The following is a 144,179-nucleotide window of genomic DNA, read 5'->3' as shown; positions in this document are numbered from 1 at the left end:
ATCTGCAGCATTGCTATGAACAGTGGAAAATTCGTATGGAGCGGTGTAGAGACCGAGGAGGAGAGTACATTGAAGGAGATAACATGAAATTGTAAATAATTGTAAATAAATGTTTTTTTTTCCAGCATCAGTCCGGTTTTTTTCTAGCCGCACCTCGTATGTTCAATCTATACTTTATACGGCTCCCTTCAGATGTTTTTCTGACAGTTTGTCCTAACATATGTGACCCAGTGGTCTTTACTGGTCTTATGTAGTTCATCTTCGTCTCGTGTGTAAAACGGAAACAGAAACACTTCCACCGACTGACATGGTCTTTCGTGAGCAATAGTACATGCTTTAGCAGATGGAAATTTAGGATAAGTGGAATGAATCGTACCACTTAACAAGTGGCCAGTTTTTTGTTTACGGTGATACAGGTGCTAAAATATAACCCAAACAAACACTAACCGAAGGTGACAAGCAAATGGAAATGATTGAGCTCAAAATTAATTCTAATAAAGTTGACCTCTGATTTCAGAGCTCTCTCCACGCGGTGTAGCCGAATGGTCTAGGGCACCTGGTGACGCTTCACACGGCTCCCCCCGTTGGAGGTTCGATTTCTCCCACGGGCATGGATGTGTGAGTTGTCCATAGCGCAAGGTAGCTTAAGTTAAATTAAGTAGTATGTAAGCTTAGGGACCGACGACCTCAGCGGTTTGGCCCCATAAGAACTTACCACAAATTTCCAAATTTTCCTATTTCTGACCTCTTTTGAATTTTCTAGACGAGACCAAGTGTAGCTCTTCTGAGGCCTCTTGGTGTTCTTTTATGTGGACAGCGGTATGCATACAACGAATGAGGAATTCTAGAGAAGTGTGGCCCGGGGACTAGAGTGGTTAAGAAATGTGTTCATTTCTGCCGATACATATTACGGGCAGTGTTAGGTTTAGATAATGTGTCACCTAACGATAAGAATATGTAGGAGCCCTGTCATGTTGGAAGAACATATCCATTCCTGTAGCCAAATGCTGAGGTTGACTTTAGCATTTTATGTAAAACGAAGTTTAACTTTGCAGGACGTATTACAAACTGTCGATTTCCGTCACTTCGGGCTCACCAGGAATATCATTGCACTGCCACAAGTGAGAAAAGTGTCAGGGAAGTTAAACTCAGGACAGCACAGAATATTTTTTAAATGAATTTTTAGTACATAAATAATTATTATTCAATAATTTATTTCCACTTGTTCTTTTTGAAAGAATGTTTAACAATGGGGTTTGTAGAATCTTATAAGCAAAGGAAGAGATACCACTTTTAATTTTAATGTAAAAGAGTGATATACATTTCGGTAAATGTTCATTTCTAGCTTTGATATGTTCCATTTAATATCTCTTTGTGTACATATGTGTTAAAACCCAGTGGCAATAAAGAGTTGGAAGTACAGCATTTTCCATTAAACTTTCTGTGCTGAACACAATCGTTTTTGAAAATGCCCCCCCCTCTCCCTCCCCCTCCCCCTCCCCCTCCTTCCTCCCCTCACTTGTTCTGTGTGTGTGTATGTGTGGTTTGTGTTAGTGTGTGTGTTTTATGTGGTGAACTTTAGTGATGATAAAGTATAATAAGTTCAGTGTTTCCCTAAAACGTTTTTTGGTGAAGTATGAAACGTCCAGGAAAATGCCAACGCCTGTGTGTGACGAAATTTAGTGACAAGACAGAGCTTGAAGCACGATAATCGACATAAAATTTAATTTTTATGGAAATTGTGTCCTTTGCGTCAAGATGAAACATTAAGTCTCAAACAGCGAGTTCTATTATAATTTCGAACAACAGAAACGGTAAGTGCTTTGGAATATGCAATTCCCAGCCAACGGACCAAAGGACCACTAACGTCCGTCGCCCAGCTTAGGCGTTACACTGCTGACGTCACGGGATTTCACGCTGGCAAGCACGTTTAGTGAGACGAATGCACTGCTTTAATTTTCTCAGCCTGAATGCCGAAAGTGGACATTTCAGGAAGAGCAATGTGAAATGATGTACCGTATGGGAGAAAAGAGCACAAATAATATATATGGTTAGGTTACAGACGGCGTGCTGACAAGTAATGTCTCATAACTTTCTGTGTGAAACATCTTGAAGCATTGTAAATAAAACAAACGTTTTAAACATTCATTCTCAGTGCCTATATATTTGCAGACGTTGGCCGTTAGAGAGCTCGGAAGTGTATCGTGTAACATGCTGTATGTAGCGTAACTATGTCAGTGAATGAGCAATAATGTGCTGTAATAGAGCTTCGAATTCGAAAGGTTTGTGCACACATGAAGTGCCTTTTTCTTCAGCATAACAATGACAGACCACACACTAGCGCTGCGACATCCGCAATAGTCCTATTCTTTGGGTTCAAGTCACCGTTCATTATCCGTACAGTCCCCCCCTCCCCCCCTCCCCCCCTCCCCCCCCGATTTTCATCAGTTTCCAAAAGCGTCTTCGAGGACTTCGCTCTGATAGCGGTGTAGCTCCCTCAACAAAATCAAACTTCCTGCAATGGTGGTATCAACAAACTCGTCTCTCGTTGGGAAAAGTCTGTTGATTGCCGGGGAGACTATGTTCACCAATAAGTATGTACACATGAAGAATAATGATGTAGAGGGTCAAACCCTTAAGCCAAACAATCCTGTTGGCAGAACATCCGCAACTTAGCATTATACCACTGGTTGAAAGAACCGCTTCAGTTGAAAATTTCATTTATTATCCCACGACCGGTTTCGGGCTGTTATAAGCCCATCTTCAGGTGTCGTAGCTGTGCTGTGGACCTCGAGCGCCACGGTGGACGTGTACTAGGCGCGGTGTGTAATCTATGAGTGCAGGAGTGGGAGTACTGTTCTGCGCTCATAGCTAGTACACCACTCCTAGTACACGTCCACCGTGGCGCTCGTGGGCAACATCAGAGCCACGACACCTGAAGATGGGCATAAAGCAGCCCGAAACCGGTCGTGGGATTGTAATTGAAATTTTCAACAGAAGCGGTATTTTCAACCACTGGTAAACCTTTAAGGATTTTCACATAAAAAATTCGAAGGAATTACTTTTCAATTTTCCCTTGTAGAAATACATATTAATTGCCAAGTGCACCAACCCCAGTCGAAATACACGATAACGAAGGTCCCGTGATTTTGGTGAAAATTGAACCGTGTTTAAAATAATTCTGCAGTGCACTAACGTTAATCGCCGGTCAGCAAACCGTCATCAGCCAACCATGCATATGTAAGTTTGAGTTGAGATCTTATGGGACGAAACTGCTGAAGTCATCGGTCCCTAAGCTTACGAACTACTCAATGTAACTTAAACTAACTTACGCTGAGGAGACCACACACGCCCATGCACGAGGTAGGACTCGAACCTCCGACAGAGGCAGCCGCGCGGACCGTGACAAGGCGCCACAGACCTCGCAGTTACACAGCGCGGTGTGCATTTGACCGCGGTAAACTTTGTACATTGTAATGGAACGTGCTCTGGCGATACAAGGATGTTAGTAAACATGAAACTGCAAAGACAATCGCTGGTGAGTGACTTCAAATGCTCTCTCTGCCATTTTTTTCCATCGACGAGCAGAAGTGTTTATACGCATCTCGCAAATTGTTACTGATCTCTTCGTTTGTTTGGAGAATAATGGAGAATATAAAAAGAACGCCTAATTTCTCGAAGTATGAGATGGATGTACTTCTTGAACTGGTGGGATCAAACGCACTCGTTCTTGAAAATAAAAAAAAAAAGAACTGTCGACTGCAGTTTGAAAGGAAAACAGGTAATGTGGTCACATTTGGTGCCGCTATTTTATCCTACTCCCGGTAAGTTTACTCATAAATTAATAACCTTTCTGGGTTCATCGTAAGCATAGGATACGATATACTACGGCTTTTAGTTTTAAATTTGAAAGTGTTCTCGGTGTACCACTGAAATACGTGACATGGCTATGTACATTCACGGTTTTAGTTGTTTTGTTTGACTTAAATTTAAAATACTATGCTGTACAACTGGTAACTAAATATTATGTGACTAACGGAAGCTTTCTTGTTGAAAACTGTGAACAAGGTTTTTTAGTCAGCCCTGTGCCTATACCAATTTCTTTAATGAACTTAAATGTAAACAACAGCGGTATATAGATCTTAGATTCTATTACAGTTATAAGTTAACAGCTTCAGAATGCAAAATGAAATGATGAATGTAAATATTATAAGAATTAATTTACGGTACTGCAAACTACTACATTTATTTAATTTCAGGTTTGACGAAAAGATCCCGTGACAGGCTGAAAACCTGTTACGAAAATATGAAAAGAAAACTTCGAAATAAACCCGCAGAAGAAAATGTTGAAGTGTATAAAACAGGTGGGTGGAAGCCAACCCAAATAACGAAGATTCATGATCGGGCATAACGGCTTGAAATTTTTGGTTCCTCAGTGAAACCGTTAACGAAAACGTATGATTCCGATGCACATTTCATTAGGACTTTGGATGTGACGTTGTTAACACAGAGTGTAGTGCAGTGAGTACACTCCACAAGTTTCAGTTGTCTAATTAGCACACAACCTAGCACTTCCCACACACCCGACGTAATGCAGACTACAGAGACATCACAGAAGAATTACAGTTAAATTCAGACAATTAGCTGCTTACAGGAGTTGATAAATATCAACGAGGCAGTTGAAAATGTGTGCCCCGACCGGTACTCGAACTCGGGATTTTCTGCTTACATGGTCGATGCTCTATCCAACAGAGCCATTGAAGACACAAAAGACAGCGCAACTGCTTAGACTTATCTCTGACACGCTCCCAGTGGGCCCCTCACTTCCAACCTACAATCCACACACTACATTTGTAGTGCCCCTGCCCGCTATACTCGACTCATCATACAGATAAGGCTTACTAGCCAATGATCTTCTTCAGTGCAGATTCACTCACATTGCTCAAACTCTCACGGGAATCAGTAGACTGACCGCCCCGAGTTAGGAGTATATTGCGCAGGGCACTATCAATGTAGTGTGTGAACAGTAAGTTGGAAGTGTGGGTCCCACGGGAAGCGTGCAAGTGGTAAGTTCCTGCAGTCACACTATTCTCTGTGTCCTCCATGGCTCAGTCAGATAGTATGTCTGCCATGTAAGCTGGAGATCCCAGGTTCGAGTCCCAGTCCGTGCATTTGCAACCTAAAAATACATGGCATCGTCGCAGGATGCCTGCAAAACCAGGGCCATCAGGTTCTGGAACTGTAATTGAAAATTTGTGCAAGAAGAAAGTGGAATTATTGGAAGCCCAGTTACATATGATGAAGGCAAAACATAAGAAGGAGCTAAAAATTGAAAATTTAAAGGTTCTTGCCCTAAGACAAAAATTTAAATACTGAAAGAAGGAAAATGCCAATTACATGTGATTTTTTTTCTGTGACAGTGAATTTTTATAATTTTTTTCTGCTGTTTTGTAATGTAGTAAAGTTGTTTCACAAATCAAATTTTTTCTGTGTGTTTGTCGCATTAGTGATGACTGCTACTATTCTAGCCTTTGTCTGTCTAATATCTGCCTCCAGGCTATTTGACACTAAATTAAGTTTAATCCGACCTCTTAAAATTAGGATTACTTCATAAGAAAGGCACAGGTTATCAACACTGCTATTTGCATAAGTTAGCAACTGTAAGCTACACGTCAGTTGCAAGCTTGTGTCCATAACGTCAGATGCCCATTTCTACTTACATGACTTTGGAATGAGGTATACTGTTAATGGAACAGAATAATAGTAATAAGCCATCCTTGTTACCCTAAGTTTGAACTGGAACATATATGCTTTAACAGTCATCAACAAGAGGCACAATGTCATCACGTTGTGCATTACTTATACCAGAAATATCCTAACATATAATTTATGAGGGAAAATGCTGCAAACCATAACTTTGTGTATGCAATGTATTGCAGCTGGTACCGTTTATAATGGAAACGTGTAACGTTTATGACAATAGTATTTGTTGTGAGGCATTTTTACAAATACATTGTTACGATGGGGCACTCTTTCCTGCAGTAGTGAGAATAGCATTGTGTGGCTTTTATAGCAATACCCAGTACCTGCTTTTTTTTTATAGTGACAACCTACAACTTTCACCACAACAGAACTGTAGCAAGATGTTTTCAGTAATGCATTACTATGATAGGGCACTCTTTTCTGCAGTAGTCAGCATGATATTTGTGCCTTTTCTAGCAAAACTGTGCACATGTTAACGTTTGTAATGTGAGCTCATAACGTTTATCACTACAGAAATTGTAGTTGGGTATTTTTCAGTAACATCTCGCTATGATGAGGCAATGTTTTGTGCTTTATTAAGCATAGCTTGTGTGGCCTCTTAGCATTACTCTGCATCTTCTAGTGTTTATGATGGCAACCCAAAACTTCTATCACAACTGTATTTGTAGTCAGGCATTTTTCAGTGTCACTATACTATAATGGGAAATTTCCTTCTGCAAAGGTGAGCATTAAATATATGAAAAAAACTACATCAATATGAGAGACAGATTGAGGGAGGGATTTTTCCTCAGTAATAACTTAAAATATGACACTTCATAGAGACAAACCACAACGATACAGTTCCACTTTCGTATCTTCCCAAGTAGCACACTCCTAAACTAATCATAGCTCTTGCACTGATCCCCAAAATATTACACATTGCTCACAAAATTCCATTCCTTTTTGTACCAATGTGAACTTTTTTTGGTGGTAATTTGTAAATATCTTCAATTTCATCCATTTTTCTGATACCACACTGTTGTTCATAATATTTTTTAATTGGTGCTATAGTGATGACTGGTAACAATTAATATTGTAATTCAATTCTTTGCACAGTATGTTTGTCACTACATCAAAATTTTTCTATAAATCTACAGCTGTATAGCAGCACACACTCATGCTTGAAGTAAATCATATTGTAAAGAAATAATAGTGATTAATACATAAACAATTTAACAAAAAAAATCCCAAAGCGACATTTCACGTTATTACGTCATGATTATTTATTCTGTGCCTTTGTATTTAGTATATATTAACAAATTTATGCTAATCCAGGCAGTAAGACTGCATTAATTGTTAGTAGAAATGTGTTAAAATAATCTCAAATTTGAAATTTTATCCTAATAAACAATGTGCTCTTTTGATATTGTAAAACTGCCAGACAGTCACGTATTTGTTGTTACAGTAGAAAATTTGACATTTTGGATGTATGATGAACATTCTACAGAACTACCCCATTATATTTTATCCCTCCAGCTCTTGCTCACACTCTCTGTAAATGTAATCGTGTCATTTATTCCCAAATTTAAGTTCGTACACAGAAACTGAATATGTATATAAATAAGAGAATACTGGATTGCTTCCACAACCAATGTGATAGGAGAAATGAATTATCTACAGTATTACTCTAAAAAAAAAAAAGTCTCTCAGCAATGCAGCACATCATCTCCCTGTTACGTCACAACCTTAAATTTCTCATCATACACGCAGTTCAATGAGTAACTTTATGTTCCCTAGATACCATAAAAAACTGATTACATTCTGAAATAATCGGAAAAATTTTAAATACTGTGAAATCCGTAACTATAATCGTATTTTTTATTCTGAACAATTTCCTGAATTTATGTTACCTTATTGTAAATATTCATGAATAGTAGCCCGGCGAACTGCTCTTCCTAGTAATGTGTCATCGAGATAAGTTTGCTGTCCAGGGACCTCAGGTTAGTTACCTTCAATGTTGTGGCCGCTCTTATCAGATAACTGATACATAAGTCGAGCAATTTCTGGATCTTCTGGTGGTTATTCACTGCTCCTACTCCCGGCAATGTTATGCAAGACCTCCGTACTCACTATTATTGAAGTTGCTATCTGTGGATTACATCTTATTCCTACGGATAATATGGGAAATACTCTCTTCCACGAGCCATATTTTCTCTGAAAGGAGTTCCTGGTTTTAATATGAGACCTGTTATATCGATGTTCTGCTTCATTTTCCAGATTTAAAAGTGGAGTTAACAAGCACGATCTATATGTGTAACCACTATCTCCCAACAAGTGACCTTGTGGTACTTCTCCGTTTTCAGATTGAGATCTGCCAGCGTAGTTGAGAGTTCACAGAGCCCGCCCATCGAGCGTCAATATCTCTTATTAACAAATTGTGATTACTAATGATTTGACAGTTAAAGGAAAGGAATGATTTCCTGTAGCGGAAAAGTCCCACATTATGGCCTCCCTGAGACTGAATTCTTATAGGGTACAATCCAAGATACCAAGAACACCAGGAAATCGGTCCAGTTGACTAATGCCATATATCACAGAGAGCACTTCTTCTCTTGTACGAAATATTATAAAGCCAGGAGACATTGATGCTATGATGTCTGATACATTATTGATGATTCGATGTTCTGTTGTACGATGTATATTACTATTGTCCCAAATAACTAAATTGAATGCACCTGCTGCATATACCCTTAAAGAAATAAATAGTCTGTTCACTGGCGAAATATGGTTATTCCGATGAGTAGGGAATTCTATCTTTATTGGCTTTAATAACCATCACACTGTTTCTCTCGACAGACGAAATCTCTCTTCGAACTTCCTGTCAACATAATCTCCAAAAGGATTTCCCATTTCCACAATCACTCCAACACGGTTTCAGCCACGATTAAAATGGTCAAGGTATAACAAGTCTTCCTCAGTGCCATCTATAACATCAAAACGCGCCACCATCTTAATGGCGTGAGCATCTAAAACCGCGGTAACTTCGAGAAATCCGGGAAAGAGCCACGGTTAAATGTAAGCGCGGTCGATTCCCTCGTTTAACTTAAACCAATATTGATGCATAAGACTTTGGCACTGAACAGAATTGTATATCGACTTAACCGCGGTTAACTGTTAATCGAGATCGGTGCAGCGGCCTTATTCTGCGTCTACTGGTGGTCGAAAAGTTTGTTTTTCTCCAGCAGCAGTAGTTTTTTTTTTTACTTTATGACATGGTACCACACCCAGAAAACGTTTATGTAGACTGACTCTGGCCGCGGAAGCCTATGCAATTATATAAGATCTTTTTTTAATTTCCAGAAACGCCACTGAGTGACTTGGCGAAGTCTTTGAAGGATTAGACGTTCGGGAGGAGCAGGATTCAAATACCTGCCTGGTCTTACGACGTCAGGCTTTCCGTTCTATCACTAAATCGCCTTAGGTGAATTTCGGGATTGTACCTGCGAAATTATCACAACCGCTTGTCCCATCTCAGTTTGTTTACTACGTGTAATGACTTCGTTCTGAACAATGTGTTACAACTTAAACACATTTCCTTTTCTCCCACGGCACTGTCATACCACCACTGGTGCTGCAAAATGGGACACGAGTGCCGCGACAGGTAATCCATAACCCAATACCATTTCCGCGGAGGCGATGAGTTACTCCATAGGAGATTTGCTGAGGGCTTATGAACGTGGAGAATACTGCAGCTGCTCAGCCGACCAGCCTGCATGTGGATACTGTTCTTTCATTTCTACATGCGGAGAGACATAATCAGCAGACGTTCACCGTAGTACGAGTCCAACTAATAGTGACAGTGCAACGAGCGAAGGTGTGACGGATAGGTGTGGTAAATTTGCAGTAAACCTAACTGATGTGAATGCTGAAGGTGGCCACAGAAAATGAAGAATCTGAGAAGTTTGCGAATCTGATAGTTTGAAACAAGCACGAGTTTACGAATTTTGAACTCTAACTTAACATCAGTTTCCTGATGAGGATTCTACAGCAATTTAACAGTCATAGCAAACCTTGTGCACAGTGGTTACCCATCATATAGACAACCACAAGAGACGGCGAGTGCGCTTGTCGTTAGTATTGCTACTGTTTTATGTGGAAGAACTAAAGTGTTCTTGACTAAACTTGCGACACGCTTCAGAGATACAGCAAGAGTAACGGTAGTGTCTATGCATACACTTCTAAAATATACCTAAAATCTTCTAATATTCATTAGCAGGATACATGGAAGGGCCAAAATTTTCTTTTTTGTACCATAAACAGCTTTTTTATACTAAATTTTATATTTATAATAAATTTTTCCTTTTTTTGAGCGTACCGAAATTTGTGAAGTGTTACACCAGTAGCGTTTCATTCTCATTGGCAAGTGATGTTTCTTTAAATATTATTTACGTTATTTTAGAGTTTTTTTTACAGCATCTACAGGAAGAGAAAAATATCTGTATTAAACACGATTCGATCTCTAAGGCGTTTTAGTTGAAAATCGGTCAAAATATGGTACTTATGCTTTCTGGTATTCACTTTCATTTTCTTTCTCGCTCTGTTGAATGTTGATAGCTAGGGTATTTGTTCGTTATATTTTAACTGTCTTATATCCTGTACGGTATGAAAATAGTAAATGGTCTTTAGTTCAGACAGTGTTGACAGTGCATTAAAAGTCGCCATGCATAATAGCTGATCAGTGGGAGCGACTGTTTCCTAGCACAATTGAGCTTCCCACCACTCCGCTGCTTAAATATAGTGTAACCGTAACTCAGGTTCGGTGTCGACCCAAAATCCCCCATAAACAAAGCAGAAGAAATCGTTAAAACAAGTTGCAGACTTTTAGAGCTCGTTGAGAGTGTTGATTTCAGCCCGATGCAGCTCTCCATGCATCTTCTAACATTCTGCAAGCTACAGCCGCTTCAACCTGCTTACTGTAGTTACAAATTGTTATTCTTCTAAAAGTCTCACTCCTCACTCTTTTAATTATCAAACAGACAATTCCTTGATGCTTCAGGACATATTTTATCAACCGCATCCTACTTTTAATCTTCTCTTCACATTACAATACGGTATTTCTTTATTAGTTTTACGATATATGTATTTAGTCTTCAGTATTCTTCTATTGCCTTTTAGTATGAGTTACTTGTCGTCCACGTTTCAAACCTTAAGAAACAACACTCCTTACGCACATATCGTGAGAAATGATTCCTAACACTTATGTCTATGTTCGATGTCAACAAATCTCACTTTTTCAGGAACACATTTTGTCCTCTCTGCTTTGGCCACTGTCAGTTATTTTCTTCTCAAATAGCAGATCTCATCCACTACTTTTACTATCTCCTTTGCTAATATGATTTCTTTCCATTAATCTTGAATTCATTTTTCATATTGATCATTAGATTGCTTTATTGCTGGTTCTAGGTCTTTTTGCTTACTTATTAGTCCTCCGAATAATTTATTGTGGCGCACCATGGACTTTCCTCGCGTGCCAATCTCTTCATATCAAAGGAGAACTTGCTACCCACATCCCCAATTATTTGTTACTATTACTGTTCTCCAACAATCTCTACCATTTGTTGCAGTAGGGTGGGTATGGTCATTGTGTTCTCTGTACGCATAGAAAGGGGCTTACCTATAAATAGTTGCAACAGTGTCATCTAGCACGTCGGGAGATTCGAATAATAAATGACGCTGGCAGGAAATGCCAAAATCAAAGATGAAGGGAAATTGTAGGAAAATCCAAAGTAGTGGAGCTATCCATGATGTGCCTCGTATCAGTGACCCCTCCTCCACCCAGAATTGTAACATGGTATTTAGATGGTCTCTTATCATTAGTCAACAGAGATAATGATGTCCTCCTCGCCGTGTCCGGCGACAGCGACTCCGTCAGTCTTCTCTGTCCTTGTTGTGGTAGGCTCGGATGTGGCTCGCGAATCCGAATTTCGCTTTGAATATCCTGTTGCATGAAGCACAGTGAAGTTGACCAGCAGAGATGTAAGTATACGTGTAGACAGGCTTGAGCTGAGATTTTCGGAGCTCTCTTTTAGCATCCAGGTTCATTAGACGCTTTTGCTCGAATTGTTCGATGCTCTTATGTACAGTTGATCGCCACTCCGATCGGCGCAATGCTAGCTCCTCCCAACGGTTGTTTGGGATTCCACAGGCTGCAAGGTGGCGTTTAATGGTGTCTTTATATCGCAGGTGTTGACCACCTTTCCTCCTCTTCCCGCACGAGAGCTGCGAGTAGAACACCGCTTTAGGTAGCCTACTGTCATCCTTGCGTACTATATGACCACTCCATCTCAGTTGATGTTTCATTATTAAAGCTTCAATACCAGCCAGTTTCACGCGGCGCAAAATCTCCGTGTTTGGGACACGGTCTTCCCATTTGATGCGCAGAATTGATCTCAGACATCGAAGATGAAATTTATCTAGCTTCTTAATGTCAGCTTTGTAACAGCACCAGGTTTCCGAGGCATAGAGTAAGGTGGATAATACTACTGCTTTGTAGACTGCAATTTTTGTTTGTAGTTTGAGATCATGTGATTTCCATACTCGGTCATTAAGCTTACCGAAGGCTGAGGCTGCGCTGGCTATACGCGCTGCGATTTCCGTTGTCAGGCTGTTGTCACTTCTAATTTGGCTTCCCAGGTATTTGAAATTTGACACATTTTGCAAGGGTTTGTTATTTATCTCAATACTGGAGTCATCTGCATTAAGACCTCTAAGTGGCTGTTTGAGAACTTGCGTCTTAGTGATGCTAATGGCTAAGCCAAATCTTCTGCAGGAGGCATTTAGCAGATTTATGTAAGTCTGAAGAGTTTCGCAAGAATTAGCCATCATGCATACATCATCCGCGTAGAGAATCTCTAAGACGGATAGTTTGGTTACGCGACTTTTTGTTCTGAGGCGAGAGATGTTGAAGACAATTTTGTCTGTCCTTGTGTCGAGACTAATTTGATTACTACTGGCTTTGGTCGCGTCTCTCATAACAACTGCGAAGTAAAATGAGAAGAGTGAGGGAGCCAGAACACAGCCTTGTTTTACACCACATGTCACGGGAAACTGTTCTGAGAGCTTGCCCTCATGGCGGATTTTTGCCATCATGTTTTCATTAAACTGCCGAATCAAACTGACAATTTTGTCAGGGCACCCAGTTTTCTTTAGTATGATCCAGAGAGCTTCCCGTGGGACACGATCAAAAGCTTTTTCCAGGTCTACAAAGCACATGAACAAAGGCCGATGTTGCTCTAAGCTTTTCTCTTGCATTTGTTTGACAACAAATATGGCATCCACTGTGCCTCTGTTTGGGCGAAAGCCACACTGGGTCTCTGGTAGCAGTTTTTCTGCAAAGTGTGTTAACCGGGTGTTAATTATGTGGGCAAGGACTTTTCCCGCTGCTGAGAGAAGAGAAATGCCCCTGTGGGAGCTGCAGTCTGATATGTCACCCTTGCCTTTATAGATCTTAGAAATGCAAGCATCTTTCCAGTCTTGTGGAATCATTTCATACTCCCAAATCCTTAAGATCAGAGCAAACAATGGCTTCTTGATATTTGGCCCCCCATATTTATATAGCTCTGATGGCAAGTTATCTAATCCTGCTGTTTTGTCATTTTTCAGCTTAGCCAGTGCTGAAATGAATTCGTCGTAGGAAGGGGCATCCGCAAGTTGTTCCTCAACTGGGAGGTCTTCAAGTGCTTCTATGTATGGAATATCGGTTGTCTGATGGTCGGGATTAAGAACGTCATTAAAATGTTCCGCCCACCGAGACAGGATGTCACTCTGTTGCGTCAGACGACAACTTTTATCTTTGTTATAGACTGGTGCTATCTTCCCAACTCTTGGACCAAAAATAGTTTTCAGGGACTCAAAGAATCTGCCCGTTTGGTGTGAGTCGGCATATAACTGTATTTCATTTGCTTTATTTGCCCACCAACTGTCTTTGAGAGCACGTAGCTTCACTTTCAGATTGTAATGCGCTGCTCTACGCTTGTTATCATCAGGGGTGCAAAGAGAGGTTCTGAAATCATTAATTAGCTTTCTGATCTCTGGATCTGAGTCGTCAAACCAGTCCTGGTGCTTCTTCTGAGGCTTTCCCAAGACTTCTGAAGCACAGCCACGCAGTCTGCTAGCGTATGCACTCCACTGTTCATCTACAGGGGCAGATTCAGATATCAAAAGGCCATCGACACCAAATTTTTCATCCAGTTTTGCTCTCATAGTCTGATCATTGGCCAAGATTTTGCAGGACAATTTTGTTGGTATTTTGTGGGAAGCTCGGCGTGGTGCCTTCAAAGTTATCTTTAATTTGGACCTCACGAGTCGATGGTCTGTCCATCCCTGAGCGCCTCTCATTGCACGTGTGATCAGTACGTCACCAAGATCTTTTTTCCGTACTATCACATAATCCAGAAGGTGCTAGTGTTTAGATCGCGGATGCATCCATGTCGTTTTATATTTTTCAGGCAGACGAAAATATGTATTTGTCAGACAGAGTTCAAACTCGGCACATAGAGTTAGAAGATCCAAGCCATTCGAGTTGCATTTTCCAATCCCATGGCGACCGAGGACTCCATTCCAAGCACTGAAATCATTCCCAACACGAGCATTAAAATCACCAAGTAACAGAAGTTTATCTGCAGAAAGAATATTCCTAAGGGCATGTCGGAGGGCTTGGTAAAACTTGTTCTTCTCTTCATCCGGAGATGGCAATGTAGGTGCGTATACATTGATCAAGTGAAGATATTTCTTGGATGCCAGGTGAAGTCTGAGTGTTATTATTCTGTCACTGATACCTTTTGGGAGTTCTGTTAGTGAACATGCCAATTTATTGCGTATGGCAAAGCCTACCCCACTTTCCGCCCTTTCAGTGGATGATTTTCCACTCCAGTAGTAGGTATAACCTCCGAGCGGTTCACATAACTGTCCAGAGTCACTAAGATGGGTTTCACTTATGGCGGTAATGTCGATGTTATATCTAAGCAATTCCCTTGCGATAAGTCCTGTCTTTCTCTCTGGGCACTGATTATGGTCGTTATCCTGTAAAGTACGGACGTTCCAATCATTAAATATTTAAGGTAACTTTATTTTATTATTTTTTTGACCGCATATGTTAGTGAACAAGTGACCGCAGTTTGCCACTTGTGCTGGGTTGAGACGGGCTATGTTTAGGCCACCTTTTCTAGGCCCCTCCCTGGATTAGGGTAAGCAGAGCGATCCTAAATAGGGCTGCTTTGTCGTCTGACGAGCTGCCGAACCAGTCCTCCCGTCTCTCACGAGTACCAGAACGACCATCACCGTCTGACCGCCTAACGTGCAGAGCAACAACTAAGGTTCAGGTACACCAAACCCTTGCCTCACCATCAGTACTCCATCGCCGCAGGACTTTCAAAGCTCATAGTCCATTGAAACTTTGCCGGAGTCATCTGCGCGTGAAGGTATTTAAAGTGGACAAGCAGTTGCGCAGATGCAGATCCACTCTCTCATCCTCCGCCTCTGGTTGGCAGTGGATCGTAGGGCCGATACGACTGGCAAGAGGCAGGGGATGCAGTGAATGGCCATATGCCACTGGAAGTATCCTGACATACGCCCTTAAGGCACATCACCAGTGCCTTGCTTCGTCGGTACAGAAGCCGTGAGTGTTTACCTATCGATATTACCCGCCTCCTACACCGATGAAGAGACTGACAGAAGGGAAGAAGGAAAGGAAAGGGACTGGAAGGGAAAGGGAGGAAGGGACGGTAGGTCGTTGTGAGGCACACTTCGTCTGGCTCCTCTGCTGAGACCTGACCGGCTAGGTTGAACCTGCCAGTAGCTACGCTACCACCGGTATAGCTCTCAGCATCACAGGAACACGCAAACTCTCCCACCCGCACGGACAGTGCTACGATAAGGTGGTGCCTCCAGGGAGAGAGAACAGAGATAATAATGAGATACTATTCTCAGTATCAGACACAAATCTATCCGTCGAGTTCACCCGGATCTTACAAGAGAAGATGCAATTTAAGGTGCATGCACACATATTTACCACCGGGTTGGTTGGTGTGGGGAATGAAAGGGATCAGACTGCGACGGTCATCGGTCCCTTTACCACCAGATTTCTTTCTCATAAGTTGGCCCAGCTATATTAGAAGGTGAGAGATGAAGACGTCAAAAAGAATGTGTTTATGTAAGCAGAAGGTGGAGCAGAAGGAGAAGAAGAGATGAAGACTTCGAAAACAATGTATTTATAAAAGCAGAAGGTGTAGGGGTATGAGAAGAAAATGATTACGATAAGGGAGATGACGATGATGATTATATTGAGACAGAAGAACGAGATGACTGTGATGACATTCACGACTGGAAGAAAGTCTCCAGCAAATCGACAACGGATGTCTACCCAACAGTTGGGCAGAAAGGTCAGATTCTATTCTGGCTTAGAATGTGGTAGGTAATAATTCAAATAATATTGAAATAATATTGAAGGGATACTTCAGAAAGCATTGATTATTGCTTGAAGTGGTGGAATAACAAAGTGAAATAGTGAAAACTTACCTATGACATAATTAAATCTTGAGGGAGTCATGTAACTCCCACCATAAAATGTCGGTTTATTAACATACAGCTTGGCTGTCAGTTAAATCTGTAGTAGCACTATGGATGAATTTAATGTTCTGTGTATCGTAGTAAGTAATTCAGACAATTTAGATGCAGAAATATTTATTTTTGAAGGTAAATAATGCTGGATAAGGTGTGGTGGGATTATTAAATATTCGGCGATCTTCATTCAAGAGAAGAATAATGGTGCACTAGAAGCTATAAGTTAGATCTGCAGTAGTGCTTATTTGTACATTTTTGTAATCAATTATTTCATATTTAGAAAAATGTAATTCATGGTACTCAGATCATACTGCCGTAGTCTACAAACTGCAATTTAAATCAAGCTGCATATATTCTGATAAGTAGTACAGACAATTTCTATGCACAATATTTCAAGGTCTATAGAGATTGAAAAGTGTGTGAAGTCTCACATAGTGTGAGAAATAATACTGTTGAGTTTGCTCAAATTTCCATAGAGGTCCGTAATTATACTTGCTTTCGAGATCGACATTGTCTTGTTTCGCCATCTTCATTAGAGACATATCAATTCTGTCATCGTCTTGGTTGTAAACTGTGTCTAAAAATATGAGAAACTCTCGTAGTATATTGCGAAAAATGTGCACTATAAATATTGCACTCCAATGAAATCGCGAAAACGCAGCTCTGTTTTCCTAATACGAAGTTTTCTCGGTTTGTTTGTCTTTCTAAACTGAAGGAAACACTTCACAGAATTCGCTTCAGAACTGCTACAAATTCGTTTGGCAATAGACCGCGTCGCTCCAACTGTCAACAAAACTGGCACTGCTAAGAGTATCCTACGACTTCCACATCGCCGGTGATTACTTTGAAGGTTAGTAAAACTTTGAAAGACGTATCTATTAGCACGAGCTGTAAATAAATATTTACCACTATTAAAGTTCCAACCCTTGTATTTAGACGTGGAAATGGCATTGGCATACTTGGTAGTTGGCAATCATGCTTTAGGCAATAACTAGGGAAATATGAATGTACACCCCTGGAAATTGAAATAAGAACTCCGTGAATTCATTGTCCCAGGAAGGGGAAACTTTATTGACACATTCCTGGGGTCAGATACATCACATGATCACACTGACAGAACCACAGGCACATAGACACAGGCAACAGAGCATGCACAATGTCGGCACTAGTACAGTGTATATCCACCTTTCGCAGCAATGCAGGCTGCTATTCTCCCATGGAGACGATCGTAGAGATGCTGGGTGTAGTCCTGTGGAACGGCTTGCCATGCCATTTCCACCTGGCGCCTCAGTTGGACCAGCGTTCGTGCTGGACGTGCAGACCGCGTGAGACGACGCTTCATCCAGTCCCAAACATGCTCAATGGGGGACAGATCCGGAGATCTTGCTGGCCAGAGTAGTTGACTTACACCTTCTAGAGCACGTTGGGTGGCACGGGATACATGCGGACGTGCATTGTCCTGTTGGAACAGCAAGTTCCCTTGCCGGTCTAGGAATGGTAGAACGATGGGTTCGATGACGGTTTGGATGTACCGTGCACTATTCAGTGTCCCCTCGACGATCACCAGTGGTGTACGGGCAGTGTAGGAGATCGCTCCCCACACCATGATGCCGGGTGTTGGCCCTGTGTGCCTCGGTCGTATGCAGTCCTGATTGTGGCGCTCACCTGCACGGCGCCAAACACGCATACGACCATCATTGGCACCAAGGCAGAAGCGACTCTCATCGCTGAAGACGACACGTCTCCATTCGTCCCTCCATTCACGCCTGTCGCGACACCACTGGAGGCGGGCTGCACGATGTTGGGGCGTGAGCGGAAGACGGCCTAACGGTGTGCGGGACCGTAGCCCAGCTTCATGGAGACGGTTGCGAATGGTCCTCGCCGATACCCCAGGAGCAACAGTGTCCCTAATTTGCTGGGAAGTGGCGGTGCGGTCCCCTACGGCACTGCGTAGGATCCTACGGTCTTGGCGTGCATCCGTGCGTCGCTGCGGTCCGGTCCCAGGTCGACGGGCACGTGCACCTTCCGCCGACCACTGGCGACAACATCGATGTACTGTGGAGACCTCACGCCCCACGTGTTGAGCAATTCGGCGGTACGTCGACCCGGCCTCCCGCATGCCCACTATACGCCCTCGCTCAAAGTCCGTCAACTGCACATACGGTTCACGTCCACGCTGTCGCGGCATGCTACCAGTGTTAAAGACTGCGATGGAGCTCCGTATGCCACGGCAAACTGGCTGACACTGACGGCGGCGGTGCACAAATGCTGCGCAGCTAGCGCCATTCGACGGCCAACACCGCGGTTCCTGGTGTGTCCGCTGTGCCGTGCGTATGATCATTGCTTGTACAGCCCTCTCGCAGTGTCCGGAGCAAGTATGGTGGGTCTGACACACTGGTGTCAATGTGTTCTTTTTTCCATTTCCAGGAGTGTATGTCGGATATAACATTGTGCTACTTGGACAACATTGCACGTTTTAGCGTTACAGACGTATTTTTGACATTCTGCACTTGAAAACAATATTTTGACACTGGACAGGCGTCATAGATGTCGAAAACAATTAATTTGACGCTCTTTCCTATATTAAAGGAAGCCTGTTACTCAGATCGATACTGAGGGTTTTATCACTGCAGCTATCTGTTAACAAACATCAGCAACAAGCACGTAAACGAGCAGCTGATATTATTTCAGGTTTTTGACGTTTTTCCAAACTGCTTAAAGTAATTCCATATTCGTAACATCTCGGTAGGTAGCCCGCAAACAATTCTTTTAAGTCAGTAGTGAAAATTTTATGCAGTTTTAAATAATAAGTGTGTGATCAACTTTTTTTATCGATAACTCAGGTTGGTTGCATACTTTTGAGGAGATCCCACATGGTGCTACACTGTAATTGGTTTTTTTCATTTTAATGGTGGCGAAACTACTAGGCTGTGGAGATGGAGAGGGACATATTTTTATGTATCTTTCGATAAATAACGCAGTTTCTTTGGATACAATTGAACACAGCTGTGATGGAGATACATTGCAATAGTGTCTTTTATTTTAACGATGGTCAAAATATTAGGCACTGATTGGAGGGTAGGAGAGTTAGCTGAGTGACGTATTATTTGATAAATAATTCAGATTGTTTGGATAGTTTTGAGTATAGCCAAAATGTGTGTGTGTGTGTGTGTGTGTACATGCAATGTGATGGGCTGAAAAATTGTATGCAATATTTATGTAATTTCACTACTGGGTGGATGAGAGAAGGAGGGGGAAGAGGTATCAATAACACAACTGAACTAGTTCCACAATCTTGGAATTTTTAAAATCGCCCATCATCTTGCATTTTTTAATTGCCTACCAGCACCATTTTGCATATTTCTTTTAATTTTCTGCTATTTTGAGGCTGTCATTGACCCTGAAGAACCTGGGCCTGTTCTTAGGCAACCCATATGCAAATGTCAAGAGCACCAGAATGTCGACAGCCCATCTTCTTACAGCTCTCTCTATTCATATGGAATTTTATCCATTGTTTCTTAACACATGTCCTATCAACCCACCCATTGTTCTTATCAGTGTTTCCTATACGTTCCTTCCTTTGCTGATTCTTCAGAAAACTACCTCACTCTTTACACTTTCACACCATACAATTTTCAGCATACTTTTACAAAATTTCTTATCAGATGATCTGTACGTTGCTTTTCCAGTTTTTGCCCTCTGATCCAATATGAAACAGTTCTTTGTTCTAAACGGATATTATCAGAAATTTCTTCCTCGGATTACGGCCGATGTTTGATTTTAACAGGCTTATCATGATGATGAATGCCACATTTCCTTGTGATAATCTTCTTTTCATGTCCTCCAGTTCCTCATGTAGTTTGCGTCGGAACCAGCAGAATTCCTTAAATTCTTCTCCTTCACGGTTCCCATTTTTAACATTGAGTTAGCGTTGCTATCGTTTCTGTTACTCCTCACTACTTTCGTCTAACTACGGTACACTTTTATTTCGTATTCAGTACAGATTAAACTACTCATTCCATTCAAAACTTTCAGTTGTTCTACTTCACTGTCACTGAGTATAACAATGTCACCAGCGAAATTTATCATTAGTATCGATTCACCGTGAATTTTAACCCCATAAATGAGCTTTCTTTCGTTTCCATCGTAACTTTTTCGATGTACAGATTGGACAGTATGAGACGAAGACTGTAACTCTGTCTAAACTCTTTTTAATTATGTCGAGCACTATGTTCTTAGTCTTCCATTCTTATCTTTGCTTCTCGGTTCTTGTATATACTAGATGTTATCCGTCTTTCCCTATAGTTTTCTAGCGTTTTTCTGAGAATTTCAGATAATTTGTAACATTTTACGTTGTCGTATACTGTGAACGACTCTTGCTTCTATTCCCAAAACTACGTGAGAACTGCATGTCTGATGTCTTTCCGGCGCCCAATTCAGTGGCATCTAATGGATTACTACTCCTCCCATTCTCCTGTGTAATATTCTTTCTTGCTGTTTGGATGCATGACCATTTCAGCTGATTGTGAGGTAGTTGTCATAAGTATCTGCTTTTGATAATCTCAGTTTCCCAAAAGTGTTATGGTATATTGTAGTCTCACATATCCTACACATCAACTTGTGTAGCCATTTGGTTGCCAGGTCTCCCCCATGATTCCATAAATTCCGACGAAATGTTATTTATCCCTTCTGACTTACTTGTCCTCAAGTCTTCCAAAGTGCTATGTGACTCTAATAATGGATCCACTATGTCTTCCAGATTGAGTGACAATTCCTTTTCTGCCTCATAGAAGCCTTCAATGTACGCTTTCCATATATTTCTTCACTTTTATTCCTGCAATCATTTCGTCTAGGGTTTCATCAGATCGAGTTTGTTTCAATCCTGACCAACTTATGTTGTAGTAGTCTTCTCTTTCTCTGAATATTTCTGTATGTCAATCTCTCATCGGTCGAATGAAGTGTTTTTCTTTTACCCAAGAGTTTTTCGCAATTATTTTCTTAGGTCCTATGTTTGTATGCCTAATTTTGTAATTGCGCTTTATCGAGATGTGGTTCCTCTTCATATGAACAAAATACTGTGGTATTCATCATCGTAATATACACAAGGTGTTATAGCTTCAAACATATCTCGTTATTTTGCAGTACCTCTGTATCCCTCCTCTTTTCACATTGATTCCTCCAGAAGATTTTCAACATTCAATTCACCACTGACGACGCGTGATTCGAGTGTACATCGTCTCCTCAGTACGTATCACAGTGCAATATCTGGTTCCGGAATCTCTGACTCTCCATTATGTGAGCAAAATGGAACACTACTCAGTCTCTGGGCGTTTTCCTAGTATACCTTTTCCTCTTGTGATTTTTGGACAGTGTATTCGCTATTATCAGCTGAAATTTATTACATAACTCGGTTAGTCTTTCTTCTTTCTCATTCCTATCATCGAATCCATATTCTCCTGTAATTCATATTTCTTCTATTATTTTATGTACTACAGCGTTCATGCGTCCGATGATTATTAGATCATTATCTGACTTTATATGGTGTGTATACTATCTACAGATTCAATAACGGGATACTATATGGTGTCAGTCATTTCTCAGCTTCTGTCTCTGTTGATGTTGTCTGATTCTTAAAACTGCACCCTATTTTTGTATAATTTGTTGATTAGCTCCCTGTGCTCTGTTCCCGCTATCTCCGGAATTTCGAAGAATGTGTTCCATTAAAAACTGTAAATATATTTCTATAAATTTACCGGTAATATAAACTTAATTTTGCCTTTCTTCGGTCTGTCTGAGATAAGTTTTAGGGTAAGCGCCGGCCGAAGTGGCCGTGCGCTTAAAGGCGCTGCCGTCTGGAACCGCAAGACCGCTACGGTCGCAGGTTCGAATCCTGCCTCGGGCATGGATGTTTTTGATGTCCTTAGGTTAGTTAGGTTTAACTAGTTCTAAGTTCTATGGGACTAATGACCTCAGCAGTTGAGTCCCATAGTGCTCAGAGCCATTTGAACCATTTTAGGGTAAGCAGTGCGTCACGTGTTCCTACATGTTCCCGGAACCCATACTGACCTACTCTGAAGTTGGTTTTCACCAGTCTTTCTGTTTCTCTGAAAATGATTCTTTCAGTATATTGCGATCATGACTTATTAAATTGATGGTTCAGCAATATGCACCCCGATCAGCTCATGTGGTCTTTGGATTTTGCTTCATTATATTCTTCCTGAGACCGGATGTCCTATATACTGTTTTCATCTTTCAGCAGTTGTTTCTTTCCTTAGTACTGGCTTTTACGTGGTTCATATTATGCATTATGATTATTTTTCTTTCGTCGATTAAATTCAGTACTAGGTGCGACGCCCAATGATTTCTACTGGAGCATGTTTTTCCGCATATTTAATGCTCAGTTGTCTTCACTATTTCTTTTCTCAAAAATAGCCATTTCTCATCTACTGCATTCATTATGAACGTTTCAGTCAATAGTTACCTAATGCTAAATGTGAAATTTTCAACAACCTCTGGTTCCTTTAATTTATCTAGGGCCCATTACATTACATTCTCATATTTCTGCAATTTATTCACTTTCAGTCCGCAATCCATACCCAACAGATAATGGTCAAAGTGCACATCTGTTTCTGGAGAGATACTGGAGTTCAAAGTCTGGTATCTAAATCCCGTTATAGCTACTAAATAACTTATTTCAAACGTACGTTTGTCTACAGATCTTTTCCGCGTGCAGAAACTTAAATTAAGTGTTGCAGATCATTAAATTATTCTTTGTGCCAAATTCAATTAGGTAGCTTCGCTTTTACCCCTATCCCCCGTCCGTGTTTGTAATTTTCATTGTCTTGCTTATCCTACTGCCGAATACCAGTCCCACGTTACAATTAAAGGTTTCACCAGCAATGTATGTTTTACAATATGACGCGGTACTGTACCCAGAAAACTTCTCTGTCAATTAAATTTTTGTCTCATTAGATGGCTTGAATGATTTGTTTTACCTCTTAATACCTTCTTTCAGTCTCTTCACAATCTGAAGCGCCAGTAGACGCATCAAGGTGTACTACCATGATAGGCGTTGGTACTGAGTCTATCTGGACTACGACAAATAATACTTTCACTATGACATTACTAGCAGGTAATCAGTTCTCCTATTTTCTTATTCATTACTAGAATTACTTCCACATCACCCCTATTTCATTGTATAAAGCTGTAATTAGTTGATCATAAATCCTGTTCCTCTTGCCTCTGAATTTTCCACTAGAATTAACTTCCACACATTTTTTGATTTTTAAATGCTCGAATCTACCAACCAGAATCTAAGATCCTTAGAAAGGAACGTTAGCTTTTCGCCCCGTTAACACCCGCGTGGACAGTCTCCACCCGGAAATACGAATACGAGAATATTTTCTTTGATATATCTTACACCGGAATGTTCAGCGAACATTAAACCAAGCAGGAGAACTAAAGTGACTCGGGAAATATTGCTACTGCAGTAACTCCTTACTTCCAGCCGTTTCAGTTCCAACGCAGTAAGGCAACATTGCTTAACATTTGTAGGCGTGATATTTCAACAAAACTGTCCTTGCAACTACTGAAAAGGCTGCTACCTATACTGTGTATTTCTCCGTAAAGAGACTAATATGATGCATCTCCCATACTTATCCGTGTATCGTTGAGGTATTTACCACGGACAATTCAGTAATTAATGGCAGTCGGAGGGGGGGGGGGGGGGCGGAATCATTATGTATTCGTTTTAATAGCCTCTGTACTCGTTACGACAAATCAGACATATGCGATTGGAGAAAACCGGAACTTGGAAGCACTACAAGAACTGCCACAAATGCATGGTGATAAGGGCCATTTTATTCCCGGCGTAGCCATTCACCACAAAATAAATAGCTCCGGCTCGCAACGAACGGTTCGCACCATAAAAAGATCGAGGTGACCCTGGACGATTATTGGTACTTCTTTGCAAAGGAGTACCACAAATCATTACAAAACAGAAATTACGTTGAAAATTTCAGCAAATAATTACTTTACCTTTACCTTAGCTCAATAAGACGAAGGCAAAAGAAAAATTGCAGCTATTTTACTAGGATTAAATTATTTCAACGGTTTAGTGGAGACTGGGGGAAGTCAACGAGCGGGACAAGATGATTAATCATTAGAAGTGTTACATGCTGGCTCCTGGATATTCGTCCGTTTGTTTACATATTTTCCTGATGTTTCGTCTGCACGAGTACTGGCATTTTCGAAGTTTCACCGAACATTTCTGGTGGCGGACTGGATCCGAGCCCGTGGCCGGTGACTTACACTCACGGCAAAAAAAATCGTAATGCTAAAAAAATTAATGTAGAGTAATAAAAATGTAAGTGATTGTCATTGAAAGATCACATTTTAATGTTAGAGTGAGATAAACTACTGCAAATGTAAGAAAAATGGTTCAAATGGCTGTGAGCACTATGGGACTGAAGATCTGAGGTCATCAGTCCCCTAGTCTTAGAACTACTTAAACCTAACGAACCTAAGGACATCACACACATCCATGCCCGAGACAGGATTCGAACCTGCGGCCGCAGCAGCAGCGCGGTCCCGGACCGAAGCACCTAGAACCGCTCGGCCACCGCGGCTGATGCAAATGTAGAATTCTGGTAAATTAATAACCGGTGTAACCGCCGCATGTTGAACACAAGTAGGCAGACGTGCATGCGTTGCTTTGTACAGGTGCTTGATGTCAGTTTGTGGGATGAACTTCCAGGCCCGTTGTTGAAGTTCATCGGTCGATTTCAATGCTGTTTGTAGATGAAGCTAGAGTTATCGTCCGATGATGTCACATATGTGATCCGTTGGAGACAGATCTGCTAATTCAGCAGACCAAGGTAACATGTCGACACCGTGCAGACCATGTTCGGTTACAACAGTACAACAGTGGTATGTCAGCGAGAATTGTCCTGTTGGACTCCCCCCCTGGGAATGCTGTTCATGAATGGCAGCACAAGTCAAATCGCCGGACAGACAAAGAAGATTTGCAGACAGGGAGCGTAGGAAGGATAACCAGGAGAGTCCTCTTGTTGTCATACGAAATCGCACACCAGACTATCACTCCAGATATAGGGCCAGCGTGTCCAATACGCAGACAGGTAGGCTGCAGGACCTCTTACTGGCCTCCGTCTAACCAACACACGACCATCATTGGCACCAAGGAAGAACCAACGTTCACCAGAAATCTCAACAAATCTCCAAACTGCTCCTCTCTCTCTCTCTCTCTCTCTCTCTCTCTCTCTCTCTCTTGACACCTTTGTAGTCGCAAATGACGGTGGTGTGGAGTCAGTGCAATTGACGCTGCATGGCGTCTGGCTCGGAGCTATCCTTGAAGCAACCCATTTTTAACAGTTCGTCGTGTCACTGTGAAGCCAACTGCTCCTCCAGTTCCTGGGGTCATAACCGCCGTGGTCGCCCCTTGTTACCTTCTAGAGTTGTTAGCTGCATCATGGGAATCTAGAATCATTTCAGCTGGTGGTAATTTTTCTCTGTTGTTGAAATTATTTGACATATCTGTGAATTTCCATGCCTTCCCTTAAAAAGCGGGTTTGGTAGATCGTCGCACATAGTGAACTTCCGTGTCGGCGAATTTTATTGTATGGAAGGCCTCATATAGCACGTGCTCCGCCACGCCCAATATCTCCACATATCTGAATCTACAATACAGTTTATGTTCGGTGATCCAAGTATTAACGGATCGTCCTGTCATTCCAGCCTTGACGTTTCCACATGTACACAGTACACGGCAAATTCTCGACACTGCGATTGGGGCCCTTTTGTCCTTTCATGAACTAAGGCGTTCTTTGATTTTCTTTACGCCGTGTCTGCGCAGTATAAAGCCGACTCTATCTGCCACACTTGGAATGTATTTCTAAAAGGCCGTACCCACCATTTCTTCTTCCAGAGCGTTAACTTTCGTGAATCTTCTTGTCCAATTTTTGGAGTACGCATTGCTGCTCAGAACGCATTGTAGGTTTTGCGACTCTCGTATCATATATTCACATTGCGTGCTTGACGAGACAGACAAGCATTCCCGATTTCTTGCTCAGATGCTGATCTGACTGGTTTTTCAAGCATTGGTCCGAGTGTGTCTGCTTTCGATGTGGTCCAAGTTATCACCATTTCTCACAACCAACACTTCTAGACAGAGTAGCTGTCATACCTTTCGTATCCCCACAAGAAACCTTATGCTGGCAGGGAGGGTTTTCAGTGGTGTTAGAAAAACACCTAGCCATTCCACACCTTATTCAACCCCACTGTCTAAGGGTAGCGTCCTGGGTCGAGATTAGATAGTACCCAGTCCTGAAATTTTGAGTAAAAGTCACTAGCATTGTCTCCCGGAAACTTCTAGCATCAGACATCGCCCACGTCATGCCAACGGCCTTTCCAAAGAGGACCGGTAAACCAACAGAAGTACTGTCTCTAAAAAGGGTAAGAACCAGCAATGATCAACGGTACGAGGATGCAGGAGGCAATGGAAAGCAGTTCTTTGAAGACACATGAGATGTATCCACAGGATAAGTGGCCTGCAACTGAAAACTGTCATGATAATCTCCCATCAGCAGATTGTTGAGGATTAGTCTCCCATTCGGATCTCCGGGAGCGGACTGCCAAGGGGGAAGTAACATTAAGAAAAAGATGAAATACCCGACAAAAGACTAACATTTCACGAGCGTAGAATGTCAGGGATTTGAACACGGTAGGAAACTTATCCGAAAAGAGAAACAGTTAAATCTGAAGTACGTATAGTGTGGTTAGTGAAGTGAAGTGGGAAGAAGGTAAGGATATCCGATCAAAGGAATATAGGGTAGTTTCAAGTAGGATTTATTGTAACTAGGAAGGTCAGGCCGAGAATGAACTACTGCGCTCGGCTCAATGATAAGGTTGCTTTCATCGAATTTGACAATAACAATGTCACCAACAGTTAAGTTTAAATGCCGGGATTGCAAGCAGTCCGAAAGAACAGAACCCATTTTGACCCCGCAGCCAATATGGATTAGATCACGAAGGAGTTACAGGCATTGATATAAATCAATGGGAAACGTAAAAAAATTTTGCCGCTCCAAGATTTCATATCGGGTCTCCTGCTTACTAGGCAGATACCTTACCCGTTGGTTTTAATCAATGGCGAATCGTATCCAATGTTTGTAATTCCTTTGTGTCCTTAAAAAAAGTTACTATACAATATAGACTTGATAGTAGGAATGAGAGAGGAGAAAGATTAATTGAGGTCTGTAATAAATTTCAGGTGATATTAGCGAATACACTGTTCAAGGATTACAAATTGAAGAGGTGTACACAGAAAAGCCCGGTACAAACTGAAAGATTTCATCTGGATTATATCACAGTCAAGCATAGGTTCTGAAATCTTGAATCGGATTGCAAGGCGTACCAAAAATTATATAAAGACATATATCACCATTTGTATTTGAAGAGGAGTAAAGTGAGGTTTAAGAGAATCGTCCGGAAAAATCAGTTTGGAAGGGAGCCGTATAATGAAGAAATGATGAGGCAGGGTAGATGGTACTCAAGATGTGGATACTGCGATGAGGAATGCAACGGTAGGCAGTTCATGTTAAGAAGTGTGGGCACTTCTATAAAGAGGAATCACATGTATTCGGTTTACAAAACATAGCTACAAGGCAAGTAACTAAAAGTAACATTGGGTAGCAGGAGAAAGAATTCCGTCCTATCGACGAAAGAAGGAACTTCAGAAAATTTGAGGGAAATACAGAAATACACAAATATACATCAAGAAGGAATTAAAGAAATTGGAAGTCCAGGGACGCGAAGGCGAAATGACTCCAGGAAAACTAAAGGAATGGAAAAAGAAATGATCATTGGAAGGACTGATTCAGCGTACAGATAAGTCAAAACAGCCTCCTGTGAAATAACAAGCAAGTGTGCCAACATTAAGAGTGTTATGGTAACTCTACTGTTAAACGCAGAGGAGAGAGCGAATAAGTCGAAATAATACGTTGACGGTCAAAACGGTGGAGTTACGTGACGGAAGAGGAAATTGGACCTGATATAGAAAAGATGATGCATCCAGGGTTAGAGTCAGAAATTAAAAAAGCTATGGAAAAGTTGCTGTCATGTAAGGCAGAAGGGATAGATAACATTCCATATGAACTTATAAGTTATTCGGTTAAATTCAACCAAGAACTATTGAAGTTGGTGTATAAAATCTAAGAGACAGGTGACGTACTAACAGAATTTCGGAAAAATATCATCCACTCGATACCGAAGACAGCACGTACGTATGAGAACTATCCCACAATCAGCTTACACGCGCATCCAAATTGCTGAGAGCAGTAATACACAGAATAAAGGAAAGTAAAACTGAGGATTTGTTCGGTGACGATCAGTTCGAGTTTAGGAGATTTAAGGCACAATACAAGCCTGCCCGCGGTTGCGCCTAATTGTGGAAGCAAGAATAAAAACACACGTTCGTAAAATTTTTCGACCTGGAGAAAAGATCGAAGATTTAAAATTGTGCAAGATATTCGAAAACCTGAGAAAACCTTAGTAAGTTATAAGGAAAAGACGGTTAATATGTAAAATGCACGTGCAAGAACCAAGGGCAGACATTAAGAATGGAAGACCAAGAGTGATGTGCTCAGATTACGAAGAGTGGACGTCAGGGATTCAGTGTGTCCCCACAACTGTTTAATCCATACACAATGGAAATACGAGCGAAAAAGGAAGGTTCGGGAGATCGTTAAAATTCCAGGTGAAAGGATATCAATGATAAGTCTCGCTTATTAGATTTCTGTCCTCAGCGAAGGTGAAGAATAATACCAGAACGTAATGAAAGGAGAGAACAATCTGATGAGCACATAATACAAACTGAGACTACACCAACGAAAGAAGAAAGTAATGAGAAATAACAGAAACAAGAAAAGCGAGAACGTTAAGATCAAAACAATTGATGGCGAAGCAGACCAAGTTAAGAAATTGCTCCGTGGGAGCAAAATAACTTGTAACGGACGAAGCAAGAAGGACATAGAAAGCAGAAAGCAAAGAGGGCTCACATGGCTTAAAAACCTCTATTAATATGTTGTTATAGGCCTTAATTTCAAGAATAAATTTCTAAGATTGTTCGTTTGCAGCACAGCGTTGTATGGTAGGGAATAATGGAGCAGAGAAGCCTAGCGATTGACATATGGTGCTTCAGAAGAGTGTAGAAAATTATGTGGTCTGTTAATGTTAGGAATAAGGAAGTTCTCTGCAGAGCTCGTGAAGAAAGCAAGATACGGATAACACTGACAAGAAGGCACATAATGTAGGAAACCAAGGGATAACTTGCATGATATTAGAGGGGTCTATAGAGTGAAATAACTGTAACGGAAGTCAGAGAAGGGAATACGTGCAACAAATAACTGAGAAAGTTGGGTGCAAGTCATATGACTGTGGTGGGCCAAATCAAGCCAGTCAAAACACCTACACCACGCTGTGTGTTAACTGGGTGCCAAGTCGTGGACCTGTCTTTAGATACGCTCCACGAAGGAACTGGCACACCACTGGACTAAGTCGACATCTTCAAGCTCCTCATAGCAATCATCATTCCACTCAAAGTAGGTTGTGGTAAGATGTATATGAAAGAGCATGGTGATGTACTACGGGAAAATGAACAGACATATTTAGGTGAGACAAAGCACTTAAATTGGTCTTTATAGATTTTTCATTATTCGTACATCCGAGGTGATGCAACTTCTATGTTGCACAAGTTACTCTGTATTTCTGACCCAAGAGAAGACGCCTTAATTGACGATTTGTATTACGTAATCCTCTACGACCGACCTGCTCGTAACATTCACCACGTCGTCGGGTTTGGTAGGCCAAGTATCTTCTGCTAATTACAACTGTCGCATTTCCCTTGTCTGCATTCTGTACCTCTTTGCTCTGGTCGCATTTCAGCCCAGCAGTATCAGTAGAGACCTTTGACAATTCGAGCCACTCTTTCTGGTGGAACGTCAGGAAAATTTGCAAGATCTCACTGATCTTGCGGTTTTGATTTGAAAGACTGCAGGCGACTGCAAGTTTACACCCTGACTGCAGTCGCCATAGCTTGTAAGCCTTCCCCTTATCCACCAGGCCATGCGTCTGCTAAATGAAATCTGCCCTCTGTGAGTGGTCGCTATTGCTAGTCTGCATTGGATAATATTATTTTTGTCAGAATCTTAAATAAAATCTGTATACCAAGAAAAATTAATAAAAAGATGGCCTTGTCACTACCGTTTTCAATCAGTCATTTGAGACTAATGTTTACTTACGAACATGGGTTTAATCTTCTATAAAAATGGCAAGAGTTTACTATTCATAAAATAGGACAATCACAAAATAGGAGAAACAACACAAGCATAGCGAGAAGACAAATAAATCATCAACTGTTTGCAACACAAATAAAAACAACAAATAATGAGTACTCCACTGGGCGGTATTTCGCTGGTACAGACTAAGGTCTGTTTGTGTAATCTATATATCCTGGCTCAAAAGGCGACAGCGCAGTCTGAAATTATCCAATGATGAATAGACTTTGATGGGTTTGTTCTACGTAGAAAATACATTATGCTGGTGCACCAGAAAAAAAGTGGCGAGACTGTGATTTTGTTTGCCCTAACAAGCCGGACAAGCAATATACAGGGTGTTACAAAAAGGTACGGCCAAACTTTCAGGAAACATTCCTCACACACAAATAAAGAAAAGATGTTATGAGGACATGTGTCCGGAAACGCTTAATTTCCATGTTAGAGCTCATTTTAATTTCGTCAGTATGTACTGTACTTCCTCGATTCACCGCCAGTTGGCCCAATTGAAGGAAGGTAATGTTGACTTCGGTGTTTGTGTTGACATGCGACTCATTGCTCTACAGTACTAACATCAAGCAGGCATTGTTGGTGATGTCTTGATTGGGCCCCATGTTCTTCCACCTACGCTCAATGGAGTACGTTATCATGATTTCATACGGGATACTCTACCTGTGCTGCTAGAACATGAGCCTTTACAAGTACGACACAACATGTGGTTCATGCACGATGGAGCTCCTGCACATTTCAGTCGAAGTGTTCGTACGCTTCTCAACAACAGATTCGGTGACCGATGGAGTGGTAGAGGCGGACCAATTCCATGGCCTCCACGCTCTCCTGACCTCAACCCTCTTGACTTTCATTTATGGGGGCATTTGAAAGCTCTTGTCTACGCGACCCTGGTACCAAATGTAGAGGCTCTTAGTGCTCGTATTGTGGACGACTGTGATACAATACGCCTCCACGCTCCGACTCGTAGAAAATTATGATTTAATTGGTTATTCAATGTAGGTCTCATGATCATCTCCCCTTTGGCAGTCCCTCCTGGAGTTCTAAATGGGAAAGTATTCCGTAATCTTTTCTCAATGATTATTACACATTTTCATTAAGGACCACATTTTCTGTGGATACACAGTACGTGTCTTTTATGCAGTGGTTTCCTTTGCCTTCTGCATCCTCATGTCACTAATCATTGCTGATTCTGTCCGCTCCTCCGCCGTCTTTGACAAGGCCGTTGGCAGAATGAGGGTGTCTTATTGAACCGGAAGTCCTCTCCCACTATTGCTGATGATTTTTATTAAAAATTTAAGTGGTGGCGGGGCAAGAACACGGGAACGAGGATGTTTTGATTAGTAATGAAAGACGCTACCCTTCGACTACAGGTGGAACCCTTCTAATGAAAACCAATCAAATAAATAAAAATCTGTAAAATATTACCGGAAATGTTTAGCTTCAGAGTCAACTCCCTGCATAAAGTCGTCGCATCTACATTTACATCATCTTTGCCAAGCTACCAAGTGGTGTGTTGTGATGCATACTTCTCGAACCAAAATGGTTCAAACGGCTCTGAGCACTATGGGACTTAACTTCTGAGGTCATCAGTCCCCTAGAACTTAGAACTACTTAAACCTAACTAACCTAAGGACATCACACACACCCATGCCCGAGGCAGGATTCGAACCTGCGACCGTAACGGTCGTGCTGTTCCAGACTGTAGCGCCTAGAATCGCTCGGCCACTCCGGCCGGCTTCTGGTACCACTAGCTGATTTCCTCATCTTTGTTCCATTCATAACCGGTGCGTGAGAAGAATGATTATCGGCAACCCTATGTATTAGTTCTCATTACCCATGCAGTTTCATAACAATAGAGGTTTAAAAACTACTTTGAGTTAAATTAAAATGGTAAAGTAAAAGCTTGAAAAAAATACGTGCTTAGTTTACAAATATGCTTGTAGAATGTGCATGGTTCACCCTAGGACGAGTTATCCTTCGAGAGATTTTCCTCGTACTAAGACGAGGTGTACGTAGTCCCTTCTGTTTTGTTGGTGTTTCTTGTCATTGCTCTGCTTAAGGTACTGAATGGCACTGAGTAACTGTAAGCCACAGTTTCGGAGCTTTTGGGAACCTGGAGACGGGTAATCCTGATTTCAGAGGTGAGCACAGCGCTCCAGCAGAGAGAAACGTGGACGGCGCCGGTGGACGGCCGCAGTTTTAATTAAGCGGTAGCGGCGGCGGCACAATGGGGCGCGGAGCAGCGCCAGCAAGTGGCTGCGCTTTGAACCGCCGCTACGCGGAGCGCAAAAAGGCTACCACACCAGGTGGCCGCTCTGATCCCTCGCTGGGCGGCAAAAAGCCCGCCAAATCTCCGGCCCTCGAGCCGCCCACAGATGTAGCGAGAATTCACGCCGAGTCGCACAAGATTCGCAATATGCTCGACTCTGCTGGCTTTCCAAACTCTCGTTTCGTTTCACGTAAAAATATTGCAGCAAATTCCGAATGTTATGCTTTGGTGGATCGTAATGAAGTGGGAATACTCTAGTTTCCTTCTCGATCTGTACCCACTATAAAATCCACTGTAACACTGTATGCATTGACTTCACTAAATTTAGACCATGTTTCCAAAATGGAGTCGAAATATTCTTGACAAATTCGTAATAGTCTCGTAAATCATTGGTGCCGAGGAAAAACTTTGTCACAGTCAATGTAGAGAGTCACATACACTCCTAGGAATAGAAAAAAATCCAAATCAATATAAATTACGTAAACAGTTAAAACTCTTTAATGACACGAGCCTACATGAATCATAATAACAACTGGAAATAACTAAAAGAGCAAGTAAATTCATGCACGACCTTAGGAAGCTGCAAAATGACGTTTCATAAGGTAAACCCAATTCTTCCTCACCATCTAGCTGTCACATACAAAAACCAGCAAGGTCCGAATCTTCCACGAATTAGTAACATCCTTCTCATCGGCCAGAGTATAGAACTCTAATGATTTCTCATAAAGAGCGACACAAAGATACGAAAACAAAGTTACTAAAACGCACGGGTATAAGAATATGTCCTCTGAAGGATGAAAGAAAACCCATATAAAGACTACAGCCCGACTTTTTATGTAATAACAACACACTAAATATTTACACACCCATTTAATGAAAATGGGTAACATACGGTGGTGAGTAAGTAGCTTTGCCACGCTGTGCCACTGTCAAGTAACATAGTTCGATGATACCTGGACCATACACAGAAACGCCTGCTACCAGAAAGTAACTGAAAGAAATACGCTATGAGATGTACATAAGTCTCTTTCAGACAAAGACAATGAAGACGCTGAGTCACCGCGATTTATGATGGACTCTTGGACGAGATTCCAAGGGTGTGTAATCAACACACAGGGCAACAGATGATCTACTCCGTACTTCCATGCTAGCCACTAGGTTGGAAAGGAATTATTATGGTAGTGTGTCCCTTCCTCCACCATCGCTGGATGATCGTTAGTGCACGTGCACGTGCTGCAATATGTCTGCCTCTTCCATCTCACAAGTGCTCGATGGAATTTAAGGCGGGAAACGGGCAGGCCACTCCATTCACCAAATATGTTCTAGTCCTAAAAGCTCCACCATCTGCACTGAGATCTTGCACGGTCAGGGCCGAATTAAAACCCAAGAAGAGGCACATATGTCACTGTTTAGTGTACTGTATTCAAAGTTTTTGAGGAGAGAAAGTTCATGCTACACTTAGCTTCCTCACACCTCAATTCCAGCACCACCAACACATTTGAGGCTTATTTCAACACTGTCGAAGATGTTCGTTTTGGTGGTCCAGGTTAAAGTATTACGTAGTTGGTGATGCATGTACAAGAAGAGAAACGTGCCCAGGTTGGCTAAAACTGGACTTCGTTACCTCAGAGAAATACACAGTAACATGAGCAACATAAACAGCTTTCTTGTGAAACCAATGGAAGAAAGACTTCTCAAGTGGAAGGAAATTCATCAACTTGCAGGCACCTGACAGGATGGCAAACAACAACAGTGTGTTGAATGACACATGGCAGGATCATGAGACACCAGCATATAGCCACATTCCTCTTCCCTTCAGAGACCACAAAGACATCTCACTGTGTGGATGGTAGCTGCAGTGAAGACGACAGCCAAAGATATGGCATGGAGGAAACAGTGGATCCATCTCAAAGAAGAAGCCGAGAGAACAGGAGCACCAGTGAAGTCCAACCAAAAGCCCAGGGTATGAGCCCTGGAGAGAAGAGAGTTATTTGGTCAAGAGGAGAAGAACATTCAGTACATAAGAGATCACCATGTTCAGAGGTATCCAGGGACCCATGATCTAGGTGGGACAGTACAGATCAGGGTCAAAATGAAAGGTTGTGGTACACTGCAAAAGTGGCTGTCAGGAAAAGAAAATCCTGTCACATGTGGGGGTCATCCTCAGAGAGGAAGATATATGAGGAAGCTAGGAAGGCCTGGAGGTGACTGGACCAGAGACTCGAATAGTGTTGGAACCTGAGGAGGCGCTGGATCCGGTGTGGAGACAGACAGTGGTGCTAGAACAAGTCACGACATGCACCCAGTTCAAGGGGTGCCATGTTCTGCCGAAGTAGCCTGGCTAGAAGAATTGCAGCAGGGCACAGATAGCTGATGGAAGACAGCTTCTCACACCAACACAAGTACTTGACATGGTCAGTGAAGAGAAGATGCAGGATGAGGTGAAAAGAAGACACAGAAGAATGAGAGACATGCAGAGCCATCACAAAAGGAGGAGATCCTAGCCACCAAAGGCTGTGGGAATAGGTGTGGGCAGCAACTCTTCAGTTATGATTCTGAGGAAAGACATTAATTGGGCTGACTAGGTCGGGGAAGCACTAGGCAGGGCCCTAAAGAAGGTGGAAAGTTCGCCATGGAAATGAGGACAGGAAATGAGAACATTCATATTGACACTGAAGAAGACCCAGGAGCAGGAGCTGTGCAGCAGGAGGAGCTGAACCAAGAGGCAATGGATAAGATTTGACAGAGCTGCAGGCACCAGAGCTGGAGGAGGCATATAGGACGTACCTGAGCAGAAGGCACTGGATCAGAAGCACCAGAGCAGGAGATGCAGGAGTAAGAGATTACAGAGCAGGACACAGTGGATCAGAAGGCACTGTCACAGGCGATAACGTAGTAGGAGGCTCTAGAGTGAGAGGTATTGGAGCTAGACATGCTGGAGCTGGAGGTACCAGAGTGAGAGACACTGTATGGGGAGATGCCTGAGCTGAAAGAACCAGAACATGAGCTGTTGGAGCAGGAGGTGCCTGAGAAGGAGGTGCCTGAGTAGGAGGTACTGTAACAGTAGGTGCCAGAGCTGAAGGGCCAGAGCAACAGGTATAGGAGTAAGAGATGTCAAAGGAGGATGTGCCACAGCAGGAAACAACAGCAGAGGTATTGGATCAGGAGATGCCAGAACAGCAGGTGCCAGAGCAGCAGGCACCGGAGCAGGAGGAAGTGGAGCAGAAACACAGGAGCAGGAAGTACCTGAGCAGAAGGCGCCAGAGTGGGAGGTTCTGGAGCTGTATACACAAAGCTGGAGGTGTTGGAGCAAGAGGCACTGGATCAGAAAATGCCAAAGCAGGATGCACTGTAGGGGGAGGCGCCAGATGAGGAGACACTAGAGCAGAAGGTACTGGGCCAAGATGTGCTGGAACCCAAAGTGTCTGAGCAGAGACACTGGAGCTCAGACCGCTGGTATTGGCAGCACTCGAGCAAATGCACCCTAGCTGGTGGTGCTGTAACTGATGGTGCTTTCGGCAATGCGGTCAGATCATGTGGTGCCAGACTGGAGGCAGAAGAGGCATCAGCCACATGACACATGATCCCCTCCTCATCATCCCCAGCTGAGTTATCTCACTATAGGTGATGCCTTCACAAGGAAAGGAAGGTGCCCACATAGGCAAGAGTAGTAGAGGTACAGAGAAATACACAGTTACATGTGCAACAGAAACGGAACCCTAGTGAAGATAAAAATTAATCCTCCTGATATACTGAAAGAATGTCACTTACAATACAGTGCTTGAAGGTGCAAACTCAGCACTCTGCCTGTCACGATCAAGAAAAACTGCTGTAAGCACTGTCGGTGTAGGGTGCAGTGATGACGTCCATGGTTAGGAATATGTATACTGCAGTCAGAGAAATATATGCGTGATACTTCCGAAATGGAATGTCGATGCTCAGACTAGGACACACACTGGCTGTCGAAATGCTGGGTGATTTCCTATAAAGGCTTTCCCATGGAGGAATACATGGAAGGTATCTGACTTGGCCTACGGACGCAAGTTACTACCAGCGGTATCTGCAGAATATGACGCCCTCAGTACTGAAGCTGCTGCTGCTGTCGTAGGCAGTGAGAAGCTGCGCACCCTGCTGGCGTCTGACAATGCGCCAACCAACACTACTCTTTTCTTTTGCGTGTGGATGGGTCCTGAGATCCGCTGTATGCCCCACAGGTGCTATAGTGTGAAGTGGCTTAATTTTATGTCGGAGTAGCGACCTCAATTGTATCAGATTAAAATCATTGGGGGAAGGGGCAACAGAACGATTATTCAGCCGGCCGGTGTGGCCGAGCGGTTCTAGGTGCTTCAGTCTGGAACCGCGCGACTGCTACGATCGCAGGTTCGAATCCTGCCTCGGGCATGGATGTGTGTGATGTCCTTAGGTTAGTTAGGTTTAAGTAGTTCTAAGTTCTAGGGGACTGATGACCTCAGATGTTAAGTCCCATAGTCCTCAGAGCCATTTTGAATAACTATTCACATTGGCATGTACAATGCCTGAGTCAGACGACATACCATCGGAATTTCTCAATAACATCGTCCAGAGAGTTCAAAAGATAGCAAGAGCCAACAAGTGCATGGAAATACCGGACAATCAACTTAACAGCTCATGCATCAAAATTGCTAGCACGAATAACATACAGAACAATGGAAAAGAAACTTGTGGACGTGTTAGATGACGATCAGTTAGGCTTTAGGAAAGAAAAATGTACCAGAGAGGCAGCTTTGAGCAAATAAAAGTAGAGGGACGTTTATAGGATTTGTCGACCTGAAAAGAGGTGTTCGACAGTGTCAAATGGTACAAGATGTTCGAAGTTTCGAGGAAAACAGGGATAACCTATAAGGAAATGCGAGTAATGTACGCTTGTGCAAGAGCCAAGAGGCAATAATAGAAGTGGGAGGCAGGACCGAAGTTCATGGTTGAAAAAGAATGTAAGATAAGGATGCAGCCTCTCTGTCCTATTATTCAAACTACACATCGAAGAAGCAATGACGGAAGTAAACGAAAAGTTCAAAGTCGTACTGAAATTCAAGATGAAATGATATCAATAATTAGATTCGCTGATGACGTTGCTATCATCAGTGTTTGAGGTAACGGGCGAATTGTGGAGCCCTGTAAATATTCTATGTTCGGAGGAAGCAGTGGCCGCACGGGACGGTCGGCCAGCCGGGGCCCGGCAGGGCGAATACATGGTGCCGGACGTTGGTCGAAGCAAGAGGCGTCCAGCGGCCGCGTGGCTGGGAATTCCATGTTGACACTGAGACGAGAGGGTCATTTGTGTCGATGAAGGAGATTTCTATGCCGGGAGTGCCAAAGATGGCGGACTTTGTGAAAGCTTAATTGAACACATTTCACAGTTCTTAAGGAAATTAATGGTACGACCCGTGGTCTAGGGGTAGCGTCTTTGATTCACAAACAAAAACGTCTTCGGTCCCGATTTCGATCCCCGCCACTGCCTAAATTTTGATAAATAATCAGCATTGGCGGCCGAAGACTTCCGGCATAAGAAGTCAGCCTCATTCTGCCAACGGCCTTGTCAAAGAGGGCGGAGGAGCGGATAGAGGTTCAGGGCACTCTCTTGTCCTAGGGGTGGGAAATTGCCCCTAAAGGCGGAAGAATCAGCAATGATCAACGACATGAGGATGCAGAAGGCAATGGAAACCACTGCATTAAACACACGTAACGTGTATCCACAGGACATGTGGCTTGTAAATGAAGAAGTATCATGATGATCTCTCCATTGGCAAAAGATTTCGGAATAGTCCTCCATTCGGATCTCTGGAAGGCGACTGCCAAGGGGGAGGTTACCATGAGAAAAAGACTGAATAATCAACGAAAGGATAACGTTCTACGAGTCGGGGCGTGGATGTCAGAAACTTGAACGTGGTAGGGAAACTAGAAAATCTGAAAAGGGAAATGCAAAGGCTCATTCTAGGTATAGTAGGGGTCAGTGAAGTGAAGTGGAAGGAAGACAAGGATTTCTGGTCAGATGAGTGTCGGGTAATATCAACAGTAGCAGAAAATGGTATAACAGGTGTAGGACTCGTTATGAATAGGAAGGTAGGGCAGAGGGTGTGTTACTGTGAACAGTTCAGTGACCTGGTTGTTCTAATCAGAATCGACAGCAGACCAACACCGACAACGATAGTTCAGGTATACATGCCGACGTCGCAAGCTGAATATGAACAGATAGAGAAAGTGTATGAGGATATTGAAAGGGTAATGCTGTATGTAAAGGGGGACGAAAATCTAATAGTCATGGGCGACTGGAATGCAGTTGTAGGGGAAGGAGTAGAAGAAAAGGTTACAGGAGAATATGGGCTTGGGACAAGGAATGAAAGAGGAGAAAGCCTAATTGAGTTCTGTAACAAGTTTCAGCTAGTAATAGCGAATACCCTGTTCAAGAATCTCAAGAGGAGGAGGTATACTTGGAAAAGGTCGGGAGATACGGGAAGATTTCAATTAGATTAAATCATGGTCAGACAGAGATTCCGAAATCAGATACTGGATTGTAAGGCTTACCCAGGAGCAGATATAGACTCAGATCACAATATAAAAGTGAGGAAGAGTAGGCTGAAGTTCAAGACATTAGTCAGGATACGGAAGTAAGTGGGATACGGAAGTACTAAGGAATGACGAGATACGTTTGAAGTTCTCTAACGCTGTAGATACAGCAATAAGGAATAGCGCAGTAGGCAGTACAGTTGAAGAGGAATGGACGTCTATAAAAAGGGCCATCACAGAAGTTGGGAAGGAACACATAGGTACAAAGAAGGTAGCTGCGAAGAAACCATGGGTAACAGAAAAAATACTTCAGTTGACTGATGAAAGGAGGAAGTACAAACATGTTCCGGGAAAATCAGGAACACAGAAATACAAGTCGCTGAGGAATGAAATAAATAGGAAGTGCAGAGAAGCTAAGACGAAATGGCTGCAGGAGAAATTTGAAGACATCGAAAAAGATATGATTGTCGGAAGGACAGACTCAGCATACAGGAAAGTCAAAACAACCTTTGCCGGCCGAAGTGGCCGTGCGGTTAAAGGCGCTGCAGTCTGGAACCGCAAGACCGCTACGGTCGCAGGTTCGAATCCTGCCTCGGGCATGGATGTTTGTGATGTCCTTAGGTTAGTTAGGTTTAACTAGTTCTAAGTTCTAGGGGACTAATAACCTCAGCAGTTGAGTCCCATAGTGCTCAGAGCCATTTGAACCAAAACAACCTTTGGTGACATTAAAAGCAACGGTGGTAACATTAAGAGTGCAACGGGAATTCCACTGTTAAATGCAGAGGAGAGAGCAGATAGGTGGAAAGAATACATTGAAACCCTCTAGGAGGGTGAAGATTTGTCTGATGTGATAGAAGAAGAAACAGGAGTCGATTTAGAAGAGATAGGGGATCCAGTATTACAATCGGAATTTAAAAGAGCTTTGGAGGACTTACGGTCAAATAAGGCAGAAGGGATAGATACCATTCCATCAGAATTTCTAAAATCATTGGGGGAAGTGGCAGCAAACCGACTATTCACGTTGGTGTGTAGAATATATGAGTCTGGCGACATACCATCTGGCTTTCGGAAAAACACCATCCACACAATTCCGTATACGGCAAGAGCTCACAAGTGCGAGAATTATCGCACAATCAGCTTAACAGCTCATGCATCGAAGCTGCTTACAAGAATAATATACAGAAGAATGGAAAAGAAAATTGTGAATGAGCTAGGTGACGATCAGTTTGGCTTTAGGAAAACTAAAGCAACGAGAGAGGTAATTCTGACGTTACGGCTAATAATGGAAGCAAGGCTAAAGAAAAATCAAGACATTTTCATAGGATTTGTCGACCTGGAAAAAGCGTTCGACAATATAAAATGGTGCAAGCTGTTCGAGATTCTGAAAAAAGTAGGGGTAAGCTATAGGGAGAGATGGGTCATATACAATATGTACAACAACCGAGAGGGAATAATAAGAGTGGACGATCAAGAACGAAGTGCTCGTATTAAGAAGGGTGTAAGACAAGGCTGTAGCCTTTCGCCCCTACTCTTCAATCTGTACATCGAGGAAGCAATGATGGAAATAAAAGAAAGGTTCATGAGTGGAATTAAAATACAAGGTGAAAGGATATCAATGATACTATTCGCTGATGACATTGCTATCCTGAGTGAAAGTGAAGAAGAATTAAATGATCTGCTGAACGGAATGAACAGTCTAATGAGTACACACTATCTTTTGAGAGTAAATCGGAGAAAGACGAAGGTAATGAGAAGTAGTAGAAATGAGAACAGCGAGAAACTTAACATCAGGATTGATGGGCACGAAGTCAATGAAGTTAAGGAATTCTGCTACCTAGGCAGTAAAATAACCAATGACGGACGGAGCAAGGAGCACATCAAAAGCAGACTCGCTATGGCAAAAAAGGCATTTCTGGCCAAGAGAAGTCTAGTAATATCAAATACCGGCCTTAATTTGAGGAAGAAATTTCTGAGGATGTACGTCTGGAGTACAGCATTGTATGGTAGTGAAACATGGACTGTGGAAAACCGGAACAGAAGAGAATCGAAGCATTTGAGATGTGGTGCTATAGACGAATGTTGAAAATTAGGTGGACTGATAAGGTAAGGAATGAGGAGGTTCTACGCAAAATCGGAGAGGAGAGGAATATGTGGAAAACACAGATAAGGAGAAGGGACAGGATGATAGGACTTCCATGGTACTAGAGGGAGCCGTAGAGGGCAAAAACTGTAGAGGAAGACAGAGATTGGAATACGTGAAGAAACATGTACATTTTCATTATTTTGCACGACGATTCTGATGGTTTAACCAGATTTTCAATATATTTCTTAGTTTAAAGTTTAGTATCTGATGGTAAATTATACAAGTAACACCCAGGAACGAATTTCCAAAATCTAAACGGTTCACCCGATTTCGTCGATCTACGTGTCTACATAAATATATTAGTGTAAACCAAAATTGGTATAAATTACAGGCATGTAACTTGAATAGTACATGACTTATTGGAGGTCAAAGTGGTCGATTACTATCGATGCCGTCATGTCTTAAGTACTCCACAGTTACACGACAAAACGGTAGCAGCATGCTTATAAATATATTTATTCATCTATGTCTTTGTTTTTATCTGGTATATAGTACTCATGAAGAAATTGGTTAAGTATATACTGTGTTATAGAAAACACAGAGACATTAGGCTACTGCCCTACCTTTTGTTCTATTCCTACGAAATATGTTTATTTGATTTGTTTATCCATCTAATAATGTGTGTTAGAGCATGTTTATGATCCAGCCATAGGAATATTAATATAATTTAAAGTAATTTAAATGTACATCCAAGATATCACGCGCTATTGAAGCGCCAAAGTTAGAAGAATACTAGCCATGGATAATTTTCCAGCAAGATGGAGCACGCCCCCCCCCCCCCAAACTGGGCTTTAATAGTGCGTGATTTCCTGGATGAAACATTTCCGGACCGGTGGATTGGAGCCGGCCTAAGTGGCCGAGCGGTTCTAGGCGCTACAGCCTGGAACCGCGCGACTGCTACGGTCGCAGGTTCGAATCCTGCCTCGGGCATAGATGTGTGTGATGTCCTTAGGTTAGTTAGGTTTAAGTAGTACTAAGTTCTAGGGGACTGATGACCTCAGATGTTAAGTCCCATAGTGCTCAGAGCCATTTGAACCACTTTTTTGGTGGATTGGAAGGAACGGTCCAACACCCTGCCCACCTCGCTCTCCAGACATAACGCTCCTTAACTTTTTTTTCTGGGGCTATGTCAAGGACAGAGTCTTCGTCACACCAGTTGCTGACGTCGACGAACTGAAGGCTAGGATACAAGCTGCTGTGGGTACTGTGTCAGAGCACATGTTACGGAACACCTGGCGGGAATGTGAATACCGCCTTGACATTCTCCGAGCTACCAAGGAGCACATGTTGAGTTTTAGTAACATAAGTGGTCTTAAAGAAAAACTAGTAACACTATCCTATGTAGCGGCATCAAATGTTAATTATTATGTCAAACGGTTATTCTGTAATAAATGGTTACAATTAGGCAAGACTCTGTGCTCACCCTATATTTCATTAATGCCACTAGCAGAGAATTTGAAGTTGTCACGGATGTGCGAAATAGAATTTAGGATTTTAGGTTCAGTGGAAGAATTTCGCGTCTCTCGTACTAATACCGATGATTCACTCGAAGATGAATCAGTCATAGATCTCACGACTTAAAAACATTTGTCATAAAATCTGACAGATTTAATCAATATACTCCATATTGTTAGAAGAGGCTCAGGTGCCTACGATAGGTCGGTGGTACCTATCTCTCTATAGTAGTTTTCCGCATCCTTTCATTAATCGCGATGCATTTGGGCCTCGACTCATCATGGCACACCAAAATATTTGTCCTCTCAAAATGGTGTGAATCTTAAAGTAATTAAGAATTATTACGTCATTACTTAATCAGTTTTTATTATTACCATTATTAATATTATCATCATAAAGAGCTTCTCATGCGAGTTTTAAAAACAAATAACTCTATCCATACCTTCAGTGTGATATTTTACCTTGAAAAGATAAGAGCCCTTTAGCTGTAATTCCCTCATTTATTAGTACGACCGATTTACCAGCATTTTAGCTCCTTCATGAGCTGAAATCGGCACAAATAGGTAGACAAAATTCATGTACGGCAGGAAAACGTAACTCAAATGAAAGATGTATACGGGATGAACATACTTACTTACAAAATTCAGTCATGTTTCGTACGAGGATAGACTGGAATGATTCAGCGTTCACAGTCAGCCAATTTTCGCTAAGTAGCGGAGATCAAACAAAAAATAGCATAGCTTCCGGGGTATCTAGAAAGAACGGAAGCCAACTAGAAGAAATTCCTAATAAAAATGCTAGTAAAAATTCATTCTTCATGAGTAAGAGGAGGTGGTGATATAGCGGGGTCCCCGTTACCGAAATAGTGGTCAAAGCTCAGACTGTATGCGAATCTCTACAAGATAGTATGAAATTAGCGCAACTATTGGTCCCTCATTTGGCTAAAATGAATTGAAAAACATACTGGTAAAGATCGTCATTCAACCTTAGTCCCGAATAAATCCTATATAAAATTATTTTAAAGCTTAAGACGCAACTGAAATGAAATGAAACGGGGCTGAATATCATGTCTTACCTAAACAGCTCAGTCAGCAGAAAGCAACACATTGTGAAGCCAGGTGGCAAGATCCTGAATGTATCCACAGCAAGCGTGCACACTGGATTCTGGGTTGTGTACCTGCAGGCGGCGCGTCAAAACGCAAATGCGGAAGCGCCAGGCGGTGACATGGAGAGACGGGTCATAAGTAGCGGGACTGCGTATCCACGGATAATTAGACACAATTATAGCTGAGCTGATGGGAAGTGTGGGTAATTACTTACTATGTATTAAAACCAACATAAATTAGTAAAAAACTACAGGGTTATTACAAATGATTGAAGCGATTTCACAGCTCTACAATAACTTTATTATTTGAGGTATTTTCAAAATGCTTTGCACACACATACAAAAACTCAAAAAGTTTTTTTAGGCATTCACAAATGTTCGATATGTGCCCATTTAGTGATTCGGCAGACATCAAGCCGATAATCAAGTTCCTCCCACACTCGGCGCAGCACGTCCCCATCAATGAGTTCGAAAGCATCGTTGATGCGAGCTTGCAGTTCTGGCACGTTTCTTGGTAGATGAGGTTTAAACACTGAATCTTTCACATAACCCCACAGAAAGAAATCGCATGGGGTTAAGTCGGGAGAGCGTGGAGGCCACGACATGAATTGCTGATCATGACCTCCACCACGACCGATCCATCGGTTTTCCAATCTCCTGTTTAAGAAATGTCGAACATCATGATGGAAGTGCGGTGGAGCACCATCCTGTTGAAAGATGAAGTCGGCGCTGTCGGTCTCCAGTTGTGGCATGAGCCAATTTTCCGCGGGCTTCGCGTGAAACTTGCCCGCACGCGTTCAACCGTTTCTTCGCTCACTGCAGGCCGACCCGTTGATTTCCCCTTACAGAGGCATCCAGAAGCTTTAAACTGCGCATACCATCGCCGAATGGAGTTAGCAGTTGGTGGATCTTTGTTGAACTTCGTCCTGAAGTGTCGTTGCACTGTTATGACTGACTGATGTGAGTGCATTTCAAGCACGACATACGCTTTCTCGGCTCCTGTCGGCATCTTGTCTCACTGCGCTCTCGAGCGCTCTGACGACAGAAACCTGAAGTGCGACTTCAGCCGAACAAAACTTTGAGTTTTTCTACGTATCTGTAGTGTGTCGTGACCATATGTCAATGAATGGAGCTACAGTGAATTTATGAAATCGCTTCAAACATTTGTAATAGCCCTGTATTATTAGTGTCAACGTTGTCCATGGAAAAGCAGCTCGTTGATGGTTGCAAAGTTGATTCGAGCCAGCAGCTGTAAGAAATACTAATCTATGACATGGAACGATAACTTATAAAAAGAAATAATAAAACAGGGTCTAGACTAGCATGATGTGCTTTACAGGACTTGTGATTGACTTAAAATTCAGTAAAAATATGGAAAACTCCATATCAAGATAAAGTAGTTTAATTTTTTTATAAGATAGCACCAAAATGAAACCGGGACAAACTGGTTATTATATACAAACTGACCTAGACAAGGCCATATACGGGTTGTATGAAGGTTTATAAATAAATTTTAGCATAAAGTACCAAATTACCAAAACAGGACCGGCCTTGGTGGCCGAGCGGTTCTAGGCGCTACAGTCTGGAACAGCGCGACCGCTACGGTCGCAGGTTCGAATCCTGCTTCGGGCATGAATGTGTGTAATGTTCTTAGGTTAGTTAGGCTTAAGTAACTATGTTCTAGGGGACTGATGACCTCAGAAGTTACGTCCCATAGTGCTCAGTGCCATTCGAACCATTTTTGAACCAGAACAGGATGACACAAGGCAATAAAAAACATGATACAACAAACAGAAGCATGATGCAATTAGCCAATGGTGTAAGCACTCTTGCAGTCGAAACTGGTTAGTAAATAAACCACGATGTCTGAACGCAGCTTGCCCATTGAGGGAATATTCAGGGAACTATTTCAGGGAACGCGAGAGCTCTGCTTCCTCATGAATATTTAAATTGCTGCCCTCATTTTTCCTTTGTAAATTCTGAAGATTGCTGAACAGGCAATATTCTGTCAGATAGGAACTTAAGCCCTATTTAGAACTCCCCAGGTTAAAGTGCTGTTTTAATATAACTACAAAACTTGTACCTATTTGACATTGGACACTCATCGCATGAGGCACAATATACGATAGTAGTTTTAAATCTGTCCGAGATATCCATTCTTTATTCCTATGAATCTGACCCACCCTTTTCGGAATAAGGTTAGCATCTTGAATGTTTTTTGAGGGCATTCACCTACTGAGTTCTTCAGAAATTACGTCAAGGTTAGACATCTTTTTGCCAAACCTATCCCGATGTGCATTTCTAAGAACGTGTTGTACATCGCACTGCGAGGTATTTTTGAAAACCTAGTCTCATTTTTCAGAGGATGTCGGTACATATGGAAATGACCATCTTGTCATTATAGCGATTCGAATAGGCATTATACCGGATGGTTTGGTATTCGCGGACAGCGGCTGTTTTTGAAAGAGGGACGTTCATCATCCTAAACAGAAGTGATTTGAAGGCTATCTCTTTATACGAGTATAATGGGTGATCAGAGAAACGATGTGTGACAAAATCTGTTAAAAAATGGTTCAAATGCCTCTGAGCACTATGGGAATTAACATCTGAGGCCATCAGTCCCCTATAACTTAGAAATACTGGAACATAAACAACCTAAGGACATCGCACACATACATGCACGAGGCAGGATTCGAAGCTGCGACCGTAGTGGTCGCGCAGTTCCAGACTGACAACATCTATAGTCGTGCATTTCCGATAAATATCATGATCGAGCTTAAAAACCTTCAGAGTGATAAAGAGATTCAAATAATGTCAGGAACACTATGCTGAACATGAGCTGAATGTCTTGGAGTAACTAACTGAGTTCAGCCAGGAATCGGTCACGCTCTTCTGGTGTACTTTAATAAAAGAAGATAATGTCATCCATCTATCTATGCAGGCAACGATTTTGAAAGCAGACGTTGAGAAATGGTTCGTGACATCATGCTCGAAAGTGGCCATGAGGGTGTATAATTGAATTCCTTTGATTACTTTTTTTTGTAAATGATGAAAGTCTATATGTGGTGAATGCAGCTTGCCGCTAACTCGGTGTAATATGTTGTCTGTACAGAAGTGTATCTGTCGCCTTTATCGCTCTTTCACTCTCACACAGAAATGTTCTTTATCTGTACACAGTTTACACTATATTAATTACTTGAAATCAGCCTAGTAGAATCTCTGGTGGAGCCCTTCGTCTTAATATTCAGCGGCTGGCTTGCTAGAAAAGATCTTTGCATTGGTTATTATTATTAAGCGCTGCATTCAGTTGGGAAAATCGATCGTTTGAACCATTCGTTCAGTTTACGACAGATCTAAAATTTCAGATGTGGACGAAGCCTTTTTGGACGATTTATAAACTCAGAGATTGCAGGTTCTCTTCGTCACAGCTGAAACTTCCCAATTAATTACAGGGACTAGACAATCATCAATGATTCAGACAGAGAACTCATTCGTCATTCACTCTAGAATAAAATGTTCATAAACCTTATTTCTGAGGCAAAATTATATTGATTCATTTCCATACATGTTCCGTTTGGTGTTGGTTCCAAGTCTCTTGCAATTTTCGGGTACAGGTTTATATTTCTCTTTACTATCGCGCTAGCGGCACAAACTGTCCTCTTTCCTCTCCCGCTTTAGCGCGAAGAAGAATAAATAAAACTCTTTTAGCAATCCGATATTCTTCAAACGAATACTTCCGAAGCTGTTCCCCTCTCTCTCTATAACTATAATAACCACGGAGCATACATTTTCGTACCTCTGTTGTTCCAAGGAATAAACGTACTAGAAAAATACCTTGGCGTCGACGAGCTGTCGGCGCACATATTACTAGGAAATCTGATCAGATACTTTACAAACGTAAATAAAGGTGGATGATTTGATTGACCATTATTAATTATTGCGTGATAGAGGGTAATTTTCCAGCGGGTAGATTACAATGCCCCTCGCAGCGAGCGAAGTTTGTGAGCTCAATTTTGATTCACCGAACACACTTCGCGAGCTATCTATTAGCGTGGATAACCCGGAAGTGATGATTGTCAGTCCTCCGACTGAATAAGAATATTCTATTTGAGACAGACGAAGAAAAGAAATGTTGAAGACAGAAGAAATGAAGAGACAGGTACCGCGGCTGTATTGCTTTTACGTGCATCTAGGTGTTATGTTTGCTGTGCACAACCAAGGAAGATGATCTCTTATGAACTGATGTCAGGGTCTACCCATTCGGGAACTTTCTTAAGCAGGGAAACCTTGGAAAACCTCTTAAGCTTAGACCCCCAGCCTACGGTACATAGAAGATAGGAAAGCCAATAGAAGAACAAAAATAATTTTGAAATTCATCTCTAAAGGAAAGACAGGGATCAATTTGTATCACAATTTGGAGAAGAGTGGTTTGTGCCTCTAGCAAAAAAAAAAAAACGTTTTACAATAAATAACGTGAATTCGCGTTTTACAATCTTGCTTCTAGTACAATATCTTGCGGTGCTAAACTCCCCCGGGTCTTGCATGTCCCCGACGTCCACATTTGTAGTCGGTCTTCTACGCGGCCCACTCTGTAGTTGATCTTCTACGCGGCCCACAATGGGAAGATTAGAAGGAACGGGGATACTCGAATTCACATGCAACATTCATTCCAAAAGAATTAGCAATGACCAAAAGGGAAACTCTTCCTGTAAGAGAACTGATTAGGTTGCACCGTCCAAGATTCTCCTTTTTGAAATCAAAATCCTTATGGCTTCATGGATCCTTTTTGTTACGACATACTTCACGGAATTCAACGATTACTTAATGATGTTGCCAAAAGCATCATCCGATTTTTTCGTTTGAATACTCTTTTTTACTTTGCCTCCCCACTTGTGTTGTAAGTCCAAAAGTTTTCACAGATTTTCTATCACTGATTTGTTCTTCGTAATTTAAAGGATTCATGTAACTTACTATAGATTTTGGATTCAAATCATCGAATAATGGAAAGTGTAGTTCATTTTATACCAAGACATCATCCATATTTCCTTGATAAGTCATATAATTTAGCCATACTCAAAACCTTTTATTTTAAATACATATATTTTTACGTTTGAGCGCTGAAATGTAAAAGTTATTAGCATTGAGAAATGCGGATTCACCTCTTTCATTTACTCTCTGATTCATACGGTGTTCATCCATGCTCATATATGGAAATGGATTTTTCACAAAAAAATTCTCAAACGAACACGAACCATTAAATTACTACTGAATCTATGAATATTTACTTTCTTTAATCATTCATTAATAAATTAAAAACTCTTAACTTCTAATTATAACACCTATTCCTTTTAAAGTGCAACATGAATCAGTTTATCCTCGCGTTTGGTGCGAGTCTCTTACAAAGCATCTCTGTATCGTCTATATCGATTTTAATTCTCGCGCCGACGTCAACTGTTTTGCGCGGGAAATTATCTTTGCGGCGTTAACCGTTACTCACATTTCACTACCACAACACATTCCTTCACACGTTTACACATCTAAGCGTTCACATGAGATTATATATGAATATTCACTCGGAACCTCTTTAGATTATTCAGCGTCATTTGCGTGAAACATTTCATTTTCTTGAAGTTCAGTCAGATCCTTAATCATTCTTGATGACATTAGCAATGCTAAAGTCTTATATTCACCCCAGCACAGGTGAAGCCTATCTCCACTATCTTCTTTACAACACTCGATAATAATAGTTAGTCACTATTTCTATACTCTATGTTACTGATTAACTATTTCAATTTAAAGGTTTCTATCACTACACACAGAGTTTATGGTTATGTTTTTTACGAGCGTTCATTTCTGTCACTCGGAACACCATTACTCACTATCTTCTAATCTTCATTATACTTTTTTAAGTCGTTATGAGAAAATAATCCTTTTATTTTGTTCGACACCGGGTATGCTAACAGATAAGCCCCCGGATTCGGAATTTGTAGGATAATGTATGGTCCAGTATATAGTAACTCCCATTTCTTGATACTTTTCTTTATTACGGATGATTTGGTATGTCGTTTAACTAGTACCTTCTCTCCGACGTGGTATGTCTGTACCCTTTTTATTAATTTGTCATATCGTTGTTTTCTTTGATCCGCCTTTTTCGTCATATTTATGATAGCTTGTCTTATCTTTTCTTCCCAAGGCATCTCAGTTTCCTGAGTTTTGGGGATATGGTCAGTCCAGAAGTTCTCCTCTTTGGTTTCAAACATCAATTCACAAGGTGTATATCCAGTTGAGGAGTGGGGCATATTATTGTATATCTGCTCAAACTCTTCCACATAATTTGCCCACGCAGTTTGCTCATTATGGCAATACGTCCTCATAAATCGATTGAATTCTCTAAAAATCCTCTCAACCAAATTGCCTTGTGGGTGGTAAAATGATGTTAGTATGTGTTTTACACCGATTTGAGACAAAGTCTGCTTCCATCGGAGTCCCGTGAATATGTTAGCATTGTCGGTTATGATCGCCTTAGGTGTACCAACATGTGGAAGATAATCCCTTATCAATCTTAATACAATTACTTTGGCTGTAGCCGCCTTTATCGGGTATAGCTTCACATATTTCGTACACACATCGAGAAATGCCAACACATATTTAACACCACCTCTTGAAGTAGGTAACGGTCCACACAGATCGCACGAAATTAATTCTTTTGGTTTTTGTACTAATATAGAGCATAATGGATGCTTAGTCCCTTTTGAGTCCGGCTTTGTTTTTTGACAGATTATGCACCTCTTTAAGATCTCATGCACTCTGCGCTTTATGTTGGGAAAATAACAGTACCCACTTATTTTGTCTGCACATTTTGTCGCACCGAAATGTCCCCAGGTTAAATGAGTGAACCAAACAAGTTTCTCTATTTGTGCCTCAGGTATACAAACACACCAACGGACTTTGTTTGGCCTTCCACAGCGGAAAAATAATACGCCATTTACCAGCTGGTAATAGTTTGCCATCTGATCTGAAGGTTGCTGTTGTAACCTTTGAATGACAGTTCCCCATTGAGCATCCTTTTTCTGTAACTGGGCCATATGCACACACAAATGGACGTAGTATGTCTTAAATGGATTTTCCTGCAGCAGCAATACAGGGAATTCCGAGGTAGTATTCACATCAATCTCTTTTGTTAAACCCAGCGGTGACCTTGATAGAGCGTCCGCAATAATGTTTTGCTGCCCTGAGACATGTACGATCTTAAACTGGTATTGTTGCAGAGCGAGCGTCCATCTAGCCAGTCTGGGGTGTAACAGTTTACACGTTTGCAAAAACGTTAATGATTGGTGATCGCAAAATACGATAGTCTTCGACCCATATAAATAATAATGAAATTTTTTAAATCCCCAGACGACCGCAAGAGCCTCTAATTCCGTCGTCGTGTACGTTCGTTCACAGTTGGACCAAACACGACTAGCAAACGCAATAGGACAAAAGGTAAGCTGTCCATTTATCTTACGTACTTGGAAAAGGCACACTCCAAGACCCACATTTGACGAATCTGTTGACAAGTAGAATTCCTCTTGCATGTCGGGATGGTATAAAAGCGGTGCATTTCCTAATTGCTTCTTTATCTCTTCAAATGCTTCTTGACACTCTAATGTCCATAGCCAGGGCACATCCTTCTTTAGCAAACTATTCAGAGCTGCTGCATTCATGGCCTGATTCGATATAAATCTTCTCTTTTCCAAGTTAAGTTGTCTCGTCGTAGTTCACATGAAACAGAGAACAAAATTATTTTAACAACGTCCAAAAACGTGTCCTGTCACGGATTGGCCATTATAATTGAATTCCTTTGATTACTTTTTTTTGTAAATGATGAAAGTCTATATGTGGTGAATGCAGCTTGCCGCTAACTCGGTGTAATATGTTGTCTGTACAGAAGTGTATCTGTCGCCTTTATCGCTCTTTCACTCTCACACAGAAATGTTCTTTATCTGTACACAGTTTACACTATATTAATTATTTGAAATCAGCCTAGTAGAATCTCTGGTGGAGCCCTTCGTCTTAATATTCAGCGGCTGGCTTGCTAGAAAAGATCTTTGTATTGGTTATTATTATTAAGCGCTGCATTCAGTTGGGAAAATCGATCGTTTGAACCATTCGTTCAGTTTACGACAGATCTAAAATTTCAGATGTGGACGAAGCCTTTTTGGACGATTTATAAACTCAGAGATTGCAGGTTCTCTTCGTCACAGCTGAAACTTCCCAATTAATTACAGGGCCTAGACAATCATCAATGATTCAGACAGAGAACTCATTCGTCATTCACTCTAGAATAAAATGTTCACAAACCTTATTTCTGAGGCAAAATTATATTGATTCATTTCCATACATGTTCCGTTTGGTGTTGGTTCCAAGTCTCTTGCAATTTTCGGGTACAGGTTTATATTTCTCTTTACTATCGCGCTAGCGGCACAAACTGTCCTCTTTCCTCTCCCGCTTTAGCGCGAAGAAGAATAAATAAAACTCTTTTAGCAATCCGATATTCTTCAAACGAATACTTCCGAAGCTGTTCCCCTCTCTCTCTATAACTATAATAACCATGGAGCATACATTTTCGTACCTCTGTTGTTCCAAGGAATAAACGTACTAGAAAAATACCTTGGCGTCGACGAGCTGTCGGCGCACATATTACTAGGAAATCTGATCAGATACTTTACAAACGTAAATAAAGGTGGATGATTTGATTGACCATTATTAATTATTGCGTGATAGAGGGTAATTTTCCAGTGGGTAGATTACAGGTGTTAGCGAGATATAAGGCAAGCGGAGAACACGTAGCTCTTCCTTGCTTACATAAGTATGAGTACTCCCCAAATTTAAAATAATTAATCCTCAAAACTAACCCAAATAAATTCAGTATATCTTTCATCTAAAACCGTCGTAAGATCGCTAATCGTCCTGAGGTGATCGTTTATTTCCTGTACCTGATCAACCTGTATAATCGGTGCTGCGAATGTCCATAGTGGCCTGATAGGTACATTTTTTTTTATTTTATTTATTTATTATTATTTTTTTTATGCCGCCCGCCAAAAATTCCTTTCCAGTGCTAACCTCTTCATCTCAGAGTAGCACTTGCAACCTACGTCCTCAATTATTTGCTTCACGTATTCCAATCTCTGTCTTCCTCTATAGTTTTTGCCCTCTATAGCTCCCTCTAGTACCATGGAAGTCATTCCCTCATGTCTTAGCAGATGTCCTATCATCCTGTCCCTTCTCCTTATCAGTGTTTTCCACATTTCCTTTCCTCTCCGATTCTGCATAGAACCTCCTCATTCCTTACCTTATCAGTCCACCTAATTTTCAACATTCGTCTATAGCACCACATCTCAAATGCTTCGATTCTCTTCTGTTCCGGTTTTCCCACAGTCCATGTTTCACTACCATACAATGCTGTACTCCAGACGTACATCCTCAGAAATTTCTTCCTCAAATTAAGGCCGGTATTTGATATTACTAGACTTCTCTTGGCCAGAAATGCCTTTTTTGCCATAGCGAGTCTGCTTTTGATGTGCTCCTTGCTCCGTCCGTCATTGGTTATTTTACTGCCTAGATAGCAGAATTCCTTCATTGACTTCGTGACCATCAAACCTGATGTTAAGTTTCTCGCTGTTCTCATTTCTACTTCTTCTCATTACCTTCGTCTTTCTCCGATTTACTCTCAAAACATAGTGTGTACTCATTAGACTGTTCATTCCGTTCAGCAGATCATTTAATTCTTCTTCAATTTCACTCAGGATAGCAATGTCATCAGCGAATCGTATCATTTATATCCTTTCACCTTGTATTTTAATTCCACTCCTGAACCTTTCTTTTATTTCCATCATTGCTTCCTCGATGTACAGATTGAAGAGTAGGGGCGAAAGGCTACAGCCTTGTCTTACACCCTTCTTAATACGAGCACTTCGTTCTTGATCGTCCACCCTTTTTATTCCCTCTTGGTTGTTGTACATATTGTATATGACCCGTCTCTCCCTATAGCTTACCCCAACTTTTTTCAGAATCTCGAACAACTTGCACCATTTTATATTGTCGAACGCTTTTTCCAGGTCGACAAATTCTATGAAAGTGTCTTGATTTTTCTTTAGCCTTGCTTCCATTATTAGCCGTAACGTCAGAATTGCCTCTCTCGTTCCTTTACTTTTCCTAATGCCAAACTGATCGTCACCTAGCGCATTCGTAATTTTCTTTTACATTCTTCTGTATATTATTCTTGTAAGCAGCTTCGATGCATGAGCTGTTATGCTGATTGTGCGATAATTCTCGCACTTGTGAGCTCTTGCCGTCTTCGGAATTGTGTGGATGATGCTTTTCCGAAAGTCAGATGGTATGTCGCCAGACTCATATATTCTACACACCAACGTGAATAGTCGTTTTGTTGCCACTTCCCCCAATGATTTTAGAAATTCTGATGGAATGTTATCGATCCCTTCTGCCTTATTTGACAGAAAGTCCTCCAAAGCTCTTTTAAATTCCGATTCTAATACTGAATACCCTATCTCTTCTAAATCGACTCCTGTTTCTTCTTCTATCACATCAGACAAATCTTCACCCTCATAGAGGCTTTCAATGTATTCTTTCCACCTATCTGCTCTCTCCTTTGCATTTAACAGTGGAATTTCCGTTGCACTCTTAATGTTACCACCGTTGCTTTTAATGTCACCAAAGGTTGTTTTGACTTTCCTGTATGCTGAGCCTGTCCTTCCGGGAATCATATCTTTTTTGATGTCTTCAAATATCTCCTGCAGCCATTTCGTCTTAGCTTCCCTGCACTTCCTATTTATTTCATTCCTCAACGACTTGTATTTCTGTATTCCTGATTTTCCCGGAACATGTTTGTACTTGCTCCTTTCATCAATCAACTGAAGTATTTCTTCTGTTACCCATGGTTTCTTCGCAGCTACCTTCTTTGTACCTGTTTTCCTTCCCAACTTCTGTGATGGCCCTTTTTAGAGATGTCCATTCCTCTTCAACTGTACTGCCTACTGCGCTATTCCTTATAGCTGTATCTATAGCGTTAGAGAACTTCAAATGTATCCCGTTATTCCTTAGTACTTCCGTATCCCACTTCTTTGCGTATTGATTCTTCCTGGCTAATGTCTTGAACTTCAGCCTACTCTTCATCACTACTGTATTGCGATCTGAGTCTATATCTGCTCCTGGGTACGCCTTACAATCCAGTATCTGATTTCGGAATCTCTGCCTGACCATGAATTAATCTAACTGAAATCTTCCCGTATCTCCCGACCTTTTCCAAGTATACCTCCTCCTCTTGTTATTCTTGAACAGGGTATTCGCTTGTGCCAAGCCCATATTCTCCTGTAACCTTTTCTTCTACTCCTTCCCCTACAACTGCATTCCAGTCGCCCATGACTATTAGATTTTCGTCCCCCTTTACATACTGCATTACCCTTTCAATATCCTCATACACTTTCTCTATCTGTTCATATTCAGCTTGCAACGTCGGCATGTATACCTGAACTATCGTTGTCGGTGTTGGTCTGCTGTCGATTCTGATTAGAACAACCCGGTCTCTGAACTGTTCACAGTAACACACCCTCTGCCCTACCTTCCTATTCATAACGAATCCTACACCTGTTACACCATTTTCTGCTGCTGTTGATATTACCCGATACGCATCTGACCAGAAATCCTTGTCTTCCTTCCACTTCACTTCACTGACCCCTACTATATCTAGATTGAGCCTTTACATTTCCCTTTTCAGATTTTCTAGTTTCCCTACCACGTTCAAGCTTCTGACATTCCACGCCCCGACTCGTAGAACGTTATCCTTTCGTTGATTATCCAATCTTTTTCTCATGGTAACCTCCCCCTTGGCAGTCCCCTCCCCTAGATCCGAATGAACTGATCATTTCGTGTGCCTTTCGATGAAATATTCCCTACTGCGTAAGCAGAACTGTGTAGGATGAGTGTAATGTTGATGGAAACATTAGCTAGTAGCCGTTCAGTGTGGTATCCAATCCCACCCTTGGTGTCAACAATCGGTCTTACAGGAATCAGTTCCACACGCGTTGCAGCACGTAACTTAGGAGCCGATAGCTTCATGGGAATTAAGCCGTTCTTCTTACCCGTCTCTAGGAAGACTTACTTGTCTTCTTTTAATTCGTAATATGTTTGGAAATGGGATCAACTTTACACTTTTCTGTTTCCTGGCCATGAAAGAAATTCGTGGACCTTGTCTGCATACTGGCTTTCTTTTAAATTTAACAACTATTTAATACTTTTCAGTCTGTATAATTGGAGCTTTGTTAGCTACCAGCCTTTCTTTGATAATATTTAACATTCCACTTTGCTCTATAGCAGTCTTACAACTTAGTTTTGACTCCTGCTTAGTCTCACAGGCTGTATTAATGATCTTATTCACAACAATCGCCACTTTGTTGCCATCTGTCGTGGAAAACACAATCGAAAGCTGCTATGGTGTGTGAGATAGTTTTAGCTGTTCAGAAATCGTGTTAATAACATACTTTTACGTGCTGCTTTTCCTTGGACAACATTGACACTTATCACAGTTTTTACTAATTTACGTTAAACACATGGTAAGGGACTACCCAGCCCTTCCACTACATCGGCTGTCATTATATTTGTCTAGTTGTCCACTGCTGGTCACTCGCGCTCCTTATGGCCCCCTTCACCATGTCGCAACTTAGTGCTCCCGAATTTGAGTTTTGACACGCCGCCTGTTAGCAGACAATCCAGTGAGCGCGCCTGCTGTGTGTATGATCAGTCTTTCGGAATGTGCCTTCGCAATGCTTTACTTTCCGCCGATTGAGCTATTTAAATACGACATAATATTCAGCCCCGTTTCATGCTAAACTTAGCTTTATACTGGATTTCTTGGGACGTAACAGCAATTTAAGGATGAATAACTGAGTCTTCACCAGTATGCTTTAAATCCACTTTAGGCAAATGAGAGATCGCTTTGATATTCACAATTCATGTTATCCTCTACAAGATCGCATACTGTCAGTGCTTTCACCACTGTTTCAACATATGGCGAACCTGCCACTTCACTAGACACTGTTACTTATGGTGACTGAAATTTTGCTAGTATTTTAGCTACCTGATAGTCTCTTATTAGGAATTTCTTCTTATTAGCTTTCGTTCTTTCTAGGTACCAAGGGATTGTTCTATGTTATTTTATGTTTCACGCCCACTACTTACCGAAATTTTGCTTTCGATGAACGCAGCGTCATCCCATACTCCTTCCTCAATCGGTACATGACTACATTTTGTATGTATACATTTTCATTTTAGTAAACTTTTTCTTGCATTTTATGTATTTTTTTTATGTATTTGTGCAGATTGCACCTGATAAGGCAGCTAAAAGGAATTACAGTTAAAGCAGACATCTTTCCACAATGATGTATCTAAGATGTGCCTTATCCGACTTCAAAGTCTGCTGCGTTCAGTGTGATATTTGTGCCTATTTGGCTACACACAGACGGCTGATTCGTGGCGGGATCGTTGACAAAGCAAGCCCCATTTGCTTCATCAATGGATCTAAGACTCTCTCTCTCCTTCATGTTTTATTTTCAGTCGACATCTCGGATCCAGCTCACACAAATATACACTTAACAATCAATTTCTACATCTACATGGATACTCTGAAAATCACAGTTAAGTGCTTGCAGAAACTTCATTGAGCAACCTTCGCAATGAAACTTCCTGGCAGATTAAAACTCTGTGCCGGACCGAGACTCGAACTCGGGACCTTTGCCTTTCGCGGGCAAGTGCTCTACCAACTGAGCTACCCAAGCACGACTCACGCCCTGTCCTCACAGCTTTACTTCCGCAAGAAGCTGTGAGGACGAGTCGTGGGTCGTGCTTGGGTAGCTCAGTTGACAGAGCACTTCCCCACGAAAGGCAAAGATACCGAGTTCGAGTCTCGGTCCGGCACACAGTTTTAATATGCCAGGAAGTTTCATATCAGCGCACACTCCGCTGCAGAGTGAAAATCTCATTCTGGAACCTGCAGAATAATTCTCTATTAATCCAATCTCGAACAGAGCGCAGAATCAACAAACACCTATATCTTTCCGTGCGAGCTCTGATTTCCCTGATTTTATTATTGTGATGGTTTCTCCCTACGTAGCTCGCAACCAACAAAATATTTTCGCATACGGGGTAGGAGGTCGTGATTGAAATTTTTAACGAGCAGATGCCACCGCCACTAGAAACGTCTTTGTTTTAATGACGTCTACTTCAGGACCTGTATTATGTCCGTGACACTCTATTTCTCGATAATACAGAACGAGCTGCTCATCTCTGAACTTTCTCGATGTACTTCGTTAGTCTTATTTGGTAAGAATCCCACAAAAACAACAGAACCTAAAAAGAGGACGGACGAGAGTAGAGTAGGTAGCCTCTTTTGTAATTCTGCTGCATCTTCTAAATCTTCTGCCAACAGATCGCAGCCTTTGGTTTTCCTTACCCACAACATTTTCTGTGCGTTCTCCCCAATTTAAGTTGTTCGTAATTGTTAATCTCAGGTATTTAACTGAATTATAGTCTTTAGACGGTGATGTTAGTTAATTTAGACGGAGACAATTTTCACAAGTCTACGTCAGTGACAGAACTGAGCGCCACAAGCTTTTCTTTACGAACACAAACTAACATTGAATTTACTTGGCTAGGATATAAGGTTTTACTGATTTCGCTTTGCGTATTAAAATCTTAACGTCATTAATTTGCTTTCTTCTTCCTCGCTTCTTTCTTCTTTGCTACGAAAAACGAATTTATTACCTTTCGTTTGTGATTTACATGCCTAATCATTACAGTTTAATTTGTTTTTCTTTTTCGGAATATAAATACCTAAAAATGGTGGACTCTTTCTGAACAACTAAGAAACTGGGGAATATATAGAGTCAAGAATCCAATGAAGATTGCGAGGCGACATTTGCTGCGACTCGAGAACATCAGGCTTTTACTTACTCTTCTGAAATTTCTTCTGAAAGCGAGAAACGACGTAACTCTGTTACAGAGTATCTTGTGTCATCTCCCACGTCAGAACCTTTCACCCACAGAGCCTTCAAGTTACTTCTCTCGAATATAACTTTGTAGAAGCGGAAATTTTGGTGGGAAGTGGTACATGCGACTGAGCTTTGATATCCCGAATTCCCCTTCTTCTTCATAACTTACCATTACGATTTAAACGTGTTCAAACCCTGGGGATCTTACGTTATGCCATGACCATAAATAAAGCACAAGGTTAGACGTTGCGTGTTGAAGGTGTTGACAGTGTCAGCTGCTTTTCACACGGCCAGCCCGCGTTAGAAAAGCAAACAAGCTTTTTATTCAAGTCCCCAAACACACCCTTCAAATGTAGTGTACAACTAAGAATTATAAATCATATATAAATTTCATGCGAATGAAGCCTCTGTCACAGCTGTAAATAAATAGCTAGGCAACGCCGGATTTCTCAACTGGTCTGCTAATAAATCCATGTCTTCACACCCCTCAGTAGTAAAAAAATGCAAGTACCTTATCTGCAAATATTCACGCTGACACTTTATCCGGGGATAAGAATAGTACCTCTATACATAGCAGAAATAAAGCGTGCAATGATCCCGTTTTTAACGCACCAATGTTAAAAACTCACATATTTAGGGCTTGCGATTTGATGGTCACGTATTCATTACTTCGTCCATCACAATTTTCATACGATATGGCAATCAATTAGCAACAATGGCTTCACGGCGAATGAGACATCGGTCTGTTCATAAGTTAGGGCTTACTTCGCACGCTTCAACAACGAGTCCTTCCACTTGGTCAGTCATAGAATGGACGCCGTCTGTACAAACACTGACGCAGTTCTCCACGGTAATTCATTACGGATCAAATATGCACAAATCGTCAGTTGGTCTTTCGGGTAGTGCTACGCTAAAAAAAGAAATTATTTGCACTTACAAACCCAATCAGCGTACGCAATGTAGGATGGAAGTAGCTTGTAACCGCCAGTATCGGTGGTCTCGTCGATTTGAGATATGAACTGCGTCAACACGGAAAGGAATTTTTGAAATTTCAGTAGCTTCTTCAGCAACTAAGACTTTTGCCATTTCTTTACACACTGGCATTAATAAGGAGTCGGTCGTCAGTGCAGGTATGAGAACAGATAACGATCTTATTTCAGAGTCACTAACACAAATTTCTGATGTCATGAACACACTGGGCGACTTATAGTAACCCTCCCGCCCCGTCTTCTCTCCACAGGGAATCACTGGCAAATGATCAAGGTCACTCCCACCCCGTCTCCTCGTTCTCTCCCCCTCTCTCCTCTTACCCCTGGACCAAAAAGAAACAAAATCTCCCCTAGCAAGCTCATTATATTATGAATCAAACTGTCTGAGCCATTCATATTCAGCCGGCCGCTGTGGCCGAGCGGTTCTAAGCGCTTCAATCCGGAACCACGATGCTGCTTCGGTCGCAGGTTCGAATCCCGCCTCGGGCATGGATGTGTGTGACGTCCTTAGGGTAGTTAGGTTTAAGTAGATCTAAGTCTAGGGAACTGATGACCTCAGATGTTAAGTCCCATAGTGCTTAGAGCCATTTGAACCTCCATATTCACGGTTTACCAGGCATGTGAGGAATATTACCACTAGATCCGAAAGTACTTTTCTTTTTTTTTTCTTTTTTTTTTTTTTTCGTGAGCCCGCCAACTGGTTTGACGCGGCCACCACGAATTTTTCTCAAGCGCCAATTACTTCAACACAGAGCAGCGATTGCAACCTACGTATTCAATTATTTGCCGGATGTATTACAATCTGTGTCTACAATTTTTACTTTCAACAGCTCCATCGGATACTATACTATGTGATCAAGAGCATCGGAACATCCCAAAATATACCTTTTTTCATATTAGGTGCACTGTGCTGCCACCTTCTTCCAGGTACTCCATATCAGCGACCTCAGTAGTCATTAGACATCGCGAGAGAGCACAATGGGGAGCTCCGCGGAACTCACAGTCTTCGAACGTGGTGAGTTCACTGGGTGTCACTTCTGTCATATGTATGTATGCGAGATTTCCACACTCTTAAAAATCCCTAGGTCCACTGTTTCCGAAGTGATAGTGAAGTGGAACCGTGAAGGGACACGTACAGCACAAAAGCGTACAGGCCGACCTCGTCTGTTGACTGGCAGAGACCGCCGACACTTGAGGAGTGTCGTAATGTGTAATTGGCAGACATCTATCCAGACCATCAAACAGGAATTCCAAATAGCAACAGGATCCTCTGCAAGTACTACGACAGTTAGGCGGGAGGTGAGAAAACTTGGATTTCATGCTCGAGCGGCTGCTCATAATCCAAACATTACGCCGGTAAGTGCCAAACGACGCCTTACTTGGTGTAAGGAGTGTAAATATTGGACGATTGAACAATGTAAAAACGATGTGTGGAGTGACGAATCAAGGTACACAATGTGGCGGTCCGATGGCAGTGTGTGGGTATGGAGAATTCCCGGTGAACGTCATCTGCCAGCGTGTGTAGTGTCAAAAGTGAAATTCCGAGGCGGTGGTGTTGTGGTGTGGTCGTGTTTTTCATGAAGGTTGCTTGCACCCCTTGTTTTTTGCGTGATACTATCACAGCACAGACCTACATTGATGTTTTAAGCACCTTCTTGCTTCCCACTGTTGAAGATCAATTCGGGAATGGTCATTGCTTCTTTCAACACGATCGAGTACCTGTTCATAACGCACTGCCATGTGGTGGAGTGGTTACACGACAATATCATCCCTGTACTGGACTGACCTGCACAGAGTCCTGACCTGAATCCTATAGAACGGCTGTGGGATGTTTTGAAACGCCGACTTCGTGCCAGGACTCACCGACAGATATCGATACCTTTCCTCAGTGCAGCACTACGTGAAGAATGGGCTGCAATTCCCCAAGAAACCTTCCAGCAACTGACTGAAAGTATGCCTGCGAGAGTGTAAGCTGTCAACCAGGCTATGAGTGGGTCAACACCATATTGTAATCCAGCATTACCGATGGATGGCGCCACGAACTTGTGAGTAATTTTCAGCCTTTTGATCACATAGTGTATGAAAATTATTTACTTATGTCTTAACAGTTGTTTCTTTATCCTGTCCCTTCTTATTGTCATACTCACTGATTCTGTGGAGAACCTCCTCATTACTTACCTTTCAATCCACCTGATTTTCAACGTTCGTCTGTAATACTGCGACTTCAAATCCTTCGATTACCTTCGGTTCCGGGTTTCCCCCAGCGCATGTTTGACTATCATACAATACTGTGCTCCAAGCGAACGGTCTTAGGAATTTGCTCTTAATTCGGAGGGCTTCATTTGATGCCAACAGAATTCTCTTAGTCCGGGATGTCACTTTTTCCACTGCTACTCTGCTTTTTATGTCCTCCTTGCTCCATCCTTTATGGCTTATTTTGCTGCCTAGGTAGCAGACTTTCCTAATATGATCTACTTCTTGATCCCCAACTCCGAAGTTGAGTCCCTCGCTGTTCTTATTTCTGCTTCTTCTCATTACTGCTTTCTTTTTTTGATTTTCTATCGTGCCATATCTGTATTCCTTAGACCATTCAGTTCAACAGATCCTGTTGTTCTTCTTCCTTTATAGCGACGATGTCAGAATCGAATCTTGGCACTGATATCCTTGTCTTTTAATACTACTTTAGTACCTTTCCGTTACTTCCGTCATTGCTTGTTCGATGTATAGATTAAGCAGTAGGGCGAGAGACTGCATTTCTGTCTTACACCTTTCTATTCAGAGCACTTCATTCTTGGCCTACCACTCTTATTGTTCCCTGTCAGTTCCTGTACATACTGTATATTACCCATGCTTTGTTATGTCGTACCACTATTTTTCACAGAATTCCGAACATTCTCGAATGCTTTTTCAGCTCAACAAACCCAATGAACGTCTCCTAATTTTCTGCACTCTTGCTTCCATTATCAACTGCAGATCACAACTGCCCCTCTGTTGCTTTCACCTTTCCAAAAAGTTTGAAAGTAAATACACTCCTGGAAATTGAAATAAGAACACCGTGAATTCATTGTCCCAGGAAGGGGAAACTTTATTGACACATTCCTGGGGTCAGATACATCACATGATCACACTGACAGAACCACAGGCACATAGACACAGGCAACAGAGCATGCACAATGTCGGCACTAGTACAGTGTATATCCACCTTTCGCAGCAATGCAGGCTGCTATTCTCCCATGGAGACGATCGTAGAGATGCTGGATGTAGTCCTGTGGAACGGCTTGCCATGCTATTTCCACCTGGCGCCTCAGTTGGACCAGCGTTCGTGCTGGACGTGCAGACCGCGTGAGACGACGCTTCATCCAGTCCCAAACATGCCCAATGGGGGACAGATCCGGAGATCTTGCTGGCCAGGGTAGTTGACTTACACCTTCTAGAGCACGTTGGGTGGCACGGGATACATGCGGACGTGCATTGTCCTGTTGGAACAGCAAGTTCCCTTGCCGGTCTAGGAATGGTAGAACGATGGGTTCGATGACGGTTTGGATGTACCGTGCACTATTCAGTGTCCCCTCGACGATCACCAGTGGTGTACGGCCAGTGTAGGAGATCGCTCCCCACACCATGATGCCGGGTGTTGGCCCTGTGTGCCTCGGTCGTATGCAGTCCTGATTGTGGCGCTCACCTGCACGGCGCCAAACACGCATACGACCATCATTGGCACCAAGGCAGAAGCGACTCTCATCGCTGAAGACGACACGTCTCCATTCGTCCCTCCATTCACGCCTGTCGCGACACCACTGGAGGCGGGCTGCACGATGTTGGGGCGTGAGCGGAAGACGGCCTAACGGTGTGCGGGACCGTAGCCCAGCTTCATGGAGACGGTTGCGAATGGTCCTCGCCGATACCCCAGGAGCAACAGTGTCCCTAATTTGCTGGGAAGTGACGGTGCGGTCCCCTACGGCACTGCGTAGAATCCTACGGTCTTGGCGTGCATCCGTGCGTCGCTGCGGTCCGGTCCCAGGTCGACGGGCACGTGCACCTTCCGCCGACCACTGGCGACAACATCGATGTACTGTGGAGACCTCACGCCCCACGTGTTGAGCAATTCGGCGGTACGTCCACCCGGCCTCCCGCATGCCCACTATACGCCCTCGCTCAAAGTCCGTCAACTGCACATACGGTTCACGTCCACGCTGTCGCGGCATGCTACCAGTGTTAAAGACTGCGATGGAGCTCCGTATGCCACGGCAAACTGGCTGACACTGACGGCGGCGGTGCACAAATGCTGCGCAGCTAGCGCCATTCGACGGCCAACACCGCGGTTCCTGGTGTGTCCGCTGTGCCGTGCGTGTGATCATTGCTTGTACAGCCCTCTCGCAGTGTCCGGAGAAAGTATGGTGGGTCTGACACACCGGTGTCAATGTGTTCTTTTTTCCATTTCCAGGAGTGTATTAATATTATTACAGTTTTTATAACTATTGTTAATAAATCCTTATTCGAATATATTTACAGTTTCTTATTGTTCCAGCAGTGCAACACTGTTAGTGGTGGAATAGCTGAATGAGGACACTCCCATGCTATTGGCTGCACTACCATAACAGCCTACAGGTGGTCTACCTCATTCATTAGATCCGATATGACTCGAATATACCGTACCACTGCAGCAGCTGCTGCCACTGTAGGTACTACTCAGGGAACTAAAGGCGAAATTCTGTTCGAGAATACTACTGTTCGTCGGCAATTATAACGTGACTGCCTGTGGGTAAAAAAGTATAAATCTACACCTCCAACGAAGAAATGCCTTTGCCGTGGTGACTGACGTGGAATAATGCAACATGTCTCTACTAGAGTTCAATATTCTAGGTAGGAGTGGGAATATTTGTGCAGTGTCATGACGTATGTAAGGAACAACATGAGAGATGTATATACACCAATAGAAGTTCATATTTATGGTGATAAAGTCTGAGTAGTTGATGTGTACCGTAAGACAGTCCCAGAATTAACTTCATATCGTAGAATTATATACTTACAACACACAAATGTTGTGAATGTGGAAGGTATGTACTGTGCAGTGTCGATCGCCAGGGGCAGACTGCGCTGCTGCAGACTGTATGTAAGAACAATTTTCTGTAAGTTTGCAGACTATTTCAGCAAAGATAGTATTAATCAACCAAGTGGAACAGTGTATCAGTTTCCGTATACCTCATGTACCAAAACGTGTAGGTGTAGAAACAGTCAAGTCTGTAAACGGTGAGTTCACTGAAAGATCTCCTACCTGGGCAATGCTTACTATTGGCCTGAATGCGATATAGTCAGAATTTAATGCGTACAGACGGCAGATATTTTCAAAATTCTGCGATGTCACTATACAATGAAGCTTGCACATAAAACAATCAATGTATCTCAATGTCAAACGTTGATTAGGGCAGCAGTCAATCACTGGGTCCAAAATTTATTGCAGACATAGAATTCGACTATAAAGTAGACGTTACCAGAAGAGTCTTACGGGAATAACAACGTCTTAGGATAAAAATGTGGCAATTAACGATGGCATTTACATGACAAAATCTTGCATCGTCACAATTGTAGGAGGAAGCTTCTCTTGAACAATTAAAATATTAATCTGCATACATCTGCAGGAACAGACGTTTAATAATTTATTGTGCATAAGTCAGCACACAATGCATGCTGTAGACAGTCGACTAATACGGCAATCGTATGCCCACCAACTATACGACACATTGTGGAGTGAATTATTGGAATCTGTTCTTCAAACTCTGCACTCATTGAAAGAAACTGTTGTTCAGCTGTATGATTCATGTCATGCCAGTATGGAAGTAGAAATGTTTGACCCAAGTGTGCCAGATGTAGACAAAGATGTAAATCGGTTCATACACCCTGCAGTATGTAAGTGTTCATTAATAAGAAAGTTTTGGAGCTACATCTGTCCTCTACAAAATTCTCTGTCTGCAAATGTGAGCATGTTGTGATCGTTATGACTGAGTAGACAAAACACCTCCATCATAAAAGTGTTGTAGAAACCAACGTGTTCCACAGTGATGATACGAGAAGCCAGAAGAAGAAGAACTGAACCATACTTTTGGATAACATATGTACTAATTACAGGATCTTCAGATTGTAGGAGAACTAATCTTGTTCTAGCAAGGTACTTCTAAGGATTCCATTTGAATATTTTGCATGGATTTGAGGGTGCAACCTACCAGATGATGACCAAAAGCAAAACAGCATATTCATATTTGAAGGCATCACAATGCAAAACCTGGATGAAATCCCGAAATATTCTTGCTTTGGCCGCCAATTGCAAATCAATATATTTACTCTGACCAAGACGTACTCAAGGATCAAAATGCAGTTGTTCTGGGTTAAGGCAAAATTTACGAGGGCTATTCCGAAAGTAAGGTCCGATCGGTCACGAAATAGAAACGACTATGAAAATCCGATAAAGCTTTGCACAGATGTGTTGGGTAGTGTCTCTAGTATAACCCCAGTTAGCATCACGTCGCTCTTCTCATTTCTGAGCTCGCAGTGAGTGCGTAAAGATGTCTAGAAAATAGTGTCTGCCGCCAAGTACGGGGGCCTGGTGAGAAATTTCCCCTGAAGCTATGCAGCTAACATTACATAACTGTCGTGCTGTTTCGTCTTCAAGACAATTCTCAGCCGCATTCTGCAGGGGCAATGAAGATGCTCCTGCATCGTTTTCAAATGGAAATGTGAGATTACCCACAATACAGCCCGTAATTGTCTCCCTCTGAGTTTCAGCTCAGGTCACATGAACCGCTGGTTATGAAGACAACATTTCGGCACAAGACAACGAGCCGTAGGCCAGCGTAGAGAATTGGCGGAGAGCACTGGCGGCTGCCTTCTATAGCGAGGGTATGGGAAAGTTGGTACAACGCTACGATACACGTCTAAGTCGGGTCGGCGACTATGGAGATAAGTAGCTGCAAGGTGTATCTAACTGTTGCAAATAAAACATTTTTGATTTTTACCGTGGTTTCCATTTCGCGACCTATCGGACCTTACTTTCGGAATAGCCCTCGTATTATCACCTTCAAAAGAGACAAACTGAATTGAAGGAATATTTAACAATCTCATGTAGGAACAAATGAACTCATCGTTGTTTGTGGGGCTTGCTGGAATAACCCACAAAATAGCTTCCTAATTTTTTATATAAACAGGAAATTGAATGAAGGCTGATGTAGATGAATCTTTGATGAGCTGCTGCATAAAAGGTAGTGTATTAAAACTATGTCAGTATATTGTAGGCTATGGATAAATTTTGCAAGTATGACAAACAATTATACATCGACAGGAAAGTTGGGACAACGAAAGGAATTTGATTGCTCCGTCAAGGCAGCGGCTTCAAAGGTGGGTAGCAACTGAATCCTGAGAAATAAGTAAGCAATCAACAAGAGGTTAACGGAATTGCTTAGTGTTATGATGGAAACAACTTCTCAATGTGAATCTCGGTTGCTGAAGTTGAATGATTGTATACAATCATATATCAATACGACAAACTAATAGATCAGTCAGGCTCTCAGAGCGACTGTAAAGGTTCAAAAAACATTAGAGGTGATAGAAAAGTCTCCCATCCCTTAAATATCATGGAAAGAAAAGCTCAGGAAAGGGGCAATGAGACCCTTACCAGGCTACTAAATGTAATAATTGGAAACGTTAACAAGCTTCAGAAAATGTGTATCAGATTAAATAAAACGTTATATGATCAGTATGCGGCGGAATGCCGACAAATCGTAAAGTAAAAATGGTGCAGAAAGTTATTTATCGCGATAGTTGGAGTGCAAACAGACCCTCTCTGACACTTGAAGACCCGTATCAGAAAGTATTATACAGCTCTCACACATTGTGGCAGCTGATGTTGGTAGAAGAAGAGGAAGAAGAAGTAGAAGGAGAGTGTGATAAGGGGGCTTTGGAGTGCTGGGTCTCTATGGGTGACACAATCCTTTTTAATGTCTCGTTTTTATTTCCTTTCTCTTCTCTAAGACCTCATCAAAAGTTGTGTGGATGCAGCGCCCATTTAGGCCCCTGATGTCCCTTTTGTGACCCAAGTGCCGGAAGCAGTGACCCATACCGACAGTATCGGCACGGCATGGGAGGCGACGACGGAGTACACCCCATCGACTGCCGAAAAGGCAAGACTCATGAAAAACGGGACTTTCCTGCTCTATAACAGAGAAATGAATAAGTGACTAGATCACACTACAAGATACAACACCAGTATCGGAGGACATTTAAAGAACATAGTAAAAGAGAAAAACATCACTTAACAACTACTACAAAATTTAATCGGAAAAACTTGACAAGTTTTGACTTCTTCATATTTATTATTGTGCATTCCGTTACGCATTTTAATAAAAGTAAGCCAGAAATGCTTTAATGAAAATCTGGTCATACTAAATTTTGAACATTAAAAAACAGACAGAATGAACACAAACAGTACAACGTATCTAAGGTTTCTCGACGGGGCTAGTTAGTAACCCAAATGAGTACACATAAGAAGCAAACAGCGACCACTGAAGCCACACCCAACGTCGCCCAAACTAGTGAACTCACAATTTCTACCTTAATTATCTCTACGCCACTTAGCACTATGGAAGTAGACACTTATAACAAATATGCCCTTACAAGCACTAGCTGTGACTGAAACAGGAATTCAGTTGAAGGTAGGACCTAGCCCTTTTATAACTAACTATGCATTAGCCATAACATATACTGGCATTCAGTTGAAGCGGGTGGGCTCTAAACCCTTTAAAACAAAGTAGGCACTAGCCGTGACTTAAAATGAAACACGATATACTAGTAAGGAGCGCCTTAGATTACTCAATCACCACCAACTAAGCACCATACTTGGTGGAGGCATTTGTCAAATAAACTTAAATACAGGCATCGACAACAAACACATGTCCGTTGTACCACTAATACTATATGAGGTGAAGTAAATAACAACAGAGATTCACATAAAATAAGCAGTATGGACAAGTATAACAAGAGTTCATACAACCATACATTTTTAAAAGAATTCCAAATGGATAACACCGATTCTGAGACCACATCAGTGAGACAAGTAAATCAGAAATTACAATGACAATGACGAAAGCAACACAAGGAAACACGACGGTGACTCCATTAAACATACTGATGTACGTACAAGCAAGAACAACAAGATCGTATCAAACTGAAATACAACCAGATAAATACACTAAAGTGCCAAAGAAACTGGTATAGGTATGCGTATTCGGAGATATGTAAACAGGCAGAATATGGAGATGCGGTCGGTAACGTCTATATAAGACAACAAGTATAGGGTGCCGCATCTTCGAGGTAGCGATCAAGAAGGTATTTTCCCGTACGACCTTTTCACGAGTGTACCGTAAATATCTGGAATCCGGTAAAACATCAAATCTCCGACATCACTGCCACCGGAAAAAGATACTGCAAGAACGGGACCAACGACGACTGAAGAGAATCGATTGACGTGACGCACGTGCAACCATTCCGCAAATTACTGCAGCTTTCAATGCCGGGCCATGAACAAGTGTCAGTGTGCGAACCATTCAACGAAACTTCATCGTAATCGACTTCCGGAGCCAAAGGCCCATTCGTGTACCCTTGATAAGTCCTCGACACAAAGCTTTACGCCTCGCCTTGGCCAATAAACACCAACATTGGACTGTTGATGACTGGAAACATGGTCGGACGAGATCGTTTAAAATTTTATCGAGCGGATAGACGTGTACGGATATGGAGACAACCTCATGAATCCATGGACCCGGCATGCCATCAGGTGACCGCTGAAGCTGTGGAGGCTCTGTAACGGTGCGGGGCGTGTGCAGTTGGGATCAGCGTGTGTGATCATCTGCATTCATTCATGTCACTCGTGTCCACTGTGCATTCCGACGGACTTGGTCAATTCCAGCAGGACAATGCGACACCCCACTGTTCCAGAATTGCTACAAAGTTGCTCCAGGAACACACTTCTGAGTTTAAACACTTCCGCTGGCCACCAAACTCGCAAGACATGAACGTTATTGAGTATATATGGGATGCCTTGCGGAGTGCTGTTCGGAAGAGATCTCCGCCCCTAGTACTCGGGATTTATGGACAGCCCTGCAGGATTCATGGTGTCAGTCCCGTCCAGCACTACTTGAGCCATTGGTCTACTCCACGCCACGGCGTGTTGCGGCACTTCTGCGGGGTAGCGGTGGCCCTACAAGATGTTACACAGATGTATTAGTTTCTTTGCCTCTTCAGTGTACATTATTAGTGGGAGACGCAATGCACTCTTTTGCCTCCTGGAATCTTTTGAAGTTTGATCTTTTGTTAAGATTTATTGCAACACTTGGACAAAGTTTTAAGTGAAGTAAAACTTCTGTTTAGTGTATTTATGTGTTCACCAATCACTTCTGCTCAATTCCAGCTTCCCTACGGGGACAGCTGCTGCACCATTCTGTAGCCCCCATACTTATTGTTTACGAAGGAAGACATAACACCCATACAGCCTGTCATCTGAACACCAACATACATCACTACTGTCTTGGCAGCACAACGAGGTAAACTTGATCGTGACTGTATGATGCGGCAAAGACTACCAGTTGGTTCCATACTGAAGCTTTTTTCATAAGACAACCGCTGCATGCGTGAGGAGGCGTAAATAGCCACCAGCGTGTGACAGATTGACAGACAGCGCCCTGCACAGAAGGCGTGGGAGTTTTCAAATTTACACACGGCGGGGCCGCATGTCAGAATCTCCCTCATCCCCTCCCTATCACTGGTAGTCCAATTTTAAGATTAAAGTGAGGCTTATTTACAACAGATCTTTCCAGGAAGAAATGAGCTTACCTTATGCTATGATATGATACTGTGCCTACTGGTGCCGATGATACGCAACTCAAACACCAGTCATGACTTTCGTTTCAGCACATGAAATTTACAGGTCGGGAACACGTTTTGAAACATCAAGAACAACTCTAAATTAATTACTACACATTCCATCAGCCGAGGAAACTCAGTCTCCCACAACCACAGCCGCGCTCTGTTATCACTGAAACATGCAGAGAGTGCGAAAAGGATGAGTGAAGACCTGGGTGTTTGAGACCGAGGATATTCAGAGTTGACATAGATCTTCTATTTTAAATTTTCTTTTCCCTTTTCTGTCTCTTTTCTAAAAGTGCATCAACAGATGGATGTGGCATCCGTTTAGACGCCAAAAGTCCCTTTAGTGCCCCAGATGCGACTATCAAGGAATCATCCTGGCAGTACTCTTGCAGCATGAGTGACAATGATGGCATGAACCCATCGGCTGTCGAAAGAGGAAGACACTGTGAAAGCGGAACTCTTTTGCTCTTCAACAGAAAACTGTAAAAGTGACTAGCCGACATTGCAAGGCACATCACCACTGTCTGCGGACATTAAAAAAAGAAAAACAGTCAGAATACAAATCATCATGTAAGGATTGTCATAAAATTTAAATCAGAAAACTGTAAAACATTCTCACTTCATGTATTGCTGAGTATTATTCCGTTATGTATTGCCCTAGAAGCAAACTGAAAATACAGTAAATGAAATTCTGGTCACAGGAAATATATAACATTAAGAAAAATCAGCACACACATTGGACACAAAAAAGTATCACGATCATACAGCATAACACAGCTAATGTTTCTCTAGGTGCCCTGAAAATGACGCGATGGTTCGCCGGTTCCATTGGGCCTTTAGAGATCCGTACGGACGGAGCTTAGAATTGGTTTCTGGAATATACGCCGAGATGGGCTCCTGCATTCTCGGCAACTTCTTCTTCTGGCAGAACGTCTGCGACATGTGGGTTGCCTAAATGTGAGCTGTAGGCGCTCCTCTTTCAGAAACAGGCACACATCTTGCCAATATTTCGCGTGCATCCATTAGGTATTGATTACAGATACTCTGTTTACAGGTTCAACGCTAGGAAGCAGCACCATTGTCCATAGCCATTGTGCACTTAAGCCGCAGCGCAGCCACCAGCGTCCAGCTGCACCGTCGCAGATTCTCCTCAGGCCACTCGCGCCTGTCTCGTACCTCGTCCCATTTGCTGGAACTATAGCCGGCTCTGCACCAAGTTGCATCGTCCCATTATGCCGCCCAGAAGCCACCAGTACTGTTCCTGTAACCCAGTGTAGCTGTGTAACTACGATTACATCTCGACCTAGGTCACTTCTGCGTCACAACCTAACCAACGAAAGGTTACATTCATAATAGGTATAGGACGGTAACTTCTGTTACATCTGTTTTCTGTGGAACTTTGCTTTTCTGATGTGAGGTTGCAATAAATGTACTTTGTCGAACCAGTTGTGGAATCGTGGGTCATCTGCTAGCAGTGCAGACAACAGCCCAACGTGCAGACTTAAAACCTCCCATACTCCTCCCATCAGTCTTAGATATCTGCTTGTGTCATCAGTATTATTGCTCTAAAGTCACTGTTAGAGGCCTAGTTTTTCTCCTTTACCCTTGCTGCAATATCATCATTCCACCAACCACTTTAAAATTTGCCAAATATGGTCTCGACCAGTCCTAGACTTTTATAGACCATTTCATGAACAGCTCTACTTCCACCGTCGTATCATCAGTTTGATGAAGCTTCCCGCTCAGATTAAAGTTGTAAAAGATGGCATATGCAGGGCCCAGCAGAACACTCAACATGTATTGTGGTTGGTCCAGTTTCCTTCCATTCTCTCAACATTTGTTTTGACACCTACTAATATTTGTAAAGAGGAACCAAAGTTATATATATCCTATTCTACAGTGCGACTTCCTGGTAGGATAGATGACAAACTGCCTCTAGATTACAACTGGTGACGCTCTTGTCCTTGTGCCACATTTTCAATTGGATTTCTGAAGATGTAATTCCGAAACGTGTCATGCATTCAGTGTGTTCAATAAAGTCATTCTTCATCCACTGTACGACTCATTACGAGACCTAGCCAGATTAACTACAGATCTACACAGATTTGTATAAAACATTGTTTCATTTAAGTTTAATCGTCACCATATGCTCGTAACAAGTGTCGATACCTGCTCCCAAAAAAAATTATTATCCTTCTTAATTTAAGAAATGACTGCGACACATCACGATGCATAATATACGTTTACTTTATAATGTACGTAATTTTTACGAGCTTGTACAGTAGTAACCTTTCAATGTCATTTGATAATGGACAGAGCGTAAACATACCCACTTTCTGATTTTATCTCTTCACTCAAACCAACAACTTCAAGTGTTCGTCGTCTCCGTGCCGTTGTCTGCTTGGATTACTTTTTCCTTCCTTAACCAACCAGTTGCTCTTAAATCCTTCGACTTCAAAATTCTTAATACTGCCCAGCCGAGGACGCTTTGCAGCTTCATCGCCCAGCGTTGTTACAGACTTTCATCGAGTGGTATTTGCTAATCTTTCCCTCTTTTCCTTGAAGTTCTGTATTTGTTCTTGGATGAAAAGTAATTAGTTAAAAACCGAAGAGAAAGAGGTTGGCTTTCCTTCCTGGACTGAAGGAAGTTAATTATCTTGGAACTTTTTAACCTTCCGCTTTCTCAGAAATGATAGGCTCCTTTTACATACGAAAAATGTACGCAGAAACGCTCTCTATAGAAGTTTGTGTCTGTAGTAACCATTCTCGTCGTTGATAGCATGAAAACGAGACCAATTTTCCCGAAGAATACCATAGGTTTACAGTTCTGCTGTTGCTGTTGGTTTGCGTGCGAAGACCTTTTGCTTGTTACTGCCTCTCTAGAAAAGCTTTGTCACTTGGAAAATGGAGAAAATCTTACATGAAAAGTACCGTATGAAAGAGACGGTGTACTGTAGTCTAATACTAAAATCCGTTGTCTCATACTAAAATGTTATCTTCTGCCAGTAAGGCATGGACAGAAGTTTTGATCCCGAGCTTCGTTTCAAATTTTTCTGAAATGACTTATTTTTCTTGTCATCTCCGTTGTATAATTGACTGACAAATAGAAGAGACATTAAAATTAAGAAGTAATCAACAGTGACTTAGATAACTGCGTTATAATACGATATATTTTCAATTGGCTGCTGGCCACTTAGTATTTGCCCTTCGAAGCTGACTTTTAAACGAATCCGTAGCTTTATATTAAATGTATGACCCAGTTCTGGAGGCTCTAATCATATATATTCTTAATGCCTTCTCTTAATTAGAAAACGTTAGCATGTACACAAACACAGGACGTGTGCATGAAACAGTAAAGTCTTAAGCTAATGCGATCCACAGCTTCTTAAAACAATCGATGGCCGGGAAGAAACAGCATGTGGTCGTCTTTCAGTTGGAAAGAATGAAACTAGTATTTAACTTCTGTGGTCGTTCTCAGATATACAGCATTGCGCCACCATCTCTAATAACCTCAATGCCGATGAGACGTTAAAACTTAATCTTGCTCCCTTTTTTCACTGCGCCTTATATAATATTTAAATAATAAATGAAATACCATAAGCGTTAACGGATATATAAAGTACATGGTGGGTTGTATATGGAATTAACTTTCATTTTCTAATGTGCCATGTTTCGAAAAAACATCTGCTGGAGTCCGTCCACATCAGTAAATGGTAATAAAGGAAGTTGAGACCGAGAACATTATATACATTACTGGCCATTAAAATTGCTACACCAAGAAATGCAGATGATAAACGGGTATTCACTGAACAAATATATTATACTAGAACTGACTTGTGATTACATTTTCACGCAATCCTGAGAAATCAGTACCAAGAACAACCACCTCTGGCCGTAATAACGGCCTTGATACGCCTGGGCACTGAGTCAAACAGAGCTTGGATGGCGTGTACAGGTACAGCTGCCCATGCAGCTTCAACACGATACCACAGTTCATCAAGAGTAGTGACTGGCGTATTGTGACGAGCAGTTGTTAGGCCACCATTGACCAGACGTTTTCAATTGGCGAGAGATCTGGAGAATGTGCTGGCCAGGGCAGCAGTCGAACATTTTCTGTATCCAGAGAGGCCTGTACAGTACCTGCAACATGCGGTCGTGCATTAACCTGCTGAAATGTACGGCTTCGCAGGGATCGAATGAAGGGTAGAGCCACGGGTCGTAACACATCTGAAATGTAACGTCCACTGTTCAAAGTGCGGTCAGTGCGAACAAGAGGTGACCGAGACGTGTAACCAATGGCACCCCACACCATCACGCCGGGTGATATGCCATTATGGCGATGACGAATACATACTTCCAATGCGCTTTCACCGCGATATCGCCAAACACGGATGCGACCATGATGATGCTGTAAACATAACCTGGATTCATCCGAAAAAATGATGTTTTGCCATTCGTGTAGCCAGGTTCGTCTTTGAGTACACCATCGCAGGCGCTCCTGTCTGTGATGCAGCATCAAGGGTAACCGCAGCTATGGTCTCCAAACTGATAGTGCATGCTGCTGCAAACGTTGTCGAACTGTTCGTGCAAATGTTTGTTGTCTTGCAAACGTCCCCATCTGCTGACTCAGGTATCGAGACGTGGTAGCACGATCCGTTACAGCCATGCGGATAAGATGTATGTCATCTCAACTGCTGGTGATACAAGGGCGTTGGGATCGAGCATGGCTTTCCGTATTACCCTTCTGAACCCACCGATTCTATATTCTACTAACAGTCATTGGATCTTGACCAACGCGAACAGCAATGTCGCGATACGATAAACCGCAATCGCGATAGGCTATAATCCGACCTTTATCAAAGACGGAAACGTGATGGTACGCATTTCTCCTCCTTACACGAGGCATCACAACAACGTTTCACTAGGCAAAACCGGTCAACTTCTGTTTTTGTATGAGAAATCGGTTGGAAAATTTCCTCTTGTCAGCACGTTGTAGGTGTCGCCACTGGCGCCAACCATGTGTGAATGCTCTGAAAAGCTAATCATTTGCATATCACAGCATATTCTTCCTGTTGGTTAAATTTCGCATCTGTAGCACGTCATCGTCGTGGTGTAGCAATTTTAATGGCCAGTAGTGTACCATCTTCCTCATATTGTTAGGTGGTTTGTGAAACTTTATGTTTCATGCAGATTTACTCATCTCACTTTCCCTTCAAGTATGATTCGAGCGTGTTATGTTTGAATTTAGAGATGTGGTTTCTGAATAATTCACACAAAAGGCTTACCGTTCTGTCTCATCCCCGAATCCCGTTTAAACAGATGACTAAAAATTAAAACAATTTAATCTATACACTTTCTATTTAGCGTTGAACAACCATTCATCAGGCAAGCATTACACTTTAATTCAAGGGTCGATTTTGGGCTGAATTTGAGAAGTTTATATGGATTGAAAATTTATGAGTAATCTTCGAACCAGTTCAGATATACTTAACAATATTTTGAAAGTAAACCTGAGAATAAAGTAGGTTCTATTCGTATTAACTTCGTGCCTATCTCGGTTCTAGAGGTAAGAACGCCAGTATTCATAATTCCATTTATGAATTACGCAGTTTGGTATATTCTTGTTACAGAAACCACCTTCTATTTGGAATCCCCACCGATGTTTCTTCTTGAAAATACTTAACATTTCGCACAATGTTTTTCTCTTTTTCTTAACTTTTTGCTCCTTTGGTTTTTATAAGAATATAATTTTTGTTATAGGGAATTTTTTGTGCATTCTCAGTTATAACACTTCTTGCTGCACCTGTGAGGCTTATTTCTGCTGTTCCGAACTATATTTTCATCTGCGTGATTACTCTGCAATTCACAGTTACGTTCCCGGCTGAGGGTTCATCGAACCAGCTTTAAGCTGCTTCTCTACCGTTCCTCTCCTGAACAACGCGCGGAAAAACGAACACTTGAATATCCACATGCGAGCTCTGATTTCTCCATTTTCTTATGATTGTTAATATTCTACATGTACCGAAAGCTGGTTGAAACCACACACAAACAGCAGTGAAAATTTGAACTCGGATTGTACTATGTTTAGGAAAGATAGGACTGATACTATGGGATGTGGTGTGTTCATTGCAGTTAAAAGCTGCTTAAACGCAGCCGAGATTGATACTGGGTCTGACTGTGAAATAGTCTGGATAAAGCAGTCAATCAGACAAGGATTGACCATTGCATTAGGATGTTTTTATAGACCACCAGCGTCCGCAACAAAAGTCGTAGAAAGTTTCAGGAAAAGTATTGAGTACATAGGAAACAAATATCGAAATTATCCATTAGTTATGGGTGGAGACTTTAATATGGCATCCATTGACTGAGAAAATTACGCGTTTATCACAGGAGGCAGAAGCAAAGACTCGTGTGATGTTATTCGAGGAGCGCTCTCAACATGCAGCCTTGGGCAAGTGGTTGGAAAACCAACTCGAGATTGGAATATATTAAATATCTTGGCGACAAACAGACCTGATCTTTTTGAGGAAGTGAATCTAGAAGAAGGTATTAGCGACCATAATGTCGTTGTGGCTTCTATGTCAGGGGAAGTTGCAAAACAACCAAAGAAAGAGAGTAAAGTTTTCTTGTTTGGGAAAGCAAATAAAAGTGACATTAATTAATATCTTCATACCTTCAAGAATTCACCGCGGGACACAAAGATATTCAGCATCTTTGGTTGGAAGTTAGACGTGTTGCCCACCATGTGCTAGAGAAGTATGTGCCTAGGAAAAATAGAGGGGGGGGGGGGGGGGAGGATCCGCCTTGCTACAGCAAACAAATTAGGAAGTTGCTGAGAAAGCAGAGAATTTAGCACAGTCGTTTTCAACGTACTCACTGTCCCGCTGACAAACAGAAAGTATGCGAAATGAAAGCAGCTGTCAAAAGGTTAATGAGAGATTCTTTTAACACATTTGAAAGCAATATGTTATCTGCAGATTCTAAAAATAACACGAAAAATTTTGGTCGTACGTAAAATCTATGAATGCTACAAATAATTTAATACCTTCTCTTGCTGACATTACGGGTAATCTAACGGATGATGTTAAACAAAAGACCGAAATTTTAATCCTAGCTTTCAAAAACTGGTTTACGGTAGACGACTGCAGCACCATTCCCTCTTTCAACCATCTAACAAACGCAAGGATGGCTGCCGTAGTGTTTAGTGTATCTGGGATTACAAAACAGTTAAGATCCAGAGTTAAGACTCTGGCGCAGACGGTATCCCCGTAAGATTATATGTTGGCTATGCTACAAATATAGCACCATTCTTATCAATCATCTATCAGAGATCATTGCAACAAACGAAAGTTCTACAGGACTGGTAAAAGGACCAGGTCATAGCAGTCTATAAAAAGGGTAGAAAATCGGATGCACATAATTACCGGCCAATTTCATTGATGTCGAATTGTTGTAAAATCGTGGAACGTATTTTGTGTTCAGACATAATGACCTTTCTAGACTCTGAGAAGCTCATCTGCAGAAACCAGCAAGGTTTTAGGAAACAGCGGTCATGCGATGCAGTCCTTCAACAAAGGAAATTGCTTACAATACGTTAGTTCGTCCAGTCTTAGGGTACGTTCGTCTGAATGTCCAAAGAAGAGCAGCAAGATTCGTGACTGGTACATTTAGCCATCGCAAGAGCGTTACAAATCTCATAGAAAGTTTGAAGTGGGATACACCTGCAGATAGACGACGCTCTAAACGGAAGGGGCTGCTCACTAAATTCCGAAATCCGATCTTCGCCGAGGATGTAGGTAATATCACCACCAACTTTCAAATCGTGCAATGATCACCATTCAAAGATAAGGGAAATTAGAGCTCGTACCGAGGCGTTCAGACAGTCGACTTTCCCTCATGCGATCCACGAGTGGAACAGAGGGATTTTTTTTGGGGGGGGGGGGATGTGGCTTTGGCGTGAATTGTGCCCTCCACCACACACCGCTTGGTGGCTAGCGGAATATATATGTAGATGTAGATGATGTAAACTTCTTCCTATGCATGTGGGCGCCAACAAAGTATTTTCACATTCCGAGGAGAAATTTTGTGATTCAGTTTTCATGAGAAACTCCTACCTCTGTAGAAAAAGGCCTTTGTTATAGTGACTGTTACCCCAATTCGTGCTTCATATCTGTTGCATTCTTACCCTTATTTCGCAAAATACAAATAGAGCTCCCCTTCTTTTAACTTTTAGATGAGCACCGTCAGTCCTATTTGATTCGGATCGCACACTGCACAGCAGTACTTCGCAAGAGCGCAGAAAGCGCAGTGATAGCAGTCTACTGAGTAGACCTGTTACATTTTGTAGGTGTTCTGTCAGTACATCGCAGTCTTTGGTAGGCTTTCCCCACCACATTACCTATGTGATTATTCGAATTTAAGTCACTGGTAGTTGTAATACATAAGTATTTAGTTGAGTTTACATCCATTAGATTTGTGTGATTTATCCTGTAGCTAAAACTTGGAGGATCCTTCCTAGTCCTGATGACTTTACATTACGAAAATGGAAGTTTTATCTGGGAAAAATGTAAGAGGGCTGCTCTGATTGTCTTCTAAATCGTTTATGTTCCTTGGGAAAAGCCAGGCATTATCTTTGTTTTACTCGAAAAGTTTTGTCAGTTATTATGAAATGTGACCTTTCTGGTAGGAAATCACGAATCCACTCACATTACCGAGGCAACACTCCGTACGCCCCAAAACATAATTAGAAGTCGCTTCTGAGGAACGGTGTTAGAAGTTTTCTGGAAATCTAAAACCGTGGAATCAATTTGACTTTCCCCGTCGATAGCACTCAACACTTCGTGAGTGTTAGAATCAAATTATGGAAACAATTTGAAGCCCCTGTCGGCAGCAGTCATTACTTCGTAGGAATAAAGAGCTAATTGTGTTTAACAAGAACGATGTTTCTTGAATCCCTGTTGGCTATTTTTCAATAAATCGTTTTCGTCGAGGTGATTCATAATGTTCAAGCATACTATATGTCCTATTCTGCAAATAAACATTAGTGATATGGGTCAGTAATTCAGCGGATTACTCCTACTTCCTTTCTTGGGTATTGGTGTGACTTTCTGTACAGATCTTTCTATGAGCGAGCGGTTGTAAATGATTGCTAAGTGTAGACCTATCGTGACAGTATACTTTGGAATGAATCTGACTGGTATACAATATGGACAGGAAACCTTGTCTTTCGTAAATGTCTGAAGCTGTTTCACTACACCAAGATATCTACTTCTTGGTTAGTAATGTTGGCAGATGTTCTTTATTCGCAGTCTGGAAAGTTTATTTCGTCTTCTTTTGTGAGGGAACTTCGGTAAATCGTGTTTAGTAACTCTGCTTTATCGGCGTTATCATCAATAATATCACGACTGTTATCGTGCAGTGAAGGTACTGATTGCGTCTTGTAATTGGTGTATTTTACATATTGCCACAGTCTCTTTCGGTTTTCTGCCGGATTTCCAGACAGAGTTTCATTGTAGAAACTATTAAAATCATCTCGCATTGAGTTTTGCAAAATTTCTCCAAGCTTGCGGACTTTGCGTTCTTTTAAATTTGGCATGCTCTTTTCGTTGCTTCTGAGATGGTGTTCTATTGTGTCTACCATGTGGAATCAGTAAGACCTCTTATTGATTTTTACACCTCTCAATAACCGTCGATACGATTTCTTTGAATTCAAACCACTGTTACGGTATTCAGTAGGTTCAACAGCCTTGTGGTAATCCCTTTCAAATGGTTCAAATGGCTCTGAGCACCATGGGACCTAACTTCTGAGGTCATCAGTCCCCTAGAACTTAGTACTACTAAAACCTAACTAACCTAAGGACATCACACACATCCATGCCCGAGGCAGGATTCGAACCTGCGACCGTAGCGGTCGCGCGGTTCCAGACTGAAGCGCCTAGAACCGCTCGGCCACCGAACCGGCGGTAATCCCTTTATCTCTCATGATAATCCCTATTTTGTCAGCATTATTTGGTGCTTTGAGACCAAGTTCGTTTTCGCACCCATTTACACTTCGAGTAGGCTCCTAAACTACTTGTTAATAATAAGTTTCTGAGAAGGCAAAAATGGTTCAAATGGCTCTGAGCACTATGGGACTTAACATCTATGGTCATCAGTCCCCTAGAACTTAGAACTACTTAAACCTAACTAACCTAAGGACATCACACAACACCCAGTCATCACGAGGCAGAGAAAATTCCTGACCCCGCCAGGAATCGAACCCGGGAACCCGGGCGCGGGGAGCGAGAACGCTACCGCACGACCACGAGCTGCGGACTTCTGAGAAGGCATTCTGTACTATTTCCGACGACGTTTTATGCCTACCACGGACTTACACACGCATATTCACCAACATATCGAGGGTGAAATGAATTCACCACCAGCTACAATTGTATGAGCGGGATATCTATCAGAAATGCAACTAAAGTTTTCTTTGAAGTGTTCAGGAACTGTACCATCTGAGTCGGAGGGGTCGGAAAAAGAGAAACAATTATTAATGTATCCCGGGTGTCTAGTATAACCTCTATTATAACCTCTATCCATACTTACTAAGAGGAACTATCTACTTCTGTTTCACTACAAGTCAATTACTTATGAGAACAATAAACACTTCACCACCAACGGTGTTTCATCAATCCCTTCTGTCCGTTGTAAAATTTTCAGCTGATTTTTTTTTCCAGCTTTAGTCACCTTTCCATACACTATAACTATTTGTGATTCAGTACTTTCCATTGGCGCTTATAGTTTTGATTCTTTTCCAACACAACTACGGCAGTTTACTGTTACTGATAAGTTATTCATATATGTATCTAAGTCTCGTTCCCCTGCAGCAATGCTACATCGCTATAACAATCAGGAATTTGCTGTGAGTTACGATGTTTCTCCGTTCTGTAGTGGGTTCATAGCACCTTAGTTACATTCTGCCACATTTGTAGGTCGTCGTGTAAGCCAAGTGTGCAACCTGAACTAATATCGCACTCCCTACCTCTGTTTATGATTAAATAAAATATTTTTTCTTTATATTATTACCTCATTTATTCTCATTAACTTCCACTACAAGAGAAATTTACAACGGCGGCGAACATGTTCATCCATGAATTTATACCCAAAATCAAGAGGAACAAGAAACATTTTCCAGTAAACTTTGCCAGATTTCTCATAAAAATGACAATTATGGCAGCATCCATCAGTCACGCTAGAGAATTATGAAGCGAAAAGCTGGAGTCAGGTGCTGATCGCACTGTAATTGCTCGTACTTTCGTCAGAGCACACTCTGGAACACTTCACTGATGTACATTCCCACAAACGAACGTATATCCTCTTCGCGGGGTCATTACGTTGTGATTACTTATACTTTCTGAAAGATACGTTTGTACCAAAACGAAGCCGGCCGCGGTGGACGATCGGTTCTAGGCGCTGCAATCTGGAACCGCGCGACCGCTACGGTCACAGGTTCGAATCCTGCCTCGGGCATGGATGTATGTGATGTCCTTAGGTTAGTTATGTTTAAGTATTTCTATGTTCTAGGGGACTGATGACCTTAGAAGATAAGTCCCATAGGGCTCAGAGCCATTTTTGCCAACGAAAACGAAGACATCCATGATTGTTGCCATTATAATTTTTCTCCTCATTCCTTTGTTTGGTTGTCTGGTTGATTTGGGGGAGGGGACGAAACAGCGAGGTCATTGGTCCCATAGGATTATGGAACAACGGGAAAAGAAATCGGCCTCTGACCTTTCAAAGAAACCATCCCGGAATTTGCCTGAGGCGATTTAAGAAAATCACGGAAAATATTAATCAGGATGGCCGGACGGGGATTGAACAGTTGTCGTCCCGAATACAAATACAGTGTGCTAACCACCACGCTCGGGTCCGCAGCTCGTGGTCCTGCGGTAGCGTTCTCGCTTCTCGCGCCCGGGTTCCCGGGTTCGATTCCCGGCGGGGTCAGGGATTTTCTGTGCCTCGTGATGACTGGGTGTTGTGTGATGTCCTTAGGTTAGTTAGGTTTAAGTAGTTCTAAGTTCTAGGGGACTGATGACCATAGATGTTAAGTCCCATAGTGCTCAGAGCCATTTGAACCATTTGAACCACGCTCGGTCACTCCTTCCCAAGCTCATAATATCACAGCATACTGTACTCGAAATTGAGTGCAACGAACAAAATTGAAACCAACTCCTTCAATCACAAGTTATCTTTGAAATGTAATCGCTGTACATGTACAAAACAATGATCTAACTTCAGACTGGAGTAGCATATTAACAGTCAAAATGGAAGTCGTTCTTGCCGATGAATGATGAGATTAGCTTATTTCGTGCTATCGTACCATCTACTAAAGGAATTGGCTGTCTTCACGGCAATGCTGTGAGACTTGTAGACTGGTACAGACGGGGGGGGAGGGGGGGGAGGGGGGGCGGGCAACGTTCAGCCTCGATTGTGACGACAGTAATCATCACGTCTACATTTTGCATCAGCTTTGTCTTCTCGACAGAGAGACCGAACGAGATTGCTCAGTGGTGTGGCATCGAGCTCAGTTCAAATACCTGTCAATCCATTCAGTTTTTAGGTATTGCCTCTAAATCAGTTAATATAAATGACGGAATGGTTTCTTTGCAGAGATCATAGCCCAAGGTCGTCATCCGTTTCACATTACTTTTTAATTGATGGAAGCATCACATCCGTGATATGAAAGGGAGATCAATAGTACGCTTTCCCGCCCTGTATCTGCTGCTAAACCCGCAGTCGTCATTGCCACCGCAACATGGCATCACGCTTTACCTAATATTGGTCCGCCCACTGTTGCAGTATGCTGCCCTGGTCTGGGGGAAAGCCGCAGATGCTCACATTCTGACTCTGCAGCCTATACCGAACCGCGCCCTTAACATTGGTGTGCATCTTCCGAGGCGCTTCTCGACGAGTCAACTGCGCGAGGACACCAGGATCCTGCCTCTCCGAGACAGGTTTCGCACCATCGCCAAGAAGTTCTACGAGAAAGCCGGACACTCCCGCAACCGCCTCATCCGAGGACTGGGCCAACAGCCTCATCACAGGCCAACCACGCGTTGGCTTGACCTGCTGATGGATAAAGTATTACTAATCCCCCATCAGAGTGTGTCTTTTTCAGGCTCCACGAGCAAGGACAAATCAACAAGAATGGTAAGATCTTTTCTGCCCCCAACAGGAACGGCACGAATGACAAATTTTGTCCAAACTGCACCATCTCGAGTCAAGGATAGGCTCGTCTTTTCAGCGTCATCGTCAGCGTCAAATCCCGACACATCGCCTGAAGGTTATGGAGACTCATTCCATCGAAACGTTGCTGCGAGACCACGACGCTACTCGGCTGACAACCCATGAAGACTTAATATAGGTGTTACATTGCTTATTAAACGCTCTCGTATAATGACTTTTGGTGGAATTGTAGGGGACATATTTACGATACGATATCTTTAGTCCATGTTCTAGCTAATAAGAAAAATCACTGCTTCATTCACTGAGAGTTTTGTTGAGAAGATAATACGTATAGCATTAAAACATGGAGACAATCGACCACGCAGTCAATCACAACGGATATTCTCTTGGCATGTACACCACATCACCCTTGCATAAAAGTACACTTTCGCTTCTTGAGTTCCACAGTTTCCACCAACCAATCACCTATTTATCACGAACACACAGACATTAATATGTCATCAGAGAAAGCCACACTGTTTCTTAATCTACATGGGTTTTCATTGAAAATTTTTGCACGATACGGCTCCGAGTGTGGAGCGCGAACAATAATCTCCGAAAATTGAAGATTAGGACAAAAAGAATAGTTAATCAGGTATCAAATGTCGAAGGCTCGATCGAACAGGCTACAGAAGGAAGAAGATACAATACACTGACAATACCACTGAAAATTCATTTCATATTTAACACATTAAGTGGGATCATTGACGGGTGTTCCGGAGGCCGCAGCTCCTGGCGGGAAACAGACCGTAAAGGAAATTGGGGAGGGTTCATATCTCCTCTCCAAGGTCTCTTTAATCCTATCAGGCACCGATGGGTATTTCTCACTTCCTCGAGTTACCTTCGTCTGAAGTGTCTGAGACATGTGTTGCGTGAGTCGTAGTCGCGACCATAACTCAACAAGTCGCGCTGGTTGCCACTACTACGAGTGCTGTAGGCTGATCTCAATAGCGCAGCACCGCCGTTTAATACTGACCTCTGAAGTTCGTTTTGCTTGCCTCAGCCTCCAACATTCCCAAAAAATTTAGAGTCCATGTTCAATATCGTTTCCTCTTTCTGCTTGTTTTTCCCTCTGGAATATTTCAAATGGACCTTTGGGCACCTGTTTTTATTTCACCCGGATCTCCATTTCTTTTTCCGGAGATAGTAGACCTTGCATGTTCCTCCCACTTAATATTACAGGCATCTCTTGTCTGAATAAAGTAAATAACGCAAAGAACTTCAGTTTCTGTAATATAGTGACCTTTTGCCTCAAACGATACAGAATTCCTTTCTCCAGACTCTAGGTTGAATGAGATTTAATTTGTAATGACAATACCACTGAAAATTCATTTCATATTTAACACATTAAGTGGGATCATTGACGGGTGTTCCGGAGGCCGCAGCTCCTGGCGGGAAACAGACCGTAAAGGAAATTGGGGAGGGTTCATATCTCCTCTCCAAGGTCTCTTTAATCCTATCAGGCACCGATGGGTATTTCTCACTTCCTCGAGTTACTTTCGTCTGAAGTGTCTGAGACATGTGTTGCGTGAGTCGTAGTCGCGACCATAACTCAACAAGTCGCGCTGGTTGCCACTACTACGAGTGCTGTAGGCTGATCTCAATAGCGCAGCACCGCCGTTTAATACTGACCTCTGAAGTTCGTTTTGCTTGCCTCAGCCTCCAACATTCCCAAAAAATTTAGAGTCCATGTTCAATATCGTTTCCTCTTTCTGCTTGTTTTTCCCTCTGGAATATTTCAAATGGACCTTTGGGCACCTGTTTTTATTTCACCCGGATCTCCATTTCTTTTTCCGGAGATAGTAGACCTTGCATGTTCCTCCCACTTAATATTACAGGCATCTCTTGTCTGAATAAAGTAAATAATGCAAAGAACTTCAGTTTCTGTAATATAGTGACCTTTTGCCTCAAACGATACAGAATTCCTTTCTCCAGACTCTAGGTTGAATGAGATTTAATTTGTAAGATAAAATTTTGTCTGGCACAGCCAGCACTTTACAAGCAACTAATAGTGCTACTAAAATATCGAAACCTGATTTGACTCTAGATTTATCTTCTGATCCTGATGGATACCTTTCTTCTTCAGTTTCCATTTTTTTAAATGTTCAATGTTCGTCATCTATGGATTCATAGCTGTGATTATCTGTTGTGTCTCGGTCCCTCATCTCTCTCTCTCTCTCTCTGTCACTCTCTTTCCCTTTCGGTCTTCTTCGCGTCTCCTCAGCTTATTTCATTTCTTTTTCTGCCTCCTCGCTTTGCTCTTTCACCTCTCTGCATTATCTCCTTTTTATCCCTTTACACACTGCATCTCTTCTCTTTCTTATCCTTTTCCTCCCTCTGATCCCGACTTTCTTCTATTTTCTTTCATTCCTGTCATAAAATCTTTGTTATTATGACTGTCGTACCTACACCACGTTCCATCAGTCTACCTACTTTCTGTCTACGTTGCGTTTATCTCTCTGATTCCACTTTCCTCCTCCTTGCTCGCCTCTTTCCTTTCCCTTCTTCCACTCCCACATCTGCTTCTCCTTGGTTCCAGCACCACGCAGCAGTAAAGAGCAATCAACCGACACAAAAGCAAGCACTCATTTTCAACAGTTGTTCAAAGCTCCGATGGGATGAGCTATAGCATTTGCCTTGTGGGTAAACTACTTTTTGGAGTCGAGTGTCGATGATTCAGTCAGGAGAAGATGGGGTTACGTGCAGTGATTTCAATCATAGCTGACATCAGAGCTCTTTCTTGTAGCTTTCGCCTCTTTGTCCTCCTTCTTTCCTGTCAGCATTCGCAGCCTTGACCAGAATGCATGCACACGTAGTGCTATGGATCGAGACACAAATTACATTCCGTTTTGCTCCACCGATTTACTCGGAAACATTTGTTGTTGGGCTTGGATTAATTTTCTGGCCTGCCACAAAATTATAACACTCAAATAAGGGTCGCCACCAGAGCGTTGACCCGCGAGGCAGAATTAAAATTACGTTTGTTCGCACGGCCATCTTCCGCAGCAGCCGTTAAAATCAGTTACTATTCGTTATCCGTCTTAAGCTTACTGGAGTTTAATTAAAGAGAATTACACCAGACGCGTTTCGCTTTCGTTTTTTTTTCATGTGGTTATTTTTGTGCTGGTTGAGATGTATCCTTCTAAATTTCTTGTAGAGGTCACTTGGAAATGTCAGATAAGGAGTCCATTATACGTTCGTGTAATGCAACAAAAACTGCACAAACGTATGTATGCAGTTTGCAGAATAACCAAGACGGCTAACGAATAGTAACTGAGAATTAAAGTTGTCACTAGGTCTATACCACTAGTAAACACTCAGTAGCAACATAACCACTATCTGAAAAATTCTAGGATCACATTACTACATTGCGTACACGGCAAACAGGCATCGTACTGTCCTCAACTGATTTCTCTAGCTGATAATCTCTTCAATGGACCCAACAGAAGAAAACTTCAAGTTAAAAAATGAAAAAATGAAAAATTCGTACAAAGTAACATGAAACTTCAAATTTCTACGGGAACAAACGGAGTTTGTTGTGCTCTATTATACAACTCCTGGCTCCCTCGGTAATTACGTGCCACCTCCGACAACCAAATGATTCCTTTCTCTGCTGTACTTCGTCGCGATTGCAAACGTTTACAAAGCTTTGAGTTCCTGCGGAAACACTTGATTCATCAATGAGGATCACTTACTACAGACATGACACACTGAACACCGATGAAAAACAGTATCTTCCCCAAAGGGCCACAGGTCGCGTATAAAGTCTTCTCACAAACGCCAGATTTCAGGGGCTCCCAGCGCCGGTCCACGACTAACATTTGCGCGTTCCTGCTAGTCCTGTGCCAAACGTTTCACATCAGAGGAGCACATGCAAACTATGTCCTCGGTTATTTGCTACACGTATTCCAATCTCTGTTTTCCTCCATCGTTTTTACTTTCTACAGCTCCCTCTAGTACCATGAAAGCTATTCCTTGATGCCTTAACAGATACCCTACCATTCTGTTCCTTCTTCTTCTCAAAGTTTTTCATGTATTCCTTTCTTCACCGATTCAACGGAGAGCTCATCATTGCATGCCTTATCAGACCACCTGATTTTGAACACACTGGTGTAGCACCACAACTCATATGCTTCGATTCTCTTCCTATCTGGTTTTCCCACAGACCATGTTTCATACCATGCAATTCTGTGTTCCATACGTATATTCTCAGAAATTCCTTCCTCAAAATAATGTGTGTGTAGTACTAGAAATCTCCTCTTGGCCAGAAATTCCCTTTTGTCTTTGTTAGTCTGCTTTTTATGTTCTCCTTCCTCCGTCCGTCATCGGTTATTTAACCGCCTAGGTAGCAGAATTTCTTATCTTTATCTATTCCGTGATCACCAATCCTGACCTTAAGTTTCTCTCTGTTCACATTTTGTGTTACTTTTCATTACTTTCATTTATATGCTCCCCATCCATATTCTGTACGTATTACACGGTTCAAATGGTTCAAATGGCTCTGAGCACTATGGGACTCAACTGCTGTGGTCATAAGTCCCCTAGAACTTAGAACTACTTAAACCGAACTAACCTAAGGACAGCACACAACACCCAGCCATCACGAGGCAGAGAAAATCCCTGACCCCGCCGGGAATCGAACCCGGGAACCCGGGCGTGGGAAGCGAGAACGCTACCGCACGACCACGAGATGCGGGCTATTACACGGTTCATGCCATTGAGCATATTATGTATTTCTTCGTCACTTTCAATAGCAATGTCATCAGCGAATCGTATCATTGATATCCCTTCACCTCGAATTTTTATTCTACTATTTAACTGTTTTATTTACGTCATTGTTTCTTCAGTGTGTAGATTGAACACTAGGGGCGAAAGACTGCATCCCTGTAGTACACCTGCGGCCAGTGTGGGGGTGCGGTTCTAGGCGCTTCAGTCTGGAACCGCGTGACCGCTCCGGTCGCAGATTCGAATCCTGTCTCGGGCATGGATGTATGTGATGTCCTTAGGTTGGTTAGGTTTAAGTAGTTCTGTTCTAGGGGACTGATGACCACAGATGTTAAGTCCCATAGTGCTCAGTGCCATTTGAACCTTTTTGTTTGTAGTACACCCTTTCTAATCGGAGCACTTCGTTCTTCGTTACCCAGTCTTATTCTTCCCTCTTCGATTTTGTACACATTGTATATTACTCGTCTGTCCCTAAGGCGTAGTTTTAGCTTCCCTTCACTTTCGATTTATTTGATTCCTAAGTGACTAGAATTTCTGTACACGTGGACTTCCCTCAAAATTTTATACTTCTTTCTCCCATGGATCAACTGAGGTATATCAATTGTTAGCTACAGTTTCTTCGTAGTTATCATCCTTGTACTAATGATTTTCTCTACAATTTCTGTGATTGCCTGTTTAGAGACGTCCATTACTCTTCAACTGAAATAAATACTGAGCTACTGCTTAACTTAGTATCTACAGCCTTAGAGAACCTCCTGCATACCTCTTCATTCATTAGTACTTTTGTATCCCATTTCTTTGCGCATTAATCCTTCCTGACTAATGTTTCAAACTTCAGCATGCTTCTCCTCACTACCAAGGTGCGGTCTGTGTTTATATCCGCTCCTCGGTACACTTTGCAATCCAGTATCTGGTTTCGGAATCTCTGCTGCCCCTGATGTAATATAACCGAAATTTTCCAGTGTCTCCTGATCTTTTCCAAGCATATCTCGACCTCTTGTACTTCTTGAAGAGAGTATTCGCTATTTCTAACTGAAATTTATAGCAGAACTCATTTAATCTTTCTTGTACTGAATTACCCGTTCAATGTTCTCATATACTTTTTCCATCTCTTCGTCTTCAATTTGCGGCGTCAGCATGCTTATCACTGAACTGCGCATAGTATCTCACTCTCTGCCATAGCTTGTTATTCGTATGGAATCATACTCCTGTTACTTTTTGCTGCGAGTGATATTACCCTTAGTCGCCTGACCATAAATCCTTGCCTTTTTACCATTTTACTTCACTGACCTGCACTGCTTCCAGACTGAGTCTTCCCAATTTCAGATTTTTTAGCTTCCCTACCACCTTCAAACTTCTGACATTCGACGCACTGACTGGCAGAACGTTATCATTTTGTTGGTTACTTAATCATTTTCTCATGGTCACCTCCTCTTGGTAGTCCCTCCAGGAGATCTGATTGGGGGATTAGTCCTGAATCATTTTGCAATGAAAAGATCATCATGACACTTTTCCAATTACAGCCACATGTCCTGTGCATAATGAGAATAATTACAGAAACCTCGACCCATTATCTCTGCGCTGAAGAAAACTCAAGTCCACGGGTTACCGGAAACTGGCTCTGACAGCCAGAGTGGCAAAAGTGCAAGTACACGGGTGCGATCAGTGTTGTACGTCACAAGGGAACAAGGCGCTTCTTCGATATATTGAGGTAACCGCTAGTCCCGCAAACACCTAATACATATAGCAGGCCGCGGTGGCCAAGCGGTTCTAGGCGCTTGATCCCGGAACCGCGCGACTGCTACTGTCGCAGGTTCGAATCCTGCCTAGGGCATGGATGTGTGTGACGTCCTTAGGTTAGTTGGGTTTAAGTAGTTTTAAGATCTAGGGGACTGATGACCTCAGATGTTAACTCCAATAGTGCTCAGAGCCATTTTAACCTAAGACATATTCACGTGCTATGACTGCTGTACACACTATGGACAGTCAGTCAATTGGTGACAGTGATACTCATGTCACAATGTGTACCGTTTTTAGCGTAAGTATATAACTAAAATGTGCAACTGAATGCTGCCTATCCATTAAAAGAAATTTACCATTATAAATTGCTTAAAAATTTATATTATCTTTCACATATAATCTTCCAAGGGTCGCTTTTCATGGTTAAGTGATAAAAATTCTTCGATAAATTGGTGACCTTTCGCTCCCAGTTCGAGACAGTGTTGACTTACGACACACAGCTTGGGACTGCTGCCGAGGGGCATTTCTGTGGGGGATCGGATGCGAGCACAACCCACATGTCCCCCGATCGGTCCACTGCTACGACCGCCCCGGAATGCTCACCGCACTGAAGTTGACCGCTTATCCGTGATCGAGTGGGCAATTATTCCAAGGTTTGGCAGGCAGCGAAAGACTTTCCGAGGGGCCAATCGTAGGGTCTTCCTGGTTTGTTTGACAAACAGGTCTTGGGCGTTATTTACGGCTCACGAAGTCTCTGAGCTCGATGCTGTCGTCCACCCTGTTCCAGAGGAATCTTCTCGGCCACAAGGTCTGTCCATTCACAGACGGTGGGCTTTTTGGTAGTTGGGAGCTCCAACTTAAGGCGCGTAATGGGGCCGCTTAGGAACATGGCTGCCAAGGATGGGAAGGTAGCTAGTGTGCACTCCGTGTGCAAACTGGAGGAGTCATTCCGGATATGGAAATGATGCTTCTGGATGCCATGAAGAGTACGGGGTGCAGCCAACTGCAGGTGGTGGTCCATGTTGGTAACAGTGGCGTGTGTCGTTATCGATTGGAGGAAATTCTCTCTGGTTTTGGGTGGCTAGCGGAAATGGTAAGGACTGCCAGTCTTGCTTGCGAGATTAAGGCAGACCTCACCATCTGCAGCATCGTCGCCAGGACCGACTGTGGTCCTTTGGTACAGAGCCGAGTGGAGGGTCAGAATCAGAGGGTCAGGCGGTTCTGTGACCGTGTAGGCTGCAGATTCCTTGACTTGCACCATCGAGTGATGGGTTTTCGAATTCTGTTTAATACTTCAGGAGCCCATTACACACAGGAAGCTGCTGGGCGGGTAGCGGACGCTGTGTGGAAGGGACAACGGCGGTTTTTTAGGTTAGAGGGTGTCCGTCTAAAAGGGGGCAGGTAAAACACAGTAACGTAGTTGTCGAAACAATCGGAACTGTAATTGTAAATTGTCGTAGCTCTGTTCGGAAAGAACCAGAGCTCCAAACCCTAATAGAAAGCATGGAGGCTCAAATAGTTATAGGCATGGAAAGCTGGCTAAAGCCGGAAATAAGTTCATCCGAAACTTTGTCAAACGATCTAACACTGTTCAGAAAGGATAGATTAAATACAGTTGGTGATGGTGTATTTATTGCTGTCAGAAGTAGTTTACCTTGTAGTGAAATTGAATTGGATTGTTCATGCGAATTGTTATGGGTAGTGTTTATACTTGACAATCGGACCAAATTATTAACTGGATCGTTTTACCGACACTCCGACTCAGAAGATATAGTTGCTGAACGGTTCAAGGAAAACTTGAGTCTCATTTCTAATTGGTACCAATGTCATGCAATTAAAGTCGGTGGAGACTTCAATCTACGCTCGATATGATGGAAAAATTACAGGTTTAAAGCCGGAAGCAGGCGAAAAATGTCGTCCGAAATCGTACTGAAAATTATTTCGAACAATTAGTTCATGAGCCCACCGTATGGGTAAATGGTTGCGAAAGCATATTTGACCTCTTAGCAACAAATAATAATGTACAAATAGGGAGTGTCATGAGGAATACAGGGATTAGCGACAACAAGGCAGTTGATGTTATGCTAAATACCGTAATACCCACAACCATCAAAAAGAAACGCAAAGTACTTCTATTTAAAAAAGATGATAAAACTGCTCTTAACGCCTTTTTAAGAGACAGTCTCCACTCATTCCAATCTGATCACGTAAGCATAGAAAAGATGTTAATGATTTCAAAGAGACAGTATCGACAGCAGTTGAGGGATATATACTACATAAATTAATAAGTGATGGTACTGATCCCCTATGGTACACAAAACGGGTGAGATCGCTGTTGCAGAAGCAACGAAAAATACATACCAAATTTTGCCGGCCTAAGTGGCCGAGCGGTTCTAGGCGCTACAGTCTGGAACCGCGCTACCGCTACGGTCGCAGGTTCGAATCCTGCCTCGGGCATGGATGTGTATGCTGTCCTTAGGTTAGTTAGGTTTAAGTAGTTCTAAGTTATAGGGGACTGATAACCTCAGCAGTTAAGTCCCATAGTGCTCAGAGCCATTTTAACCATTTTTTGAACAAACCAAATTCAAAAGAACGCAAAATCCCCAACATGGGCAAAGTCTGGCAGAAGTTCGAAATATAGCGCGTAGTTCAATGCGAGATGCCTTTAATAATTTCGACAACGAAACTCTGTCACGGGATCAGTCAGAAAACCCAAAGAAATTCTGGTCATACATAAAGCACACCAGTGGCAAGACGCAATCAATACCTTCACTGCGCGATAACAACGGTGAAGTCACTGATGACAGTGCCACTAAAGCAGAATTATTAAACACAGTTTTCCAAAACTCATTCACCAAAGAAGACGAATTAAATATATCTGAATTCAAATCAAGAACAACTGCGAAGATAAGGAAGTTAGAAGTAGGTATCCTCATTGTAGCAAAACAGCTTGAATCACTTAATCAAGGCAAGGCCTCCGGTCCAAACTGTATAACAGTCAGTTTCCTTTCAGAGAATGCTGATGCGATAGCTCCATTTTTAGCAGTTATATACAGCCGCTCGTTCACAGAAAGTACCGTACCTAAAGACTGGAAAAGTCACACCAATACCTAAATATGGAAAGAAGAGTAATCCGCTGAATTGCAGGCCCATATCACTAACGTCGATTTGCAGTAGGGATTTGGAGCATATACTGTATTAGAACATTATGAATTACCTCGAAGGTAACGATTTATTGACACATAGTCAGCACAGATTTAGGAAGCATCTTTCTTGTGAAACTCAACTAGCTCTTTATACTCATGAAGTAATGAGTGCAGTCGACAGGGGATGTCAATGATTCCATGTTTTTAAATCTCCTAAAGGCTTTCGACACCGTTCCTCACAAGCGTCTTCTATCCAAACTGCGTGCCTATGGAATATCGCTTCAGTTGTGCGACTGGATACGAGATATCGTGTCAGAAAGGTTACAGTTCATAATAATAGACGGAAAGTCATCGAGTAAAACAGAAGTAATATCCGGCGTTCCCCAACTAAGTGTTATAGACGCTCTATTGTTCATGATCTATGTTAACGACATAACAGAGTAGCCGTCTCAGGTTGTTTGCAGATGACGCTGTCATTTACCGTCTTGTAAAGTCATCAGATGACCAAAACGAGTAGCAAAACGGTCTAGATAAGGCATCTGTATGGTGCGAAACGTGGCAATTGACCCAGAATAAAGTAAAGTGTGACGTTATTCACATGAGTACTAAAAGAAATCGGCTAAATTTCGAATACGGATGTTAAGTCCCATAGTGCTTGGAGCCATTTGAACCATTTTGAACACCGCACTTGTCCGCCCTCTTGTGGAGTATTGCTGTGCGATGTGGGATCTGCATCAGGTGCGACTGACGGATGACATCGAAAGCGTTCAAAGAGGTGCGGCTCGTTTTGTATTACCGCGAAATAGGGGACGTGTGCCACAGACACGATACGTGAATTGGAGTGACAATCATTAAAACAAAGGGGATTTTCGTTGAAACTGGATCCTCTCATGAAATTTCAATCACCAGTTTTCTCTTCTGGGTGCGGAAACGTTCTTTTGGCACCTACCTGCATAGGGAGAAATGATCATCACGATAAAATAACAGAAATCAGGGTTAAGTTGCGTATCATGCAGCCTATTTCACACAGTTTGAGTCGTAACACGACGTTCTGTGGCTGCACGAAAAGCATTATTCGACATGGTGGTGTTGCTGTCAGGGTTCCTCCGAGCCATAATCCGTAGGTAGCTGTCATCCACTGCAGTATTAACCCTTGGGCGAGCTGAGCGAAACATGTCATCAATTCCTGCCTCTCTGTATCTCCTCCATGTCCTAACAACATCGCTTTGGCTCACTCCGAGACGCCTGGACACTTCCCTTTTTGAGGGGCCTTGTTGGCACGAAGTAACAATGTGGAAGCTATCGAATCGCGGTATTGACCGTCTAGGTTTGGTTGAACTACAGACAACACGGACCGTGAATCTCCTTCCTGTTGGAATGACTGGTACTGATCGGCTGTAGAGTCCCCCCTCCGTCTAATAGGCGCTTATTAAGCATGGTTATTTACATCTTTGGGTGGGTTTAATGACACCTGTGAACAGTTAAAGGGACTGTGTCTGTGATACAATATCCACAGTCAACTATTCAATTCTAGGAACTGGATGATGAAAAACTTTTTTTGATGTATGTATATTGCATTGTGAAGAGAAACGCTGGACGCCTGTCTTTATTGAGACGCTCATGCTTTGCAACTCATATGCAAACGCCACCCTATCAATGACATCATGAATAGAACATCCATAGAAAATAGGTTCCGTAGTGTGGCATCTGCCAAGGGTCAAAGCGAAACAAGAATACAAACGTGTAAGAAAGAGAAGAGCACGAGAACGACGGAGGGGCATAAAATATTCAGACAAGTTCATATGTCAATGTCATCTATTCCACTTCGCCACAGTTTGTTGTTTCCAATTAATTTTTAATGTGATCGATTTCAGAATAATACGATTCCGACCTCAGTAACACTGTGGCAGAATGAGCACGGCTTTTTGGTATTCTGAAATCTATCACTTTGTAAAATAACTGTTGCCAACAAAGGAAAAATGAACTTGATTTATGATACAACCTGCAGCTGTGGTCCCATTTTTTCTGTCAGCTGCTAAAGGACCGAGTAACGTTATTATGAAAGTATTTTCTGAAAACTAGCAAATTTTCAGACACTCTTCATTCCAATCCTTAACGCAGCTGCGCATAGCATGGTAACGACTGTGTGATATAGCCGTTCGGCATTCCTTTCGCAGTCCAAATAATTTAAATGTATACTAAAATCGAAACGCTAATGGGAATAATATTAAAATATTCGTACATCGTAGTCGTAGACGAAAGTTCGTTCAAGAAAGGAGCAGTACGCAGTAAGTAAGGGAAAGAATGGGTGTACGGGATGATTACGTTAAAAAGTAGTTTATTATTTTCAGTTTCGTACCGATAAAATTACCTAAGGAATTTCACTTTTCTTAGGGTTCCACCACATGAGTGGTTCCCAACCATGGGGAGCACCCTGTTCATGTGGAAGGGGGGGGGGGGGTATTTATATTTCGGAGGGGGAATGCAGGTAGCTCAGAAGACAGCAGAAAAATGCACTCAGACAAGTCAAAAATTTTGAACATCTTTTGTATAGTTGGTAGCATAATCTTTGTCTCGCGCGTCACAGTGATTTTGCTGACTGGAGACACTCTTCAGTATGCGATCTACATTCTTAACCGACAGTGAGTATCACGCCTTTTGTGTTCTGTGGAAGTAAATAGTATTTTTTATAGTATCGTCCGTTGAGTAAAATGTCTCCTAAAGGGATGTTCTGTAATGAAGAGAATATTAAGCATGGATTCACGTTTATAGAAAAAGACAGTGTCCACCTAGCACAGTATCTTGTGTATCCTAAGATTTACAGTAGCGACTCTTTTCAGCCTGTGAGTGTTGAATGTCAGGTAAATATAGCTCACTTGGCATTAATAAATAATGTAATAAAATGACAAAGTTATTCAAGATTATTATGAAATTTCCCTCTTAATAGCAAAAAAAAAAAAAAACTTATGCTATTGTTGAGACGTTTCCTGAAGAAATACAAGAGGGTGCAGTTGAAATGAAAAGTGATTAGAGTGCTAAAGAATAGTTTCATCAAACCGGATTGGAGGGATGTGGTTTATGTGGAGCGGCAGAGGAACCCTTAGAAGTGTTCGCTCAGATCTCATATACAAACCTATGTGAAACCGGATTCTTGATCCTAGTCAATACGAAGGCAAATCATAGCAGTAGCAAGAACGTGGAGAGTGATCGTAGATGCGCTTGAACTAGTTTAAAATCAAACATTTCGCAGCTGCTTAATGCAAAACAATTTCAACCGTTTCACTAATACTCTGAATTTTCTTTTGACTTTCATGACGTATTCAAATGGCTGAAATGTTCTAAGCACTATGGGACTTGACATCTGCGGTCATCAGTCCCCTAGACTTAGAACACATCCGCGCCCGAGGCAGGATTCGAACCTTTTACCGTAGCAGCCTCGTGGTTCCGGACTGAAGCGCCTAGAACCGCTCGACCACTGCGGCTGGCCTCTTGACGTATTTTAAAGATGTTTGATATGAAAGGTGTTATTCAAGTGAAAACAATGTCAGTAGGTATTTAAGTGGGACTTAATACCTTTCTATTTCGGGTATCGAGTCCATTAAAACATCGTTTGTATTACTCTACGTTTGATAACCCTCTTCTACTAAAGTGTGGATTGCAGATTATTTTCTAATAAAGATATTCGTAACAAGCCAACAAGTAAATAAAATAGAACAAACGAAGGAACGCCTGAGATATTCTGAGTGTGCTAATGGGGCAACAGGTAAAGAAGGTAGGGAACCACTGCAGTAAAAAAATGAAAATGAGCGTATGGCGTGGTTGGCCGTGAGGCCCCATCCCGGGAAGTTCGGCCGGCAAGTGCAAAACTTACTTCAGCCGACGCCACACTGGGCGACTTGCGAGCTGGTGATGAAGAGGAAATGATGATAAGGACACTACAAAGGCCAGTCTCCGAGCGGAGAAAATCTCGAGCCCATCTGGGAACCTAACCCGGGCTCTTTTGTATGGGGGGCGAGCAAGTTAAGATGGAATGGCTCAGCAGGTCAGCTGTACTGAATAAATGGATCCATTTCGTGCTGCGAGAAACACCCCCAAAATATCTTAAGATTCCCTGTGGCACTTTGTGCCGTCGCTGGTCATCATATCACACTAAGAGCCTGCAGACAGCTTTTGTCCAGGCTAGAGCTGTTGATAAATTATAAACATACAGATATTCTGTTCCAAAAAAGGAGTCTTACTACTTCTCGACCTTTGACTAATGACACTGTAGTTTGTTCCCTTTCTTTCCAAACAAACCAACTGAAATCAAATTTTTGAACTTACATCACTTTTAATCTTTCTTTATAACTGCTTGAAGCAAATACAGGTCGCACAAAGTTGAAGCAGTTTGGACTGAGAGGTGGCAGTGTGAATGGAGGAACACGTTTTACAATGAGAAGAAAAAGCACACCAGTTGTATTAAACAAAATTTTTAATGCAAATAGCGTGCAATTTCTTCACATCGTTTTTCTTCAAAAACAAGTAATGAAAATGATGAACAAAAATCTAAATGACAGGACTGGCCTTTGCAATGAGAGTAGACTTGTAAATGCTGACATAATCAGAACTACCAACCGGAACTGCAACGTCTATCTTCAGCAGGCAATTTTGACGCTACAGCTGCTAGATCGCTGGCGTTTGCAGGAATGAATTACGGGAAGTAGACATGAATGTTCTGGACTAATCCGATATGTGACGAAACTGAACGACGGTTCCGTCGGACACACTTTATTGTGCCACTTAAATACATTTACCATTGTTAACAAAGTGATTGGCACCAAGTGTGACTGTGCATCGCTTTCTTTTCAGTTCTTGCTCTAAAGGGGATAAGCAGGCTTCTAGCTTGTTGAGGTACACAACATCTAATAATAAATCAAAGCTTAAATATACAACTTGTAAGTAGGCTGTTTAGGTTTTTATATTGGTAACGCCACGTAGCGCTCTGTATGAAAATCACTGGCTGTGCTGTGTGCAGTCTGTGGCTGGGTGCCATTGTTGTAATATTCGCTATTGTAGTGTTGGGCTGTTGGATGTTAACAGCGCGTAGCGTTGTACAGTTGGAGGCGAGCCGCCAGCAGTGGTTGATGTGGGGAGAGAAATGGCAGAGTTTTCAGAGCGGACGATCTGGACGTGTGTCCATCAGAGACAGTACATTTGTAAGACTGGATGTCATGAACTGCTATATATATTAAGACTTTTGAACACTATTAAGGTAAATACATTGTTTGTTCTCCATCAAAATCTTTCATTTGCTAACTATGCCTATCAGTAGTTAGTGCCTTCAGTAGTTTGGATCTTTAATTTAGCTGGCAGTGGTGGCGCTCGCTGTATTGCAGTAGTTCGAGTAACGAAGATTTTTGTGAGGTAAGTGATTTGTGAAAGGCATAGGTTAATGTTAGTCAGGGCTATTCTTTTGTAGGGATTATTGAAAGTCAGATTGCGTTGCGCTAAAAATATTGTGTGTCAGTTTAAGCACAGTCATGTATAATTTTTCTAAGGGGACGTTTCAAACTCTAACACTAGTATTGTATTTACAATGTGAAGCCGATATTTTTATAAGCCAGTCGGTCGATGTTTCTTGCGTCGATATATCGGTTAATCGATACTTTTACTCTATATATCGAGGGGCGATAATAAACACTCTATAAAAATCCATACACCAGATTCCGTATATTTTTTTTAAAATATCAACAGTCCTTTCTGTTGATTGGCCGACTGACACAGTCACCTCTATTATATCCACGCATAACATTACAAGGCGATATGGTAAGATTGCTTGTAGGGAACGTGAATGGTCTTCAGGCTATTGGGCGAATTGTAGGTGAGCCATCCGTGGCTTATGTTGGTGCCGTTATTGCTTCACATTTTGTCTTGGCGGTGCTGCCGTCTCGTTTCTTATTCGATTTACTGGCACCATTAATTTGCTGGCTTGCCTGCCCATGAGTGGCAGCAGCAGCGCTTATCGATAAAAGCACTGTCGTACTATCTTCGAAGCAACCGCTAGTATTTCCGGGTCAGCGTGTGTCGGGAGTTGAGTGAGGTCCGGACAGCCATAACTCGCCCGACGGTTGTGTGACTTCAGTGGGGACGACCTTGCTTGGTCGTTCGGTAGGTCGTCTCATCGGACCAGGTGTATCTGGTTGCTGACTGCTTCTGGGTTCTCTGTGTGTGTCGACTTGTGATTCCTCCTAGTTGTTCCACAATGAATGGTTTTAGTACTGATTGAGTTGTTTGTGGAAGCGTAGCTTGTGGAAGTGTAGCTTGTGTGGTTTCGAGTGAGCAGTTATTTTAATGGTGCCTGCGTGCTGGATTGAGGTAGTGAGTTGGTTGGGATGGAGCAGTGAGGAACTCTCCATGGCGTGAGGCCAGGCCGGGACCACTGGCGGTGTGCTCGCACTGTCGGATTGTGGGGCGCTAGCTCCCAGAGCGACAAAGTTCGTTGTCCACCGAAATTGGACGCTGAAGTTGAGTGATCAGTTAACCTGTTCTGATACCTCAATTATTCTGACATCTTTTCATTCATTTCCGGGTTGTTGCTTCGTTGGCCGTTCAGCCCTGCAGCAACTTATTATGTGTTGGGGTCGGTGAAATCTTGCAGCCGTCTTCCTATATTGTGATTAATTATTAGATTGACTGTTACTTACCAGTGAGGTGCACCAGCGTTATTTTCTGCCCTGTGGCCGTTATTGCCCCAGTTACCTGTCCTGGTCGTTAGCGTGCTTTTCCGGCAGTGTGCCTTTCCTCGATGTGCTCATGCTGTCCAGCACGATGTGTGATGTAAGTTGATTGGTTCACGTTTGCTTAGATTGGCTGTTGTTCCCTTGGCTGTTATTAAACGCCAATTTCTGAAGACGTAGTGCTGTTCGTAACCTCGTCCTCAGGTGATATTTTCCATGGTTGTGCCGTTGGTCGTACAGAAGGGAATTGGTTAAAATATTGGTCGGTCCTTGGGGCATCCCTAGGTTGTCTTCCAATCCGATTATTTAACTTCATCTCTTGGCTGCCTGTCTCACCTCACCTTACGTTTGAGCTACCTTCTCAGGCCAAACCTTGGAATGCTTCTGAGCAACACTTGTTCTGTTTGTTTTTAGATTGCGATTTTCATTTTAGTTCGAAGTATTGTGGAAGGCCTTCGGCCATGTATTAATTCGGTTCTTTTCAATTTTACATAAAGGCATTCAGCCATGTTAAATTAAAATTTTAAGAGTTATTTTGTTTCAAGAAAATAAAAAAATTCCTTAACATTGGTTCTATCTGAAATTGTTTGTAATCCAGGCCCTAAGCCATTAGTTGTTCGATGTGTTATGTGTGCCTTCATCCAAGGATTTACGTGAACCCCTTTTAATAAGGCCTTCAGTGGTGTGTATTCTTTAAAGGAAAATTTTTATAAGAAGAAAGGGGTTTATTTTAAATTGTTGTTCAGGCTTTCAGCCATTGTTTCACATTTCTTTGCGGCCTTCAGCCTTACAATAAGTTAATATTTCTTTAATTAGGCTTTCGGCCGTTCTGCTGTAAGTATAAAAGGAATTTCCTGGTTGGAAAAATTGTTTATTAATGTGTTTTAATTTAGTTGTCCTTCAGATGTGTAGTGTAGTCCTTCAGCCACTAATTGTTTTCAATTGCATGTTTTTTTTAAAGAAAAAAATTTACTTACATTTTTATTGCGTTTGATTTCTCAGCCAGGCCATCAGCCGTTGTTGTTCTTGGTGTGGTTTTGGGCCTTCAGCCCAGAAAGCATATTAAGTTCTTTAACTAGGCCTTCAGCCATATTGTTTAGTTGTAATCTTTTAAAGAAGTGTCTAAAGGAGTGGTTCTTAGAAAAATAAAGTTCTGTGTTTGATTATGCAACACACAGTACCTGTTTACGGCTCCATCCACAATCATAACCTTACCCTGTGCGCTCTCTGAGTACCTACCATCCTGGTTTCAGTAGTAAGGTGCAGGTAATGTATAAACGAACTCACATGCGGAACATTTGCGCGACGCGCTTCTGAATACTTCTCGATTGTTTGGGATCCCCACAGATCGGACTAAAGGAAGACACCGAAGTGATTCATATACGTGGCGGAAGTAAGGCTAATCAGTGATGGGTATATAATCACACTGCCTGAGACAGCTCTTAACACTTCAGTTGGGACGGTGTCTACACTACTGGCCTTTAAAATTGCTACACCACGAAGATCACGTGCTACAGACGCGACATTTAACCGACAGGCAGAAGATGCTGTGATATGCAAATGATTAGATTTTCAGAGCATTCACACGAAGTTGGCGCCGGTGGCGAAACCTACAACGTGCTGACCTGAGGAAAGTTTCCAACCGATTTCTCATACGCAAACAGCAGTTGACCGGCGTTGTCTGGTGAAACGTTGTTTTGATGCCTCGTGTAAGGAGAATAAATGCGAACCATCACGTTTCCGACTTTGATAAAGGTCGGATCGTAGCCTATCGCGATTGCGGTTTATCGTATCGCGACATTGCTGTTCGCGTTGGTCGAGATCCAATGACTGTTAGCAGAGTATGGAATCGGTGGTTCCAGGAGGTTAATAAGGAACGCCGTGCTTGGTCCCAACGGCCTCGTATCACTAGCAGTCGAGATGACAGGCATCTTATCCGCATGGATGTAACTGATCGTGCAGTCACGTCACGATCTCTGAGTCAACAGATGGGGACGTTTGCAAGACAACAGCCATCTGCACGAACAGTTCGACAACGTTTGCAGCAGCATGGACTATCAGCTCGGAGACCATGGCTGCGGTTACCCTTGACGCTGCATCACAGACAGGAGCGCCTGCGATGGTGTACCCAAGGACGAACCTAGGTGCGCGAATTTTAAAACGTCATGTTTTCGGATGAATCCAGGTTCTGTTTACAGCATCAAGATGGTCGCATCCGTGTTGGTCGACATCGCGTAGAACGCACGTTGGAAGCGTGTATTCGTCATCGCCATACTGGCGTATCACCCGGCGTGATGGTATGGGGTGCCATTGGTTAAACGTCTCGGTCACCTCTTGTTCGCACTGACGGCACTTTGAACAGTGGACGTTACATTTCAGATTTGTTACGACTCGTGGCTCTATCCTTCATTCTAGCCCTGCGAAACCCTACATTTTAGCAGGATAATGCACGATCGCATGTTGCAGGTCCTGTTCGGGCTTTTAGGGGTACAGAAAATGTTCGACTGCTGCCCTGGCCAGCACATTCTCCAGATCTCTCACCAACTGAAAAAGTCTGGTCAATGGTGGCCGAGCAACTAGCTCGTCACAATACGCCAGTGACTACTCTTGAACTGTGGTATTGTGCTGAAACTGTATGGGCAGCTGTACCTGTACACGCCATCCAAGCCCTGTTTTACTTAATGCGCAGGCGTATTAAGGCCGTTATTACGGCCAGAGGTGGTTGTTCTGGGTACTGATTTGTCAGGACCTATGCACCAAAACTGCGTAAAAATGTAATCATATGTCAGTTCTAGTATAATATATTTGTCCAATGAATAGCCGTTTATCATCTGCATTTCATCTTGGTGTAGCAATTTTAATGGCCAGTAGTGTACATTTAAGGTGTAGAGTTAAAACTGAACAAATTTTGAATTACAGTTTATTAGTTGAATATGACAAATTGAAAGTTCCATGTTAAACATTCAATTTCAGTTTTCGGTTAATTTTTTATCCTAATTCACGAACTATTTATTCCTGAGGTAATCCAAAATGGTGTTTTGCACCAAGAATTGACTACAGGTAATTTAGTCAGCTGGTGTTGTCTTTGAAGCTTCATAGACGGCATTTATTTGGTTTCGGATTCAAAGAGCCAATCACGTCTCTATTGCTGAGCTAGGAACTCTGGGTGGAGGTTTGTTCAAGCTGATCGTCTGCTGGTCGGTGTGCAGCTGAGACATACTGAGTTTCATCGAGCTGATCACTGAGTTTGCTGTTCGGTGACGTGTTATTGGGGTTATTAGTAGGAATTGCATATTTGCAAAGTTATTTCGTCAAGCATTCGTAGGGCTCTTACACTTTCATGTTTAAATTTTCGCTGACTTACATAGCGAAGTTGCCATTAACAACGCGAGCTGTTACTAACTAATTCTTGTGAAATCAGTAACCACAAAGCTTGGTACAGAGTCTGAATTTAGCTTTCGAATCCGAGTAGTAGTAAAGTTAAGCCAGTCTCTTTTCCATTCAGAGTATATTATTAAATACTAAGTGTCGAATATGGAAACATGGTTCTTTTAACTTTTGCCTGTATCGCCTGCCTACTACGTGTGTTTGTGCTGCTTAGAGATCATGTGTCAACTTGATTTTTGCGTTGATTGTTTAACGTGTAAGTTAAATATTCTTTCTCTGATCAGTTACATGCTATTTATGTGTTCTGGTATAGCTCTTATTACACGGTCGCGAGCTGTGAAATGCCACCTTCGCTGTGATTGATGCATATGGTGTTTCTCGGCAAACATTTCATGTCATTGATTGCCTCACTTGTTCTAAATATTAGGTGTTCGTATGAATACAATTTACATTAAAAAGAAAAGGCGAGTGGAAGGATAGGTCAAGTTGCAAAGATGCAGTATTCACTTCTGCGAAAGTGAGTATATGACATATTATAGATTTGAGAGTTGTGATCACAATACGGAGTCTACATCAGCACTGTACTGGGAATGAGTGTAGGACACATTTACTACTGCGGGAAGCTTATAAATGATTTCGGTGATCGTTTTCGTTCTATCTCATATTGTTAGGGACACAATTTTATCGTAACACTTTTTATGCTGAAGTAACTTTTATTTTGTACTGCAGTCGCGCTTTGTTCATTACTTAATCACATGAGCCATACTTGATCTTTAACGGAACACATTTTTTCCCAAAACAGGTCATATTACGATTTACTTGCGTTGGTAATCCAATTTTAATACAAAAACTTGTAACACGCATAGCAAATTACTGAAAAGACAAAAAGCATTTAATGCTTTTACACCTCAGTTTTAATGTAGGTTCATACACAAATGGATTTACAAGTACGCAGACAGATGACTTACAAGCTTCCGTTCCAGCAGTTTCAGGGAAAAGAAACGAACACCACATGTAGCTTAAGACGGAATAATGTTTAGGTTGTTAAATGCTGAGCCCTTGCTCAGATTGGAAAGAAATGTGGAAGGAAGTCGGCGATGTCATGGCAAAGGAAAAGTCCTACCATGAACCTTAACTGATTTAGGGAAACTATGAAAATTATAAATGAGGATGTTGGATGCGGATTTGAACTGCCGCCCTACAGAATAAAAGTCTATTGCCTTACCACCACTCCTCAAGCCACCGTACGGTGCATGGCGGAGGGTACCCTGTGCTATTACTAGTCATTTCCTTTACTGCTCCACTCGCAAACAGAGCGAGTGGAAAACGACTATCTGTACGCCTCCGTACAAGCCCTAATTTCTCGTCTCTTGTCTTCGCGCTCGTTAAGCGCAATGTAGATTGGGGCAGTAGAATCGTTCACAGTCTGATTCAGATGCAGGTTCTCTAATTTGTGATTTTATACAGGGTGGTCCATTGATAGTGACCGGCCAAATATCTTACATAATAAACATCAAACGAAAAATCTACAAAGAACGAAACTAGTCTAGCTTGAAGGGAGAAACCAGATGTCGGTATGATTGGCCCGCTAGATGGCGCTACCATGGGTCAAACTGATATCAATTTCGTTTTTTTAAATAGGAAACTCCATTTTTATTACATATTCGTGTAGTACGTAAAGAAATATGAATGTTTTAGTTGGACAATTTTTTTCGCTTTGTGATACATGGCGCTGTAATAGGACGTATAAGTAGGTAGTATAACGTAACATTCCTCCAGCGCGGACGGTATTTACTTCGTGATACATTACCCGTGTTAGAATGGACCGTTTACCAATAGCGTAAATGGTCGATACTGTGTTGGGGTGGGAAATTGCCCCTAAAGGCGGAAGAATCAGCAATGATCAACGACATGAGGATGCAGAAGGCAATTGAAACCACTGCATTAAAGACACGTAACGTGTGTCCACAGGACACAGAAGTGTCATGATGATCTCTCCATTGGCAAAAGATTCCGGAATAGTCCCCCAATCGGATCTCCGGGAGGGGACTGCCAATGGGGAGGTTACCATGAGAAAAAGATTGAATAATCAACGAAAGGATAACGTTCTACGAGTCGGGGCGTGGAATGTCAGAAGCTTGAACGTGGTAGGGGAACTAGAAAATCTGAAAAGGGAAATGCAAAGGCTCAATCTAGATATAGTAGGGGTCAGTGAAGTGATGTGGAAGGAAGACAAGGATTTCTGGTCAGATGAGTATCGGGTAATATCAACAGCAGCAGAAAATGGTACAACAGGTGTAGGATTCGTTATGAATAGGAAAGTAGGGCAGAGGGTGGGTTACTGCGAACAGTTCAGTGAGCGGGTTGTTCTAATCAGAATCGACAGCAGACCTAAACCGGCAACGATAGTTCAGGTATACATGCCGATGTCGCAAGCTGAAGATGAACAGATAGAGAAAGTGTATGAGCATATTGAAAGGGTAGTGCAGTATGTAAAGGGGGACGAAAATCTAATAGTCATGGGCGACTGGAACACTGGAGTAGAAGAAAAGGTTACAGGAGAATATGGGCTTGGGACGAGGAATGAAAGATGAGAAAGACTAATTGAGTTCTGTAACAAGTTTCAGCTAGTAATAGCGAATACCCTGTTCAAGAATCACAAGAGGAGGAGGTATACTTGGAAAAGGCCGGGAGATACGGGAAGATTTCAGTTAGATTACATCATGGTCAGACAGAGATTCCGAAATCAGATACTGGATTGTAAGGCGTACCCAGGAGCAGATATAGACTCAGATCACAATATAGTAGTGATGAAGAGTAGGCTGAAGTACAAGACATTAGTCAGGAAGAATCAATACGCAAAGAAGTGGGATACGGAAGAACTAAGGAATGACGAGATACGTTTGAAGTTCTCTAACGCAATAGATACAGCAATAAGGAATAGCGCAGTAGGCAGTACAGTTGAAGAGGAATGGACATCTCTAAAAAGGGCCATCACAGAAGTTGGGAAGGAAAACATAGGTACAAAGAAGGTAGCTGCGAAGAAACCATGGGTAACAGAAGAAATACTTCAGTTGATTGATGAAAGGAGGAAGTGCAAACATGTTCCGGGAAAATCAGGAATACAGAAATACAAGTCGCTGAGGAATGAAATTAATAGGAAGTGCAGGGAAGCTAAGACGCAATGGCTGCAGGAAAAATGTGAAGACATCGAAAAAGATATGATTGTCGGAAGGACAGACTCAGCATACAGGAAAGTCAAAACAACCTTTGGTGACATTAAAAGCAACAGTGGTAACATTAAGAGTGCAACGGGAATTCCACTGTTAAATGCAGAGGAGAGAGCAGTTAGGTGGAAAGAATACACTGAAAGCCTCTATGAGGGTGAAGATTTGTCTGATGTGATAGAAGAAGAAACAGGAGTCGATTTAGAAGAGATAGAGGATCCAGTATTAGAATCGAAATTTAAAAGAGCTTTGGAGGACTTACGGTCAAATAAGGCAGAAAGGATAGATAACATTCCATCAGAATATCTAAAATCATTCGGGGAAGTCGCAACAAAACGACTATTCACGTTGGTGTGTAGAATATATGAGTCTGGCGACATACCATCTGACTTTCGGAAAAGCATCATCCACACAATTCCGAAGACGGCAAGAGCTGACAAGTGCGAGAATTATCGCACAATCAGCTTAACAGCTCATGCATCGAAGCTTCTTACAAGAATAATATACAGAAGAATGGAAAAGAAAATTGTGAATGCGCTAGGTGACGATCTGTTTGGCTTTAGGAAAAGTAAAGCGACGAGAGAGGCAATTCTGACGTTACGGCTAATAATGGAAGCAAGGCTAAAGAAAAATCAAGACATTTTCATAGGATTTGTTGACCAGGAAAAAGCATTCGACAATATAAAATGGTGCAAGCTGTTCGAGATTCTGAAAAAAGTAGGGGTAAGTAGGGGTATACAATATGTACAACAACCAGGAGGGAATAATAAGAGTGGACGAATAAGAACGAAGTGCTCGTATTAAGAAGGGTGTAAGACAAGGCTGTAGCCTTTCGCCCCTACTTTTCAATCTGTACATCGAGGAAGCAATGACGGAAATAAAAGGAAGGTTCAGGAGTGGAATTAAAATACAAGGTGAAAGGATATCAATGATACGATTCGCAGATGACATTGCTATCCTGAGTGAAAGTGAAGAAGAATTAAATGATCTGCTGAACGGAATGAACAGTCTAATGAGTACACAGTATGGTTTGAGAGTAAATCGGAGAAAGACGAAGGTAATGAGAAGTAGTAGACATGAGAACAGCGAGAAACTTAACATCAGGATTGATGGTCACGAAGTCAGTGAAGTTAAGGAATTCTGCTACCTAGGCAGTAAAATAACCAATGACGGACGGAGCAAGGAATACATCAAAAGCAGACTCGCTATGGCAAAAAAGGCATTTCTGGCCAAGAGAAGTCTACTAATATCAAATACCGGTCTTAATTTGAGGAAGAAATTTCTGAGGATGTACGTCTGGGTACAGCACTGTATGGTAGTGAAACATGGACTGTGGGAAAAATGGAACAGAAGAGAATCGAAGCATTTGAGATGTGGTGCTGTAGACGAATGTTGAAAATTAGGTGGACTGATAAGGTAAGGAATGAGGAGGTTCTACGCAGAATCGGAGAGGAAAGGAAATGTGGAAAACACTGATAAGGAGAAGGGACAGGATGATAGGACATCTGCTAAGACATGAGGGAATGACTTCCATGGTACTGGAGGGAGCTGTAGAGGGCAAAAACTGTAGAGGAAGACAGAGATTGGAATACGTCAAGCAAATAATTGAGGACATAGGTTGCAAGTGCTACTCTGAGATGAAGAGGTTAGCACAGGAAAGGAATTCTATGTTGATGTATGGTTATTGTCATCAAAATGCCCAACGGGCGTGTGCTATGTATGCTGCTCGGTATCCTGGACGACATCATACAAGTGTCCGGACCGTTCGCCGGATAGTAGGTGTTTTACCTACTGTCGCGGCTAATCCGCACATCGGTAGCAGACAAACTGCACGAGAACTGGGAATCTCAAAAACATCGGTGTTGAGAATGCTACATCAACATCGATTGCACCCGTACCATATTTCTATGCACCAGCAATTGCATGGTGACGACTTTGAACGTCGTGTACAGTTCTGCCACTCGGCACAAGAGAAATTACGGCACGATGACAGATTTTTTGCACGCGTTCTATTTAGCGACGAAGCGTTATTCCCCAACGGAGGTAACGTAAATCGGCATAATATGCACTATTAGGCAACGGAAAATCCACGATGGCTGCGACAAGTCGAACATCAGCGACCTTGGAGGGTTAATGTATGGTGCGGCATTATGTGAGGAAGGATAATTTGCCCCCATTGTATCGATGGCAACCTAAATGGTGCAATGTATGCTGATTTCCCACGTAATGTTCTACCGATGTTACTGCAAGACCTTTCACTGCATGACAGAATGGCGATGCACTTCCAACATGATGGATGTCCGGCACATAGTTCGCGTGCGGTTGAAGCGGTACTGAATAGCATATTTCATGACAGGTGGATTGGTCGTCGAAGCACCATACCATGGCCCACGCGTTCACTGGATCTGACTTCCCCGGATTTCTTTTGTGGTGTCACCGCCAGACACCACACTTGCTAGGTGGTAGCCTTTAAATCGGCCGCGGTCCGTTAGTATACGTCGGACCCGCGTGTCGCCGCTATCAGTTATTGCGGACCGAGCGCCGCCACACGGCAGGTCTAGAGACGTCCTAGCACTCGCCCCAGTTGTACAGCCGAATTTGCTAGCGATGGTTCACTGACAAATCACGCTCTCATTTGCCGAGACGATAGTTAGCATAGCCTTCAGCTACGTCATTTGCTACGACCTAGCAAGGCGCCATTATCATTTGTTATTTATCTTGGGATGCATGTACAGTCAGACCGATGTTCACCAAATATGGATTAAAGTTAAGTATTCCTCGTCCAGGGTCAACGTGCAATGTAACACGATCCGGCAGCTGCCGCTCCACCGCTACCACAGCCACAACACGCGGTTGCACCACCTTTTCGTCCTTTTAATGCTGCGCTGGAATGCTGGACGGAGTGGTCACGCCAATTTGGATTCCATCTCGCCGCCTACAGAATTGAAGGTAATGAGCGGTAGCCTTTTCTCCTTTCCGCTGTAGGTGTCCAGACGTACTGTGTGATAGTGGAATTATTTCCCCGACGCGACGTAGCAACTCTGTCCTACGACGAACTTTTGTCTGCATTAGATGCATATTTTAAAGAATCAGTCAATGTAGTTGCAAAAAGGTATACCTTCTTTCGTACAAAACGTACGGCAGGTCAAACTAATCGGGAGTGGGTTGCAACTTTGTAAGGCCTTACTAGGGATTGTGCTTTTGAGTGTCAATGTGGCCTCCCTTATTCAGATACTATGGTACGTGATGTTCGCATAAGGGAACAGATTTTGAAACTAGTCAATCCCTCCCTTCAACAAGTGATGGACATATTCGATCGGCAAGACACACTTGACTTTGCTCAGGAATCATTTGCAACTTCGCCACTCGTGTGTCAGGTTAACCGGCCCGCCGGGCGAGCTGCACGGAACAGTACACAGTTCTACATCTACATCTACATCTATACTCCGCGAGCCACCTTACGGTGTGTGGCGGAGGGTACTTATTGTACCACTATCTGATCCCCCCTTCCCTGTTCCATTCACGAATTGTGCGTGGGAAGAACGACTGCTTGTAAGTCTCCGTATTTGCTCTAATTTCTCGGATCTTTTCGTTGTGATCATTACGCGAGATATATGTGGGCGGTAGTAATATGTTGCCCATCTCTTCCCGGAATGTGCTCTCTCGTAATTTCGATAATAAACCTCTCCGTATTGCGTAACGCCTTTCTTGAAGTGTCCGCCACTGGAGCTTGTTCAGCATCTCCGTAACGCTCTCGCGCTGACTAAATGTCCCCATGACAAATCGCGCTGCTTTTCGCTGGATCATGTCTATCTCTTCTATTAATCCAACCTGGTAAGGGTCCCATACTGATGAGCAATACTCAAGAATCGGACGAACAAGCGTTTTGTAAGCTACTTCTTTCGTCGATGAGTCACATTGTCTTAGAATTCTTCCTATGAATCTCAACCTGGCGCCTGCTTTTCCCACTATTTGTTTTATGTGATCATTCCACTTCAGATCGCTCCGGATAGTAACTCCTAAGTATTTTACGGTCGTTACCGCTTCCAATGATTTACCACCTATGGCATAATCGTACTGGAATGGATTTCTGCCCCTATGTATGCGCATTATATTACATTTATCTACGTTTAGGGAAAGCTGCCAGCTGTCGCACCATTCATTAATCCTCTGCAGGTCTTCCTGGAGTACGTACGAGTCTTCTGATGTTGCTACTTTCTTGTAGACAACCGTGTCATCTGCAAATAGCCTCACGGAGCTACCGATGTTGTCAACTAAGTCATTTATGTATATTGTAAACAATAAAGGTCCTATCACGCTTCCTTGCGGTACTCCCGAAATTACCTCTACATCTGCAGATTTTGAACCGTTAAGAATGACATGTTGTGTTCTTTCTTCTAGGAAATCCTGAATCCAATCACAAACCTGGTCCGATATTCCGTAAGCTCGTATTTTTTTCACTAAACGTAAGTGCGGAACCGTATCAAATGCCTTCCTGAAGTCCAGGAATACGGCATCAATCTGCTCGCCAGTGTCTACGGCACTGTGAATTTCTTGGACAAATAGGGCGAGCTGAGTTTCACATGATCTCTGTTTGCGGAATCCATGTTGGTTATGATGAAGGACATTTGTATTATCTAAGAACGTCATAATACGAGAACATAAAACATGTTCCATTATTCTACAACAGATTGACGTAAGCGAAATAGGCCTATAATTATTCGCATCTGATTTATGACCCTTCTTGAAAATGGGAACGACCTGCGCTTTCTTCCAGTCGCTAGGTACTTTACGTTCTTCCAGAGATCTACGATAAATTGCTGATAGAAAGGGGGCAAGTTCTTTAGCATAATCACTGTAGAATCTTACGGGTATCTCGTCTGGTCCGGATGCTTTTCCGCTACTAAGTGATAGCAGTTGTTTTTCGGCCGCGCCCGAGCCGCCTAGCCCTCCGCCACGTGTCCCGCGCCGGCAAGCAAATGCAGTGCTAAAATCATGCCCGCGATGTGCTACTAGACATTCGCGTGAGAATTGCCCGTCACGCCAAGCTATTTGCTTTTCCTGTAATAAACGAGGACATGTTCAAAGTGTTTGCCAGAAAAAGCTCAGAACAGACACTCACAACCATTCCAGGCCCTTTGCTTCGCGCCGGAATCGGAATCGAACCAAGAATACTCAGGCTCGTGAATCTTCTCCCATGGAAATTCATGTATTTCATTCCACTCCGCCCAGTGCTACTCTCTCTCACAGTGACTGTGTTCGTCCCACAAATAGTGTGCGTCGACATCGCCAGAGATCCCGTCGAGTCGCAAGTGATTATGTCCCAGTGTCAGTTCACGTTGCACGAGACAGTCGCTCTTGTCGTCAGCGGGACAATAAACTTTTTGTAGACTTGGACATTAATGGCAACGTGATACCATTCCAGCTCGATACCGGAGCTGCAGTTTCACTGATCAATCACGACACGTACAAACAGCTGGGCACACCTCCGTTGCGTGCCGCTAATGTTAAGCTCACTACCTATTCAGGTCACGGGCTCCCTGTGTTAGGACAGTGCAGCCTTATTGCAACATACAAGGGACAAACAAAACTTGTGTCATTGTACATCCTTCGTTCTTCTTCTGCAGTGAACTTGTTTGGTTTAGATTTGTTTCAGTTGTTTAACTTGTCTATAGTCAATCAGGTCCTATCAGTGAACCAGACTGTGCCTTCAGTGTTTCTCGTCTATGTGAAGAGTTTGCCGACAGTTTTGCACCGGGCCTTGGTGGGGCTAAGAACTATACCGCACATTTGAAACTGAAAGTCAACGCGCAACCGAAATTTTTCCGACCGCGCAATGTTCCCCACGCCTTGCGTGATGAGGTCGCAAGAACATTAAACGATTTGGAATCACAAGGTGTAATTGAACGTGTGCAGGCTTCTCTCTGGGCCTCACCCTTAGTAATTTTGCAAAAACCTTCCGGAAAATTGAGACTTTGTGTGGACTTCAAGGCAACAGTGAATCCACAACTAGTGATTGCAACTTTTCCTTTACCCCGCCCGGAAGATCTTTTTGACAAACTGTGCCCGGGTAAATATTTTTCGAAGTTGGTCCTAGCAGATGCGTACTTGCAAATACCGGTGGACGAAGAATCACAGAGCGTTTTGGTGGTTAACACGCATCTTGATTTGTATCGATTCAAACGACTGCCATTCGGGTGTGCATCCGCCTCTGCATTGTTTCAGCAATATCTGCAAACAGTTTGTGCGTCGGTCGCTACTGCAGCAAACTATCTGGACGATATTGTGATCTCCGGAAAGACGGAAGAAGAAGATTTAGCCAATCTCAGAACATTATTTCAGGTCTTGCGACAAAATGGTCTTCGCTTGCGGAAGGACAAATGTGTGTTTTTTGCTCGGGACTTACAATATCTGGGACATGTACTCAATGCCCAAGGCATATATCCCAGTCCAGAGCACCTCCGTGACATACAAGACTTGCCTTAGCCGCAGAATTTGAAGCAGCTACAGAGTGTGCTGGAAAAAATCAATTATTATCATCGCTATGTGCGCCACGCCTCTTCCATTTCAGCTCCGCTTCATCGCTTACGCCGTAAAGGTGTTCCATTCGTCTGGACGACGGAATGCGAACGCGCCTTTCGCCAGTTGAAATCGGCGTTGCTTTCCAATACTTGCCTTACGCCATTCGATCCCCAGAAACCCCTTTTGTTGATGGTGGATGCCTCAGATTTCGGGATCGGTGCTGTGCTTGCGCACAAAGATGGATCACATAATCACCCTATTGCCTTTGCGTCCAAATTGCTCTCGTCTGCGCAAAGAAATTATTCACAGATCGAGAAAGAAGCATTGGCTCTCGTCTTTGGTGTTACCAAGTTTCAGGATTTCTTGTATGGTCGTCACTTTACCATCATCACAGACCACAAACCTTTGACATCGCTTTTTCATCCGAACAAGCCTGTACCTCCACGTACAGAAATTCATTCGCTGGTCTATTTTCCTTTCGCAGTACTGCTACGATATCTTGTATCGGTCCACTGCTAAGCACGGAAACGCCGATGCGTTGTCCCGTTTGCCTGTTGCTGAGGATAGAGCATTCGAATCTTCCGAACTTGCTTGCATGTTCATTGATGCGGAAACCGATGACGTGGTCGAATCGTTTCCGATTGATTTTCGTCGTGTAGCTACGGCCACAGCTGCCGACCCTGTCCTTGCTACCGTTCTGCGTTTTGTTGCTACGCAATGGCCCTTGTCAAAGTCACGGATCGAGGATCCGTTGGTTCGCCGATTTTTTGCTCACAAGGAGAGACTTTTTGTACGACGTGGTGTTTTACTGTTGCGTTCTGATAATGATCAGTCCAGGGTCGTGGTTCCACGTTCGTCACAGTCCTCTGTCTTACGGCTTCTCCACCAAGGACATTGGGGTATCGTGAGAACGAAACAACTTGCTCGTCAGCACTGTACTTGATTCAGAATCGATGCTCCGATTACGAATATGTGCTTTTCTTGCATGGCGTGTGCCGAACAACACTCCACACCACCGCGGAAATTCTTTGCATGGCCGAGAGCCACTACCCCTTGGAAACGCTTACACATCGATTTTGCTGGACCATTCTGGAATGCTCGATGGTTGGTTCTGGTCGATTCCTTCAGTAGTTTACCTTTTGTTGTCAGGATGTTTTCCACGACGTCGTCTGCCACCATCCAAGCGTTATCAGCTATCTTTTGCATAGAAGGTCTTCCACAGACTATTGTTTCCGACAATGGCCCACAATTCATGTCCGCGGAATTTCAGTCATTCTGCAAGGCCAATGGTATTCAACATCTGACGTCCGCGCCGTTTTCGCCGCAGTCAAACGGTGCCGCTGAACGATTGGTCAGGACTTTCAAGTCACAGATGTTGAACCTGAAAGAGTCGCATTCTCAGGAGGACGCGTTATTGCTTTTTTTGTCCTCGTATCGCTCTCAGCCTCGCGATGGTCGCTCGCCGGCTGAGTTGCTTCACGGTCGCCCTCATCGAACCTTGATGTCTTTGCTACATCCGCCGCATCATGTTCCTGTGCAGCGGCAGACTCCTGCTTTTGCCCCAGGCGACGTTGTATACTACCGCAACTATCGAGGTTCACGGCGTTGGCTCGCAGGGCGCATTCTTCGCTGCCTCGGCCATGCTATGTATCTGGTTTTGGGGGCCTCTGGTGAGATGCGTCGGCATCTCAATCAGCTGCGCCTCTGTCGTCGCCAGGGATCTGCCGCTCCCCGTCTGCTTTCAGCGACGGTGCCGTCCGGTCAGCGCCCTGGGGACCCATCTACTGGCTCGCCTCAGCCCCAGGTGTTACCGACGATGCCTTCCATTTTGCCCCATGGCGACGCGCCGCCGCCGACGCCGCCGCCTGTTCTCCCGCCGGCGACGCCCGAAGTGGACGCGTCGCTGCAACTGCCGGGCGCCTCCCTGGGTCACGCGCCGCCGATCGCTTCCCGTGACCAGTTGTCCTCCGACATAGACCTCTTGCCCGCTCCGGACCACATGGCTTCTTCGCCCGTCGGGTGCCCGACCCGATGGAGGTCGACCCTTCGGCCCCTCCTGTCTCTCTACGGGCGCCTACACCGCATGTTGGCGTGCACCCTGGACTAGGTTTTCAGGCGTTTCCTAGCTCCCCTCGGACCGAATGGCAGGGTGCGGGTGGCACAACCTCGCCTGTTGTTAGGCTCCGCACCTCCTCGCATACGTCAACATGGGGTCCTCCCCACGGTCCGTTAGTATACGTCTGACCCGCGTGTCGCCACTATCAGTTATTGCAGACCAAGCGCCGCCACACGGCAGGTCTAGAGACGTCCTAGCACTCGCCCCAGTTGTACAGCCGACTTTGCTAGCGATGGTTCACTGACAAATTACGCTCTCATTTGCCGAGACGATAGTTAGCATAGCCTTCAGCTACGTCATTTGCTACGACCTAGCAAGGCGCCATTATCATTTGTTATTTATCTTGGGATGCATGTACAGTCAGACCGATGTTCACCAATTATGGATTAAAGTTAAGTGTTCCAGCGGCTACGTACTTTTCTTGATAGTATAATTACTTTACCTGTTCCAGACCTCACGCCAGCCTGCGTGAGCTTAAACGCGTGCCTTTCGGCTTCCTCCAAACCCCGTGAATTGGCTCCTGCCAATTCACAACATCTTTATGTGGGTAAAGTTGAAGGATATTTGCTATCGTGATCCACCGACAACACCTGACAACATGCGTCAACGAATTGTTAATGCATGTGCGAACATTACGGAAGGCGAACTACTCGCTGTTGGGAGGAATGTCGTTACACGTATTGCCAAACGTTCAAAAAAATTTTCATATGTGTGTGAAATCTTATGGGACTTAACTGCTAAGGTCATCAGTCCCTAAGCTTCCACACTACTTAACCTAAATTAACCTAAGAACAAACACACCCACCCACGCCCGAGGGAGGACTCGAACCTCCACCGGGACCAGCCGCACAGTCCATGACTGCAGCGCCTTGACTATTGCCAAATGCATTGAGGATGACAGACATCATTTTGAGCATTTATTGCATTAATGTGGTATTTACAGGTAATCACGCTGTAACCGCATGCGTTCTCAGAAATGATAAGTTCACAAAGGTACATGTATCACATTGGAACAACCGAAATAAAATGTTCAAACCTACCTACGATATGTATTTTAATTTAAAAAAACCTACCAGTTACCACCTCTTCGTCTAAAATTGTGAGCCATATGTTTGTGACTATTACAGCGTCATCTATCACAAAGCGAAAATGTGGTCCTACTAAAACATTCATTAGTCTTTACGTACTACACGAATATGTAATAAAAATGGGGGTTCCTATTTAAAAAAACGCTGTTGATATCCGTTTGACCTATGGCAGCGCCATCTAGCGGGCCAATAATTGCGCCATCTGGTTTCCCCTTCAAGCGAGGCAAGTTTCGTTCTTTGTAGTTTTTTCGTTTGACGCTTATTTCGTGAGATATTTGGCCCGGTCACGATCAATGGACCACCCTGTATAAGACCAATCTGCTGTTACGTATGCACAGTATTGCCAAAACGGCATTACACCTGGAGTGTGAGTACTGTGAATACTTCTGATGTCATCTCTTTAGAAACGGTCTTAAAAAATGTTTCACGACCCCGCGTAAATACCCTTGACTATTATGTTGCCAAAATTCAACTGGCTCGCCAAACTGAAATGTTTCAGTATATTTTTTCCTCTTTTTACTGAGACAGCTAATATGCCATTAATAACTTACATCATTTTGATTTTAAATCATATATATCTGAGAGAAATATTTGGTAGTACTGAGACATTCGCTTTTAACAATTTAAATTGCATTCCATGAACACCGACGTACTGAATCCGTTAACTGAACAAAATGAATTACTCTAATATGGAGAAAATGGATCTTTCTGTCCATTGTCCATTTTATGCTCTGATATTAGCTTAGCCGCGTCGTAGAAGCCTTAGAGCGAGTAATTGTTATCAGCTTAACCTGAAACGAATATATCAACTGCATGTACTGTTGTAGTCACCGCTCCTTATAACATTTCGTCTATACGGTGAAAACGCGATTATTATCGAGAACCTAGCGTTTTCGAGAATTGCATAGGGACTGTTTGTAAGGCAACACTATTAGAAAAGAAGACGCTTCTGTAGGCTCCTATGGGTCGAAACCAGGGTGCTGCAAGCCGGCCGGTCTTGAGGCCGAGCGGTTCTAGGCGCTTCAGTCTAGAACCGCACGACCGCTATGGTCGCAGTTTCGAATCCTGCGTACGGCATGGATGTGTGTGATGTCCTTAGGTTAGGTTAGGTTTAAGTAGTTCTAAGTTCTAGGGGACTGATGACCTTAGATGTTAAATCCGAAAGTGCTCAGAGCCATTTGAACCACGTTTGCTACAAGACGATCGTCTTGCTAGCTTTTGTAGTCGTGACACTGCGCAGTCCCAGAAATCATCGATGCTACTGTGCTGCTCTGTGGTGGAAAAGTGAACGCTACTTCGTACTGAAATGCACTGACCACGATATAACTACTGGCTCCCATTTCTAACTTGAGGTTTCGGATTGTATTTTCCTTTATGAAAAACAAAACAGTTTTATTTCGAATATCACAACCAAACAAATTATTCGTATGAGAGCCACATGGAGGAAATGTTTAGCAGGAGGCACGTGGCCCTGGTCAGTGGAGTACTTACCACTGTGCGAAATGTTTTCTACATTATAGCATAATCAAAATTGATTGCGCAATACCTAGCCAGACGACAGGATTAAAAATTAAATAAGTAAATAATTAGTGGGAAATATTTCTTAAATATGGTTTTTGAGGCTTTATAAAGCACACAACATCCATGTCGGAGAAATATATGGGGTGTGAACCAAGGCTTCTTGCAAATGTGCTCCGCGAGAGTGACCTGTAAGCAGCGAGTACTGTTTTCCGTCCATCGCCACAGGAAACAGGGTGGTGAGGAGCGTCGACACAAGTGTGAACGAGAAAATCGATAGTGAGGGAAATTGTTGGGCAAATTTAAGCTTTAGAGGAAAGGTGCCTAATATGAGACACACTTTTGTAAACCCATTTGAAATACCTAAAAGTAAGTGCAATTGCATTTTTATGATGGTAATAATACCTTGCATTATTTAATTTTATCATGCAATTGTCTTATTTGGGATAATAAGCAATCTTTCAGAGTAATTATTAAATCTTTTATATGTTCATTCATTTCTGTTATGCTTCACTCATTTCACACTACTTAGGTTTAATTTTACATCCCGGGCAAACAAAATTGTCTTCTGTGACACCGCAATCTTCATGAACCCAGTGATAACATTTCGTGCACTGTGCCCATTTCTCCCCGTGTTTGTCTTTAGAAAAGCGCCCACTACCGAACAGACAATCTGCGCCATCGTCATCACTGCTATCTGAATCCCCACTGTCATCAAGATGGACATCGGATGCCGAGTCACTAGACGATTCTTCTGCTTTAGGTCTACGGTTTGAAGATTTTTCACTCTTCTCCACACATAACTTTCTGGCTGCTTTCTTAGCTTCAGCCTCTGATTTTTTCTGTTTAGATTCTTGCAATTGCTTCACATAAGCAGTTGAAGTTAGTAACGCAGCAAAGCACGTTTGACCTGTTTGACTATCTCCAGGTGGTTTTGCAATGTGTGGGAGAGGTCCGATGTCTGCCGGGCTGACAGCTTGACCATCACAATCAGTAGCTACATGGCGATGAATTGAAAATTCACGTGCCCTGAAGATGTTTCTGTTGCATGGGATGAGACCTGTTTTTCTGAAGACATTCACGGATGCATCCATTGTTGCTGCTTGGTTGTAGGCTGCCCCAAATAACCAGGCTATTAATAATGCGGTGATAACAAGACCTGGGTTACTTGCCAACCTCATTTCTATCTAGTCGGCATAGTAGGTTTTCAAAGGCCCCATAAATCCGACTTCAAATGGCTGCATTTTATGCGTTGAGTGAGGTGGCAAAGATACAATATGAACATTGTTTTCACGTGCCTTGTCTAACACATCGAGATTCTTTGTGTGGGAATAATGCCCAACAAGAATCAAAATGACAGGGTCATTTGAAGATGGCTTTACATGACTCACAAAATGATCAAACGACTGACTGAAAAGGTGAGTTTGTATCCAGCCACTTGGATGACAAGCTGATATTGATCCTGCAGATGCGCCGTCTATCAATTCCTGCTTCATATTCTTCCTTGGGAAGATCATTAGTGGTGGAACATACACTCCTGGAAATGGAAAAAAGAACACATTGACACCGGTGTGTCAGACCCACCATACTTGCTCCGGACACTGCGAGAGGGCTGTACAAGCAATGATCACACGCACGGCACAGCGGACACACCAGGAACCGCGGTGTTGGCCGTCGAATGGCGCTAGCTGCGCAGCATTTGTGCACCGCCGCCGTCAGTGTCAGCCAGTTTGCCGTGGCATACGGAGCTCCATCGCAGTCTTTAACACTGGTAGCATGCCGCGACAGCGTGGACGTGAACCGTATGTGCAGTGGACGGACTTTGAGCGAGGGCGTATAGTGGGCATGCGGGAGGCCGGGTGGACGTACCGCCGAATTGCTCAACACGTGGGGCGTGAGGTCTCCACAGTACATCGACGTTGTCGCCAGTGGTCGGCGGAAGGTGCACGTGCCCGTCGACCTGGGACCGGACCGCAGCGACGCACGGATGCACGCCAAGACCGTAGGATCCTACGCAGTGCCGTAGGGGACCGCACCGCCACTTCCCAGCAAATTAGGGACACTGTTGCTCCTGGGGTATCGGCGAGGACCATTCGCAACCGTCTCCATGAAGCTGGGCTACGGTCCCGCACACCGTTAGGCCGTCTTCCGCTCACGCCCCAACATCGTGCAGCCCGCCTCCAGTGGCGCCGCGACAGGCGTGAATGGAGGGACGAATGGAGACGTGTCGTCTTCAGCGATGAGAGTCGCTTCTGCCTTGGTGCCAATGATGGTCGTATGCGTGTTTGGCGCCGTGCAGGTGAGCGCCACAATCAGGACTGCATACGACCGAGGCACACACGGCCAACACCCGGCATCATGGTGTGGGGAGCGATCTCCTACACTGGCCGTACACCACTGGTGATCGTCGAGGGGACACTGAATAGTGCACGGTACATCCAAACCGTCATCGAACCCATCGTTCTACCATTCCTAGACCGGCAAGGGAACTTGCTGTTCCAACAGGACAATGCACGTCCGCATGTATCCCGTGCCACCCAACGTGCTCTAGAAGGTGTAAGTCAACTACCCTGGCCAGCAAGATCTCCGGATCTGTCCCCCATTGAGCATGTTGCAACTTCTATGATTTTATTTGTTAGATTTTTTTGTGTGAACGGAGTACTTTGAATTTGGGGTAATATTGGCTCTGAGCACTATGGGACTTAACTGCTGAGGTCATCAGTCCCCAATGGAGTAATATTGATCAACTTCTTAGCAAAATACTGCCTTGAAAGAATTTCTGATCATAAGAATAATCAATATAGTCCCTGTTTATGATAATTTAATCGAATTAAAGTAAACGCAGTTGCCAAAATTTTACTACAATAAATGATAAAATATTGTTATCTCATGATAGTATTGCGTAAATTACATATAACAAATCGTGAGAGAACGAGTTCCCCCAATATGCGATAGGTATCGTAATATGCGGCACTGTCGCCTATTTGGATCCCCATACTATCGCATATTAGGAATTTCACCATCTTGCACAAAGAATCACGCACTTGCTAACAACATTCGTTGAAGAATGAACCAAATTGTCAATAATTATAGGTAATATCGTCACAAATAACAAGCAAGAGAGCAGTAATATCCGCTCACCTTTAAGCTGAAATATTGTCTCAACACAGATGTCGCAAAAACTCCAAACACAAGAAATTATGTATCAACCTCCACGTACTGTGTCCGGCTCAACTATGGCGTCCTACTCGCTGTGTCGTCGTCTGCCACGCAACAGACGTGTTTAAGAATCTCTCCACCAGAGTGCAACCCCTAACATGAGCACAGTTGGGGTGTCCCATATTAGGGAACTATCTCATAATAGGCACGTTTCCTGTATATCTCCTGTCGCATTGCAGATTAATTCTTCAAGCTGCAGATCAGTGCAAATTGGGCACTCCAAGCGTTTTCTTTTCCCATTGAATTGCTCAATGAACAGCGACTTATTTCCCATCATGACTGGCGCTCCGTCCGTCGATACATAAAGTAGATTTAACCTACATTTGCTACACTTCCTAAAACGCTCTAAGAATGTAACATGCATCTGACCGCTAAGAAATATTCAACAAACCCTTTACAAACATTTCGCAAGCTGCCTGTCAACGTCGTATTCTGTAACGTGTGTGAGACGTTTGACAATGGCAACAAGTGGCATCTACATCTACACAGACTCTCCGAAAGCCACCGTACGGTGCATGGCGGAGGGTACCCTGTGCCACTACTAGTCATTTGCTTTCCTGTTCCCCTTGCAAAATAGAGCGAGGGGAAAGCGACCATCTATGAGCCCTAAGTTCTCGTTTCTTGTGATCGTAGTCGTTACGCGCAATATATGTTGGGGCAGTAGAATCGTTCGGTAATCAGCTTCAGATGCCGGTTCGCTAAATTTTCTCAGTATTACCTAACGAAAAGAACGTCGCTATCTCTCCTGGGACTCCTATTTGAGTTCCCGAATCATCTCCGTACCCCGTTTTGTTCGAATCTACCGGTAACAAATCTAGCAGACCGCTTCTGAATTGCTTCGATGCCTTACTTTAATCCGACCTGGTACGGATGCCAAATACTCGAGCGGTACTCATGAATAGGTCGCACCAGCGTCCTGTATGAGGTCTTCTTTACAGATGAACCACTCTTACCTAAAATTCACCTTCCCTACCACAGTTCTCAAATGCTCTTTCCACCCCGTATCGCTTTGCAACGTTACACTCAGATATTTAAACGACTTGATTGTGTGAACCAGGACACTAGTAATGCTGTATCTGAACATTACAGGTTTATTTTTCCCACTCGCCCCAATTTACATTTTTCCACATTTAGTGCTACCTGTCGTTCATCATACCAATTGGAAATACTGTGTAAGTCGTCTTGTATCTTCCTACAGGCACTCAACTTCGGCATCAGGAAGCAACAGCAGATCTGTGCACACCCTGCCTCCCAATTCATTTATGTACAGAGACCACAATAGTGAAATGCTTATACATGGATTGAACATAATTGTTCATTGCCAATACTCTTTTATTAAGTCAGCATCCATGAGATGGCACAAGGACGTCGCTAAAAGTATAACAGTTTAGTAGCTCATTAGAACGGCACAATTTCTTTCTCTTCTTCCTCCACTTCAGAGAACTTCCTCTTAAGTTTTAAAACCTCTTGTACATGCAAAGGTTCTTAACATTTTCGGTTTCCATATTCTTTGACGTAGTATGGCATGTAGTGAATATCTTGAAAGCATTCAGTGTCTTATGATACACTAAACATTTTGAGAACACGCACTGCAGATTGAAATGCGAAGACGTTGTCGGTTTTTATAAACAACGACTAGCCATTTCTGATATTAGATGGCACCACTGTCAGAGCTAGTTGTTTCCTGTTCACAGTTGCCGCTTCTCCCGGGCTGTCGCAACCAGACAGTGCGCGCATATTCCCCTCACTACCTAGCACTCCTGCTTTGCTCACAAGCATGTGTCTGAGCAGGTACTTAAAATCAGCGAGTTGTTAAGCCCTGGTGTAAACGATAACTGTCTACAACGTACGATAATAATGTTGGTGAAGTCTAAACGAGCAGTTTAACATATAAGCATTGTACTCCGCCGGCCGCTGTGGCCTAGCGGTTCTAGGCGCCTCAGTCCGGCACCGCGCTGCTGCTACGGTCGCAGGTTCGAATCCTGTCTTAGGCATGGATGTGTGTGATGTCCTTAGGTTAGTTAGGTTTAAGTAGTTCTAAGTTCTAGGGGACTGATACCTCAGATCTTAAGTCTCGTAGTGTTCAGATCCATTTGAACCATTTGAACATGTTTAAGACTTTGAAAATATTTTTCTCTATCTGAAATTTATGTTATCCAGGCATTAAGCCCTGGTTCTTCTGTCTCCAGTGTGGGCCTTCAGCATAGTTTTATGTAAAATTTTGTAACCAAGACCTTCAGCAGTGTGTATTCTATAAGGCAATCTTAATAACTTGTGTTCGGTCCTTCAGTCGAATTGTTTTTGAATGCTTTTAATGTAATGTGTGATTAAGTGTTTTAGGAAAATAAAGTTTGTATGTGTTGTTCATCTGACAGTAACTGATTTGGGACCCTTTCCACAATTATAACCTGATCCGCTCTGTCCTGCGAAAGTCAGATTTCATCATAGTTTATGCTTACTATAACAACTGAAATTAAGACATTGGAAACAGTTTTATAAACAAGACTAATATCCGTTTTACTACGTTTCTGCAAGGGTTTGCAAGAGCATCAAGGCGCTAAGAAAATACATCCAGATAACAGAGCAACAAACGTGGGGCCCTGTTGCGATGCCAAAGCTAATTGAAGAAGTAAAGAACGAAAACATGCCCTTTTCAGCAGCAAAGAAAATTCCCTATTCCAGTTAATACGCCAAAACGAATAGTTCTAGGGGAAAATGGAAGTGCAACTGACACTAAAAAGGTAATGGGCAGCTTAAGGGCAGTGTTCAGTGAAGAATATGAGCAGGTAATCCTTAATTACATATTTGAAATAGAAAAGCAATTTTATAGAATTACCCATAGTTATTAACATTCATGTTGGCAGAGCACAAAAAAATACCACATCGTTTCAACAAAGAGTCTGAAATGGCATGCAAAGACGGTGAATAAGATGTCAGAGCTGTTTTCAGAATCGAATTTTTTAGATGGCTTAATATTGTTTCTGAACGGATAAATTGTGAATGAATTATACTGAAATAGTAGCGGATAACTAATCGTTTATTTCTCTATTTATATAATTAGGAATTGTTGACCATTTTTTGAAAACAATGTATTGCAACACGTTTCTTTCTCACTTATATTATTATTCTCCTAATAATAATCAATAGTGAAATATGAACTAAAAACATACCCATTTTAATACTAAATAATCTATTTGGGAATTGTGGCAAAGGTCTGGCCACTTCACCCCATTAGGTAGGGAAAAGGGGCCAGTATGCAAGCATTCAGAAAAACGTTTATACATCCTAATATAATCTACCTTAGTTATAAGTATTTGATGTGATGCCTTGCAGTATGTAGATTCGAAATGTTTATGCCACAATCTTCATTTAATAGCCATGGTTTCATGAAAATTCAAGTTTAGGGTGGTCACCTTACCACACCTTCCCCTTTGTCAAACGTAAGTTAAAACATCGTTCTGGCTATGTATATGTGTGAGGTCCTCACACAAATTGTTGTAACAGTAATGTTATAGACAGAAATATGTAAGGAAGATACTGTAAGATGTGGGTGTAAAGTGCTTCTTACTACGCGGCAATGAGAGAGGCAAAGAATATACATTGAAAGGCAGGAGACGCTGAGAAATTGAACGACGACCACCACTTACAATAAGGTGAATATACATTTGTGGTGTCATTTCTTTCGGATACATCCCGCAGCCACAATGCATTAAGACACTAACGAATTACATGTATTGGCTGCAAGGGGGTACTGATTTAAATCAATGGGGAAAGCTGAAAATTTGTGTCCCACCGCGATTCTAAGCATTGTCTCCTGCTTACTAAGCAGCTGCACATATGGACACAGTGATCATTGTCACTGCGCGGACTACCCTAGCACGTCTCCCATAAGACCCAAAGTCTCAACATGCCCACACAATACTTGGTGTAGTGGTATCAGATGCCAAATGCGGCGTATTGACACCAGATGTAGTGGGTGAGTGCCGGGAGGTAACGTATTAAAACCCGGCGATAACATTCCAAATGATTTATTTGTATGCACTACAATGCTCTATTCACCTCAGTCTATGTCACAGGTACCGCAATGATGAGGTAGCATCCCAGCGGCCTGTGCAACCCAATGCTGTGTCGAGCCGGCCTTGTACGCCAGCAGAGTTTGGCGTCGTCAGGATGCCGCAGTTGACTGGGCGTTCTGCGTCCCTGCCAACTCAACCGTCCCGTTCTCGTTGCCTCCGCGCCACTCCGGGGAGCCGTCGTGCGGCCCACTGCTTCCTTCCTCGCTGGTGTAGCTGAGAACGTGGCGGCAACGTCCGCCTGCGATCCGGCGTCCATATCTGCGGACCTCGCCTTGGAAGTCTCCGGCGAGTGTCGGGAGCCGAGATGACTGCCCGTGGTAGCGATCTGAAGAGTGGCCTGCCGCTGGCTGGCTGCAGACCCCGCGTCAGCCTCAGAGGGTTGAACCAACGACCAGCCGTGGAATGGGACGCTGTCGCCCCATCTGTCGCTGCGTGTAGCCTGGCGGTGTGAACCGCGCCGCCGCCCAGGAGAGCTGCCACAACTTGAATGAATCTCGTTAGAAAACCACACCTATTTATACTCGGCTGTGCACGTCTGCTTTGCTAACGTGTCGCTCCGACTTAAGTTGGCCAGTGGCCCCCTTCTGCCTGTGACTTGCGCCATGGAAACTGCTGTGTGTGCCTTCTCCAGCAGTTCTACACCCCAGTGTCCTCTATTTGCCTTCGCAACTGGTGGTATGCATAACTTACTGGAATGCAGCCTGCACCTGACTGTAACTCATGCTCCTAATATCACACAAAAGTAACTTACGCTATCCTAAACGGTGGTGCCGCTACATAAGATATGTAGACACTGAATAATTCCAATGAAGAGTACTTGAAAGATCCGTAACATCTCTACTGTCAGCTGGTGAATAACTTATACAGTTGTCATTCAGATTAATATTAAAGAAAAAAAAAACATTAAACAGGCCGAGATTTTCTTATCAAAAGGAAAATAAACTGAAAATAAAGTTGAAATTTCAACGAAGGGAATAAGAAAAACACAAAATATGTGTATCATTGTTCATAACGTCAAAGAAATACAGATATCTGTCGTCGTGAATGAGTGGATCTTTGCTTTATTGATAGAAGAGTCGTTAGTGAAAAGAGAAAGAATGACGGGATTGTAATTACCATAGAAGGGGTATGTAAGTAATGAGGGAACTCACGAAGTTGTAATGTCAGTCTATTGTATTAACCCGATTTAATGATAAATTTCTAATAATAATTTTAAATCTGAGAGATATTTGAATTTCTTTAAATCTGAAATGAAGTTGGATATCAATCTATTGCGTTGTTTACGAGTAAGTGCCACAATTTTCCCACGCCAGGAACTATATTTGCTTGAGAATTATATAATTTTGCTCCTTACAATGGCTTAATAATGGAGGACACTTTCTATCGACAGATGGTGTGTGAGGCAGCTACATAAATTTTGCATTCAAATATTACTTAGCTGTTCATAGAGGACAGGTAATTCACTGACTGTGAGCCCACATTAAAATGACATGCCACATCGAATGAGTGTCATCTGTTCTCATAGAGCAGATGACAGGTCACGAGTCGGCTCATGCTTCGGCTAGGGTTCGAGCCTTACTGACTTAACAGGTCCAATTTTTGTATCACTCTCATGTTCCGTTTTAGGAAATCAAAAGAAGAGCAGCCTTGGCGACATCGTTCGTGGCGGGCTGTTTGAATCCGCGCGTGCAACGACCTGATGGGCTAACTTGAACGCCAAATAACTCGGAAACGGCGCAACGTATCGTATTTTTTTCTTGACAATTATTTCTCAGCACAACCTACTCTGCAACACCGTTACAAGCTTTCCAGGATTTTTCTGAGCAGCCTATTTGTGGTGTTTCGCTTAAGATTGCGTGTGGTTATAGTAAGAACTTTTTTTGGGAAGAATGGCTTACTATCTGCTCCAGTAAAAGCTACGGAGCATGCGTGCTGCGTGAGATTTTGACTACAATTTTCCTTGAATAATAAAATCCCTGCTACAGAAGAATGCTGAAGATTAGATGGGTAGATCATATAACTAATGAGGAGGTATTGAATAGGATTGGGGAGAAGAGAAGTTTGTGGCACAACTTCACTAGAAGAAGTTATCGGTTGGTAGGAGATGTTCTGAGGCATCAAAGGATCACCAATTTAGTATTGGAGGGCAGCGTGGAGGGTAAAAATCGTAGAGGGAGACCAAGAGATGAATACACTGAACAAATTCAGAAGGATGTAGGTTGCAGTAGGTACTGGGAGATGAAGAAGCTTGCACAGGATAGAGTAGCATGGAGAGCTGTATCAAACCAGTCTCAGGACTGAAGACCACAACAACAACAACAATAAAATCCCTGTGTTCCTGCTCATATAAGACATAGTGGTGGTGGTGGTTAGTGTTTAACGTCCCGTCGACAACGAGGTCATTAGAGACGGAGCGCAGGCTCGGGTTAGGGAAGGATTGGGAAGGAAATCGGCCGTGCCCTTTCAAAGGAACCATCCCGGCATTTGCCTGAAACGATTTAGGGAAATCACGGAAAACCTAAATCAGGATGGCCGGAGACGGGATTGAACCGTCGTCCTCCCGAATGCGAGTCCAGTGTGCTAACCACTGCGCCACCTCGCTCGGTTATAAGACATAAAATTGTGTCAGATTAAGAGTATAATATTAATAATGAAACCGTTTTGTTTGTTTTGTTTGTCTGGTCTCGAAGCTACTGTTGTTTCTGCTTTAACAGCTCGCAAGTATCCTGTATCAAATTGTTCATTCTGACATCCCCTACAGCACTGTGGTACGTTGTAAACTACTACCATTTACACTAACTTCACAATATAGAATATAATCTGAAATGCATTTACTGTGACGGTGGGAGTCTCCTCATTTCAGTGACACTGGTCACTCAAAAATGATGCTATACGCCCAGAGCAGCATTTACTTTGGACCCACAGGGTTGCCTGTCACTTACTGCAAAGTTTGTGCGGTCGCTGCTGGGGTAGGGTCCAGCAAGTGCCGCGCCGTCGCAGCTCGTAAAGGGGCAAACAGCAGGGGGCTCTGGCAAGGGCGAAAATATTTGTTTCTCGTTACGGAGCGCGGCCGGCGTGTTTACACGTGGACACAGATCGATAGCCAGCGCCGGCCCGCGAGCGCTCGCGGCTCCAGCGCCGCCCACGGGTGCTAATGGAGGGCCGCAGCCGCTCTCAGCCGCACTCCCGCCTCTCCGGCCCACTTCCGCCTGCTCTTCTCCGTCATTACTCCTTTGTGACATTGCCAGGTGTCTGCAAGGTCCCTGGATTAGTCTCTGCCGAGCCGCAAACGAGTTTTTCTTGGAAAGACCACTCTCTTGAAAGGTACGTCTGTAGAGGAAGGTGACGAGTTTTAAAGAATGGTACGTTGCAGTATTTTTCCGTGATTCTCATCGGCCTGAAATCAGCCTTACCTGTCTCCATCGGCTTGTTTAGTAAAAGGAATAATATAATACTGAAATTTGTGGGTCCAACCCGCGCGACTGCTACGGTCGCAGGTTCGAATCCTGCCTCGGGCATGGATGTGTGTGATGTCATTAGGTTAGTTAGGTTTAAGTGGTTCTAAGTTCTAGGGGACTGATGACCACAGATGTTAAGTCCCATAGTGCTCAGAGCCATTTGAACCATTTAGAACCTTTATGGGTCCAACAACATCTTGCTGTCGAAAAGAAAAAAAAAAAAAAAAAACAGTTGTGATGATTCCGTTGACTTACTACTAGTCTACAATTAGAACCTGCACGTCACTTAATGCTATGCTGCCTAAGGTACTTCGAACACTCTCTGACTGGACGTGGTGCTACAGGGATTCAGATAAGGTGCAGAACTAAGGCGCTTCTCGTAGACAGAACTGGTAAATTGTTGGTGGTGGAAAGAATCAGACGACAACGATTTGAATGCTTTCAGAGAAAAACATTACTGGCTAGTGTCAGTGTGTTTGGTTACATTAAGAAGAGAGGTTTCTGTTGCTGTGTAATTCTCTCGATGAGGAGATGAACCTTAAATGAATAATCAGCTTTATGTGCACACCAACAGACAACACCAAAGGCCGTTAGGATGTAGATCAAATGGTTCAAATGGCTCTGAGCACTATGGGACTTAACATCTGTGGTCATCAGTCCCCTAGAACTTAGAACTACTTAAACCTAACCAACCCAAGGACATCACGCACATCCATGCCCGAGGCAGGATTCGAACCTGCGACCGTAGCAGTCGCGCGGTTCCGGACTGAGCGCCTGAACCGCTAGACCACCGCGGCCGGCTGATGTAGATCATCCTGCTGGAGAAACGTCGATTGCGGACATTTCATTTCTAGCGCAAAGTAAGAACATTGTTTGATGAGAGGTCATAGCTAAAGCACCCATTTGTGTTTCACACAAATGCCGTCATTCCGCTCTAGCACAAACTGTTTTAAATTCCGGGCAACCGCAGCTACTGAAAGGCATAATGTTAGGAAGAACTCCGCTAACACTTGTTTATTGAAACACAACCGGTTTCGCGGCGTAAAACCACATCATCACTTGCAACTTACACGCCAATAACCAAAGTACACCGTCACTTTTGTGGCTGTTAAAGTTAATGAAGGAATGTCTAAAAGGAATTCGTAAGGTTGGAAGGTCATAGGCATGACCATTGCTTCTAGAAAATTGTAACTAGGAGCGAAGGATATGCCTATGATCATTTAACGTTGTGAATATTTTTTAAACACCCCTATATTAATTTCAATATCCACAAAACGTATTGAAACTGTGCTTTGTGTTTTAACTTGTAAGTAGCACCTGATGATGCGGGTTTAAGAGGCAAATCCCGCTGTGTTTAAATAAACAACGACCTTATCAGAAATGAAACTTCCTGGCAGATTAAAACTGTGTGCCCGACCGAGACTCGAACTCGGGACCTTTGCCTTTCGGGGGGAAGTGCTCTACCATCTGAGCTACCGAAGCACGACTCACGCCCGCTACTCACAGCTTCACTTCTGCCAGTATCTCGTCTCCTACCTTCCAAACTTTACAGAAGCTCTCCTGCGAACCTTGCAGAAGTAGCACTCCTGAAAGAAAGGATATTGCGGAGACATGGCTTAGCCACAGCCTCTCATTCTGGAACGACCTTATCAGCTGTAAGCGGAGTTCTTCCAAACGTCACTCCACTTAATGTTCCTCCAGACGATACAGCCTACGCAGTTTATTAATGCTACTGTTTCCAAGGATTTGTACCCAGTGGCGTTAATGGACGGTATTTAATCTTTCCGGCTATTTATGCCCAGTTCGTTACACTTATTCATAATCAGCGTCAACTGCCAGTTCGCATACATAGCGTTGATCCTCTTCGAGCCTTCCTGGATTTCACTACAGTCTGCTGGCTGTGACTGAGGAGGGCAGAAATCGTCTTAGACCTTTTCATTTATTTACTTCCTTTTCATCAGTATTGTGACTGATTTGGTATGGCCCGCCACAGATTGCTCTGATGTCTTAACATATGGCCCACCTTACCGTCAGTTACATGGATTCCCTTCTCTGCCCACTCTGTGCAGAAACTTCTCACCACAGGCCACTTAATTTTCCTCATCCTCCCATACGACCACAATTCAGACGTTTCGAGTGATTTCTTTTCTGGTTTCCCTACGGTCAAAGACACATTACCATTCAATTCTGTGCTGCAAAAGCACATCAGTATAAGTTTCTTCCTGAGATTTTTGTCGTCAATTACCGCATATTCAAATTCCCGTCCGCTTTCGGCGCGTGTAGAAAGAGTTGGCACGCTGTAGCCTATGGAGCGCGGCTAGAGATTGTGGCCTAAGGACAGCACCGGGGCACGTGGAGCTCGGTGAGTCCTTGGCTGTTGGGGGGAGTCTTGGGCTGACCAACACATGAGAGGACAGCGACTGGCAGGACGAGGCAGTCGTGCGTTCGACATCGATAAGCGCCGCCTGCTGGGTTTCTTTCTAGTGGCGGCAAGGCACTTCCGCTCGCAGGTGTTTTGCGGGCAGCATCGACTGTTCCTCGTGCCTACTGATGTGTCGCATAGACAGGGCAGAAGATGCAGTCTGCTGTTTACCCATGGAGCAGCTGAGAGAAGACTGTGATTTGGTGGGGAACCAGCGAGGAAGGAAGCACGCAGGGAAAGAAGTGCAAGTTGCCTGGTCAGTGATTCTCTTTAACGAAGTGAATCATTCGGTTTTGTCCTGTGGCAGTACAAGTGCTGTCTTCAGTGCACTTCTGTCCTAGAATTCTCTGTGTCCAATTATTCCCCTTGGGAATGTTATTTTATCATTATAATATACACACAGTAGAGCCAAAGATATTGGTACACCTGCCTAATATTGTGTAGGGCCAGCGCGAGCACGCAGAAGTGCCGCAACACGACGGATCATGGACTCGACAAATGTCCGAAGTAATGCTTCAGGGTACTGACACCATGAATCCTCCAGGGATGTCCATAATTCCATAATTGTATGAGGGGGTGGAGATCTCTTCTTAGCAGCACGTCGCAAGTCATCCTTTGATGGCCAGCAGAACTGGTTAAAATCAGAAGTGTGGGGTGTCTTATTGTCCTGCTGGAAATGTCCAATTCCGTCGGAATGCACAATGGACATGAATAGATGCAGGTGATCAGACAGAATGCTAACGTGTCATCTGTCGTGCAGTCATCAACGGTATGCGAGTGGACTTCGACTCCGAAAGCCTATATCGATGATGTTTCTTTGAATGATTCGCACGCTGACACTTGTTGACGGCCCAACATTGAAATCTGCAGCAATTCGCGGAATTGTTGCACGTCTATGTCACGTTGAACGGTTCTCTTCAATGGTTGTCGGACCCATTCTTACAGGATCTTTTTCCGGCCGCAGCGATGTCGGAGATTTGATGATTTACCGGATTCCTGGTATTCATGGTTTACTTGTAAGAAGGTCGTACGGGAAAATGCCCAGTTCTTCACTACCTCGGAGATGCTGTGTCCCCTCGCTCGTTCGCGGGCTATAACACCACGTTCACTCACATAAATCTCGATAACCTGCCATTGCAGCAGCACTAACCGATCTAGCAACTACGCCAGACACTTGTTGTCTTATATAGGCGTTGATGACCGTATTCTGCATGTTTACATATCTATGTACTTGAATACACATAACTATACCAATATCTTTGACGCTTCAGTGTATGTATTACTGTTAAATATCGCAAAGTGATGACGCTTCACTACTTTTCTGACACTTTTTCTTTAAATCTGTGGTATGGCGTTATGGGACCAAACTGCTGAGGTCATCGGCCCCTAAGCTTACACACTACTTAATCTAACTTAAACTAATTTACGCTAAGGACGACAGGCACATCCATGCCCGAGGGAGGACTCGAACCTTCGACGAGGGAGCCTTGCGGATCGTGACAAGGCGCCCTAGACCGCGTGACTACCCCGCGAGGATGACACTCTTTCGTTGTTCTTTTATTAAGAGTTCAGAGTGCAGGATTTAAGTGCTTGGATGGAAAGCTTTGTCTATTCTCGCTGGAAACGTGCGCTGCTGGTGTTGTCTAGGGTTCATGTTTGTCAGCAGAAGGCAGTTAGTGATGCTCGGGCTGTGGCCTGCCCTGTGCTTTTGTGAGTACAGCTGGCGCCTGTTGTCACTGACGGCAGAGGATGCCCTGCCCCAACTGCTGTTCTCATAGAATAATTGAGCATGGCATTTCCATCATTTCTGAATAAACAACAAACGATGAAATAGCACTGTGCCACCCAGCCACTGTAATAAATTTGTTGTTTTCCAATGAAAAGTGTGGGCCCTTCTCTCATGTTACTCGCGAAGAAGCCGATCAACTGAAGAGACACTGTTCCATTCCAGAACCAGCGATTGTTAACATACATTTTGCACGCCTAGAGTGGAAATTTTTTGCTGTGGCCAGATTTCTTTCTTTTTTTTTTCAGTGTGTGTTTTCTCGTCCTTCACATTGGTGACAGGTTTCAAACGTCCCCCCCCCCCCCCCCCCCGTGTAGAATTTCTTCAAAAGTCGGGATCTGACTGCAGAAAACCACTTTTAGTGCCTAATCGTCTCCCAGTCGCCGTCCGGTACTGACGGGAGGAAGCTTTCCTGATTTTGGGAAATTTAAGTGAGGAAATCAGTCATGCAATGTAAATTCTAAGGAGCTTGCTGCTTTCTTGTTATCGTACACAAGTTGGGTAACCGATATCTTTTTTTTTCCTTCTTTATATTTGTGATTTCGTCTCAATAACTTTCAGTTGTGAGGTGCCCTGATAAGGATATCTTGTTCTGTTTTCTCCATATAAGTTGATGCCTCCCCACAGTGTTAGCACCATTTTGTGTAGATTCAATCGAGGTTTTAAATTACTTTGCTTTCTGTCAACTTCTTGTGAACTGTGTCCATCAATCAGAACAAATAGAATCGTCATATAAGCACACTTAAATTTCAAGATTCTTCAATCGTCCTATAATTTTCCCATGGTCAGTGTGGTGTCACCGCTAGACACCACACTTGCTAGGTGGTAGCTTTAAATCGGCCGCGGTCCATTAGTACATGTCGGACCCGCGTGTCGCCACTGTGTGATCGTAGACCGAGCGCCACCAAACGGCAGGTCTAGAGAGACGGACTAGCACTCGCCCCAGTTGTACGGACGACATTGCTAGCGACTACACGTACGAAGCCTTTCTCTCATTTGCCGAGAGACAGTTAGAATAGCCTTCAGCTAAGTCCATGGCTACGACCTAGCAAGGCGCCATTAACCATATCTGGAGAGAGTCTCACTTGTATTATCAAGAGAAATGTACCACAATGCATTAAAGTTAAGTATACGAGAAGCTCCGTTCTTTTCTTTATAGCTTTCATCACGTATCCTGTTTCAGACTTAACGCCAGTCGGCGTGTGTGTACGCGTGCCTTTCGGCTACCCGTCACTGTGGACTGGCTGCCCTGTCAGTCCACTACAGTCAGACGACACACTAATAACAAACATGATCTGTTGTACACCGAACTTTGTTTTTCCCGTTGTCACGGTGTCATCATTATCCGCAGTGCCAAACTCAACGATCAATTCCTCACTATTTCGTAAAGCATTTGTGCATTGCACTCGCTCGTCTCATATGACTATACACATAACTCCATCCTCTGTCTGGAGTGCATATGACTATAGGTCTGTTAATTGAGTAAGGAGAGCTGTGTAAATATTTCCAGGACTGTATCTTTGTTGTGTGGTGTTTCATGAAAATTTTGCTGAGGACCTTGCAGTATTCAGTTATAATAATCGGCAAAAAATTTACAGCAACATCTTATCAAAACTTTGGTCAAGTGAACACTGCCCTCACAATGAGGGACGACAAACACACAACTTTCGCGTAATCTTATGATAGGAGGTTTCATTTCTGACGTTTAGTGCGTAATCTAATGTTTCTGCAGTTATTGAACCCTTTTTCTGCCCCTATTTTCCAGCATCGTGAGGGCATTGTCTTTACCATTTGAAATTAGTATTATTCTAAGTTAAAGTTGGAATGCAGAAATATTAAGCTTTTGGGAAATTTCTGTTTAATTCTTGCTTCAGTGAGAAAAACTATTCCTGAGCTTACATTTGTTCTATAGTTAATTAGAGGTTTTCTGATTACTTCTATGTGCTTAGTTTATTGTCAAACAATATTCCTTGTGTTTATCGAGTTCTCGCCATTAAGTCTTTTACTGTAATCCACTCTCTTCTGTAAAGTATATTTGGTTTATGATTTTGTGAAGTTACATATGCGGATTTTGAGCGCAAGTAATTTCTTATGTTATGAATACCGACATATAGTTAATAAACTGTTATAAAGTCTGTAAGTATTGGCGACCCCACTACCACTTACCACTCCCAACCTTGCCTGAAACAAGGGCAAGAGCCACTGTTTGATACTAGCAGAGTCATCTTCATCAAGAATGCCTTCTTTGTGATAATCTGCGTTTATGTCCTCCTTGTTTCGTACGTTATGTTACGTTGCTCCGAAGGCAGAGAAATTCCGTAACTCTTTCTAGTTCATCGATAATATCATTTCTGTTACTCATCGCTATTTTCATCTTTTTTTCGGTTTATTCCCGACTGTACTCATTAGACTGTACTCATAAGACTGTTCATTCCAACCAACAAGTCCTGTAATTACTCGTCACTCTCATGATCATGCATTGCCCAATTATTTTCACGCTATGGCTGCAGAACTAGGCATCCTGGGTAATTTAGCCAAATTGTTCAACTCAGATAATTCCTGTCACGTTTCAGACGTCTCAGTTCTGTTTTTACCCAAATGAACTGTGATAAATTTCTACTGGATATACAGTCTCTTTTAATAACTGTATTAAATACAGAGATTTACAACCATCAAAATAAGTTCTGCATCACCTCGATTCCGAGCGTTCCAGAATCTGTACAGACAATTGGAGTGGAGAACAAAAGAAATGTCATTTCCGGTCTTTTTATTGCTCATGAAAACCACACATTGCATGTTGTACCACCATACGGCGAGACCTTCAGAGGTGGTGGCCCAGATTGCTGTACACACCGGTACCTCTAATACCCAGTAACACGTCCTCTTGCATTGGTGCATGCTAGTATTCGTCGTGGCCTACTATCCACAAGTTCATCAAGGCACTCTTGGTGCAGATTGTCCCACTCCTCAATGGCGACTAGGCGTAGATCCCTCAGACTGGTTAGTGGGTCACGTTGCCCATACACAGCCCTTTTCAATCTATCGCAAGCACGTTCGATAGGGTTTTTGTCTGGAGAACATACTGGACACTTTAGTCGAGCGATGTCGTTATCCTGAAGGAAGTCTTTCACAAGATGTGCACGACGAGGGCTCGATTTTACGTCCATGAAGACGAATGCCTCGGCAAAATGCTTCCGATATGGCATTCAAGTACCATACAGCCGTAACGGCGCCTTCCACGACCACCAGAGGCGTACGGCGGCTCGACGTAGTGCCATCCCAAACAGCAGGGAACCTCCACCTTGCTGCACTCGCTGGACAGTGTGTCTAAGGCGTTCAGCCTGACCGAGTTGGCTCGAAATACGTCTCCGACAATTGTGAGGTTGAAGGCATATGCGACACTCAGTCCTGAGCGGTCTATTCGGCATGTTGTTGGGCCCATTTGTACCACGCTGCATGGTGTCGTATTTGCAACGATAGACCTCGCCATGGACGTCGGGAGTGAAGTTGCGCATTATACTGCCTATTGCGCACAGTTTGAGTCGTAACACGACGTCCTGTGGCTGCACGAAAAACATTATTCAACATGGTAGCGTTGCTGTCAGGGTTCCTCCGACCCTAATCCGTAGGCAGCGGTCATCCACTGCAGTATTAGGCCTTGGGAGGCCTGAGCGAGGCATGTGATCATAAAAAGTAGCTTAAGATTCCGCCTGTATGATCAAGTGCTGGAAATTGCCATCATTAGTGTCTGTCGCTAATGCAGGGCCTTCTGCATTTTTTCAGAGGTGGAGCCCCTCCACGCCCACACCGGCATGATGGCCAACACAAAAGGTCTACTGCCATCTCTGCATAAGGGTTAGTATTCACTAAAGTGAGGAGTCGCAGGATGTGGGTGCTGCGATGTTTGCGTACGTCTGGTTAGGATTAACCATTAATACGCGCTCATCTGGAGATAGATTGGTCGAAATCTGACGAAGGGTAGCGGTTTGAAGGGCAGAGGAAAAAAAGTGCCAAGGCAAGAGCCAAGGGAAAAAAACCTCTGCGAAAGTTAGGTCGGGCGGCAAGAGCAGTAGCGGTTGTCTTGCTGCCTGCGATAGGTTGTACAAGGATAGGCTTTGTTAGTAGTGGGTATCATGCATGTCGATACCTTGACGTTGTGCGTTTGTGCTGCTCGGCGGCTGGCGCTGGGTGCTGGTACAGAGTCCTCGTTCAGCGTCCTGCAACCTGCAACAGTTAGGTTTGTTATCGGTCTTGTGTCCGATGGTCATATACCGGAGGCACAGTGTGAGGGAGTGTTGGCAGATTGTTCGTGCGTCTGTGGGCGAGCTCGTCGGTGTCCCTGCTGTGGCCTGTTGGTCGGCTCTAATAGCAGCTGGTAGTTGCCAGTCAGTGTTGCTGATATGCAGGGGCTTACCGACGTTTGTCGCTGTTTGCGTATGTTAGTTTACCATAGGTGGTTATGCCCTAGCTAGCACTGTCTTTGGCCGCTTGTGTTTCCACCTGCAATGGCTGCGGAAGTTTATATCATTGATCATGCGGGAACAATGCGGTGTTTTAAATTCTCTGTGGCCGTCGTAACTTGTGCACAGACGTCAACTTTGAGTTTACCACAGAGAAAAAAGGCCAGTGCGCGAAATGATTTCCATCCGTCAACTGCTATCCCTCTCATTAATCTGTCGATGAAGTGACATTTCATACGGACGGAATCTGCTTGCTTGCAAAATGCGAACAGAGCTTGACTGATAAATTTCAAGGGTATTCGTATTGTCTCTGGGGCTAACGTGTGGAATATGAACAACAGCTCCCAGAACATCTAGTTTATCCAGTCACATTAAAGTGAACAAGTATCAGAAGCCTGAATAACCACCTTTTGTAGTACGGACCGTCAGTGAGGTACCGGCGGAAACGTGGAGCCATGCATAATCCAGTGCCGTGGGCAGCTTCGCTAGGTTTCTTGTCTGAAGGTCCATGTCACGAAAAGCCCAATCGAGATGGTCCAATAGAGTCTAGATTGGGATTAAATACAGGGGTTTTGGTGGCCAGGCGATTATCGTGAACTCATCCTAGCGCTCTTCGAAACAAGCACGTAGACTGCGAGCTGTGTGCCACGTTGTATTCTCCTGCCTGCAGATGCCATACTTTAGGGGAAAAACAAACTGCATGTAGAAATGGACACGATCTTCACGAATAGCTGTATAATTGTGTTGACCCATTGTGTCTTTCACAATGACAAGGTCACCCAGGGAATGCCACGAAATCGTTCGACAGACCATAACGCGCGATCGATTTTTGCAGTGTGTTTGTCTTCGTGCCGTACACGCAAACGGCCATCTGTCCAATTGTGTGTGAAACGTGATTCATCTGACAAGGCCACTCAGTGGATACCCAGTTGCAGTACTGGCGTGCCAATTCCAGCCTTCGTCACGATGAGCTCATGAACCAGGCGCCTGCTGCGGAGGTCCGTACGCAGCAACCGTCGCTTTACGGTCGACGATGACACACTGTTGGTAGCCTATTTCTTCATTTTGGCGGTCAGTAGCTCAACAGATGCACGTCTGTACACCAGTTGACATCTACATCCACTTCTTAATCCATACTCCGCAAGCCACCTGACAGTGTGTGGCGGAGGGTATCTTGAGTACCTCTATCGGTTCTCCCTTCTATTCCACTCTCTTATTGTTGGTGGAAAGAAAGATTGTCGGTATGCCTCTGTGTGGGCCCCAGTCTCTCTGATTTTATCCTCATGGTCTCTTCGCGAGATATACGTAGGAGGGAGGAATATACTGCTTGACTCCTCGGTAGAGGTATGTTCTCGGAACTTCCTCAAATGCCAGTACCGAGCTACTGAGCGTCTCTCTTGCAGAGTCTTCCACTGGACTTTATCCATCATCTCCGTAACGCTTTGGCGATCACTAAATGATCCTGTAACGAAGCGCGCTGCTCTCCGTTGGATCTTCTCTATCTCTTCTATCAACCCTATCTGGTACAGATCCCACACTGCTGACCAGTATTCAAGCAGTGGGCGAACAAGCATACTGTAACCTACTTCCTTTGTTTTCGAATTGCATTTCTATAGGATTCTTCCAATGAATCTCAGTCTAGCATCTGCTTCACCAACTATCAACTTTATATGATCATTCCATTTTAAATCACTCCTAATGCGTACTCCCAGATAATTTATGGAATTAACGGCTTCCAGTTGCTGACCTGCTATTTTGTAGCTAAATGATAAGGGATCTATCTTTCCTTGTATTCGCAGCACATTACACTTGTATACATTGAGATTCAATTGCCATTCCCTGCACCATGCGTCAATCCGTTGCAGATCCTCCTGCATTTCAGTACAATTTTCCATTGTTACAACCTCTCGATTTACCACAGCATCATCCACAAAAAGCCTCAGTGAACTTCCGATATCATCCACAGGGTCATTTATGTATATAGCAACGGTCCTACGACACTCCCCTGCGGCACTCCTGAAATCACTCTTACGTCGGAAGACTTCTCTCCGTTGAGAATGACATGCTGCGTTCTGTTATCTAGGAACTCTTCAATCCAATCACACAATTGGTCTGACAGTCCATATGCTCTTACTTTGTCCATTAAACGACTGTGGGTAACTGTATCAAATGCCTTGCGGAAGTCCAGAAACACGGCATCTGTCTTTGAACCCGTGTCTATGGCCCTCTCAGTCTAGTGGACGAATAAAGCGAGCTGTGTTTCACACGATCGTCTTTTTAGGAACCCATACTGATTCCTACAGAGTAGATTTCTTGTCTCCAGAAAAGTCATTAAACTCGAACATAATACGTGTTCCAAAATTCTACAACTGATCTCCGCAGCAATCGTTCACCTCTGTCACCAATGGACCACAGTGCACCACAGTTGTCTTGGCGCCAGTTTCAGCTAAAGCCATTTTGCCATCCACGTGAACAGTTTATAAACATTTTGTAAATGTTTCCACCCTTGGTCCGATACCTCACTAACCTGCCCAGTGGACGTCTGATAAATCGCTCCGTGTCGGCATTACACAGACTGTACTTCATTCCGCGTCCCCGCGACACGCTTTACATACCCTCTTGTGCTAGTACTGCAACCTTCCCACTTTGATAGGTCATTGGACGTTGACGGTGAACATAGACTGTGGTCACACTAATGTAACTGGACCGTGTATTCCGATAGCTCCTCTCATTGCATTCTTGCTACTTACGCCTTGTGTCCTATACTAGCGCCCTTCCACTAACATTTTTTCTACACATTTGCTGAATTGTCATTCTTGCCACCATCTGTCATGGTATTTGATACTCCTGCGTGGCCAGGTCAGCTGTTCCCTCCGTGTTACTTCAGCGATCTCCGTAAGTAGGTATCATACCTGGTTCTTCTCAGTTTATAGTTCTTTCTCAAGATTGTCGCACAGATGACAAAATGGTAGATATCGAAATAGACGACAGAGGGATATGGAAACAATTAAAATCGCTCAAAGGAGGAAATGCCGCTGGACCTGATGGGATACCAGTTCTATTTTACACAAAGTTCGCGAAGGAACTTGCCCCCCTTCTTGCAGCGGTGTACCGTAGGTCTCTAGAAGAGCATAGCGTTCCAAAGGATTGCAAAAGGGCACAGGTCATCCCCGTTTTTAAGAAGGGACGTCGAACAGATGTGCAGAGCCATAGACCTATATCTCTAACGTCGATCAGTTGTAGAATTTTGGAACACGTATTATGTGCGAGTATAATGACTTTTCTGGAAACTAAAAATCTACTCTGTAGAAATCAGCGTGGGTTACGAAAAAAACGATCGTGTGAAACCCAGCTCGTGCTATTCGTCCACGAGACTCACAGTGCCATAGACACGGGTTCCCAGGTAGATGGCGTGTTTCTTGACTTCCGCATGGCGTTCGATACAGTTCCCCGCAGTCGTTTAATGAACAAAGTAAGAGCATATGGACTATCAGACCAATTCTGTGTTTGGCTTTCAGAGTTCCTAAATAACAGAACGCAGCACGTCATTCTCAATGGAGAGAAGTCTTCCGAGGTAAGAGTGATTTCAGGTGTGCCGCAGGGGAGTGTCGTAGGACCGTTGCTATTCTCAATGTACATAAATGACCTTGTAGATGACATCGGAAGTTCGCTGAGGCTTTTTGCGGATGATCCTGTGGTATATCGAGGGGTTGTAACAATGGAAAAGTTGTACTGAAATGCAGGAGGATCTGAAGCGAATTGACGCATGGTGCAGGGAATGCCAATTGAATCTCAATGTACACAAGTGTAATGTTCTGCGAATACGTAGAAACAAAGATCCCATATCATTTAGCTACAATACAGCAGGTCAGCAACTGGAAGGCGTTAATTCGATAAATTATACGCATTAGGAGTGATTTAAAATGGAATGATCATATAAAGTTGATCGTCGATAAAGCAGATGCGAGATTCATTGGAAGAATCCTAAGGAAATGCCATCCGAAAACAAAGGAAGTAGGTTACAGTACGCTTGTTCGCCCACTGCTTGAATACTGCTCAGCAGTGTGGGATCCGTGCCAGATAGGTTTGATAGAAGACATAGAGAAGATCCAACGGAGAGCAGCACGCTTCGTTACAGGATCAATTAGTAAACGCGAAAGCGTTACAGACATGATAGATAAACTCCAGTGGAAGACTCTGCAGGAGAGACGCTCAGTAGCTCGGTACGGGCTTTTGTTGAAGTTTCGAGAACATAGCTTCACCGAGGAGTCAAGCAGTATATTGCTCCCTCCTACGTATATCTCGCGAAGAGACCATGAGGATAAAATCAGAGAGATTAGAGCCCACACAGAGGCATACCGACAATCCTTCTTTCCACGAACAATACGAGACTAGAATAGAAGGGAGAACCGATAGAGGTGCTCAAGGTACCCTCCGCCACACACCGTCAGGTGACTTGCGGAGTATGGATGTAGATGTAGATGGGAAAGACATCTGTTTTTTCCCAATGCAAACAGTACTCGACACACCGAAACGACACAGAGAGAATGGAAGCTACGTTTTATACCGGCACATAGCGAGAACGCAGCACTCGATTTTCTTTTAACCCATGTGACATATTTACCCATTCGGGTTTGAAATAACGAACATCAGCTTAGGGCAAAAATACGTCATATGTTCAAAACAGACAAATCCTAGATTTTAAATTTTGTAAACATTCCAAAACTACTACTCGGATATTGACGACTGAAACTGCGTTGAATTTGTATCTTTTAGACCTTCGATATTAGCAGCACCACTATATTTATACTTGTAAAAAGCGAAGCTTATGTAGAGATCTGAGTAATTTACCTAGCTGTGAAAAGAGACAATACTTTCCCTCAATTCAACGGGGTGAAAACACAGTTAAGATGTCGTGAACGGTTCCGGATCTGTTTGCGGTCAGCAGCTTGAATTGTGCTGCATATCGCTATCTACATCTACATCTACCTGATTACTCTACAAATTCAAAATTAAATGCCTGGCAGAGAGTTCATAGAACCACCTTCAAGCTACTTCTCTAATTTTCCACTCTCGAACAACGGGCGGCAAAAACGTACACTTAAATCTTTCCGTGCGGTGTCTGATTTCTCTTATTTTATGGCGATGATCAATTTCCCCCACGTAGGTAAGTGCCAAAAAAATATTTTCAGTCTCTGAGAAGAAAATTGGTGTTCTAAATTCCACGAGAAGGTCTTGCCTCAACGAAAAACGCCTTTGCAAAAACAGACATAATGTCTGATACGATAGGCGCAAACAATGATTTTACAGTGTTACTTATAATCCGTCTTGATTGCAAAAAGTTTATTCATATGACCGGTTTCGGTACCTCTAGAACCATCTACAGATCTGATATTTCGGTTATTCCTGTAACCGAAATATCAGATCTGAAGGTGGTTCTAGAGGAACCGAAACCGGTCATATCTCGTATGAATAAAAATTTTGCAGTCAAGACGGATTACAAGTAACATTTTAAAAACACCTTTGCTTTGATGATTGCCATCCCCATTCGGGTACCATATCCCGTATTTCGCTAATATACAAAACGAATTGGCCTTCTTTCATCTTTTTCGAAGTCCTCCGTCAACCTTATCTGATGTGGATCCCAGACCATTCAGTAATACCTCAGAAGAGGGCGCTACAGTATGAGGCATCACGTTACGACAAGTTAAGCAGAGGTTCAGTCCTCTGTGTCTTTATATTGTTGTCCAGAAGTTCGCCTCTTGACTTTTAAGAACCTAAAATGTTTCTCATCTATATTACCTTATTTCTTGAGCATCACATTATCAATCTGTTACAATCGACAATTTCTCTGCCATACATTTTATCAAGACATGAAGATATTAAACTTCCGTCAGTATACGTATGAACTGCGTTTGTTATTTGTTGCAAGATAGTGCGTGGACTCTGTCCTGAGCTGTCTTAGATGCACCACAAAACGTAAGAAATCGATGTCGTACAGACTGTGCTTCTAACTAATAATCTTGTTAGCTCTCTCTGCCGAAATTTGCTTACAGCAACTTTTGTTCCGACCATTCCGCTGCCGAGAACTTTTAAAGCAAGTAATTAAACCAGCGCTGGGAT

The sequence above is a fragment of the Schistocerca nitens genome, chromosome 6 (assembly GCF_023898315.1).
Source record: "Schistocerca nitens isolate TAMUIC-IGC-003100 chromosome 6, iqSchNite1.1, whole genome shotgun sequence".
In the NCBI taxonomy this organism is placed as follows: domain Eukaryota; kingdom Metazoa; phylum Arthropoda; class Insecta; order Orthoptera; family Acrididae; genus Schistocerca; species Schistocerca nitens.
Note: the sequence above shows the minus strand (reverse complement) of the source record.